This window comes from Fundulus heteroclitus, chromosome 16, assembly GCF_011125445.2.
Source record: "Fundulus heteroclitus isolate FHET01 chromosome 16, MU-UCD_Fhet_4.1, whole genome shotgun sequence".
In the NCBI taxonomy this organism is placed as follows: domain Eukaryota; kingdom Metazoa; phylum Chordata; class Actinopteri; order Cyprinodontiformes; family Fundulidae; genus Fundulus; species Fundulus heteroclitus.
Window position 1 is genome coordinate 15,094,878 of NC_046376.1, and position 144,179 is coordinate 15,239,056.

Below are 144,179 nucleotides of genomic sequence, written 5' to 3' on the forward strand. Positions count from 1 at the left end.
TGCAATCCAGACTCTGCTCCACTCAGTGCCTCAAATCACGACTCGGGTCTTATTTGCATTCAAAACTGGGATGCTTTCCTCCACCTTAAGATTTATGGCTGCCACTTATGGGGTCAAGTGTACTCCTTCAAACTTTATCTCCTGGCTGAGAGAGGTACCGCTGGTGCAGAGGTGTGTCACTGTGAGACAATTAGCAGGGAAACCACGATGATGGAGAATGCAAACCGCTGCCATGACCAAATGTAACAATAAGCAATCAAATATATGAAATGAAAGAGCTGTCTTTTCCCCATACACCTTAGACCAGGGTTTGATTGAAGATGAGGCAAACCATATTGACAGATCTTTCATTTATATTTTACAGGCCAACCCTCTGTGACTGTCTTGCTTTTCTGTGTTGTTTTTAACCCAACGTCTGCAGCCCCATGTACAAATTCATGTTCTTTTTGCTTGATGTTATATTTCTCCTTTACTTCTCACAAATGCATTTGAAAAACCTAGCTGTAAAGTAAGATTTAGCCCTCATACACAGAACTTTCTGTTGTGTTAGACAGTTGATTTACGTTTACTTTCTGTACCATAAAGCAACATACTTAAGAATTCTAATGAGTGCATTCATGTGAGAAAACTCAAACACTGTGCTGTGATCTTCAGATCGACAGTGTCCCCACCTGTGTATAGGTATCCGTGGTAAAAAGCTTCAAATAATTTTGTCTTACCTAACATAAAACAATCCAATGGACATTTTTGAAATGCTTAATGTTAATTTGAGAATATTATTGAATGGGGAAATGTTCCAGCACAAAAAGATGATTTTAAATCAAATGAAACTGAAACATTTTCTAACCTATAGTTTACTTTTTTAAGTTGAGCAGCATTTCTAGGGAATTATGATTAGTAATCAACGAGTGTCTCATTCCCTAGGGAACAGAGGCTTATTTCTTTTAGGCACTGGACGAGAAAACATGCAGTATTTATCATGCCCCTATGTATAGTGAGTTGTATAGCAAGGTAGGTAAAAAATATATATACTTACTTAAAATCATTTTATACTGCATTATGTGTGGGAGGGATGCCAGCAAAACACCTTCTGTTCAACTATTATAAATATAAACATTTTGTGTTTGTCAAAGTTTACTTGGACTTTGACTTGAGAAGTGCAATTTGGTGAAATGAGAAGGTTTTTATTCATTAATAAACAATCATCGGTGGTCAAACACAAGATGGATATGAGGAAAATCACATCATGCCCAATGCTAAGTATGGCGGATCATCTGTTATGCTGACGGCCTGCTTCTCTTCATTCAGCCCTGGTAACCTTGTTAGAGTGCAAGGCGGCATAATCTCTTTTAAATCCCAGGACATTTATAGTAAAAATCTGGTCTCTGTTAGAAAGCTGAAAAGAGGTTGTCATTGGGTCTTTCAGTGGGATAATGATTCTGAACAAATGGCTGAATTAACTTAAGAAATGGTTCACCAGACACAAAGTCAACCTTCTTACATGGCCATCATAGTCTCCAGACCACAATCCTTGAAAATCGGCTGAGTGAGCAGAAGAACAGAGCACATGAGATGCCATCCAGGACTCTAAACAATCTACAGAGATTGTGCAATGAGAATTGGCCAAAGATCCCCGGCTGTCTGCTCCACCCTTGAGAAATCTTATAAGAGTAAGCGCTATCCTTTTGGCAAAAGGGGAGTTGTGCAAAGAACAATTATTTCTTAATGTGGGATTTTTCTCACCTCTGGATGAACAGGTTCAAATTAAAGGCTAGATTTGAAAGAATTTTCATTGTAGGATTACGTTACTCCAAGAACAGAGAGAGGTATATGTTAATGCCTGTTAGGCATCTTTTACAAGACTGCCACTGGATCACAGTTTCAAGTTAGACAGACTATATACAGTGTTGTATCTCCTTTGGACAATTAAAATGCTTGATGCCAAAATCTGATATAAAACCAGGTCATACAAAAATCTAAGGCCTCCTTAAATAAAAAAAATACATTTTGAGCATTACAAAGTTGATAGCTGATTAATCAGAAAATCAACAGAGCAGAACCCATATTCAGTCAAATATATAATATCACATCATGACCACCAGTCATATTAATCATCATGTCAAGTCAAATCTAACTTGATGCTGTGTTGCTTTACAGTTGCTGGCCCAGGTGTTTGTTCAAGGCTTTGTTTTTGGCTCAAGGTCTGGTTAACCGTACATTAATTAGAAGCATATTTTCTAGTGGTGTATATACATAGACGGAAGTCAGATAAATCCGACAAAAAAGTAGCCTTCAAAATGAGCACCTGCATATACTTAATTAGAGACTCACTTTGTTTTCCTGAAAACAAGTGTAGCTGCTGCTTGAGGCACTTATGCGTGACTGCGAAGCATCCAAGTGTGGCAAAGGTAATGTTTACAACCAAACTCCCTGATTGTGCCCCTGATTTCTTTGTTTTTTGTTTTTGTGAAGAGCTTTTGCGCTCGACTGACATGTAATACCGGAATAACGAATGGAAATGGATATACCAAACATAATTTACAGAAATAAAGTCTGTTGATCGGTTTGTAGCTGGGAAAGAGGGGAAACATGTATCCCATCTTCTCCTATTTTCTAAACAAGTTGAAATTAATTCTAACACACAGACACATTCAATAAAACTGGCTTTTTGTCTGCTTATGCAAACAAGAGCACATGAGTACGTGTCTGCAAAAGTAGCAGTAGTACATGCTGCACACATTGCAGCATAGCAATAGGGGAACATGTAATATCATAGAGTGTTAGGATATGTTAACATAATCTGTATATAAGTAGGAATGAGGATTTCACTAAAACAGCAGGAGCTCAAGATGAGATTAGTAAATAAGAGTCTTTATGAAATGGAGCAGAGCAGAGAAACTGTTCAGTTTCAACTTTTTTCATGAAGGCATGCTCAAACTTATTCTGACAACAGCAACACATTTAAAAATTCTCTTTCATAACGTTAGAGGCATTTCAGAACAGATGCGAGTAGCTGCTAGTTCTTCCCACTCCACGCCGGATTTTAGAACAAGGTAAGGCTGTCATGTTTTGGTTTTTGTTTGCTTTTTATACAGTGCCCCACCTTCATGAGAACGGAGGCTGCGTGATTGGGCTAAGTGGAATATGATGACCAGGTGGTGCTAGATAAATCCCCAACTACAGAGCTATGAATATTCAGTGCATAATAATTGTCCTGAAAACGCACGCATGGCTGGACAAAGCCGCACAAATGATTCTCCTCATCACTCCTGGGCCAGAACTTGGCCGTGTGAAATGAGTGATGAGCAACTCGGGTGGTTGAAGCGTACTTCGATCAATAAATCAATCATCTGAGTGTTAGAAGTCAGCTGGACATCAAGAAGGACCTCTACTGTCGGGATCCTAATAACTGTTTTGTTTATGCAGCTCCAATCACAGCACACCACACCTCTCCCACAGAGAATTAATGATTCCTGGCTAAAGGTTAATATCCACTCAGCTGAAAATGAATCAACAGTGAATTAATGAGATCATTACCTGCATGGATTGATAACGAAATTAGTTGTGTTTCAAAGCAGGACTGTCTGGGATGTGAACATATTGATTAGAAAAATAATGCATCTGTTGGTAGAGCCCTTGACCAGATGGCCTTCGCTGAGCAAGTCATGGTGATGGAGGTCAAAGCCAAAGAAAGACCTGTCTAGACTAAAATGAAACATTTTGCTCTTACAAGAATGGTGGGTTTTTAGTAAACAGATGTCAAAAACCTGTAATCTTTATCCTTTTTGGATTTCGAAATTGAAGTTGCCAAGAATCTGCTACCGATTTAACATGTTCGTTTCTTGTTCTCTCGTGGTTCCAAATCTCTGATTATTACTACTCCACAACTGATCACCTTGCTTTTACCAAGCACCAATTAGGGTACACCTTCTTACAAAGCAACGCATCAATTATTAATTTGAATCATGTGTACACGTTATTGCTCTGTTGCATTTTGATGCTTGCGGCGGCAGATATGCAGTTTAGTTGCAGCTGATAGCTTTAGTTTTTCCAACGGCTGTTTCTGTTTGGTAAATGTAAATGATGAACGGTTCCATTGAGCTGCGGTGGATGTCGCGACTGAGAGAACAGACAAAGCAATATCTCAGGAAGACGTAATTACTGACATTCGGTTTAATTATTTGACAATTTGAATTCCACCCCTGCAAATGAATTTATTTATGTGCATATTTTTCCTCTTTATGTTGAAGGACTGCATTAAAGTATGCTATGCTATATCTTTGACATTTTTCTTTGCCTGTACCATAAGTCTGCACAGCATATCAGAAATATATAATCATCGCAATATCAGTGGTGCAACAGTCATATCGTAAAGGGCTGTTTGGAGAACAATAACTGTTGGCTAATATATTCCAAGTGTTATAAGCTTGCTTTTTAAGTGCTGATGTAACAGTTACCCTGTTGGATGAGTCTTACAGAACCAGATGCTCACGCCAGACACAAATGACTTTGCCCAAAAGGCTAATGGCCACAGAGTGATGGAAGCATAGATGAGAAAGAGAGGAAAGAAGAAAATAGTCACATAGCACACCTGATATAGTCAATGCAATAGTTACCAATACTATTGCCACTGCAAGATTAATTTGGTGCATCCGACATCCACTATACCATGTTTGCAACACAGCTTATGAATTCATTAAAAACTGACCAAAGTGATGATAATTAGTCTTTGAATAAACAATGCAGGTGATAATTGATGTACCAATTCTCAGTTGCTAATGAGAATAAGTAATTCAAGCTGTAATTGTAATTTGTTTTCAATATTTTGATAAGATGATTCAAGACGTCCCTTGTTTATTTTGGATATTTATTTACCCTGTTTTTGGTCCTCCGCCTTTTACCAGCGCACAGAAACATATTGCTTGTCCTGTTTCAATAATCCAGTGGTCTAAATGTTTGCCTTTGACATGATAAACAAGCTGAAATATTTTTTAACTGGCTCTGCAGAGGGAACACTGAAAGCAGAATAAAAAAATTACTTTACAGAAGCAAAACTTTGTAAATTCACTCTTCTTCCAAATAAAAAAATGCGTTGTCTGAGTAGTTCAGGTAACCAGAGTAGTTAAAGAAGATTCTGGTATTATTCTATCTTACTTATTCACATTTGAAGTTGTGAATCAATATTACGGAGATCCTTCAGTTTTGAGTAAGAACTCTGAAACTGGGAACAGGGAAACAGCCGCAATTATTCCTAGTGGCACTTCTCTACGTTTCAGTAAAAGTGCTTGTTTTTGCCATTATCCTGCCATGCCTACATGTACACTGTTACCAGAAAAATACTGTTTCCTAACAATCAAAAATATACCTCCGCTGCGTCTGTAATTGGTCTCTCAGCTATTGGAACTCAATTTTTCCCTCAGGAAATGGCGATTTGATGCAGTACTTCTTTTCTAGCTCTTCTTCAACATCGTGGTCAAGTTAGCCACGGCAAAGGCGATAGCTTGCGAGGCATATTTCATGAAAACTCTTTTTTTAAAAGACCATTCTCTAATTAAAATATGTATAGAATTTGCAATTTCAAAAAAATTACAAGACACTGTAGTTTAAAGTGACTGATATGTTTTACAAATCAGTCATTTACAATTTTTCACAGCCACAATAAAGCAACACGGATAAAATGGTAGTTGTACTGGATTAAACATTTTGCTAATCCTTGAAAAGCCTAACCCATCCGGTTGCTTTAAAAAAAAAAATAGTGTTAAAATGTAAAAACTAATGTCATATATTTAAGTAAAGCACAAGGTGGGTCAAGAACATGAAATTACCTTAAGTGTACATTTTCTGATTGTTTCACATGTGATCATACGTCTTTTTCTCTGCACACACCTCATTCTGGTTGACAGGATGGTGTTAAAGAAAGAATTTCCTACCAGTTAGGAGTCTAGCTTTTCTCTTGTTTTGGCCCGGAGCCTGCAAACTTCCCCCACAGGGCCGGTGTCCTCAAAGTTTTTGATCCTTCCTCTGATCCTCCTTGATGGTTAATGTGCCATGACTTGTGCCAAGCAGATACAGAGCAGGTGTGGCTTGTTAACTGTCAGGGAGGATCAAACACCTGCAGGACACCGGCTCCCGGTGGATAAGAACTGAGTGCCTGTGTCTGTGAAAATGTTACTCCCCGGTGTGACAGTGTAATATTGCATTTATTCTTGCTCTTTATTTGCTTTTGTTCAGACGGGTAGCATGCTTAAGTCGCAGAAAGGGTTAGGCCTTCTGGGCTACAAGTCAAAACATGATGAAGTCTTTACCCTGCAAGTTCTACGAAGCAACCGGTACATTTAGAAGGAGAACTTCCGGAAAGCACCCAGTTACAAGTGACCCTGCACGACACGCCGCTAACCAAAAAAAAAAAAAAAACACGTAACCTTCGAGATGATAACCTTTGACATTCAGGACATATTGGGATTCGAATCACCTCATGATGTAGCCTTGTTCACAAAAAGAACGCTGTAAGTTAAAGAAAACAACCTGTGCCATACGGATAGTAACCTGTAATGTCCAGGAAGTACTGGGCAATGCAACAATTCATAATAGCCCTTTTTGGTGCCCTAGGTGGTTTTGTGTCACCAAAATATTTCCATAGTGCAACTTTAAAAGTGAAACATGCAGCTACAGCTGACACACCAGTTGATGTGTCCAATTTTACTATTTAAATTATGGATTTATTATATTAAGGAGGTTGTAACAAACTTAAATAGTTGCACAGCAACTATAGTATCTACTTTACCATTATTAAGCAATCAGTTATTTAATCTGCCAATTCAGTTTCAGAAGAATGCATGAATGGTGGAAAAAGAAAAAGTTCTTCACTCTTTCACTCTTTCAGCGTGCTGTTCCGTTAACATCAAGAACGTGCCAATCCAATCGTTTAGTGAAATATTTTTTACAATAACAACAGATAAGAGAGAAGGTGAAAAGCTTCAGCCTATCCTGTCCAATCACTTGAAACAGAGATACAATATTCCCAATTATTTTTCTGTGCCAAAGAAACAAATAAAAGACATTAAATGATGGAATAACTAAGCAGACACTCCCATTCTGTTCACGTCTAACAACAACACCTGGAATAGAAGATAAAATAATAGAACCTTTGGCTTTTTGGGGCAACAAGAGGTTCCAAACTTTAAAGAAATATAAATGGTTATTGGAGTGTTCGTTGATGCTATTTATCCCCTTCTTATGTGAGTTGCTGCAGCAATGCCCCCTTGAGCAGCTGACGCTTCAGGCAACTGCTTATGTGTCCCATAGCAAGAACCAGCTAGATCTAAAAAAAAAAATCTTAAAAGCAGTTTTTATTTTGTTATATGAGAAGAGATGTACATTGACTGGTGTCGCATCTATGAGCAATCTGACTGTGATTCTGAGCACTGTCTAACAAAAAAAGGGATGCTGCACTCCTACTGGGTCACACATTCTTTGTAGATCAAGGGTTTTTCATTCACTTTTACCACACAAGAGGACATGTAATCATTAAGCAGCAAGGCCAAGTCATCTTGTGTGCATCGGGGGGTTAACAAGGAAATGGGAGATGTTATTATTATGTGAATTAATAAAGTAAAACCATTGGGACAATACTGGGTCAACATCATTCAGTTGCAACTGGATTAATCCAAATTATATTAGCATGTTTTAGAAAGCCAGTGCCATTTTCTGCCAAATTCATTAAACATACATTAATTATATACGCCTAATTTATGAGTCTACATTATCAACATGTTTATCTTTTGCTGACTGATGTTTAATTGTTTGTTGAATGATAACCATGCACACTGATACTGACTGGATCATGCATTTATCTTTTTTTGCTTTTGAAGCCATCTTTGCTAAAGAGAGCCTTGAAACCTCTCACAATACCTCTACTGAACCCTCATCTGAATGCAAATCCCATACATTTACACACTGGAAAACGAATAAGTAATTGGAAGCACAACATTAAAATATGAGCTATAGAGCACTAGACTTTTTGGTATTCTAAATTATTATAATTCATATGAATATGTATATGAAATATTTTAGTTCTAAAACCTTGGTTTTACTTCTTCAGAAGTACAATTGATTGAAATCTCTGCAAAGCTATTGTAAATAATGTTGTGTGCAAAAAGTCACAACCAGAGAATGCAGTCGGGTAGCAGGGATGGGAAAATCACCCATCACAGAGGAGAGTAAAGTACCGAGTCAAGATTTATGAGAGGATGCTTTTTCTCTCCTGAGGTGGTTAAAGGGGAAGTTCCTGACTCCGGAAGAAGCATTAGATGAAAATGATTACTTCTAGTACAGTCTCTGATATGTGGAAATGGCAGGAACTCCTGATCTGAGCCTAGTGGAACCATGTGCAATAGGAAGTTGCTTCAAAAATTTAGCCCCTTGGTTTTTGGCTTTGTGATGACTATTACAGTTACTTTAGTTCTTGTGTCAACGTCAGTCTCAACTCTGAAATGCAAGGGAAATTATTTCTACTTCACAAACCAGGACCGTGCTGGAATACATTTACGATGGAAATGCAGAGCCTTGCTGAAGGGAAAGAGATAGATGTTAGACTTTTTAGTTGCAGCTTTTTCACTTGCAACAACTGTCGCCTTCGTCAAACCCCTCGCATTCAGTTGATAGTACAGATACAGAAAAAGAAGTTTGAAGAGATTCGTCTCTGAGCTTTTGTAGATTATTTTTTTTATTCATAAACATAGGCCACCCTGAGAAAATTCCCTTTGAAAGACACACGCACACACACATACACATACATATATATATATATATATATATATATATATATATATATATATATATATATATATATATATATATATATATATATATATATATATATATATATATATATATATATATATATATATATGATAGACGGCTATTTCAAAGGTTTAGGATTTAAACCATTGATTAAAAAGTGTGTAAAACAACGTATTGTTTTCTGTCTTTTCTCCCTCTATTCTGTGACATAGGACTGCAAATTGAACATGCTAGAGACAACAAAAAAATTAACCAAGTATATTGATGTTACGTTGAGAAAATAGACAATATTTTCCTTTTTTCAACACCAGCTATTCATTATCTCATATTAATTAAAACACGATTTTTCTCATAGGAGCTATGAACACTTCAGTATAACTTAATTTGTGTTTAAAAAACAAACAAACAGGTTTGGTTCATTTTGAGCTCTTTTCTTTCAGTCCAACCTTTTAATATAGACATAGACATGGTGGAAAAGGGTAAACAACTCTGTAAAGATTAAAGCCCTTTAACACATAAATTGATGGTACATTTAAATAAGCAGATGGTATCTCTTTGCAACTATTTATACTATGGAGTGCCTTCTGTAAATATATATTTTTTTTAAATTAAGAAGTAACTCATTTGTAATCAATTCTCCATAGGTGACACCTGAAAGACTGTTGAACCATACAGCATGGAGTTGCCGCCATTTGGGGAAACACAAAGCGCAGTTTAGCATGTGTTTTATGTATTATATCACCCACAGGATGCACCCCGGTGCTCTGCCTTATTTTAAAACAAAGTCAGGGATATAAAAGGAAAAGGTGTATGTGCATTTGTGCATGTGTTTTTGTTAATGAGAGAATGGATTCCGCATTTCACTTTGGGGAGAAACTCTCTCAAGCATGTAATCCTAAAAAATGCAAATGATAGCAAAAATGCATATTCATAGAAAGAAAATGGAGTCCTCATCTATCCTAATAACACTGCGGGGGGCCTTTTGTGGATTTCTTTGAACATATTTACACTGAGTAGGAGGGACTGTCGAGGTTGGAAGGTGGTTTTTACACATTGTAAGCCACAGAGAGACAATGTTGTTGAATAAATTATGACATCTCATCTTTCTAAATGCATGATTAATATGTCATACTTGCAGCTTGGTTATCTTTACAGCGGAGCACTTTTGCGGCGCTGCTTTCCCGCATACCACATCGACTCCGAGCAGAACGCGTGATCAGAAGGGGGTGGGGGTGAACGAGGTAAAAGTGCAGAGAGATTGTCAGGAAAACACCAAGGGAGGGCTGCACAGAAAAGCCTCAAAGTGGAAGTTGTAACTCTGCAATGGCGCGACTCCGAGGTGAGTGTTCAGGCTTGGTGCTGTAAAGGGCAGCTCAGAGCTTACTTTGATTGAATCAATTGCTCTGTGTAAGTAGCTGCTGGTGTTGGCCTCCCCGGGGTGACAGAGAGGTCTGGAGAGAGTGAACCAATCCAGCCATCCATGGCAAGAGAACAAGAAGAATTAAGAGAGCAATGCATCATAGCTGTAGCAACCAGTGATGTGAAGCAGACTGTATTTATTGACTCATTGACTGTATTGATTGTCTCAATTGATGAAAAGTCCAGAGACAAAGCAGAGACACAGAGTGACTTATATGCAAAACAACAACAACAACAACAAAAAAATAAATAAATAAGATGATGGGTCATGACGCTTCATTGCTCGGGCAAACTGCTAATTTCACAGCAAGACCCTGTTGATCACGTCTTTGCTAATAAACTTCATGTTGCACCACATTTATTGGGCAGAAGCGGCCCCGTTCAAGTTAAGCACATACATTAATGGCTTGGTAATTTACCTGGGCCTGTATGTGGCTTTACCTTGACAGCAAATTCTGTCTGACATTGACTTTGTTCCAGCGGCAGCAGTTTATTTAACACACCATTAATCTCTAATGACAGAGGACCGCGCTGCAGCAGATGTTTAGTAACAAACTCCTGCTCGGTCCTGCGGCGTTGTTCTTCCCCCTTGTTGACATGTATTACTGTGACAAAAGAAGGGTCATGAGGAAAACAGAAGCGTAGCAGTGAGCTGATGTTTTGGCTACTTTGTGGGCACGGAAAATCATGTCCGGATGCAGAACTGTTTGAAACACAGGAAACATACGGATCAACGTGTAAAACTAAATCAGGACAACATAAACGTCACCATTTTAAAGTGTATGGTAAGCGCATTAATGTTTCACCTTTGCAGTGAAAATATCAAAATATTGAGTGGTGGCCAGTGTGTTTTTTTGAATTTTTGTGCAATTAATAATTGCCGAGCAACCAGAACAGTGACATAACAGAGTAAATAAACACTTTGGTAAACTTAAAAGGATTGTCTCCACTCATAACATGAACGACATAAAGGATGAGCTCGTGTCAAAGTATAATAATACTTTATATGTTCTCTTTTCTTTCTTCCAAAGCAGCAAGACCATGTTAAAAGAAATAATACAGAGCACTTCATGGCCTTGGTAGTTGAAATAGAATATCTTTTTGTGCGGGATGCTGGTGAGTGGGTGTGAGGGCAACAAACAGCAGGAAAGTAAAGGGAGAAGAAACGGGCACAGCTTACTCTTAGGGCTTATGAGGTAAGGACACTTAACTCATCACATGCATTGCCATAGTCAATGTGATTTTTATCAATTCTATGCTTTAAAATTAAAAGGAATAAATCATCTCATTTACACAAATATAAATATATTTTATGTTTTGTATACACAATAATGGTTTGCCATCTTCAAGAAAAAAAAAAAGCATGTCAGTAAACTCTTGCCAATGGACACACAAACTGCAAGGAGAGCCATGATTGATTGGGGGCGCTCAGTTACTCTGTTAAACATGAAGTGGGACAATGGTTGTTTGAGTGAGAAGGCTGGTGGTGTGGCTCAGTGGTGCCATGCTAGTCCTGAGAGCTACGGGAAACACTGTCCTCCTCCAGCTCCCATTCAAAGTTCTGGCCAGTCATTTGGTAGAACATCATGTTAAAGGGTTTGTAGAACTTGTGCAGCCGTCGAATCACATCCGGATCAATTTTGGGGTGAGTTCTTCCTTTGGACTTGCCAAGGCACCTGGGGGTGCTGCTGTCCTCTGGCTTCTTTAGACAGGGGAATCCCTTAGTTTTGTTGAAGTAGAAATGTTTGTCTGTGACAATCCGCTTCAGTCCCAGGAAGTCCTGCACTTTGGCCATTTCTCCTGCAGGGTCCACAATCAGCCTCTCCCCGCTTACAAAGTGCATTTGGGAAAGAGGGAAGTACTGCATCCAGCTCTCCAAGTGGAGTGCATATATGCCTATACGCAAAGCACTCCAGGAGGCGTCTATAAGCCCCAGCGTCCGGTTCTTAAAAGCCAGAACCTCAAAGGTGGGGATCTCCGGTTTCTTAGATAAGGTCTGTGTATAGTCTGAAATGGCTCTAGTGACAGGATTACGCACAACAATAATAAGCTTGATGTCCTTGGCCATGGAGTGGATGCGCTTGGGGGCATGGTTAGTCACAAAGTAGCTGGGTGTCTTCTCCATGGTGATCTGCCCCTCCAGCGTAGAAGGCATCAGGTCTCTGGCAACAGAAAGAGCACAAAAAAAGAGCAGCTTAGTGCAACGTTATCCCCAACACCTCTTGCAGTGCAAATGAAACACCCAAGGACATTGTGAAAGCAAATTTGGTACATTTATTAGCAGGGTATTATTTGAAATTACAAGGGAAAATAACTGGTATTATCACTGGACATTATGTTGTAAGGAGAAACATACAGCTAATTACATCCATGGAGTAATATGCCAGAGATAAAAGAAGGAAGATGAAACGGCAGGCAAGCAAGTATGCTCATTGCTTAATTGACTCCATCTGTGTTACTCCAGGAGCTGTTTTGGAACTTTAATAATGAGTTCACTGCATATCATTAATACTGGGGTGCCTGGGGTATTGTTTTGTCATACATTTATTATGCATGCCAGGCTCAAACTCCGTGCAGGCAGTTTTATTTCTTATCCACATGTATTTCCATAGCAATAGGTGAAAACAGCCCCCCCTCTCCCCCATACTACATCTAAGGTTACATGGAAGGCAGCTATAATTAATTATCAAATTAAAGGAAATGATTCGTCGTTTGCTGGCAACGGCCTGGACTTGAGATATTTATCTCGGGGGTAACGGGAAGCTATTTGCAATTGCCAGAAATGTTCTGAACAACTCAGTAGGCCTGTAAATGAATATGTACAGCAGGACAGAGCAGGGGCAAGTCTTTTTTTTTTAGTGGTTTAGATTTTTATATCAATAATAAAGCATAGCAGTTGCCTTAGGCGAATCCTTATCAAATGTTTACACTCATGTTCATTTCAATCCGTGCGGTTTTCTTTGTTTGTGGGCTATGTGATTTTGTGCTAAATTGGTGCACTAAATCCTCTGTGAGACATGCAGATTATTTAAAAACTAACACACATGAACACAGCTCCTGCTTCATTTTGCGATGTGATGTATTATAAAGCCGTAGCAAGGTCTGTGCTTTTGGAAATTTGCACACAACCAGCCAGCCATCCTGAAAGCCTGCAAGAACTTCTCCATCGCTCCAGTGTTAAAGCTTTTTCCTCTCTCGCAGAAATATGTTTTTTTTTCCCCCCCGTTTCGACTGCTCTGCACCACAAAACCAAAGTTGTTACGATATAGTAACATCAATCATTTGCATCTTGGACATATTCTAAATTAACTGTTCTCCAAGAAAGAATCCAATTTAGTCTGCTAAACATGAGAGCTGTTATGCACATATCGACCCCCCTCATACACATTCATCCATGGACACTGGGCTGAAAGTCTCACAAGTGGCCTGGTAATTGCATCTCAGTAGCAGTATTGCCTTCCTGATGGGTAATTTCCCTCTGGATTATGTTTGTCTCTTGACAGTATAGAACTGTGGTTACTTCTGGGCCTGTAATGGGATATCAAACATATCTACAGATAGCTTGGTGACTAGAAAGAGTATTAGTTTTCATTATATTTCCTCACTCGCCACCCCCCGCCCACCCTACGGTAATGAATGGCTAAAGATTTTTGTAACCTTTCAAGGACTTTGGTGCTGTCTTCTATTTAACTCCAAAGTACAGTGGGAGGTCTGAGGGTGCAACACCAACATAGAGTGGAAAAATAAATAAAACTCTAATATACCACCTCAAATCACCTTGAAGCAACAAATATGGACATGAGGTGCAATATCTCACTAGTAATCTTTGGAGCATATCCAATTGACAGGACAGATGTGTACTGTTCAAGGTTATTTTTTTTAAAGCATGCACATAAGGCTCTTTTCCTAATTATACTCAGTGCTTATCGTCAAACATTTAATTATACAACAATGGAAACGGCACAAGCAAAGCACTTTGTCATTGTGGTTTTGATTGGGAATCAGTCATGGATCATGTACGTCTAAAATGTCAGTGGGACGGCGAGGCGGGATGGAAATCAAAACGCTGATAAACAAGCTAATTTCTCCATGCATGGCAAATGTCTCCTCTGGCCTTGCAGTCTAGTGGAACTGAAGTAAACAGGAGCAAACAGTTTACTCTCACTTTTTTCCTCTCTCTGCATCAGCTGCTATGCTCAGCACAGGTCATTCAGGTGGGTAGTTAGATAAAATCCATAGCGCTAAAGAGGCCTTCGTGGCCATCTGCTGTTTACTGCTTCGCATAGAGAACATAACACACAACATTTATTTTCTTGCATTTTTAACACATGTCCATATATTTATTTACATAGCAAACAGAAGTGTGAAAACACACTCATAAAGCATCATGCTCTTTAAAGAGTAATATTTAATGCTCTACACTATAGAAGCATAACTGATTAATCAAGAATTGCTGACAAAAACTTTATATATAACAAAAATAAATAAATCATCCATGCAGTACATTAATATTAAGAGAATCTTAAACTCCCTATTCCCCTGTTGGATTAGGAACAGCAACTTGGCTGGAAAATCCATTTCACACCTACTCTATGTGCAATTCAAATCTGGAGGATGCCCAGTCATTTCCTGATTCATGATTCAGACTATGCATTAACTGCAATTATATTACACTTTTTTTGTTTGTTAAGAGAGAGAATTCTCTATTTTTTTCCACAGATAATCAAGGTTTCTCCATGCCCAAACGCCCACAGCAAATAGACTTGTGGAGGATGCCCAGGCCCTTATTTACAGACATGCAGGCATTTGTTGGTACCCTTCCACAATAAGCAACAACAACAAAAAAAAACTCTCTGAAACAACTTGAAACCGACAAACATTTAATAGCATCCTTTGTAATTTAGGCCATAGTGATCACAAATCACAATTATTATTTTTTTAACAATTCAGTTTAACATTCTGTGTAAAACAAGCAAACAAACAAACAAAACTGTGGGAACACTTTCTAGTCTAGCTATGTATGTTGATGCGTTGAAAACACAGGGGAAACAAGTAGACAGTGAGGAAGATTGCTTCCTGTCACACATACTTTAAAGTCTTTAAAGCATGTGTGTCTCTTCTGATGCTCTCTTGGTTTGAATAGTTCATGTGTATTGGGATCAAGAACATGGAACTCTCAGTATTTGAGTGACCACTTTCCCATATTTGTGAAACTGTTCAAACTCGCCTTTGCCCCCTCCATCCACACCTGTCTTCTCAGCACCATACTCCATCACAAATCCATTAGTATAGTTGTCAGCTTTTGACCGGCGGAGGCTCCACGTTGAATATAGAGGCAGGACCATGAATAACTTTTGAGGTGGCTTTATTTAAGGACTTGCACCAAACACACCACACACACTGAACAACAACAACAACGTCTGCCTTTTATAGCAGTGCACCCTGAGTGTCTTGCTCGAATGACCCAATGAAGGGGATGATCAGAAAATAATAAACAACCATACTTACACAAAAATAACACCCAAAAACAGTAAATGAAACCTAACAAATATTTACATAAATGCAAATCATTTCAACTAAACAAATCTCAAGTCAATAAAAATAATACTTCAAATTAAACATAATTCCTTAAAGCTCTACCCTCCGTACAAATGGTTTGCTCCAAGAGCTTTCAGCAGCACCTGCAGCTTGTTTCTCCCTTTTGCTGCCACACCCTGCTGAGGAGCCAAACCAGGAAGAGTTAGGTGCTTACAACAAGAGTTTTGTCAAAGCAAGAAAATAAACATCTGGAAATTTAAGGAAACATAAATTGACATTCATATATTGACACTTTCGTCACACAGAATGGATGGCCAGTCCCCTGCATCTCAAGAAGGTACACCTAAATGTCTGAACAAAAATACAACAATATAACAATGCAACTGTTTGGACTGTAACTCAATCAATAATCAAGTTTCCTGATGTAATGGAAGCTATCTCCATTACAATAGTATTATGGCTGGTGGAAGTATTTAAGTTGCAGGATGTCGGACAGGCGAGGCCAAGATAACCAAAGGCTTTAACCTGGTGGCATGATTCATCATCCACCCAGTGGGACCGAAGTACAAAGCAAAATATACAACCGCGCCGGCAAGCTTGCTTCACAGCTGTAACAGGCGCGTCATGCAACTGGCAGCATAAGGGCCAATGGTTTAGCTGGTCACTCAGTTAGTTAACCTGATTCATCAGTTAGAAACAAACCTTCCTTAACAGTGACGTTAATGTGTGCTTCTGGAAAAAAAACAGGCATAAATGTGGTTGTTTATACATGCTAAACGCACACATAAGACTCAACAAGACGCAATTTATTGAACAACTTTACCCAAAACCACACGACCGAATAAACCTTCCATCTATTTTTGAGCACTCTAGGACATAACAGCTCCCCTTTTTAGTAGCCTTCCTCTTCTCAAGTAGAAGTGGGGGTTTCTTTAACGAGTTGCTGTAGATGGTGATGGCTGCAGACAGGAAGGATCTCCTGTACCGGTCTGTCTTACAGCGGATCTGGGGAAGCGTCTGACTGAAGGCACTCTGTTGTTGTACAACAGTCTGATGAAGAGGATGCTTAGGGTTGTCCATAATGTTCTTCCTTTTATGACAAACCCTTCTTTGTAAAGTCATCTCTTGAGGTTGATGGCCTTCTTTATCAACTTGTTGAGCTTCTTTAAGTCAGTTGCTCTGATGCTGCTACCCCAACAGATGATGGCAGAGGAGATCACGCTCTTTACGCTGCAAACCCCCGAAGGACCCAGTTCCACAGGATGACAACCTATGTAGAATTATAAACTTTTCTTTGATTTGTCCATTTTTAAGCAAAGAAACAAAGCCGACCACCCATGAGCAGGGCCTTTGGTACCTGCTCTTGACATTCACACGACCTCATCAGTGCACGACAGATGATATTGTACCCCCACAACCCAACATAATATTAAATTTGTTGTCATGACCCCTTTGAAAGATTTTAGGTGGTTTGCTTAAGTTGTTTTCTATCATCAGCTCTGTGCATCTCATCTCATTGACCTGGCATTTCAAAATATCTTGCATCCATTTCCTTTTAGGCTGCCTAAAGCTCTATAAACATTATACTTAATATAATATTGTTGTCAACTGTGGTGACAGAAGCATGAAGCTGCTTATCTTGTATCATTTTATAGCCTTTATTTTTAAAATGGACATTTAGACTTAATATGACACCCTCACACAGCTCAGGTCTATACATTCTCTAGCCCATGTTCAACAATACCAAACTTTCCAGCAAAATTTTTGCTTCCAGTGGAACATTTAAAGGTTAAGCACCTAAGCCACTTTCAGATCACCGATCTGTAGTAAAAAAAGGTAACAACGAAATACCTTTGTGGATCGTTTTGTCATTCACATCATACAAGTAAGTGTGTCGAGATTGTGGATTAATCGTGTTGTGGGCTTTTAGGTAATGCATTTGGGGGTGCAGGAAGGGACATGGTATATAACTAAGCAGCATTAACCTGTCAAATATGCATGTCAAATATGCATAGGGAAGGTTAGGGACCTTCCCTATGTTTGGCTGAGCTCTGTCCCACAATGCCCATGCTGGCTGTCCAAGGGATTTCAGCACCATAAACTGAAGGAAAGTTGTTCAATACTATTCTCCACATGTTATTATCTGCATTAGGTTCTGTAAATATTGTATGTCTCATAATAAATGGACTATTTGCACCAGTGGACTATGCTGCTAATGTTGGTGTCTTTGGTTTGTGTTGTAACAATATGGCATACTCTGTTCCACAATCCCTCTTATGCTCACAGCTCATTTCCGAGGTGGATCAGAGGTGTATTGATGGGTCAACACCCTCTCATTCTGTGTCGTTCTCTTACAGCTAATTACAGCATATAAAGGTTAGATCATGGATCAAAAATATGATCTGGAAGGAGCTTTCATTTGAAACACAACTAGAACACAAGGATTAATAGTCTCTTTAGTCGAACCAATAAAACCATGTTATAATATTGCAGCATATATCTCAAGAATGAACATGAAAGTAGTTCACAGTTTTAAGATTATTGTATCACATACCAAGGGCATGCAAGGGTAGATTAGACAACTGCTTTTAATAAAACCACTTTCCAGGGGAAATGAAGCATTGCCTCAATAAGCCGGGAGGGTAACAACAAATTTGTCCATGTCTGTAGATTAAGAATTTCATTCCTTCATTTTTAAACAGTTTTAGGGGCATTATATATGAACCGCGAAGAAGTAGGGGGCTAAACTTGTTTAAGATTCCTGATAATAATAGTTCATGGTTACTTGTGCATGAGCTGACCTTCAGAAAAATCTTAATTGCTTGTGATAAAGCCAAACAGGCTTAGGGAAAAACCCTTATTTCTCTTGTTTGTATTGATCAAATTTTAACTGTGGCATCAAATGTGTGACAAACATCCTACATATCATGTTAAATGCAATACAATACAAATACAATTATTCTACAGGGAAACACTCATAACAAGCCTCCGAGTCCTTAGATTGCATAACCTGGAGATCATTTCACTGGCAGTGATTATCTGAATAATTAAAAAAAAAAACATCATGTTGATATTTTATACTAATGTCTTGTTCTTGTAAAGTATGCTGATATTGACTCAGTAGCAGAGAAGGTTTTATCTGTAAAAAAAAAACATTTAAACCTGTTGCTGGGTAGAATAAATTAAAAAATAAACGTTTCAGTCCTTTTTATATACAAAATATTTTTCTCTCCAAGCCCCACTGGCTGTAAATCTGTGTTTTTTTTTTTTTTTTTTTCGTTCTTTGACCGCAGGCAAACAATTGAAATTTAATGAATGTGGGTACTTTTATTGTATTACCCAATGTATGACTGCAAGTATCAATCAAGGGCGTGCATGTCCATTTATTAACTAAAGTAATATCTCCCCCTTCATTGTGGGCATTTGAAGGGAGAAATATGGTGGTCAGCTTGCAATGAATAACACAATTAATTCCCCTGAAGTGACATGTTTGTGATTAGAGCAGCACAAGTAAACAAACAAAGACATGATTTTATAGCAACGTGGATAAAAAAAAACTAAACAAAAAAAAAAGGCTGGTCAAATGAGTCATTTGTTGCATTGCTCTTGACGATGGATGTGTACTTGTTTAGCAAAAAGACCCACAGGCCAGAATGAGGGGTCCTGGTGGGTCTGTTGTGGAGTAGGAGGCATTGTATTGCGAAGGTGCAACTTCGAGGAGGAAAACAAAACCGCAGCCATTTCAAGCGATCAGAGCAGGCTTAGGTAATAGCAGAGGATTTGGTTTGTTTTTGTTTTCCTTCAACCTGAATCTGACCTCGGCACTTGAGCATTGTTAGAGTATTTCTTTGGTGCTCATGCCTTAAAGCTATTCACTGGATATAATTATGTAATAACAATATCCACTAATATAATATTTATTTATGTGGTCTTCATTTTTTTTTCTTTTTAATTGCTAATTGCTTGTGTGCAGCTGTTTTTGTGTATGCCACTGTCACACCCGAATTTACCCACTGTGGGACAATAAAGGAATTATTTTCTTATCTTAATCATTTAAATATTCTAGTGACTTGAGAGATGGGGCACTAACCAGAAGTGTGTTTTTCTAATTTCAATATTTCAAAACACTAAAAGGTCACATTCTTGCCCTAATTCACATCAACTCTTTTTGTCTGTATTATCCATCACAATCTTGACATAATGAATCCATTGTGGCTTTTTTTTTTTACTGCATCTTCATTATCTTCTGTACGACATGTTTTTGCTTTAGTTAACTTCCTGTTTGATCCAATGGAATCTTAAACTAAATGTGTGAAAATAGATTTCTTTATTCGTAGACATGAAAAGAGGCAATATGATAGAGGATATTAAATATTTTATCAGCGTGCTACAGCTTTTGAGCAGCAGCAAAACCAAGCAGTAAAATCAGGCCAAGACCACTTGTCATCTTTCAGTTACAGGCACTTTGGTTGCTCTCTTTCTGTTTTTATACCTATCGACACACACACACACACATATAATTAATAATAATCTACTTATACACTGATGATCCACTTTATTAGGTAAAGTGTTCAATGGCTTGTATACAAACAGAACATTTGCCGATAACAGCAGCAACTCAAGACATTTAGTCATGTAGACATAGAGAACAGGAATTGCTGAAGTTTTTGTTCCCCATCAGAATGGGGAACAAAAAGGACTAAAGTATTTTTTAAATATGGCAATATTGATCTGAAATTTTCAGAAACAGCCAAATCTGCTGAAAATGGGCAAATCGGGTCAAGACAACAGAAAGGCAACAGTAGTTAAAAGCTATAGTTGGTAATCCTGCTCAAAAACACTTTTTGTCATCCTGGTGAAATGGTCCTTCTATCCTGAAAGTAGTAAATACATAATTTATTGAGAAAAAGGAGGTTTGTACCTGTGATACTGTTTTCTGTTTTGTTGTTGTTGTTTTCTTTCAGCAGGTGTAGAAGCAGACTCCAAGGATGTTATCTTGTACCCTCTTTTTCCTCTGCTCTATTTTTGTCACCTCCTATTCCTTTTAACATTTGTCTCACCTTTATATCTTCCTTTCTTTCTCCTTTTCCTTTCTGTTTATGTGTCCAATGCATTTCAAATAATCCCAAAATAATGTCCATCCATACATATCAAACTGTGCACTATAGCAAAAGCAGTAATGCTCCACTTGTGAAAGTAAATCTATTTGGCTCTCTTTGGCAATAAGAAAGGAATTGTTAGTCCTATCCTGCCAGACAGGACACGTAAACAAATAAATAAATAAATGTGGCAACACTGATCTGATAATTTCAGAAACGACTGATCTGCCCAAAATGGGCAAACTGGGTCAAGATGACAGAAAGGCAACAGTAGCTTAAATAAACACCCTTTACAAAGAATGATACTATTCTTCTTTGAAATATATTTTTCTGATATTGTCACAGTTTTTGACACATTTGATTTCCTGTGCTCCTTTTTTTTTTTTATAAGCATGGCAATCTCTACAGTATAAAAAGCATTTGCACACCTTTCTCTGTATCATTTAGGCTACAATTCAACAGCAGTTGACCAGATTTCGTTTCTCAAAACACATTTTTAGGATGGACAGACCCCACTCTTATGAGCACTATACAATCCCAAAATGACCATGCATTCCTAGTGACAACATAGATTTTATTAGAGGCTTAGCATTATTACACCAGTCAACCATAGTTTTTCATTTGCATTTTATTTCCTTGACCTGCTTGTTTGCAATCAGACATATTTACATTTGCTGTGTCTTTCTGTACACCTTTATGTACTTTATTTCCAGTCTTGCATAAGCTGAAAAGTTCTCTAAGCACTGCAGCAAATGATTTTCACATTTACGCAGATTGCTGTCCTCAATGCTGTCTGGCACGGCCCTGTGTTAATAGCAGCAAGATTTCTTTTAGCACTGCCATGGCTCTGAAGTTGACGTCATTAACGCTTTGAAAGATGCAGAATCCATGCAGTCTCTCTCAGCAGATATCGAGATACAGCCGGACAAAATGATAGTTACATTTTAAACCACCTTTAAATCTGTGCTTTCCTTTATTCAAAACAAGTTTAGAGACACCCTGTGGTGGTCTTTCATATAAAATTGCAATAAAATGCATTTTGTGTTTTTGTTATAATATAAACAAAATGGAAAAAAGTTGAATATGTTATGGCACTGCATTTTACTGCATTTCATCTTTACAACTTATAAAATATATTATAAGTTTTGCCCTATAGTAAAATGTATGATTTTCATGTACACTAACATCACTCTTTAACACATTGATGTTACTTATTTTTGCTTCAGCAATATTACATGTGTTGTACTGCAAGAACATTCAAATACTTTAACTGATTTAATCATAAAAAAGCCTCTATCTAAATGTACTCACTATCTTGTGTTTCTGCAGGACTGTGGACTTGAATAGTGGAGGACAGCAATGACAGCTGGTCCTGATCAAAACCTTATTCCCCGCTCTCTTCCTGAGTTCCCTCCAAAGACCATCCCACTTTCAACAGTGGATAAGCCAGGTACGTCTCTTCTCACATCACTAAGCTGCAATGCTGAGATCTGAAGCTCTTCTCCAGTGACCATTGGAAGTAAAAGACTGAAATAGATTAAGACAATGAAGGAAATAAAAAGAAAGTCTAGGAGGATGCACATTGTCCGATTCTTAATGTTCTTATTTTAAGCTACAATGAAATTCAGACAGAAAATTTGAACAATCTTATCTTACATCACAGACCAAATTCTGTTTCTAATCTTATCATTGCTGCCTATAGAGGAACCCTTATGTCTCCTCGTAAATCTAGAAATAAACATGAAGTACAGATCTTTATATAACAGTTCATCTGTGCCGTAAAAAGACTTCAAACTATCACTCCTCTTGAAGAAGATTATCTTCATTTTTGTTCTTTACTTTTTTGCCCCTTATTTCATCCTATGACGGGCTGATTGGAGCTCTTCAGGATAAAACTCCCTCAGTTTGATCTGTATTGACCTCAATACTCACCCACTGATATTCACAGCTAAAAGGAAACTGTTATGCGATCCTAGTTCCCTTGTGGATCAGCACATAAACGCATTAGCTAATGGTATGGTCAGATCAAAAACATACACCTTCCACAAACAACTTAATGACTAAAAAGAACAAAGACTTGTAATTATCAGATAAATCGATACAATGTAGTTTTATTTTTTTTCAGATGCAGTTTCACTAAGAGCTGCTTTCATGCATATGAAAGACTAACAGTTTGTGTGTTTTTTAGCATCCTCCAACGATACTCCTTACACACAGCCTGGAAACACTATCAAAATGCATATTAGTTGAAAGAAAAGCTCAAAAAGCAACTCTAATTGAAAGCTATACCTGAGTACATCAGAGTCAAAGGCTGAAATTAACATCCTGGAAATGTTGCAGATCCTGTTCAGTTGAGCAGAACCAATTAATATGACAGTTTGAACATGATATATTGGCTAGCCTGAGAAAACGGGCTGGATCCAATCACTTAAGTCGACCACTGACAAAACTCTGCACCTGTTTAGCTGCAGCATATGGGATACTAGTTTAAATGGATAGCCCTAAATTCCTTTGGAGCAACTCGCTCTTGTTTTTCACGCGCTACTCGTATTAATTTGCAGCCTTACCAAGTAATTGTTGTAATGGCACAAGATGACACTTTTAAAACGATAAGGTTCCTGGCATTTCCAAGAACAAACTGCACAGATACAACATTTCACATTATGATAAGACTGAGGGACAATAATTGTTGTGTAGATCAATAAGAAGGCCAACAAAAAGCATTCCATAAGGCCAAATTCATTAAAAGTAATATAGAATCAAATAATGTTGATTATTAGAGTCACCAAAGTGCATGTCTGCGTTTTAGATTGTTTTCTGTAAGAGGTGATTCATTTTAGGTTTCTTTTGTAGATAAATGTCAAAGATTTGTACAGTATCCGAGTCTGGCAAAATGCTGTCCACATGTGGTGCATTAAAGTCTAAGTTAAAATTCCAACAATGACAGAGATATACCCATCATAGCCACGATTCTTCCTTTCCTCTTTGTGTTTTATTATGAAGCTGTAGGTCAGTCTGACACCCAAAAAGGAGCACGCTGGAGGAATTTTTTAGACAACATGTGAAAATGACTAGAAGGACAGCTGGAATGATTTTAGCTGTCTTTGCCTCACAAGAAGTATACAGTATCTTGCAGAAATGGCAAGATCTTCTTCACCGCTGAAGATCTTGCCTGCTGTTGTTTCTTACAATGTTCTCTTTGAAATTTTAACCTTGAAGTTAAACCGCTAACTTTAATGCATTTTGTTTGGATTTTATGTGACGGACCAAAAGTGTGATGTACATGTGATCTCCCCTTACTTTGAAGAACCACTTTTCATTACAACTACTGCTACAAAGGGTTTGTTGTGTGCTAATACTCGCTTTGCATGTAACGGCTTCGTTTTTGCATGACTGCACAGCAATGTTTAAGCTTTGGTACCGATTCCTAATCTATATTTAGGGCTGCTTTTTGTAGAAATGGCTGTATTTGTAGACTTGTATTCTTGCCGGTGGATGATTTCACGGCAATTTCATGTTTTTTGTTGTTGTGCTGTTTGTTTTGTTTTGCAACCCCCATTAGGTTTTATGATAGGATTTCCCTGTATCTAGCTCCTTCCATCTTTCCGTCAACTATGACCAGCATTCCCTTCCCTGCTAAGGAAAACGTTCCTAAAGCATGATGCTGTCATCATCACGTTTCACTTTGCTGATGGTAGTTTGAGTAAGATGTGCAGTGTTAAGGATAATATTGCTGTAAAACATCTTCTTTACATACATTTAAAGCATTAGTAGATTTCTATGCAGGTCAGTTGTTTGCTTTTGCTGTGTTAGTCTTATCCTGTGTCTCTCTTTTTCAGGACAATTTTACAGCACAGAAACAACAACTTCAACAAATAATTCTAATTATGACATTGTAAACTCTTTTTTAAGTGTTTTGTTGTGCATTAAATCAATAGTTTTAGTTATAAAGAATCAACAATTGAATCACAATCAGTTTTATCACTGAAAGTGCTACATATGTTTCTTATAATTGTCCATACAATGACGCTCTGCTGAGGGTTGTGCATAGACTCAGTTATTTAAGATGTGCTGAAGCTTGTAGAGTTCTGAAATAAATGCAGAAAAAAAAGCAATGTGAGATGCTCCCTCTGTGATTTTTAGCTGCTAAATGGTCAGCAACTAAATGTGACATACAGAAATGATTTTCTCTCCTGAGAAGGGGAGCCAGTCACTCTATCTGGCAGATTGCTGGTGTGTGGTGTTAGATTTTGATCATATTTATGAGACTGCTCTGATAGTCCTTTGTAAACAACATATTTCATTTTAAATATGGTTGGACTCAAATGATAAGTTACAGTGTATCATATTGATGCTGTCCCATATTTCTGCTAGTGACGTGCTCACTTTGCACTGCGGTGTGTAATGCTTTGAGTGTTATTTACTGTTATGTTATGCACTGTAGGATCATGCTTCATGTAACATAAGGAACACGTGTGTCATATGTGTACTTGGGAACATGTTGGACTTCTATGTTAGCATCTGAAATGTCTGATCCATTTTTCAAGCATATCTAAAGGAAGTTACTTTGGCAAAAGAAAGAAAATGTATTTCAACAAAGATTAACGTGCACCCTGTTTCTTTTTGCAAGACATGCGTCGTGCAGCACACAGCCCAATTTTTGCCAAGGCACCTTTATGAAAGTCCAAAGCTTTCGCACAACTCTAATCCTGAGATGCATTTCTGGATCATTTAGCCCGTCTGATTATTTACCATAAAATATTGATGTCCACCGTGCTTCTAGAAGTGGAAACATTCTGGGGAATTTTCTAGTGATATTGAGATAAGACTAAAATACAGGAAGTGTGACTCTGAGAAGAAAGTTATCAGTGTGTATCTTAGTATCACCATCAGCTTCATTAAATTTACAGTCTTGATTGCTGAGACGTACCAATGGGCTTTCCGCATTAGTGATGGCATCAGTCTTTCAAGCTTTTAAGATGTTTGCCAACAAAACCAGCACTTGGAGCACGGTTTGCTTTCTAAACATTTTTAAAGACAATGAAAATGTCAGTCAGCCTTTAAAAAATACTTTTCTGAACCTTTACAAATAGCAAATTATACATTCTGTTAGATTCATAATTAGTTTGGTATGTTTTTAAGTGTATTTGCAGTTAGCTGAACCCAGTGTTAGAGCGGGATGATAATTCAATAACAATATATAACGATTGATAGACTTATGGTGGGATAGAAAAAAAAAATGGGTCACTAAAAAGTTCAAAAGAAGAACAGTTTTCCTTCCTTTTATTTTTTAGCCTATAATCCTACACTCATTACATCCTCCCAACTAATCACAAACACAGACCCAGGAAGGCTCCGCTGCCAAGCTCCGCCCCCTTCTAAGAGTGCAGAGAGCCCGTGTTATGGTTCTCTCCTTTTAAAGTTGCAGCTTTGGTAAAAAGTTGGTGGAATAAAGTTTGAGTTCAGTGTTTGTGTGTTCTTTATCTAAAAAATAGGTCATTAAGCAACAAATTAAAATGACCAGGGCTGCACTTAAAATATGTTTAGAATTTTTTTCCAGAATTACCGATATCGATCAATATGATTTCTATTTTATCTGTATTTCTTTTTTCTATATCGTCCAGGCCTACCCAGAGTTCACAGTGGCATAAAGTCACCATTTATTGTTTCATGATCTGCAAGCAGCGGACCCAGATTATTCAGATAAAATGATAATGCTGGATAATCCCAGTTTTCTGATCCCAAAAAATTACACGGGGTATTCAAAATCACAATATTTATCTCTCTGCCGCCTGCTTTTGCAAAGCCCTGCAGAGGCTGGGTAGAAAGCGAATGATGTCTGTTTGTGTTACAGTATTGTGTGTTCAATTAGCAGCCAAACTACTTTTCTCTAACACATAAACTAATAAAATAAAGGCGCAGTGTGTAAAAGAGGCATGCTTATTTAAAAGAAAACAGCAAATTATTTCTCAGAAAATACCTAATAAATATTTTGGCTTTTTTAGGCAGTGATTAGAAAAATGTTTTGGGGTGAGAATTGTGCTCACAAGAAAAGGAGTCTTTGTTCAAATGAAAAGTTTGCATAAACATGAGATCATCATGTGTACGAATAAACCATTGATTTTTCAACTAATCTCCCTTTCAGCTTATTTCCATTATTGACAGCACCATTTATGAACCTTTAAAACCTCTAAAACTCTGCTGGCCTGTTGTACTGCTTTATTGATTGTACTGAAGATGCTCACATTGTGCTGAGAGGAGGACCATGTTCAATTATATTTAAGAATACACCCTTGAAACCTTACATGAAGGTAATTTCATTAAGCCTTTTCAAACCAGCCCAGATGTGTGCACAAATAAATTGGTAAAAACAGAATTATTACCAAAAGAAACCAAAAATATCTTGTTTTCAAAGGTGAATTTAACTCTTTAAAGAATGTGTCTGAAGTGTTTAAAACATTATTTATGGTGCTGGGATTCAACTTCATCAAACTAAAAACAAAATGGATCAATGATAATAATATTAACATATTTGTAAAAAGAAGAAGCATTGATTAAATCATTTTAAAAAAACAAGCTAATTCCCAACTAGCGTTATTGTCAAATTGCATGTGACAATATGTTGCTTGATCTTGTGCCCCTGTGAACTAAATAATTGTGTTGGTACAGGAATGTTTGGGCTGTAACATCTGTACGTGAGGAAATAGGCAGCTAAGAATGTTATAATCACGCAGACAAGGCTTAAGCTGCTCCATTAGGAGCTAAGCTGACCTATCAGTCGGGCTTTTGCTAATCCAAATTGTGCTTTAGCTCACAGAGATTGCTCAGTTCAGACAGACTGTTGGGAGGGGTGAAAAAAGATGAAACAGTTCACCTGCCATGTGAGCTGTTATCGCGGATGAGATATTTATCTTCCAGCATTATGCAAGCACATGAGCAGGGGGTATTTTTTCCCCCCACTTAGAAAAGCTCATTTTCATGATGGATATTACACTTGCTCTCCGTGTAAATACCAGCTATGACCAATTCAACGTGCCTGAAGCTTCCTCTCCTCTGACGTAGATTTAACAGCCCTCGCCGTTGTTCTAACATCATGCTCAAATCAGCTGAGAGACAATTGTATTTACAACCAATGATAGGTGCAAGCACGGAATAAGTTTGTGATGCATGAAAATACAGAATTATTGATAATTATGGCATGACCAAATGTATTTAATAATCACATTAATAGAAATACTAAATACTACATTACTGTTGCTTATTGGTCCCATATGTCGTAAATTAAAAGGTTTTACCATCTGAATCAGAATGGACAAATATCCGATCAAGTAGTTCCTCCGTAATCAAAATTCGTTCTGACATTTTGTGTGCTTTTAAGATAAATAAGAGAAAAAAATTATTGTCCCACAACGGGGAAATTAAGGCGTGACAGTGGAAAAGACAGAGAGTTGTGCACAATTTTAGTAATGAAACAAACAAGCAAATCTAATCTAAAGTTCGTTCTAAAGCAACGGAGAACGAGCTTATCAAAAGGGCCAAGGAAAAGTGAAAAACAAATACCAGCGTAAGTATGGCACAATTATTGATAATATGGCATACTCGGGTAAAAAATATCAAATATTCAAGTGAATCAGTGGAAAAACAGTGTAGAAGCACCAGACTATTTACAGAATCTTATGTTTATACTATGCAATATGTATGATTGTACCACAGCATCTCAGAGTAGCTAAATTGTGTGCAAGTCTACCTTAGCATTTGAGAGACAGTATATATTATTCATGATCAGAACCAGTGCAACCATCGGCATAGTGTAAACACCTATTGAGTCTGCTGTGAGCAGCAGATATTATAAAGATTAACAGTGGCAGGGAGGAACGACCTGCGGAAGCGCTCCTTTGAGCATCTGGGGTGCAGCAGTCTGTCACTGAAAGAGCTCTCCAGCTCTGCAACAGCTCCCAGCATGGGGTGGGAGATATTGTCCGTCAGTTTTTTTTTCTTACAGTTCTTTTGTCTCCCACCATCTGCATTGGGTCCAGGGGGCATCCCAGGACAGAGCTGGGCTTGCTAACGAGTTTATCCAGCCGCTTCCTCTCAGATAAACTGCTGCTCCAACAGACCACAACAGAGAAGATGGCTGATGCCAGCACAGAGTCTCAGAAGGTCTTGCACTCCAAAATATCTCAGCCTCCTCAGCAGGTACAGTCCGCTCTGACCCTTCCTGTAAAGAGCGTGTAAAGGGTGTTCCTGTAAATGTGAACGCCCAGGAACTTATAAGAGTACACCATCTCAACATCAGTTCTCCTTTTTCTGTTTTTCACTCTTTGTCTTTTTTTGTCTATCTGCTGTCACTTGCTCTGTTCTCTCCTTCCTGTCCTCTCATTCTCAGCTATCTCACACCCCACTTGGCACTTGGCCGCTCGCAGTGCTCGGCCCCTCCCTCCCTCCCATTTCCCTCTCAACTCAAAAACCCTGAGGTTTTTGCTTATTGCTCAGAAGGTTAAATATTATAAAACATATCAGTTAAAAATCAACAAAACCTCTGTGTTACAAAACTTTCAAAAACATTTAGCTAGTTTAGCTAATTTTGATTCATATGGGATTTATATGGCAGTCTGTGACAAGATTTAATCAAAATATTGAGGTGAAAATAATAATAATGCGGTCTGCTTCAAATTAAATTTTTTGAAACGTGGAAGCAAATAAAATGTGAGACATGTCTTGTTTACTGTCGGTCCGTTATTTGTGCTTCATGACTTGGCTCCTCTGATCTTCAGACAATGCTATTGTGTCTGTTTGAGTTTATTAGTTGTTGGTACAATAAACCAAGCCATCGTAGGAACAATGGTGGAAAGCGATTTTTTTCCCCCTAGATAATTTGGCAGATTTTTCAACATCTGAAACCTTTTCTGTGATTTTTAAAAGATACAAGATCACAGTTTAGCTTGAGCTTGTTTTTCTTACAGCTTTTGAAAAAAAAAAAGCCAAGCATAGGTTGACTGTTTTATAACAAGTCTGCAATGTATGACTATATCTAAAATTATTAACTCACAGTTGGTTCCATACATGAAACGTGTTACCCGAGCTGACATGGCACTGGGGAAATTAATTTGCCACAGTCATATAATGGTTGGTTATTCAATCACTGTTAGATTTAATCTAACACTATAATCTCTGTGGGCCGCTCCTCCTCTCTGAGCGTCGTAGCTGTAAAGACTGAGGGGATAAAGGAATGGATTAGACAGGGAGTCCACTATGAACAGGACCTAACTCCACAGCACGAGTGGGTTGCTGTCAGGTAGAAAACATGAAAATAGCTCCCAAACAACCACTCCACTAAATGTCTCTCTTTATAGCAAGAATTACTTCATATCAAAGCTTTTGAGCTTTATGGTTTCTGTCATGTATATTTAATGATTTTCAAGATAAAAGCGAGGTAAGCTCCTTCCCACTACTTTTCATTTAACAATTCTATACTGTTTTATCAGCTGAACAACATCCGAAGCTCTCACTGCACAGAACCGCTCTGCAAGAACTCTGACCTATTTATTATGGCGGTTCTGCTTTATTTCAGGTGCTTGCAGCTCTGGCCCAAAAGAAAGATATTCTTTATCATTGAGAAAATGGACAGAAAACGCCTCAACTGTGAAATGGCTGATATAAGTCATTGAACATCTCCCTTGTTTTTAATACTCAAGATGGCGGGTGATATGAGGATGTAATCCTTGAATGGTTCTCAGTATAGCCCTCAGCCCTTTGAGCAGCTTGTTTGAGCACTTTCAGTAAACCCCCATACACACCCTTAATCTCCCCAGCAGAGGTAGTTTGACACAGCAAGTGAGTCTGCTATAAACACACATAACAAATGCAGGATAATGTTTTAGAGATATACAGATTAGCTTCTCTAATCCAGGCTGCCAAAGGGAGAGCTTAAAGAGAAAAGTGTCAAATGTTTATACATAGAATAAAACCCAATATTAAACCCTAATCTCTAAAGGCTCTTCTCTATTGTCGTCCTCACGGGTTTTGCTTCATTCTACGAAGAGTATCAGGTTACTTTGCACAAATTTGAATGATAAAAGGTAAAACGTAAACTTTAAAAAGAGTTTCAGACTTATCCAACTTATTTTTCTTTATAAAGGTCTCCATTAGTTTTCATTCTGGTAATTACAGAAAACAGAAAACTTTTGACTTCAAACCAGATGAAAGGAACATTTTGTTTGCTTCAGCCTCACCCGAGTTATTCTCCTCCGCACCGATAATTTAATTGGACAAGAGCAAGTGATGCAATAATGAAGTAAAAGCACATCTCAGCTCTGATAAATATATATATATATATATATATATATATATATATATATATATATATATATATATATATATATATATATACATATACATTTCTCAAGCTCAGGTCCAAAAAGCTTCTGGGTTCTTATTAGGATCTTAGCTGTTTCTAAGATTGAGCTCTTCTGGACTGAGATGTCTGATGTTTCTCCAGGTATCTGTTGGAGCCACTTCTCCAGAGTAGGAGTTACTGCCTTGAGTGCTCCGATGACCACGGCCGCTACTGTTGTCTTCACCTTCCAGGCTCTTACCAGTTCTTCCCTGAACCCTTGGTATTTCTCCAGTTTCTCCTGCTCTTTTTTCCAGATGTTTCCATCACGCGGGGTGGACACATCGATCACAACGGCTGTCCTCTGCTGCTTAAATTCAGTTTGTCGCTCCTTACGTCCGTCCATCCATCCATAGAGGCTGGTGCCTTTCCCCAGCAGTCATTGGGCAAGATTCACCCTGGACAGCTTGCCGGTGCATCACAGGGCAACATAGAGACACAGTGGACAAACAGGCAATATGGAAATTCCCTGCAGAAATACCCCAGGTCAGGATTTGAGACCAAGACCTTTTGCTGCAAGGCAACAGTGTTACCAACGGCACAGCCCTGTGCAGCTTTAATATTCCACACTGACAAAAAGGTGGGGGATGTGCAAGGAATGGAGGATAGCGGGTGATGGATCGTAAAATCGAGTTTGTCATGAAGACTCGTGTACAGATGTTCAATTTATTTGTTTCCAAAAACTGCTTTGAGCGTCACAAGAACCCCTTTTCACTTATTCACAAAAGTAAAGGTCGGGGACAGTTAAAATACTGTTAGTTTTAGCACATTTGACCCACGTAACACAATTTACTTGCAATGTTAGAGATGGTGGGTAGTTTGATTCCTGTATATCTAAATATAATTCTGTCAATGACCCTGGGTTACTAAAGGTTTGTGTGTGAAAAGGTATGCAGTATGTGGAGATGGGTCTGCCTGAAGCATCATGGGAACAATTTGCTATTTGATCATATATGTTTGTTGTTATGGATATGACATACAAATTCTCTAGTGGCTCCTCCCTGAGATAGAAACCCAACTTTTTCACTTATACCCAAGTTGCTCTTTATAAGCAACTTGACTTAGAGTTTGGCTTCAAAGACTTGAGATTTAACCTGGACTTACTGTTTAGTACCTAGGTCTCATAAAAAAAAAATCATCTCATGGTGTAAGTCAGGGGTAAGTCACCTAGTAAGTGTACACTATTTGAGTAAATGCTAAAGTAATTGATTAAATTTCTTTGCAATCATAGTATTTTAATGACTGGATGAAAAAGCATCATTATATACAGCAGGTGTGGGTTTGCCGTTGATTTTCCTTGATATAATCTGATAGTAAAAGCCTTTCAAGGTCTGTCTGTTTTTATTAAATGTAAACTACTGTCACTGCAAAGGCCCTTCTGGTTATCAAATTAAAAGCACACCTTGTTATGTTTATTCAGAAATTTATATTCTTTCTTATTCAACTATATACTTTCTCTTTATTTTGTACTTTATCTCACAACTTGGAACATGTTTATTGTTTACACTTTAGAAGTTTATATGTTGAATTAGGCTTTGGAAAAACTATTATTATAACAATATTTTTTCTTAGGCTGATTAGATGGTGCATACCTGGTTTGAGAATGTTAACTTTAGTCATTAGACTCAAGGGTTCACTAAGACTCAGGCCAAAATACTTGAAAATTGACTCAGATTTGTGACTAAAAGACTTGAAATTTGACCTGGTCTTGCAATTCAACATTCTGAGACCTGACTTGGAGACAAAATTAAACTCTGATTACCTCCACCAGCTTTACACTGCATGTGTTTGCTTCTACATTTTGCATCAGCTGTGGTTTTAATGCAAGAAAAAAACAACTCTGTTCATTCAGAGTCCAAACCATATTTGTGTTGCTCTTTGTCCCCATATATTTTTATTTGGACCCTCTATTTGGACCCTATCTCTGCCAAAGACGACTTGCTGACTGGATAATGCAACGAGAGGCATGCTGCGCTCCACCACACCTTAATGAATGGACATATTAGCTGATGAATGTATATTTGCAAATTGATGTTGTGTCAAACTGTTGTCATGTCTGTCAACATTATCTGTCTTAAAATGCAAATAAACAGTACTTGGTTGCATCCTGATTACTTAGAAAGCAAAAACAACCACAGCTTTACAGTTGACTGCATGTTCATTTTCTGAGGAGCAACTAAACTGCTGACGGGAAAATTCCTTATCAATGACTACCTCTTATAACAGGTACACATCCAACATGGTGCACAAATGAGCTAAAGCAATTTAGCCATATAGGCTGAGTAGCATGTTTTAATTACTTGTGAAACCTGCTTTGCTATCTCCAGCCTTCTGCATTTCACATCAGTATTCAATTAAGTCTTGTGATCAGATGATTTGGCAGAGCAAACTGCACTGCAGCTATTTTGAGCTTCTCCCTCTCTTGTGCAGGGGCTCCTCTATTGAAAACATCCTTAACCAAAGATATTTTCTTCTAACAAGTCCCAGCACAAGAAGATAAAAGCAAACAAAAAGTGTTTTAGACATCCTATTTACATAAAAATATGGCATGTCAAGTATTGGGATCGCTTCAAAACCACTTTCTGCAACTGAAATAAAAAATAAAAAAAAACATTGTACAATTGCGCTGTTAGTATTCAGCTTTCCTTCAGTTCAGTGATTTTTGTGCCGCTATACATCATTAAACCCTGTGAGCTGTTTACCGATTTATCATCCACATAAAACAGTCCTGGTATAAACACCAATCTGACCAATCCTTGAACTCTTCATGTTACGCTTCGGTGAATACGGACTCCCCCTTTTCATAAAATAAAAACTCAGCTCATTTAAAGAATCTAATTTCACAATCAGTCTGAGCTTATAAATTGAATGGGACACTGGGGTGTGTAATGTTACACAATAAATTAATTTCCTAACGACTCTTGTACATACACGCAATATATTCTCATAAAAGCAGTGATGAAACAGAGGGCCTCACGCTTTATTTGAAAGCTTACAGAAGCAAGGGTACAAAAGCTCTTTGAAGCAGACGTTTATTGCGATCTTCAGTTATCACTCATAACACAATATAACGCACCCCTCTAAATTCTTCAAGCAATCTACTCAAGCAATACGTGTTAAAGGAAGGAGTAAAACCGCTTCATTAGAGGATCTCTCCAGAGATTCTGTCACTCAAACACCAATTTTTTTTTTCAAGGAAACTGATATATCTGTTTGTATACATCTGTTTGAAGCAATATTTGGGGTAAACTGGGAATAGACTATGCAGGCATTTGCAACACTGGCCCGCGCTATGCACCATGACTGCTTATTTGAGGATTATTTCAGCACTGAATTAGATCTCCCTTACTTAAAAACCTATTTGTGGCAACAATCAGCATTTAGAGTACTTTAGGACTGCTGCTTTTACACCCTTCTGATGTAAAATAAGTATCTACTCACCAACATGGTTAAAACATCTTCTCTGCCTAAACTGCTAAGTAAAATCTAAACCACCTGTCCTTCGGAAACTGGTCAATTTGCCCTTTTCTATTTTGGACTTTGTGGTTTTGGTTGGTCATATCTGAGTATTTCAGGAATGAAAAGGCTCAGGCTGAAGCGAGATATGTTGTCCCCACCATACATACTCTTTTACCAAGCTTAGGTGAATTAGCTATCACTTTGGCAAGACAATTTGACATAATTTTCCAAATTCTCCTTAATAAGGGATTGGTTCTGTGAATCCAATAACTGTATATGAGCATGAAGTTGTTCATAGTAGTCTTGACCCAAACGGTGATTAAACCCCCACAGTCAATGCAACCAGCATGTAAGACAAAGTCTTCAGAAAATCATATTAAAAGAAAAAATATAATCCATTTCAGTATTTTAGCAAGAATATCCATTGAGTTGTGCCATTTTTCTTTTCAGATGCTGGTGTTATCAGCAGCACAAACCACACTGATTGGTGCATCCTGTTGTCAAAGTGCAAATAATCAGCTGATAGCCCTCTAACTACTTGGAAGATGAAGAACTTATGCTTTCAGCATGGATAATCTCAGATAAAGCGAAACGGGTAAAGGATTATACATGATTTTGGTGTACAGTTTCTATGTCTGTGCAGTTAAAAACCTGTCAGGACGAATTTTCCTCATTAATCCTCTCCATAGGAACATCGTGTTAAGAACTTTAGCGATTTAGATGATTTATTTTAATATTCACCAGCTGCCTCGGAATGCAACGTGTTTCTGCCGTTTTAACAAGCTGATGAAGAGCAGCAACTGATTTTCTGGGGCATAAGGTTTCTGAGCCAGGAGAATTTCAGGATTTATTACGAGAAACAATATTATTGAAGGCTCGACCTGATGATTGCCTCATTATAAATAGTCTCTGCAATGACTTTTACCTCACTGAGACAGAAGGCTATTAGAGAATGCTTTATTCTCTCTTTGCATGTTCATTATTTATCACCACTAAAAACCCTGAAGTGACCAGCCTCGGGCCTGTTAGGGAAAATTAAGATAAGCCCTTTATGCATACATTTTTGTTGTTTTCATTTCTTGTAGATGTCTGGGAATGATGATTCACGATCACGATAATGATGTTATGCAGACAAGCATAGTTCTTTTACTCACTACATTTCTTAAACAGATTTGGAGTAAGGAAAGGGAAACGTGGCTTTCGTTAAAAGTGCTTTAGACATTTCTGGGACAGAATGATAAAATCTGTAAGAGATCTATATAATTAATAAAGATAAAGCACAAAACCTATTTGGACAGCTGTATATTCATGGCAGTTTAATGTGCAGCTTGGGACAGGCACCAATCTCATGACCACAGTGTTGGACGTTTCCATTGCAACTTGTAATTATTTTTGCTGCTTAAGTGCTTAATTTGACAGGCATCACAAAGATTTTCCTGAAGGATATTAGGTGTGTTTTCTTCTCAGTAAAGGTTTGAAAGATTCATTTAAAGCTAAGTCTTACAGTGTCAACATGTAAACGACAAACAAAAATACTAATACTTATATCTCTGAAAGCGCCTGCATAAGTGAATGTGTAACTTGTAAGTTTGTATATCATAAACATTCATTTTGTTCCTGAAGATCATTTTTTTGCCATGTTCCTGACTTACAGCTAATCAAATCAGACACTTATTATGGTAAGTTGATTACTATATTGCAACATAGTGTGCCTGGGATATTTCCCTATTACTTTCCTAACAGCTGTTCAGTGATGAACTACAATATGGATATAAAAAAAAGATATTAAATGACTGAGTGAGCACTCTGACATACAGTTGAGTTTTCAAAGAAATCATATGAATCATTACTCTCAGTAAATAAACACCCCTGACCCAACATTTCTGCTCCACGATTTCCCATACAATTAACAACACAATAATTGTGCCCAATCTTTTATGCCAAATATCTCTTATATCATATAAAATGCATTGTTTTCCGCTTAGGCTGTTTCAGACTAACTTTAGTGCATTACAACTTCGGTTAAAAGAGTGACTCTCAAAACTGTCACGGTAAGGGTGAACAAACATATGCAGCTTTTATTTTCTTCCCCTAATCCCCTAAAAATATTTATTTGGTTTTAGTGGATTTTTATGAACTGTGTGTCACATTAAGGGCAAGAAAGATTTTACAAGGATTCCTCGTGGTCTTATTTTTAACATCATAAAAACCTTCCTTTTTAAATAAGTAGAGATTATTATTTTCAAAATACCACATACAATAGATCTAAGATAATGGTCTCAGCCAATTTGGAGATATCTATTTTTCAACTCCACATAATCTATTTTTTAAGGTGCTGGAGGCTCAACTAAACAAAATACTATAACCCTAATCATATCTCCTATCTTCCATAACAATATTTGTCGCTGGTATTGTTTTTACTCTGTGGGAGGAATTTTTTTTCTTTCCCACCGGACCCCATCTTTCCTACGATATTAATCAATGGCTCCTGATAAACCAGTATATTAAACATGTAGCCATTGCAGCGCTTACACGGGGTCTCAATTTTATCAATGGTAACCGCTCGCTCAATGTTTGCATTAAACGATAAAGAGATGAGCTTGAAAGTTTCTGTTAACTTATTTTACTCTGCAATGAGTAACAATTATGTTTGTATAACATTGGTATGGTAGATAAAATGTGACAAAATAGATATTATTTACCATGATGATACAGATTCCTCGGCTTCTGACCAAAATTATGTTACTGCTGCGATGTTCTCTAGCTCTGCATGTGGTGCAAAGCTCATTTTCTGTATAGACTGTATCAAGAAGTATCCATGTCTTCAGAACCAAAAGCAAATTGAATGGTTTGTTCACCTTTATGAACATCTTGCAGTAACATTTTATGGATGTCACTGTCCTCTGTTTCCTGTCTTAATGCAAGTTCTAAAGATTGATAATAACAATTCAATATAAATTCATGCATTTGTGCTGCATATTAGCTGCATATTGTTTCTAAGCAATCTGTTATCAGTAATTGTATGCTAATTCGGAGCTAATGGGACCATTCCTTTACACAAAAGAGTGCTTTTGATAGTGTTAAAATGTGTGTTAACCACTTCTACCACTGTTGGCACTATCTGTTAGCTAAAATACTTTTGTTTAGTGATACACCATATAGGAGATGTAACAGTACATTGGATATTCTGTAATATTACATTTTATTGGATGCTTATAAAAAAGAAATAGATATCTTGATGAGCAGCTTATTTGTCAGTTTTGTGCTTTAAGATTTGTGTTTCGTGAAAATGTGCTTTACTTAGAAGAAAAGTTCAGGTTTAGGGTATTACCTCCATTTTAAAGCATACTAAAATGTTTTATTTAGATCATAATACATTTTATCTGAATATATTCCCTGTTGCTTTAGAAACACCACCATTTCCTTGCAGGCATAGTGTTTTGATGGTATGACACTCTCTTGCTGTGTTTTCAAGTGCGTGTTTATTGGCCCCAGACAATCCTCCACCTCTGCTGCAAGCTGATGCGACAGAGAGTCCCGTCTGGCTGTCATTTGCCCTGACCATGACAGAGGAGCACATGGCTGTGAGCTGCATACACATCCCCGTGCGCTGAATCTGCGTAAAACATTGACACTTTATCTCAGCCGGAATGAAAAGTGAGCAAACCCCGAAAGCCAACACCACCGTCTGCAACAGAAGTAGTTTTGAAGTGGCTCTGAATACCTGTCAAGACGCATCATTGTTGTTCCTTATGGCCATTTTAACAGAAACCGCAGCGACAGACACGTAAAACTCACAATGGAAGCTAATACAGCTGAGTTAAACTCCTTGACCCACAGCTGACAGGCTCATCTGCTGGTATGCTTGCGTGCATTTTAATAAAGAAACAGCAATATCTACATAATAACAGACCTAAAATTACTTCCCAGCTCTAGATTTCTAATTAAGTATTAAGCCATTGACTTAACTGCTTTTGCTGTAGCATTTGCTTCATTTTGTCTAAACCTACATTCAGTCTCCTCGGAATATGATTCAAGTTTAATGCTTCATTTGACAGGACATAAGGAAGTCACCCTACACCAGATAGTCATTTCTGTTTTACCGTGATTGCAATACCTATATGAGCTAAATATTTAACAGCAATGCTGCAACTCTTGGGTTTTTCTGTCCTGTAAGTTGTGTCAAATTTCTTTAACCACTAAAAATAGGACAGCTAATTACATTGAAAATAATTAACTTTAATATTATTTAAAATAAGAATACTAAGCAGTGTGATTTCTAAAAATTTGCACTTATTTTGTAATATTTAAATACACAACAACACAGTTTTTTTATTATTATTATTATTTACAGCTCTTATTTATTTTGTTTTTCTTTGATTCATTAAGATTTAGCCCAGTTTTCTTTTTAACTAATGTATATATATATATATATATATATATATATATATATATATATATATATATATATATATATATATATATATTTCATTTTCCTATTTGTGGATATTAAATGTAACTATCTTTTAAGGATTTTTAATAAATGCTTTGCAGAATAGTTATTTCTAGTGTCTTCTTATTGTCATGAATGCAATTTAGTTTTTTCAGACCCTCACCTCTGTTATTTTACTTATTATTATTATTATTATTATTATTATTATTATTATTATTATTATTATTATTATTATCATAATAATAATAATAATAATAATATTGTTGTTGTTATGTTATTATTAATAATAATAATAATAATAATAATAATAATAATAATAATAATAATAATAATAATAATTATTATTATTATTATTATTATTATTATTATTATTTTTGTTTGCTTGTTTTCATCAGATCCTGTTTTGTCCAATGCAAAGCATCTTGTGTTGACGTTGTTCTTTATGAAAAGTGATCAGTAAATTAAGGATGGGTGAAAGTGTATTTTGGGAATGACAACATTCATTTTTCACCTCATAATCAACATGCTGCTAAAGCTACCGCAAAGTAATGGTACTGCAACAAGCTGTTTGCAATAGCAGTAATAGTAAAATGTGGTCACTGGTGAGCAACTTCTTTACTTTAAAAATTACACTTTCCATCGCTATACATTTATCCACTTATCCAACCACAAACAGAAATTCTGACATAAACGCAATAGAAACCCAAAACATAACACCCAAGGATCACGACAGAGATCCTTTTTTGATAATTTTCTCAGAGATCTAATGCTGGCCCTTGTAAAAATGTTTATATTGTAATTCAACCATTCAACCAAATAATGTTAGCAGGCAGCTTCTATTGTCTTTAGCTGAACCTTATGATTTGTAGCATATTTATGTGGGCCATTTAAAGAGGTGTTTACGTAATTTAACTAGGGAATCAGACCCTTTGAATTGGATAACCATTTTAGTGTTTTCCAAATAAAACTGCTGTCAGGTGATGTTTTATGTTTTTACATTATTCAGATTCACGAGTGAATGTTTTTTTTCGTTTGTATTTGCTTTGTAGATAGGCCAAAGAGAACCCATGCAACATCTAAAAGAGATAACTGTTTTCAAAAAGCTATTACATTTATTCAGACTCGAAATCATGGTCATCACTATTAATATTTTCTGTCCCCTTAATGTCAAAATAGCCAAAATATATAGTTTTGTTGTGAATTTGTGTGCAGTAGTGAAGTGTGAACAGGGTTTAAATCTCTGTTTACTTTTTAGTCACTCCGTTAATATTGATTTGCTAATTTTCTGTAGAAATGAGTGAGTCCATTAAGATAAACTCTAAACATTAAAATTGGATCACTGTTTGAAAATGTTAGAAAAGATGTGACACTCAAGGTCAAGCTTGTGATCCTGTTAAGTGCTCTCTTATCCGTTTATATCATACAAAATATATTTCGTAAAATAATCATATTAATAATGAATCACTTTTTTACTGCTATTAGAGAAGATAAATTGGAAAGTGGGGAAGACATTTTTTTGCACTCATGTAAATATTCCCAAGACAATGGTTGATATTGACTTTTTTTTTTTATCATAATTTGTATAATGTGTGTTATCTCCCTCTTTATCATACTGATTGTGATTTTTGGATGTACCACGGCATGTAGGTCTGCTTCTTGCTGTATGTGGAAGGGCTGTTTTTCTTACAGTGTAACTCCAGAATACTTACTGATGAGATCTTGCTGCAAAGACTCAATTTTGCCTTTGTGAGCTGCAGAAATGACCATGATTCACTGAGGCCTATATACGTAGATAGCTTGCATTGTGTAAGAATAGCAAAATATATAAGAAGATTCTAAGAATTCACTTTACTGAGGCACACACCAGTAGCTCTGCTTCACAATGTGGGATAACAGTCAAACCCCATTATTGAGTTATAATTCTCACCATGTTGATAGTTAAATTCAGCATCAATTGCTAATGGTATATTAATTAGCACGCTCAGCACACACGAATATGACTTTAAATAAAAGACAACGTTAAATGCCAGGTTGTTATGCTCTTTATCTGAAGGGCAAGTGATGTGGTATTTATAGAGAAAATATAACTTTGTAAAGAAAGAGCATTTTCTTTACAATCTAGGTATATGCAACAATATGACAAATTTTTAATGTTGTGCTATTTTACTCCCCAATATACCTTTCTTTTTTATTGTCTATCACAAAGTGCTTCAGTGGGCTCTTCTTGCCCTTTCACATCAGGTTATAATAGCATTGACAATTTTCCAGCAAATATAATCACCGGCTCGCTACCATAAGATATACTGACTGTAACCTTCATCCTTTGTCATCCGAGTGTAAGAGATGCACCTTTTTCTCGTTGGCCATGTTACAAAAGTAAGGAATGTTGTGCCAAAACCAGTTTTCCACATTACTTGTCTTCAACGGCAAGTTATTTCAGTGTGCCGACTGCACGTCATGGAGATTCGTTGTCATTTAGAACAGCAGCCGACTGAGACTGATCAACTCACTCAGGATTCCTACAGGGAATATTGCTCTGAAATACCAACCGTGTTCTGCTTACCATAAACAAAATCAGAATGTTACTAGATTTGTCAAGACATAGAAGAGAAATGAAAATACAAGTATTTGTGTTTTCTCTCACACCCGTGACTTTAGAATTTTGTCATTCTGTCTTCATCTGACTGACTCTGGGGTTATCCCACCTTTTTCTTCTGTGAACTGCTGTTGTACTTTAACACTGGAATACATTTTGAATAAATCTTGTCTAAACTGCTGTCATTCCCCCAGAGTACAGCTCTTTGAAAGACTACACAAAAGAAGATGGTGAGACTATTACCCTCATGGGCAGACGTGTTTTGATAGCTTTCTTGATAGGGTGGCCTTGTGATATGTTGTGAAGGAAAATAGGAAGCAAATGTCAGTCAATGTAGTTAAATGTCATCGAACGTACAGCGTGGATCAAGGCCAAAAACCTCTCTGCAGCCAATTAAAGATAACTATGCCACAGACTGATTTAAGAGATGTTAGGTTATCAGGTCACTTCTATTTTCAAGCAATTAGTCTGCCGTGCCGTCAAAGTACTCGCAAAGGCTGACTTTCTCAGTGCAACATTAGGAGCTCAAGACTGAGTGCATTACATCAGTTAGCTCAATTCAAAGCGTTTGACCTTTACTGCCTCAAAGGCTATCGTGTTTTCTGTGCCGTGCTTTTTACAGTGAAGGGGTTGTACATATCACAGTGAGAGCGGATCAGTCATGACCCCAATGGGTGGATGGAGGGGGGGGGGGGGGTTCTCTTTAATAAGGCCCTCGTGCTGTCAAAGTTGGTCTTTTTTATAGGCATAAAACAGGAAATCCATGATTGATACTACAGTTGAAATATTCTATTTGATTGTGATTGACTTGCTTTTTTGAATAATAATAATAATAATAATAATAATAATAATAATAATAATAATAATAATAATAATAATAATAGTAATAATAATAATAATAATAATAGAAAGCTTGACTGCCACTACATCTGTGTTCCATTCACATCCAAAGCCTAATTTCTAAGTTAAAAAATAATGAGAAAAAGGAAACAACTAAATGGATAACAATTCGCTGTTGGGAACTAAAATCTGACCAGACAGCGGTAACTGAGAGCTTGCAACTGTTTTTAAAACCAGATTTGTACAAATTGGCTATTAAGCAGAAAACTAATGGCTTGGGGACTGATACTGATAAAACTAATGAAACCTGACTGATAGAACAGGAAGTGATAATCATTTAAATATTAATGTGAGAACTCAGATGGCAGTTTTGCTAAAATATATACAAAGACAATTTATTTACTGGTGATGTTTTTATATAGAATGTTCTGATAGCAAAAAAGATAACTTAAACTTTACATCATTCTTAAAGTATCATTTGACACAATGTAATAAAAAGATTAATAGGTTGTTATTCAAGACCTTCTTAATATTATTTGGTACATTATATGCCTGTGGCGTTATATGCCTGTGGCTCTGATGCAGATATTTGTAAAGTTTGGTGTTCCCTACAAAAAATAAAAATAAATGCATTTTCATTTTTATGAGCTATAGCTACAACTAAACACATAATGCAACAATTCTTCAGCTTTTGGCTTGCAGCTCACCAGTTCTTAAATTATTGATGTTTTCATGTCAGATTTGTGAGGCAGGCATCCAGCTTTGACTGGGGTTTACCAGGTTAATCAGTCTACCACATTAAAGAACAGATTTTCACGCATTGTTGCATGAAAAAAAAACATCTGAACTGGGATGATTCGATTCCACCCGTGTAACTCACAAACCAGGATGGCACTCAAGAGAGAAGAACAACAGACTCAGATACAAACAATATCATTAAATATGGATGTTCGTCTTCGCTTCTAAAACCTTGTATTTGACCAAGTAATGGATTGTTCACACAGCTATTGAGGCATAAAGACAAAGGCTATTCAAGCAAGACAATGCAGCCCTTTGAGATTATATGATCACAGCAAAACAAACAAAGAGAATGTGTACATTGTGTACTTTACTAGTGCAAAAGAAATACAGCAGGAATGCTTAGTAAAATGGCCCATAAACCATCTTGATCGTGTCTTTTATGTAGTTTTTTCATTTCAAAAAGAAGCGTTCTTTAGTTTCCTTCTTATGAAATCTCATACTCATTGTTTACACTACTAACAATCTTCTATAACTCACGCTTTATTTTTTTTTACTGGAAATAACCCCTTACTTTTCCTCTGAATTCCCTTTGGTTCAAGGATGAACAGGCAGGTAGGGCTAGGAAACAAATGAGAAGTTCTTGAGTGAATCAACATGAGTGCCACCTTTTAACTTCACTAATAACTGGGATAAAATGGTCAGCTTTAGGAGAGAAAATCTTTGGTAACACTTAGGGAGCCATTTCTGTTGGTTTGTGTGATCTAGGACAAAAGCTGTGTGTGGTTTGAATTCATTTTGCATAATTAGACAGGTAAGAAAAGGTGAAGGTTGGGAAACACAGTTTGTTAGCACATGCTTTAGGCTGGATTATGAAGAGTGTAAACATTTGTCTGGGTATGTGAAACAATTTGCTGACAGTTATGGCTGAATTTTATTTCATACTGCAGTGAAGTAATTACTTCACTATGCCAAAATTCCTGCAGAAAGGCATGTGATCAACAATAACATGTTAATGTGTTTTTTCCCCCCCATCACTGTGTTCTTGAGCATCAGAAGGAAATTCAGTTTAGGGTATCATTTAAAAACCCACCCTAGGTTTTCAGATTTATTTTTTTAACCAGTTTTTATTACTAAATCCTTCTTTGTCACCCTCTCAATCCAGAGAGGATGTAGGTCTGCCTACTTGGCTTGCAATGGCACTGGGTTGATTCAAGAAAGTCTCCCTTACCTTGTTATTAGTTAAAATAATAAGTATGGTGTCATATAGGAAACATTTTTGTCTGAGTGGTTTCTCACCTTATAGCTCCACTATCCACAGAACCATTTTGCATGAGTTGAGCAACTGTCCACAAAGTATACTCTTCCCAATCCCTCTTTTTTTTAGATTACTGCAGCACTAACATTGTCTCAAGTCCCACGTCAGCCACCAACCTAGCTGATAGGCTTCTCAGCTTCCATCAGGTAGAGAACCTGCCCTCCTTATTTACAATAGATCATAAGGAGCAGGTATTGCACTCTCCAAAAAGAAAAAAAAATGTATAGGAAAAAAATAAATAAACATAAATTTAACATCATTTTGTGTTCACCGCTCTTTATTATAATAGTCCAAATCTGAGTTCATTAGGATTTACCTGGATTGCGATGTGGCCGTAATGAACTCTATAATCCATATATTTAGAATATTCCTTGCTTTAGCTAAATTCTAGGAGTTTTTATACACCTCAAATGCAGTTAGGTGCCATCAGTAAGCAAGATAAGGTTAGCACTTATGTAAAACTTGCAGAGCTCATTTAGTTCTCTTTAGGCTACACATGGCGTATTGTTGTAATGGAGGAATGCTGCACTAGCCCCTAACCACCTACTTTGATTCATCCTGTTTTGTCTGAATCTTGAGAAATCTCACTGTTTGAATATCCAGCATCTCCCAGCAGGGTGTAAGACAGTCATAAAGGAATCCATGGACTGGCAAAAACCAAGTAACGGGTATAATGTACAGAGTTATCAGTGCAGAATAAGAACTGGATGCCACTAGGACAGGCGTTTTAATTGATGTAAGTTACTATGGTGTGTATATATAAAAACTGTATATATACTGTGCAGATTCTTTAAGCATTTTAGATGGATATAAATCCAATAATTGCACTGGGAACATCCAACTACCAAACCTGCAAATTGTGGGTGAGGTATTCGTCCCATGCGTGTTGTTTACTTTTTTTTTGGAGGGAAGTTCTTTTATTTCTGTTTACTGAAAATGTTTATATAAAACTCATGTTCTCTAACCTCTACTTTGCATGTCTTTCCAACAGCACTTCCATCCATCAGTGTTATTGAGTGTACAGCTGAATGAGTGACACATGCAAGTAATTTGATTTCACAGTTGTTGTGATGAGAAGGAAAGGTGTAAATATGGACATCTGCTCAGCATAAAATGGGATGATTTCCATGTTATAAAAAAAAGCAAAACCGCTTTAATAGTTTCTCCAAAGACTAACTGCTATTAGTATTTTTTGTATCAAATTTGGGTAAGTGAATCACCCCCCCAGTCCCCCCTGAATTTTTTATGAAATGTTTATTTCTATTGACGGCATGACACCTGTTCCATTTTCCACAAACGTTGGTCGCCTGATGGATATTCTTTGTTCTCTCGTTAATCATCTACAGGTTAAAACATTCAAGAGCTCTTCATGTGAAGATGAAGAATTTTTGGAGAAAGTGCAAAATATGCTAGCTAATGACTGTGACAGCAGCAACAGTACAATATGCATAAATAAAAAAAAACTACTGAAACATCTACTGGCAAGTGTGGGTGTGTTTATAGAAAAAGGCATGGCTAATGTTTTTTTTTTTTTTTTAAAGAGTAGTTTATGTTGGCACAACTGATTTGAAAACACTCTCAGACCTCATATCTACTAAGACCTGGATGAGAGATAGGCTGCCCCTCCAGTGATGTTACCATGGGAACAATAAATAAGGATTATACTAAGGCCATGTTTTTATTGGAGGAAAAAGTCCTAAAGCAAAAAGAAAAAAGAAAAGGAAAAAAAAATTACATGCTTTGTTTGTAGGCTTTGTATAGGCTTGACCAAAAAAACTCATATAGTTTCAAAACTTGGCAAAATTTACTTAAAGCTCTACTTACAACATGAAGAATATTGATTTAAAAAGTTGATTTAAAAATCTCCTTATTAAGATTTACATTTAAATCTTAATAAGGTTTCAAAGTGTGCATGTATATGATTCAGTACGTCTTAATTGTGTAATAATTAAGACATGATTATCAAATTACAGTTGCTTACAAGATGCAGTTGTTTTGGACATACTTGCAAAAGTCATAATCCCTCTTGAACTTTTTTTTGCCGATACAATAACACAAAGGTGCAGCAGACATACTCTGGGCCAATACTTCATAGATCCACATAGATCAGATTCAGGACTCCATTGTGCAACAGAGCCATTCCCTCCTCCACAGAGTGCAACTCAGTCTTCGCCACCGTCCTCAGCACCTGCTATGCCTCCTGCTTCAACATCTCTTCTCCTGATGAATGATTTAGCCAAATAGATACAGCCTTTAAAGAGGTCAGAATCGTCATTGCCTTGGATCAGCTTCTACAGTTTCTCCCTGTAGGTCCATGGTGAAGAAATCAGGAGGTCCCCCCCGTGCAAGTTTAAAGGGAAGCCCAGAGCCTGCTCATCGTTGTCTCCGAGTCCCAGAGAATGCTCTCTCTCATCTGCACATCAATCATCAACCCAGACTCAGTCTCCATCATCTGCATCTCAGGCTCAATTATCATTGTTCCTGATTTTGAGTTATTCGAGGGCTTTGAGGACAAATTGCCTCATCTTCCCTCTTACTGGTTCCATCGTGGCCTCAAGTCTCCTGGGCTCTACCACAGCCTCAAGTCTTCAGGTTATTGTTATTGCTGCCCTGCTTATAGACAAACCTGTGCCCCAGCCTTGGGTCTTTTGAAGTCTCTACAAGGCTCTCTTGCGATATTGCCTTGTAACTAGCGCAATTCTTAAACTTTGAATAGCCACAACGATGTTGCACAAAGAGGATAGTCTTCTCGGAGTTTTTCCACCAGGCACCACGCACGAGTTTTGCATGTTGAGTAAGAAGTTACAATTTTCATCTCATCTGATCAGACCACATTCCACATATCCGCTGCATGCCCTACCGCAAACTAAAGAGAGGACCTGGTATGTCTGTTAACAATCCAAGTATATTGCCACTCTTCACAAAAGCCCAGATTTTTCAACAGATTTTCCCAGCTTAGCTCTGTCATTTTTCCAGAGACACAATGGGTCCCTTGGTTGCTTCTCTTATTAATTACCTTATGATGTCTCAAATCAGCTTAGGCGAATGCTTATGCATTAGTAGGTTTGAAGTTTTCATATACTGTTCATTATTTAGACACTCAAAGCTAGATTTTTATAAACTTTCTCTGCTTTACAACATTAACCCCAAGATGTCCCCTGTTTCCCTTGATGATGATGATGCTGCGTTATCACCAACGTTCTCAAACAAACGACAAAGGAGTTAACAGAACAGCAGCATTCATACTGAGATTACATCACAAACAGGTGGACTCTATTAAAGAATTAGGTGATTTCTTGAAGCAGCTAAATGCACTGAAGTTTATTTGGGAGAAAAGGAGTAAAAGAGACTCAATCCAAATGCACACTGCAAGTTTCCGATTTTTGTATAAAACCGAATTTCAGGTTTATTGTATATTTTTTAAACATTCACAATTATGCTTTGTTTTCTTCTATTATTAAAATAACAATAACATACATTTGTGTTTATGTTTGTGATCTGACTCTATATGTAAATCCAAGTAGAGACACAAAAAACTCACACAAGCTTTATTAAAGAAAATCAAAGACGGTGGCCTTCTTTATGTTCAAACTTATCCAGGTTTCACTTCTGCTTGTTTCTCAACAAATAAACACGCAACAGGACATTGTTGTTACTATAGATCGAATAAAACACATCAAAAATCAAAGATAACATTAAAAACAAATTCGTTTAGTTAACAAGACCAAAGATCTCTGAACTAAATAACTCCAAAATTCCAATAAATTGTAACATTGGGGAAAAGACTGGATTTTTAATAGACAATGAAATTTATGCCAGCGTTGGCATACTGTACTTAAGTATTGCTTAATTTCCAACTATAAAACTAATTAGTATACATTATGCCATGAACGTCTTTGGACTTTTCAATCCATAAAGTTGTTTATATCATTACTCAGAGAAAAGTGCCTAATAAACAAGGAATATTGGATTTTTTTTTTCAAAACCTTATAAACAGAAACTTTAATTTTACTGAAGCCCAAAACTAATTTTGGAGCATTCGTAACCTAAGGCCTGTTTGTTGTGCCGGTCCCTTCACGGCTCTTAATTGCAAACTGATGCCTAGATGTTAAAACCATACATTTTTCAGTTACTATTAATGAGCAGAGGCTTAGGAGTGGCAATTAAAAGGTGTTATTAAATTCTTCTATAAACCTTAATTGCATCTCCTAACAGATGGATTTCTTTCCGGCAGCTGAAAGAGAAATATGTCTACAGTAATAACAATATATTCAGCTTAATTCTGTTTCATTTGTTAATTTTAGAATTCTTTCTTCCCAAACAGTTATCATGTGATATGGTGCTTAATTTATCTTTTTTCCCCCTCATATTAAGAGTTGGTTAACTAACTTTTTTCCCCCTATCTAACGTACTGTGTTCTTGTAAATTTTAGAGCATTTCAATTCAGCAACCGATTCAAAACAGGCTTAAAAAAGATCAACCATTACAACAGTAAAATCTGGAAATGGTACTGCAGCATTAAGCCACATACTCCCTTATAATCCTTTAAAACCCAACAAATTCAGGGAATTTGGGAAACTAATGTCATGCTTGACCTCTCTCACATGTCTGTGCTGCTTTGGTTTAACAGAATATAGAGCCGGTTCTGACGTCTAAGTCAGTGTTTGGCATGAGTTGGGATGTGCGGCTTCACCAAGACGTTAGAAGCTGCTGGTGGGGATCACACATATTCATTTTGGCCTGCTGAATTAGTGCGCTGGATAACTCAGAATTATAGCATATAAGAGCTGAAGCAGGAAATTATCATTATCAAACAGAGTGATGAAAAACACAAACTAATTGAGAGTGTTAAGTGTCCTCAAACTACAGGTGGTATGATTAAATGCATCTTTAGAAAAATGAAACTGCATTAAGTTTTTTGAAAACAGAATGTCAATGAATTTTTGGGAACACCCAGGAGGTAAAGACACATGTCATGTCAGATTCATAAAAAAATACAACAATCAGCAGAATTTAGAGCCTCAAGGAGCAATGCGATGATTTCCAAAGATGTTGCAATCCCTAAATAAGCTTGTCTGTCCTTTTCATTTAACCATGATGTGTGGTAGGGCTCGACGATATAGAAAAAAAAGCATGTTGATAAAATAAAAATCATATAATTTTGATAATTATCAACAAATTCAAAATATATATTTTAAGTGCAGCCTTGGCCATTTTATACTGTTGTTTATTATTAGATACAGAACACACAGACACTGCATTCAAACTCAACCCTTTATCCAACCAACTTTTTACCAAAACTAGCAGTTTTTAAAAAAGAAAAAAAGAATATGTGCTCTCTGAACTCTTTGAAGGGGGCGGAGCTTGATGACAGAGTTCCTGGGTCTGCATGTGTGATTGGTTGGGAGGATGTAATGACTGTAATATTAACCTACTTGGCTAGAATGCAAAAGGAAGGAAAACTGTTCTATTGAACTTTATATTGAACTTTTTTTTCTATCATCAATATATGTCGTGCAGCCCTAATATGTGGACTATTATGTTTCAAACAAATGACAAAAGCAGCCAGACCCAGAAAATCAAGATGGAATTGCTCGTTTTCAAAGCTTCTGTCAGACATTGGAGATTAATTTAAGATGCACTGACTTGAATACTATTGTCTAACAAAACTCCTTCCTGCAAAACGCAGCTTACATTCTATTAGTTTTGCTTCTTGGTGACAATGAAAGACAGTAAAAAAAATAGACAATGATCAAAGGCACATCTGGGACTGGTGAGAAGAAAAAGAATTCATCAGCAGTTGGAGAAAGTGGGTCTGCAGTGCACACCGTCTAAAAGCAAAGCAGAAACTGCAGAGTCCTTCCTCACGCATCTCCTCTGAGAGCCAGGTGCTCAAAATCACCTGAGGTCACCAACTGTCCTCCCACGTGGAAATTTGTGCCCTCTGCAGGCACTATCAATGTTTAAAAGCTTTGTAAGCGTGGAGAGACTGAGAGGCAGAGAGGAGGTTTGTCATAGAACACTAAAAGCAAGAGAAAAAAACACTGCTGGAGTGACAATCAGCAGAAGAAAAAGCTGGGTTTAGGGAATAGAAGCTGGGCGGAGAAGCGTTGGTCATTTCTGTTCCCTTTCCAGTCCCTATCTCTAAAACCTCTTACTGCAAAACCCTCCAAAGTGGACCTTTCAATTTGGTCAGTTTGTATCTCACAAATCGGCTAATTCCAATCCCTAGTTGACAGCAGACCAAGGCACAAGTATGAAACATTGATGGGAGACAAAACAGACTGCCTTAGGAATGCCAAATAAATCTCTTGGATCTTAAACCCAGATACACACAGACAAATAACACAGCCTGCATGCTAAAAATGATGATAAAGGATTTTATATTTATTTTGCTCTTAAGAGACATGCCTGTGAGTGTAACGCTGATATAATTGAACACTCAGTTGTAACATGTGCAGCAGATTTAATTAGTCCCCGAAGCTGTAGAGAAAGAAAATCTGATGCTTTTTTTTTTCCAGTGATGTGGCACTTTTAGGGATGATGCTTAGCTTTGGTAGCCAGCCAAGTCACCATGTTGTAACATCATAATACTCTGTGTGTGTCTGCGGGCACGCGCATCTGACGCGGAGTCACTTTCAGCATGACTGAGATCCAAAAACCTGTCGTGTAAATTACCACTACCTCAGCTACCGGCCAGAAGTTGGCTTGTGGGGAAAGACTTGAGATGATCCGCATCCTCACTTTGTGCCAGGCTATTCTTGGGAGCACACAGCATGTGTGTGAAAGGATGCCCCTGATTTTGGTAAGCAGCATGAATATGTGTAGCCATGTTGAAGCCTGGTGTATTTTTTTCTTTAAATAAGTCTGAATCATTGCAATGCAGCAACTTTTGAATTGTTTGAACTGTATTTTTTTTTTTTTTACAAAACAGGTAAATTCACAAAGCTATTTGCAGGTACTAAATGTATGAAAACCAGATTTTGCGCATCCCACTGCTTCTCATATTTGATGCAAAGGACAATCTGCTTCTATTTTAGCTCTACTGAGCAAAAAGTGTGTTTCTGCAAGAACAGAGTTTGACCACATTTAAATTCAGGATCATGCATCCAATTAAGCTATGATTCACTATGCTTTAAGTAGTTTTATGATAGTTTTAGCTAGACAACCAGAGCGATTTGTGTCATGCATACTGTGTAGAAAAAATATAGTTTGTTAAAAACTCCTGATAACTTTAACGTCAGAGACTAACAAATTATAATACTGGTTTTACAAAAATAGGGCAGGAATGTCAGAGACAATGCAGTTTACAGCAGAACAGTCATTGGTGATGTGAAAAGTAAAACTTTTCAACTATCTTTACTGTATTTTCTTATTTGGATAGTTATCTTCCCCTATTTGTTTGACAAGTCACAATGACAGGTAACTATATATTTTTATTTCCAGATTTTTTAAACAAATCTAGATATGAAGCTTGATGACAGATAGATTTGGCTTGTTTTTATCCCGAGAGGAAATCCTGGAAAAATAGCGTAGCAACATTTCTAACAAAAGCACAAACATTACCGTCACATCAAATACATATCTGAAATAAAACCTTTTTTCCTTGGTTTTTTTTTTTTTTTGTACCGAATCTTTAAACCGCACGTGTTGTGAGCTCACATTCAATGGATGTTGAACAGTGTGTCATCAAACACTGCCTCATTAACGGCAACATCATTAGGCTGAACGGTGTGCGAGTGGCACTCAGCCATGTGACAACACTGTCAGAAAAAGTGAGGTGTAACGAGACTTAATGAAGAATTTGCATCTCAAAACAAATCTTTTTTTTTTTTTTTTTCAGTGGGCAGGATGGAACGCCAGCTCTCGCTGAGTCTTATGTATGTTTCAAACAGTCACTGTTGGCCAGGTCACAGTCCTGAGCGTAGCACCGTGAAAGCCACCCACTGTGCTGTAAACGAGATGAGATGATTCCTGTTGAGGGGTGGCGGTGTGATCAGTCCTCTGTTGTGTGCCTTTGACCTTCTAATAATCGAGCCATGTGGCCCAGGTCAGCAAAACTTGTCCAAAACAACTCAAGCCCGCGTAAGGAAGGAATCCCAGAGTACGTCTCCTTGAGACTCATTTTATAGTACCTTGGAAAAGTGACGAAGAAAATCTTTCGACATTAGAGCGATAGCTGGCCACCTATTTAATTACTTGAGAAGCTGCAAGTCGGACATTATTAGCAGAGTCTTCTGATCCTTTGATGACATTTATCATTTTTAGAAAGAGGAAAATCAGTGCAGTTGAGCTAACCCTTCTGTAAACTGATTTACAGCCAATTCAGGTGGGACAGGGAGACTAAAAGGATAAACATCAAAAAGAACTGAACAAGCAAACAATTTTAGCTGAGGCTCCGATCACGTCTTAAAATAAACACTCCTGTCAAAACATGATAGCTCTTCCTAAATTACAATACTCCACAACATAGACTTCAATAAAGAAGTTTTAACAATTGAATGGTAAGGCGTAGTGGTCTCCTTCGTGGGGTTATATTTATAGTGTCTTGCAAAAGTCTCCTCTAAAACTGTTAAACATTGTTTCTTGCTGCAAACAAACCTGCGTTTCTTTTTATTTACTGAAAATCAATGTAAAATGGAATTAATTCTAATCCTACTTACCACTTAAAGGATTACAGTGACGTGCAACTGGGTGCATGTCCATAAGTAATAAGTACCTTATTCAGGGGGACATCAACACATAACACATCATACACAACACTGGAGCCAAACCCAAATGTTCCAACTGCAAGAAGACGTTTCTAAACACCAGCCACCCTCTACAATAATAGACAAACACAGGTACGTGGAGCTGATAAATACAATGAAAAGAATAATTTTTAAACATAAATCATGAAATCCATTCATTTTGTAGTTCTAAAAGTTTTAAAAATATTTTACTAATATGTAAAGTGAGGTGTGGATAAACATTCAGCCCCCCCCCCCCTCCCTTATTAGGAGTTGGCCATTCAAAGACATGCGTCTGCACTGGTCTGAGCTAAGGGTGCTCAACATAATTCTTCAAGAGACAGTTCATTACCACTCCTATGTTTGCTTTCAAAGCTTCTGTCAGACATCTGAGATCAATTTAAGATGCACTGACTAAATTACTATTTTCTTTCAAAACTCTTTCCTGCAATTTTTTTTATTATTATTTTTTGTTAAAATGTACAGCACAATGCCACATGGTTTCTCTGTAGATGGTACGATTCGAAAACGGATCCAGAATGGAAGGATGTGAAAACGCCTCAGTTTTTTGTCTGCGATCAGTAGAAATTAACGGTGTTGAAATTGAGTGTTTGTATTCATGCACATGTAGTCGAGTTTCAAAGAACATACTGTCAACCAGTTGTGGGGCAGGGAAATTACAGTTTTTTTAGTGTTTATTCTAGTGCCGTGTGCATGGAGATCTCAATGAAAATGTCATGTTGGTGTGTTCACAAAAAAACTGAAAAATAATCCTGTTTTCAATAGGTTGTTGTGTGCACAGGGCCTCAGATAATTCAGCCAATAATTAATTTGTATTGAACCATCAAGCAATGCAGTACACTGCCTCTTGAGGAGTCGAGGAGGCCACCCCTGACTTAAACCATTCCAGTGTGGCTCTGACTGTGTATTTAAGATTGTTGTCCTGTTAGAAGCTGAGCCTCTGGCCTGATCTCCAGTCTTTTGCATCCTCTAACAGCTTTTCGTTTGGTATTGCCCCGTTTCTTAGCTCAATTTTCTCAACTCTCACCAAATTTCATTTATAGTTATGCATAAAAGCATGCATATAGTTATGCATCAAATTCGAAAGCAAATAATTTAAGTTTGTGGCTGCATTGTGACAAAATGTGAAATATTTTGTTCTGGCTTTTTGCAATGCACTGTTTAATTTGCAGATTTTTAACTATTGCTTCCTGAAATGCAGAAACGGAAAAGGAAACCCCTGAAAAGCTAAAACCTCTGTTATGTGTCCCCACATTTAGGTGGCTCAAGTACTCTGCTCCACTACTGGAAGAGACGTGCCTGGGGTGAAAAGGCGCTACATGCTAGGCTTTTAGCTAAGCTAAAGTCTGCTCAAAGATCTTGTCCATTCTAATGCATGTTTACTGGCATGGAGGCACTTAAGATTATATGTTTGTGTAGTAAATGGTTCAGGATCTCAACTCATACATGCTTGAGTAATTAATGAAGCCAGAGAATAAGAGAATCACAACTGTGCATTTTTTGAGATCTTTAAAAACAAAGCAAATATATTTTGAATCTATCTGTCTTTTGATGTAATTTTATGGGTTCATAAAATTGTTTCTGCTGTGGCAAAACCAATTTCCTAATGTTAGGTCTACACCCACGTCTACTCTTATCCCTTGATAGTACATTTAAAGTCACAAAGAGTAGTAGTTAAAACATTTCTGTGCAAAATGGGGCACTTCATCAAGTACCAGTACATTATTAATTATCAATGATTCCTTGTACAGAAAGAGACGAGTGGGCGATGTGCCCATATATGTCATGCAAATGGCTAACAAGCCAGTCATGGACTTCACAGTGCAACATTGGGTTTTTAGTGCTTTCTAAGGAGGACAACAATAATGCAAAAAAGTTACCCAAAGAAACACATCAGAATACAGATTGCATTGGTTTCTGTGCATACTGCAAAGGTTTAGACATTTATTTTTGATAAAGTTTAGAAGTGTAGCAAAAATTGGGTTTTGATAATGTTCTTCTGCAAAAAAACAACAAAAAAAAACAGTAAAAGTCTCAAATCCCTGGAACAGATTCACTTCTATCTCTTCCAATTTTTCTGCCTGGCTCAGTCCACATTCATTGAGTATGAAGAAATACAATTCCTCTCAGGTAAATGGATAATAGTTTGAAGAATTTCCACCAATACAATAACCGACTACTAAGAGGGAGGGTGAATACTTTTTAATAATTCTTTTTGCTCTCACACTCCCCTCCAGTTAGCATACATCTCACTGAAGATATTTGTTCTCAAACTTCAAGTATCTAAAGACACATACAGCCAAGCTCACAAGTTTTTCTTAATACAGTCAATAGAAAAATGCACCTGGATATTAGCTCAAACATTAGAGGGTTTCTGGTTTCCATACACAGTTCTTTAAAAAGTCATTTGTTTCAAGGCAGTTTTCCTCCAAAGCAGTGTTTCTTCTGCAGTAAACAACAGCTTGAAAGCCTCAATAAATCTATGATTTTCAGAAAACTGAAACAAAATGTGTCTAAGGAGAGAAGAAAAAGAGAACCACACTCAGTTAATTTACCGCAGAGACTGGAAAAAAGACAACTTGAAAGACACAAGTTTGCCAGAGTGAAGCGAAGCGTACCTCAGCACACAATAAATGCTATTTTCCACTTTAAAATGTTGAAGCACAGCTCGAACCTGGGGGAAGAGTGGACATCTGTTAAAGAATGATCTATTTATATCAGGAAAGAAAAATAATATTTACACGGTAAGACGTTTGTTTCAGTGTCCGGCAAATCCACTTGGAAACATATTATATCAGTTTTCATACTCTATTGTCATACAGGTTTTGTGTAACTAGTTTGATATATTTTCAACATTTTACTGTGTTGATCCCCTCAAAAGCTTTGACTACACTCTAGACTGTTACAATGACATTCCGGCTGCCTGTTGCTTTAAAAGTGAGCTCTGAATTGTGTCATTTGTGTGCACATAAGCAGCTATCTAAATCGCCTTGACTAATTACAGCTTAGCAGCCCTAATTTCAGAGCCATGCGCTTTCCTAAGATGTAACATTAAAATATACCTTACCAAAAAGAAATTACATCCTGTGTCAAATGTACTATTTTCTGTGGCTGATAAAGTAGTCAAAAGCCTTCCAGGGATAAAGTATGATTTTTCTCATGACTACACATGCCGTGGTATGGCAAGGTTTTACTTTCATTTAAATACAAAGCTGTGATTCACAAGAAGCCCTCTTGGAGTAAATAAGAAACTTTAGTAAAAGCAAAAAAGAGCAATGCTGAATTTAAAGACAAGCATATGCATGCTCATGTTTTGTGAATGTTTGCTGAGAAAATTATATTGATAACAATGTTTCTGGAAATAAAATAAATGCATAAATGCATGTCTATAGCAACACACACAAAACAACAATATTTTTGATCTTCTGCCTTTTTAGACAAACAAAATCAGTGGATAAAAACCAAATGGATGAAAATATACTCAGGTTTTCAGCATAGAGCTATGCATGTTTTTTTTATTTATTTATCTTTTTTTGCAAACCCCGGTTGTCCAGATTAAATTGTAGCTGCTCAAAAGCAATGTCAACCTTACAAAGACAACATAGGAAAGTCAGATCATCTGTAGAGCGCTCAGGATCCATCACCAGCACTATGAATGCCTCTATTGTACTTTTTCATCCGCTGTGGACCTGGATACTACACAGCTTATAGTAGTGAAAAAACAAGCTAATCTTATCTAAAGCTAGTTCTAAAGCAACAGTGGATGAACTATATATATATATAAATGCACCAAAATCTAGCAAATTTCAGCTCCTTTGGGTTTTTTGAGATACGAAATGTGCATACGTGGATTGTGCAGATAATACAGGCTCAGACAGATGATTTGGTGTTTAGCTGATAGAAATAGGTGCATAACTGATACCCTGATTACTGTGCTGCAGTTCTATAATTATTATTTAGATTAGGTTAAAAGCCCCTGCTTCACCAATTTCCTTCAGCAATTTGGAAATGTAAGTGTGATTTGCTAAGTGCCTGTAAGTAAATGACACTGAATGCATTTATAGAGACACTGACAGTGAAAAGGGTGGTAACTGGGATCTTGAAGGTTGCCACATATAATAGTCAAACTCAGCTAGAATAGAAACCAGTGTCACTTTACTCCATTATCCCAACTTCATGATCAGATTGTTTTCCTTTCTTTTGTTAATTTACTTGACAGTTGTATTTAATTTGATAGAACGTCAGCATCAGGGGACAAAAAAAAAAAAAACTGCAAAAACTTGTCATTTCAGAAAGCAATAATTGTCAGTTTGGCAATTCAACCCAGGAAGAGTGAGAGAGAGGCCATGTAGACAGCATAAAGATGTATCATAAACAGCTCATCTTTTCTGTTGTGTAAGGGTGTAATTAATTGTCACAGAAAACCATCTTGTGTGCCTTCGCCTCTGAATGGGCACAAAAAAAACAAAGGCATAACAGAGCTAGTTGTCTCAGATATTGGATATTACTCGCCATGCTCACAGAATCACTAATGAACTTCATCCTATTTCATGCTAATGGTTATCAGGGTGAATTCATTCCCTCGGCCTTTGTATGTAATTATTGATTTTCCCAAGAAGGTGGGGTGCATAAAGCCCAGTAAACAGCAGGTAATTAGTATTTCTGAACCTTTGGCAGGAAAATGTCCTGTGTTACTTCTATTTGTATGCATGAGGACAGCAAATGTAAGAATCCTTTTCACACCCCAAGATAACTGCGCCACAAAGAGATGCTACCTGAGGCTTCCTTTTATCTTCACGCTAACAATTTGAATTTACAGCTGGACATTAATGCTGCTTTCAATTAAAAAAAGCCAAGAAGCAAAACAATCTTTCAAAAATAATAGCTGTGGAGCAAGATAGAAGCCTTCCTTTATTCCTTAGCGGGGCTCAATGTGGGAAGGAATATTATTTCATCTTTTTCCCAACATACCGACATTATTCTAATGATTCATCTGAAGCTTTTCAAGAAACACAATGTCTGAGTCCCTCCATCCCCTTGGATAAATGGTACAAATTAAATGTAATCTAGCAAGTAGGCTCTCATATTCATGCAGCTTCTAGATTCAATGTTGGTTCATGGTATGAGTCCAGCAGGGGAACGGTTGGGTAGATGGAAAAGGAAAAACTCACTTTCCCTTTACAAAGTTATTTCAGGATAAAATCTGAACACATGATATGATACAAATGGTCCCGTAATGAGTGCAGTTTTGCAGACATTCAAATGGTAAAAGCATCAGATGGCTATTAATGAGAAAAAGCATTTCCATTCTTTTGAAAGGCAGAGCGACTGGCTACTGTGAGAAAAGGTTTTGTCTCATACTTTGCAGAATATTTGTAGATATTTTGTTCTATATCACCACTAATCCACTTACAGCATGCTTTGAAAGAAGATTACTTCAATCATTAATTAGTCTATGTTAATCAAGAATGATCTTCATCAATTAAACAATATTTTATGTTGTTCGGGTATGACAATAGTGATAAATAGTAATACAGATGAATTTTAATTAAGACACAAATAATTTGGCAAAGATCAGTAAATCATCCACAACTGGTCTGTTCATTCCTCATTAATGTTGTTCTGGTTAAGATTTTGTGTCACACTCAAATGTTTCAGATCAACAAACAAGATCATTAGCCTATGTGAAAATGCAATTGCCCGCTTGTTTAAATGTGGATAAAATGTGATCAACAACAAAAGCTGAGCTCAATCAATAAAGAATCAAGCAATGATTTCAATATAATCAGCATTAAGTAGGAAAACAGATTTCAAAAAGCAACACACCATGTGCCCTTTTAAAGAATTATAAGAACACATATTAAAAAAATGTATTGAAGTCCATCTTTCTGGAAATGGCTATAATGTCATTTCTAAGTCTTTGGGACTCTGGTGAAGCTGGAGAACTGAAGACCCAGAACAACAGCTAAAACATTGAGCCGTTGTTTGCCTCAGTTATGGGATTCAACAATAAAAAGAAGAAAGGGCTTTGCAACCCTTTCATTCCATTTTGCCCAAAGACCATTGCCGACCAAAAAATAAAAATAAATAAATAAATAAAAAAAACAGCCCATCTGAATATTGGCAGCAAGAATTCTTAATGAAATATTTGTCTTGTCTGGACCGACAACACAAGACTGTAAGGTTTGGGGATATTTGCATTTATTGGCATAAAACTAACGTAGCGACTAACTTAAGATGAGCATCAAACTAACAGTCCCACAGTTTATTGTCCCACAGTGTACCGACAGCAAAGTCGAAGGCAAACGGAAGCATGCAGGTACACAGAAAGATCCACAAAAAAATTAAAAATACAAAACACAATAGTAATAATAACAGCCTGTACATTAAGAATAAATTTACAACAAAAGAAAAATAATAGGGAATTGCACACTTTAAAAAATAGCACAAATGGAGTGGGGGGATTTCAGATATTTACAAAACTTGCAGACATTTGTGTATAAAAAAAACAACTAACTATTTCCAACAAATGAAAGAAAAAAAAACAGCAAGGATGTAAACATGCATTGAGTTCGTTGGGAGCAGTGATGATTATAAAGTCTAACAGCTGTTGGGAAGAAGGATCTGGGATGACGCCTCTTTGTGCATCTGAATGCAGCAGTGTGTCACTGAGGGAGCTCTCCATCTCAGCAACAGCTTTATGCATGGGGGAGGGGGGGGACTCTCTCCAAGAGTGATGTTATTTTTGCGAGAGTCCTTCTGGCTCCCACCACCTGCACTGGGTCGAGGGTAGAGCCGAGGACAGCTGGCCCTCCTGATGAGGATATATAACCTCGTCCAGTCAGTTCAAGGTAAGCTGCTACTCCAACGAACAACATACAAGTGAGATGATGCCACCATAGGGTTAAAAGGGTTTTCAGGAGGACTCCCTGTACTCCAAAAGATCTCCGTTGTTTTAGCAGGTAGTGTGTGCTATCATTATTCCTGTAAGAAGCATCAGTGATGTGATCCTAGTCCAGTTTGCTGTTCAGGTCAACACCCAGGTCTTTACAAGTGTACACTATCTCAATGTCAGTTCCCTGGATGTTCACAGGTGCGGGTGTAGTAGGTCTGCACCTGTGGTTTTGCTGGCACCATTACAGAAATTCCGGTGTCCACTGGCTATACTCTGATGGTGAATAGCTTAAATTTCTTCAGAGAGAAGGCCAAAATTCCTCCATGGGTGATGTAAATGAGTCACTCCCGGTTATAACACCAGCTTGTTTGCAGTTTTTGGACAAGGAGTTGTTTAGGTAGAGGGCCAATTCCATTTTTAGCTTTGGCAAGATTGCCGTTGTTAGCGTTTTCCTTTAAAATAGAAAAACATCAGATGTTTGTCAAAAATAGGTGCTGGACATAAGTAGCAAATAACTATGTATATATGTATGGCATTATAATAATCTCTCTGTTTTATTGCTTATATTCAGAAACTGGGGGATCTACATTGTTGCCAATTCATGGAGATGCTGATTCTGCATTCTTTGCATTTGTTTATGTTCTGTACAACAGATCTAATCAATTTCTGCCTGAATCAGGTTAACAATATCAAAATGTTGCGCCATACTATTTTGCTTTGTTGCTACTTTTAGATAGGCTGGGTGGTGTGAGTAATTTTTAGACACTTCATTTTCAATTATTCAATTTCCAACAGTTTTTGTTGCGTTTTCCAATTTAGGTTTAATGCATGACGAAGACCCAGTTGCAACTAAAAACATATTATTTGAGGTGACTTGTGTATTAACCCTAATCTTCTTGTGGAACATGGGGCAGTAATAATGTCTTGATTTGCATCAATTTTAATGACATGTCTTTCTCACAGTTCGGGGCACTGATTACGGAACACTATAGGTGTAGGTGGGAAGCACAGACATAAATAAAACTGCATGGGTAAGGCAAATGCTAGAGAAAGTGTCACTTGCATTCCCATCAGACAAACAAGTACTTCTGAACAAGAATCTGATTTTAAATGGCATTTTATGCAAAGTGAATCAAAAAACTGATTTATGAAGCTTGGTGAAGCGTCACCTCTGCTGACAGAGTCGGGATGACCTGCGCCATGCTGGAAGAATACAGCAGACTTCCATGAAATGGAACACTCCATTAATGGACATTTGTTGTGGATCACTCACTCCAAAATGTCACAACACACTTCCAGGCGGTCACTTTTTTTTCCTTCTTTCCTTTCTCCCTTTCAGTCCAGGGAGTGAAGCAACACAGGGTCACTGTTTGAGAGCCCCTGCAGCTCTGCATGTGTATGCATCATTCATGGACTAGTGACAACACATACACACAAAGAATAATAATAAAATAAAAAATCCTGGAGGCAGGAACATTAAAGCAGCATGTGAAAGCTGGCTTACGTTGAACAGCAGCAGACTTAGGTATTTCTGATAAAACAACTAAAGCAAATATGTTTCTTTTAGGGAATAAAGTCTTTGCACCAGTTTTTCTGATATCCTCTGTAAATGCTTAGCTCTGAAAATAAATATCTGAACATGTTCCATGTTCAGCCACACATTTTAAAGTGTTTTGCTGACACAGTTGAAGGAAGACAAGCAGCAGTTTTACAAATGTGTGAATTTTTAACACTCTATAGAGTTTTCAGATGTGGCTTGAGGCGTTGAAAACCTTACAACATTATGAACACTTTAAATAAGGATGTTGTGGCGTTGATATGCTCACTTTCTGGGTTTATTCAAGCTCCAAGGTGTATAAAAGTGCTTATAAACAACTTGTCTATGCTTTTACTTTAGTATGTATTTGCTTAATGCCAACAAAGTGAATAGTAAATTTGAATGGAATTAATTTTATAGACCTGCTGTTGGACACCACCTGCAGTGGCATATGTTGTTTCTGTTTTCCTGTGAGAATAAACCAACAGCAGTAACCTCAAATTGGAGCCAGTATGAAAGTTTATGTAGCAAACAGTTGACAAAAATCTACTGAAGTGTTATACAAAAGTTCTCTAGGAATAAACATTGGAGCGTTTTTTTTTTGTTTTGTTTTGTTTTGTTTTCTGGTATTTCATTTAGATTTTATTGCAAAATAGAGAATATTTGTATTCAAGTCAGTAAGAAAAAACAGGTAGATGATGATAAAATGAAATCTTTCATAGTTCCATAGTTAGTTACTTGCATGTTTGTTTTTCAATTCATTTCATTCATTCATCGGCTTAGAATAGTGAAAAGCAAGAAAATAGAAAGTAAAAACAGAGTCCATGTTATTTCATTCAACAAATGAAAGTAGATACAAAAGAAAATCAGTAAAAAAAATGTTTTTAATAAAAACACGCCTTCCTTGGTTCCTTTTGACATTACCTGAACCCACCCTGATGTAAAACGTTTAGATCCCCAAACTATTTCATCTCTTAGGCATAAAATCTCTGAGTCGGAGCCTGTAAAACCTTTCTCTGTTACTGCACCTAATACATAATTTAAGTAACCTCAGTGATACTGAAAGCTTCCTTAAACTGAAGAGACATCACACTGCCTAATTTAAACAACCTATTTGTTTGCACTTAGTGCTTCGGGTACCCTCATCCAGTAGCCTGGGATGTCTCCCTTATTCCCTGATGGACAGGCTTCCTCTGGTCTGGTCTCTCTTCTTCTGACAACAGATGACCAGACTGATTACAGCTACTGTCAGTCTTCCGGAGAACTGCCAATATTTAGTGTGTTCCTAAAATAAAGACATCAAGTGTGTATCTGTTGTTACGAAGATTCAAATCTTTACAAGTTAGCTCCAGTTAACCACACCCAGTGTCTGAAATTTAATTTGCTGTGTGCTACACTGATTTCTTAAATTTAGTGTCTTTGAGCGGATTAAAGCTATCAGATTATTCGATGCTGCTTCAGGTGCAGCTAAGAGAGTACCAGATATAAATATAATGACAGCAAGGCAAGCATAGAATTCAAGTAAAAAAAATATTTAAAAAAACTACGCAAGATATGGGATAATTACACCACTGAAGTAGAAAACACTTCTGAACAGGGGAAGCTGTACAGGGGAACAGGGGAACCATTACTGTGTCTTGGATTCACCTGAGAGCCGTTTGAAGGTAAAACAAAAAAAAAATACAAATACAAATATTAGAAGTTGTAAATTAAGAAAAGGGGTGCATATCAAGACAACACCACACTTTTTTAATCAAACTTTTTCACTCTCATGCGTCTCATCTAATGTAATTGGGTGCTAAAAAGTTAGACAATTACGTCTCCATTCTCTTCTCCACAGTAACAGCTACATAACGATATGCTAATCAGTTTTGATGGTTGTTGTCACACATCTGAATGGCATGTGAAAATCCCCGAGAATCACATTTTCAGATTATTTATTCATACATTAGGGTTAGCTAAGGGGTTATATACCGGGAACAGTGAAGAGCTGGATTTTCAATACAAAAAATGAAAACAACCTCTGAGGTTAAACTGGATCAAAGGAGCTCTCTAAATACTTGCCAAAATACCCAATGCAGATTTAGATTTGAAATAATCTTTTTATTTGACCAACATGTTTGTTCTGACTGGATGTGATATTAGTGTTATACAGTAGCCCAGCCACAGTCCAGGCAATGATAGATTATCTGTTGAGGGAGCAAAAGATTAGGCTGATGGCAGAGGCCTTCCAATCTCAAAGCCTTGAAGCTCTTCACAAAAAATTGTCAAAATTACCAGTGGAAACATACAAAAGGCTTGTCAGCTATTATACAAATCATTTGATTGGTGATTGTAATGATAAAAAATGCTTTCCTATTGGTTATTAAAAATGGCCTAAATATTTTTGACTAGGCATTCTTTGTCTGAACATAAGTAACATATTATTGTCGGTGCGTGCTGCTGCTCCTGCGATTGGCTATTCTCATCTCTGCTGTTCTCAGGTACACTGAGCCGAGATAAAATTAATTTTAAGAATCTTTATAAGCCTTTTTGATGAAGTAACAAACACCATCACAACGTCACTCTAAGGAGTAAAAGTGCACAGTCGGCCTAATATTGGCATGTCTTCTAGGCTAAAGTAGTTCATTCTTTAGCCTAGAAGACAGCTGTTCCTGGACTTCAGTTCAGCGTTCAACACCCTCATCCCACAGCATCTGGTGGGAAAACTGGAACATCTGGGCTTCAGCACACCTCTTCGAAACTGGCTACTAGACTTCCTCAGCAACAGACCTCAGTCAATCTGGGTCAGACAGAATACCTCTGATGTCCTCACCCTCAGCATGGGCTCCCCTCAGGACTGCGTCCTGAGACCCCTGCTGTTCACTCTGACTCATGACTGCGTCCCCAGGTTCACCACCAATCACATCGTGAAGTTTGCAGACGACGCAACGGTGGTGGGCCTGATCAGAGACAACAACGACTGGGACTACAGAGAGGAGGTGGAGCAGCTGGTGGGCTGGTGCAGAGACAACAGCCTGATCCTGAACGTGGAAAACAGCATAGCTGTATTACAGCATAGCTGTAATAACTGTATTACAGCATAGCTGTAATAACTCAGCATAGCTGTAATAACTCAGAAGCAGGAGATCTGGTAATTCCGCCAAACAGGAATGGTTTAAAAGGCTTATCGAGAGACTGGTGTAGCAGGAACGGAATCTGGCTGGAACGCACTCTGAAACCACTGCAATGGGGCGAAAAAGGTTAGTGGCCGAAACCAACTCAGTGGGATATAAAGTGCACTGAATAAAAGCCTCTCACCTTTTCAGAAGCCGGGAGGTTGCACTAGTCCTGTCATGTGGATCCAAGGGCTCCCTTTGAGTGAGCTGAATCACTGAATGAATGATATGCTTCAGGCAGGTTGGGTGTGGGGCAGAAACAGAAAGGGAATCCGTGGTCTAGGCTTGGGTCATACATGATAAGGCACACGTCAGGCAGAGGTTTCAGAAATGGGAAGAAGCAGATAGGTTTGGTCGTGACACGGTTCAGGTGTTTGGTGCTCAGAAATTCGAGGCCAAAAGGAGAGTCTGACGGGGGCAAGGCAAACAGGCAGGAATCCACAGAACAGAACTGGTCGATATCAGGTAGAAAATCAAAGAACGCTGGATGGTTTACTCACACCATGGTTTTCAAGAATCTGGCAGAGACTGGCTGTGAGAGGCAGGACTATATAGGCAGATCTACAGGTGTAGCTCTTCAGAGTTAATGAGATCAGTACAGGTGGTGCTGCCTAAAAAAATAGTGGAACTGAGAACAGGAGATCAACACAGCCAGTGAAAACAAACAGGAATGCACATGGTTGCAGAAGCATTACACATAGTGATGTCCGGCCATCATATCCTTCAGGAAAGAGACTTCAAAGAACTGAAAAGACTTTGGTAGAAAATGTGCATGCCAGCTCCAAAATGAAAGCAAAAGAATTTTTGAAGATGTCAAAGCTGGTAAGAATGTCATTCTTCACAGTGGAACAAGTACTGTAGTGACATTTGCTGAAAGACCACTTAGAGAAGAAGAATATGCTATTCTAAAAGCAGCATAAAAAAACAAGATTACAGTTTAGAAATACACTCAGGGACACACAAATGTATATAATAAAAACAACTTTTGGGGCATGCTCTATGGTGTGGTGACACTAAAATGTAAGTGTTTGGAATTGATAACTGTTCCCCTTGGTGTGTGTATGGGTGTGACAGCATCATGGTTTTGTGGGTGTTTTACTGCGAGAGGCACCGGTGCAGTGTTTACAAAATGAATGCCACCATGAGGAGAAAAACATGAATTTGAATTAAAAAAGCTATATCTTGAGCTAGTAAAGTCTGAGGACACAAATTGATGAGTTAAATAGACAATGACTCTTAGCATACCACCAAAGTGATTACAAAAAAGCATAATGATGACAAAGTTAAAGATTTGGAAAAGTCATCACAAATCCCTTTTCTCAGTCCAACAGAAGATTTGTAGTCATAGATCAAAAAGGAAGATGGTCTAAAAACCAGTTCTTACAACAAAAAATGGCAACTCAGGATTTGTTCTTTGCTTCATTTGGTTTCTTCAAAAAATTCAGTGCTGCACATATGGAAAGTCACCTAAAGCTGGCAAGAGCAGACAGCATTCTGGCAAAGGAAAGACTTCTTCTCGGTTGTTTCACTGCACCTCCTGGGGATCACTTATCAGCAGGCAAATCAGCTTAGTCATTGACCTCATGCCCTCTGGCACTCATTAGTGCAGCATGTGACAGTGATGGAAGGGTGGGCTTGTCCTGGAATACACTACTCACACAGGGAATACATGGTTCACAACTAGTGGGTGGCCAGATTAGTGTGGACCAGAGAAAGCTCTCTGGTGTGCTGTGCCCCGGGCAAGCTTTTTCTTTCTTTGCCTCCCTCTGCCAAAACCCCACATTCTACCTTTTTCTCTTTCAGTTATTATATTCTTGTTAGACTGGATATCGAAAGAGAAACTAGAACTGGAGAATGGCTGCACTGAGTGAAGTCACAAGCTCAGGCAAGCACTCAAGGCATTATGGGCCCAATGTGCTGAGTGCACTGAAATGAGAGAGGATCAGCTGTGGCTTTCTAACTCTTTCTATAGCATCATGGGCTGTGCACAGTGTGCCATCTTTGGAAACCCCCTAGGGCTCCTGTGGCAGTGCATTTTTGATGTGGTTGTTACGAGCTTAAGCCTGGCATATGCCACTGTTTACCTTTTAATCAGGCAACAGATTTGAATAAATTATTTAGGACATCTATAATTTCATACATGTGAAAAAATGGCACACCATATTTACTTAATATCTTGTGTGACATTTCAAAGCTATATTTTTTTATATAACTTTTATAATATATTATAATCTGTGTTAGCACTGAGTATACAATTCCTATTCTCAATGGTGCCTTAAGGAGCAATAATAACTTGTAAAAGGTTACATGTTTGCATTTTGTGAAACCTAGAAAATTATAATATGCCTCTGAAGCTACAATGTTGGCCTGCTGCTGCTGGAAGCCCAGCCTGGATGTCTGAGGCCTTAATGTCACCTGATACCTTTAGACCTGGTAGTGAATATTGAAGGTAATGTATGAGAAAGCAGAAGAATAGCAAAACCACCAAAGTTGTATGTGATTGTAAAAAAAAAAAAAAAGATGATAGTTGGTGTAAAATGCCCCTTTTGCCCCTTATGAATAAGGATGGATGGTGTTACCTGATTGGCTTGTGAATATACCTAAGGAGACAGAGTAAGGGTTGCTTCTCAGGGGCTTCATTCATCATAGCTCATCAAGTCTCATCCACTGATTACCTGTCCTTCAACAAGACTGGGGTTGAATCCAATTTCAAATACATGAAGAAATGTACTCAGACATTTTGATTGAGATGATGGTCTCTTTTGATAGTAGTTATTTGCAAAGAGTTTGTTGATTATGTTTAGATATTTATCTCATTACTTTTAACTTCAAGTTAAAACTAAGGAGCAAAAGATGGCTTAACTACATTTACATGAGGCTTTCTTTTTGGGAATTCACTGAAATGTCAACTGTAAGAAAAGGGTTTGTCCACATAAGAATGCCTTACCATACCATACCAATTTTATTTATAAAGAACTTTAAACACCAACGGGACCAAAGTGCTATACACAATCATAAAATACAAATGATCAATCATGAAACAATAAGCAAAATGGTATATAAAATTAGTAATAAGATTAAGGAAAGTAAAATGCAGTAAAACAAAGTCCACATCTCAGATTGTGGTAAAAGCCAAGGAAAAGAGATGGGTCTTAAGAAGGGATTTAAAATCAGAACGGGAAGAGGCCTGTCTAATGCCCAAGGGAAGGTCATTCCACAGCTTGGGACCTGCTACAGAAAAAGCACGCTCCCCTCTTTGCTCGCGCTTCATCTTCGACACCCTCAGTAACAGCTGGTCAGCTGATCTAAGGGAATGGGAGGGTAAGGTGGGGCAAAGCCATTAAGAGCTTTAAAAGCAAATAAAATAACAAAGTTGACCTGGGGAAATACTCAGAGTCAACTTTCAAATGATAATCATTTATGCACTGAAACAATTCAATACTAGTGAGGAAGAGGTTCCAACCTTATAACTTGTTCGGGATGTACACTTATGCATATCTAAATTCACATCCAGTTTGGACTTCCATAACAATTGGGCATTGTTAGTACGATTGTTAGCCTGGTTCACTGAGAGATGTTTGGTCACATGCAAGAAGGTCCTTCTTGACAATATGCAAGAAGATCAAATGGTCACATGCAACTACACATTTTTTCTCCAGGCAGCGTGACCCTAACATCACCACTACATACCAGTGCTCCAACAACAAGGCCTGATTAATTATGACTTTATGTGAAAGCTCAACCTGGCGAACCTCTGTTTGAAGGAAAGATTCAAACTTTCAAGCAGCCTTGGATCCCACAACCGGCAACTGACATCTTTATCCACTTCTGGGAGACTTGCCTCTGCAGCGCCATGATCAAGTGTCTATAGCTGAATGCAGTCATCGCAGATGACAGAGAGCCATTCTGGAGGGGAGAAGACGTGCCCCTGGCATCTGCTGCTCTGGGCAAAGACCTATTTCTGTGAAGTGTCTTCAGATGACTTTGGAAGAGAATTAACAGTATGTAATTAACCCAAATTAAAATTGAATTGACTGCTTTAAAGGGTGAAATAAGCATTTCACCCATCCTGGTTACTACCACCAACACAATGTAACCAATCTAAACTCGATATGAAAAACTAACCCAGTCAAAGGCTATGAAGTTGGAGCTGAACTGAAAAAGCTCAAAAACCGCAAAGCCTCAGGAATCTAAGCCATCACTGCTGAGATGCTGAAAAAAAACGGCAACCCCATATCCCAGTGGCTCATTCACGTTACCATTCACATCTGGGTGACTCATGGCATTATCTCAAGCTTCACACTGACTTTCACTGTTTTCGAAAAACAGTAAATGTGCTAAAGAGGAGATTGAAACACATTTGTCGAATTAGTTCTGATGTAACAAACATTTACCTCACAGGTCTGATGAGCTGTTTCTGCCAGGTCTTCACAGATATTGCCTTAACACTCAAAAACAGGGCTGGAAGCAATAACAGGTACATGTGGGCAGACGAAGAGACTCAAGCATTTCTTAGTCTCATCCATTAAAAAAAAAAATAAAAAATCAACGCACCCATTAAAGCTACGCTCCATTGCTAATCTGTGGTTAGCGACCTCTACTTCCTGTTTATTAGAGCCAACATTTATATATGCCTGCATTACGTTTTGCGTCGTGTGGTTAATTCGCTACCAACCAGCAGTTGGAAACATGTCTGACATTTTAAAATTTTGATAAGGTTTTGCAAGAGAATCAGATGGAAACATGGCTGCTGACTGCATTCCATGCCTGCTCCCCCATCCATTTTTATCACGTGTTTGTGGTTGTAAGGAGACAAAATATGGAAAATTAATTGGAGTTGGATACATTTGCAAGGCCTTGCACCAATACATATACAGTACGTAATCAGATCTGTTCAGTGTGAGTGGGTTTTTTTCTCCAAAATAACACACACACACACACACACACATATATATATATATATATATATATATATATATATATATATATATATATATATATATATATATATATATATATATATATATATATATATATATAATTATTTATATATACACACACCATTTAAACAATTCATCAAACTGGATTTTTTATTGCTCCCAAAGGGACACCCACCGACATATTTGAGTGAGTCTTCATTTGGATTTAGCTGGCTTGCCTAGCACCGATGTAAAATTGTATTTTTTAGAAAAGGATTTCAGCAATGGACATAGTTGCCGTTTGCAACGGAAAATGCAGAATTATATTGCAGAGAAGGAAAAGGCTTGAGTCTGTGGGATGTGTGGCTACTTTCTTTCTCTTTAGTATGTGCGGGTGTGAACACTTTGGAACACTCTGCACCCACTTACTATATTTCCTGATTAAACCGGTTGGACAGCTGCTCCCATGATATTTAATCGGCTTCCTCAGACCGTAACCCCAGAATGGTAGAGTGCAAACACCCAGTATTGTCTTTTCTTTCGCTCAGTACTATTTCTTATTCAAGCTGCATGACAAAAGCAGACATAGGATCAGCAGTGGTGGTGCTGATGGTGTGAGTTCGTGTGTGTGTGTGTGTGCCTGCAAAGAATTGCTCTTATGCAAGGCTGCAAGAAACGACAAGAGCATGGGACTCCTCAGAGAGAGGATAAATAAAAGAATATCACAACCTCTAACAAGCATTTTAATTAGCAATTCAGAGATATAATTACAGAGAGTGAGTAACAATTTCTACAAATACATGACCTTCATTTCTGTTAATGGTATCCAAATTGACATTGCAACCATCTAGTTAGGGTGTCCTAATTATTCAGTAATGAAATTAAGCTATACCAAAAAAGAAAAAAAGCATTGTAAAGGACAAAATGTGAAGAGGTACAAAGGGTACCCACTGTTTTGCATCACTTTGATTTAGTTTCACTTTGCTGGTTAAATGCCAACAGCTTAAAGCACTTCAATTAGTTCTAAGTATAAGACATGTTTTTTTTTTTAAATAATTTTAAAAAGGGGATCTAGAGAGTATCGACTGCCTTTAAAGTTTTAGCACAGAAAAATCCCTCAGATATCCATTTCAATTACCTCATTAAAATGTAGAAGAACTTCCAAATAAAATCACCCTTACACACCCTAATTGGAAAGTCATCACTATTTGCCATTTTGAGGATAAATATAAATTACAATGTGCAACAGGATAAAAATTAGTTGGAAGATCAAACTGCCGTCAAAGTGAAGATGAAGTGATACCCTTCGCCTCAGAATATGCATTTTGCCTACAGCAGTAGCCAAACCTTTGAGCTATTCCTCGGTTCTTTGTAAAACAAGCACACATCCGAGCTGCACAGAAGACTCAGGAGGAAAAAGTCTGAGGCAGTTAAGATGTTCTGGCAGAGCTCACTCCACAGATCAAAGTGTGAGGCTTTGTCCAGAGTGAGATCAGTCGGCGAAAATGGGAGCAGGGACTGGCAGACTCAGCTCTTTTCCTCGGTAATGGGTTAATGCAGTTTTGTCACTAAACCTGTCAGAGCCTGTAGCAGCACAGAAAATGTACAGCCAGTTGCTCATATATGCTTTTAGTAACGGTACAGTAAATGGCCAAAAGAATGTTGTTGAAAACACCAAAGGATTTAGTAAGCTGACTGTTTAAATGCAGGCACTTAAAACAGCTCTCTATAATATGATGTGTCACCCTGCTTTAAAGCACAATGTTCCTCGTGTATGAAATTATACTCTCTCAGAAAAGTTACATCCTGCCGGAACTGGCACCCAGGGTGTCAAAAGGAAATGAGACGAGACAGTTCCCATTATTCTCAATGGAAGTCACATCATCTGATTATTTTTGAATTTGTTAAGCTAGAAATACAATACCATTACATTAATCCATTTGAATCCAATCCAGTCAACAGCATAGAACTTTTCTCTGCTATTATTTTTAGTTATTACACTACTGATTTATTGTATTTTTTTTTTCCTTTTAATGGTTGTGTTCTTCATCCAGGGAAAACTGAGTAGTATTTTTAAAGGGGCCATGACAACAAATATCGTTCTCCTGAGGTTTTAGGGGCATAATATTGTCTGTTGTGCACAGATGAGGCCGTGTTTATGTCCAAACTGAACACCAAAGCACCTGCTCATGGGCAGTCAGCTTTGTTAACTGGCTCAAAAATTGTCAGATCAGAAAACGGGTTGTCTTTTTATGTAGGATGTCTTTCTACGTAATTCATATTCTCCAATCAGAGCACACCATCAAGCAAACAGCCTTCCCCCGAAATCTTTGTAAACCTATTGTTGGCTGATGTCGAACACACAGGAAGAAGCTTACTATGAAATTAAAGAGAATGTAAATGTGTGGTTATTAAAGGCATACTATGCAACATTTTTCAGTTAATTAATATGTTCCATACCGTTTTGGATGATTAAATGAGTCATTTCAGGTTGAACTAAGGTTTTCTCAGCCGCCCTGGTGGTCTGTGGGGGAAATACCGCACTTGCAATTGCAGGAGCAGTCGGCCCGCAGTCACAGGCTCAGATATCTCGTGTGCATCGCGAGAGTCGGTCTTGCTTTACGGCGAGAACTGCTACACGCCCGCAGTGAAAGGTGTGCTCGTTGGTAGCGCAGTGGCGATATTTGTGCAGTTATCATGGCGGAACCAGCGAGAAAACAGCGAAAGCCCATGTTGGAGCAGGCAAGAAAGAGGAAAAGGGCTCTGGACAGAGAGAGGAGTCGTACACGGGTGAACATAGAAAGGGCCTTTCAGACAGGAAGCGATTTGCGCTGCGCTGGCCGCGGGGTTCAGCGCAGCGCATTTGCGGTTTCTATGGCAACGCGTGCATTCGTCACGGCGCGGCGCGCGAAGCGGTGCGCTGCGCTGTGCTTGCGCTTTGCTCGACGCAGCGATAAACCGCCCTGGCGCGGCGCAAGCCATTGAAAAGAATGGGTTTCACAGCGCAGCAGTGCGGTCGCCGCAGCCTGTCTGAAAGGCCCAGAAGGCTGCAAGGCTGACGCGGACCTCGCGTTTCTGCTGATGCGATTGTAAGTAACATTGTAGGGTTTCCCTGACGCTACCGCCTCGCCGACATTCCAAAAAAATAATAATAAAAAAATAAAACTAACTCGATATGCGCGCTGCTCCGCTCAGCCGGTCAGCGGTGCAAAGTTTGTCTCCCGCTCCGCTCTGCTCCGCTCCGCTCAGCCGGTCAAATAAACATGCAAGCATATCGAGTTTTATTATTATTATTATTATTATTATTATCTTTTTTTTATGTTGGCGAGACGCTACCGCGGCGGCGGCGGCTGCGGCTTGGCGAGGCGGTGGCGGTAGCGTCTCGCCAACATAAAAAAAATAAATAATAATAATAATAATAAAACTGGCGAGGCGGCGGCGGTCGCGGCTTGGCGAGGCGGCGGCGACCGCCTCGCCAAGATAGCGCTGCAAGAAGCTTGATGTTCATACCTTCACTGTGTTATTCATTGTTTGTACTGCCGTTTTTTCCACTTTTCGTTGCGTTCGCCTGTCTGCTAAGCTCAAAACAACCGCGCCTGGCTTGATGGAGGAACCAGAACAGCTGAGCATCTTTACGACAGTGCACTTTTACTTTCGCCCTCTTGGGGGAGCCTCGCAGGAAATTCAACCCCGGTTGCATAGTATACCTTTAAAAGACAAATACCTAGTGCAGTACCTTACATTTTCAATTGTAAGACGATTTTTAAAATGTCTTTGATGATGTTGTCCTTACTTAAGCTATAAGGTCTATCTGCAGACAGAACAGTCCAAAGGGCTAGGCAGGAATCTTTAACATAAAACAGTCCAGATCTTGACCAGAATCAGCAGGCCAATGACTAGTTAGAGCAAGCAGAACCACACAGGAAGACAGAGCAAAAGCAACAAGCACACAGTCACTGGAAACACTGATCAGTGAGGGCAGGTCACACACAGGAACACAAGATCTGCCAGGCTGAGCACATGAGCCCTGGGAGCAACATACAGCCATTGCAAACAAGAGGATCTGACAGGGAGTGGTTGTGGGAAGCAGGTATAAATAGGTGGAGTCACAGGTAAGCTGACTTAATGGTTAGTAGTGGCAGCAGGTGAGGCTGATAATGGTGAGCTGAGCGGTAATTTAGCATAATGGAGCATTAAAAGTTGAAGAGGCAGCCAATCAGCCCCCAAAACACAAACAAAAACCCTGAATCATGAATATGCTATTCAAATAAGGCATGCGCTGTATGTGCTGCTCTTTGTAAGTGAGGAAATGGCAACAAATAAATGAAAAGTGTGCTTGCAATTAGAGAAACAGTAATTAAAACAGAACCACTGGAACTGAGGCGAACAAGGCTGGATAAGCACTGCGGTTTATCTTGCAACCACTCAGTGAGGAAGGTGATAAGGAATGTTAAAAACACTCACAAAAGCTCACTTTCAAAGTAAGAAGAGCAAGGAGCAATAAAGAGTGGTATCTTTGTATTTTGTGCACATCTTTACCACAAGTGTCAATAAAAGTGGTGGGCCCTGAATAAAAGATGTCAGTTTTACTACAGAGTTGTGTTACATGCAGTGTGCTCGCTACAAAAAACTCACAATAGACGTGTTGTATAATCCTATCTGCTGCAAATTCCTGAATATAACACAGGCAAAAGCAAACATGGAGATACACAACAATTTATTTTTGTGTTCATCATGTTCAGATTCAGAAATTCTCAAAGGAGAAAATAAAGAAGATTTGCTTTGTTCAGTGGAATGTAGGCCGTAAGCCTTATAGCAAGGGTCAAGCCCCAGAGAGTATTATCTGACCAGCTCTGGAAGAGAATCAAAGAAAACCACTAAACCTAGACTTGTCTGGAGGGATTTTGAACACTCCACTGTTATTACATACAGTGGTAAAACAAACAAATCTATGAGTGAACACACATAATTATATTAGTTTGTTATGTAAGGCTTGGTTGTTCCTTTTGTTTCATTTCTCCCCGTCCTTTCTTTAACAATAAGTTATTTTGAGGTATAATCTTTGTTAATGCAATTACAATGGCAACTCTATTATTTGCATGCATGTAGCGAGAAATTAAAAAAAAAACAACAATGCAAACTAACAGTATTTTTACATTATCAAATGCTAATTTTGAACACAACAGGGTTTTTACTCAGGAATGTGGGGTTCACTTTTAGCATTCCTTTGACTTGCAGTACCTTTGGGTGTCAAAACAATGACATATATAGCATTGCTTTATTTGTGTATTGAACAAACCTATGTTGGAAATATCTAATCAAGAACTACTTTTTTATATTTGCTCCTAAGAATCTTGTACGTTGTAAAATTCCTACATTTGATGGGTTGTCCACAGGGATTCTTTAGTAGTTCTTTAAATAAAACAATATTGTATTTCAAATACCAAACAGCAGCATACACTCTTAACATCTGCTGTTAGAATGCTCTTATTAATTAGCAACTATCTGGTACAATTATTTTTTACTATAAACAATATCAATGCCAACAAACATATACCCAGCAGTAATATGCAGGAGATTAATTGCTGTATTCGAGCATTTTAAAGTAAGACTTTTTTCTTGTTTGGTTGTTTTTTTTTTTAATCCTTGGTTGATACTGAATAGAGGGCAAATGTAAGTTATTCTTCTACAGAGAGGTTGTGCAGCTACCTTGTCTTATTTTTGATGTTTGTAAAACATGTGAAAGACTAACTTAAAAAATGTGTAATAATATCAGAAAGTTAATTTATTTCAGCATTTTGATTCAAAAGTAAACTATTTATATTTTTATGGATTTAGTACAAACAGAAAAACAAAAATTCTGTTTGATAGAAAACTAGAATATTACAGGGCATCAAAAAAGTATTTTTCTAAGCAGAAATAAGGGGCCTGAACGGCATGTGCTCAATACTTGGTTGGGGCTTGTCTTGCATAATTGACTGCGGGAATCAGCCTGTTGCACAGTAGAAATGTCAAGAAAGCCAATGTTGCTTTATTAGTTGCCTTCAGCAGTTCATCTTCCTCCTGAAAACACCTTGTAGATACACCGTGCGTTTAGGTCAGGCAAAATTGCAAGCCAGTCAAGCAAAGTGATACTATGGTCATTAAACGAAGCATTGGTCATTTTGGCAGTGTTGGCAGGTAACAAGTTCTGCTGGAAAATCTCAATAAAACGTTGCAGCAAAGGGAAGCATGAAGTGTTCCTACACTTCCTGGTAGATGGCTGCACTTAATATTGGGCCTGAGAAAACAGCGGACCAACATCAGCAGATGACATGTCTTATTTCCTCCTTACCTCATGTAAGACATTTCTGATGGTGTCGCTGATCAAAGTGGGATGTAATGCATACAATAATGCCACCGTTAACAGCAAATGATTCAAACATCCCAAACTCCTAAAAGGGTTTTTTGATCACAATCCTCCTAAAGTTGCAGTTATCACTGTTTTCTAACAATATTTTTTCTTCCACTAAACGTTCTATTAATATGACAGGACACAGCACTTTGCGGTTAATTTTTTTTTGCTTGTGGCTTACCCTGCTTGCAGTATGTTTCAGTAAGTATCTATTAAATAACTGTCAAATAAACAGTTCTCCCCGCAGTTGTAAAAAATAAACAAAAACATTTTTATTACATGAAGTTTAAATATTCTAAGGACCTCAAGTTCGGGTTTTCATTAGCTTTAAGCTTTTTAAAGTAAAAATGTACAATAAATTATATTTTTGATAATATTCTGATGCATTAGAGTGCACTTGTAATGTTCATCGGGAAGTTGTTAAACATTTCAGAACTGACCATATGAATGAGGCTCCCATTATTGTATGACTGCCCTGGTTTGTGGCATCCGGATCTAAAATGAGCAGAGAGGTAAAAGCTGGAGACGTCCACAGAGAGGTTCTGACCTTACAGGAATTCTGCAAACGGTGACCTGGCTGACATGCCTTCATTAGAACGCACGCAGCAGATATTAACATGGACAGGTATCACCACAGCCAGGATAAATGAGGACGAGAATAAAGGTGGATATTTCCATATCCTCTCATCACCATATTAACTGTGTGCACCAAAATGTGCCTCGAGCTGTTCTCTCAATTAAATTATGGCTAGCTTCCAAGGTCACACTCATATTATCTCTTAATCTTGAAATAGTAAGAAAATAAAAACATTAAATTCTTATCTAAAATAGGGTCAATAATGTGTTGCTTTTTTAATGTAGTGTTATTCTTTCTTTTTTGTCAATAGTTTTCAACTGTTGTAAAATCATTTTTCTTGGAATCTGTTTTACTCACAGAGTAAACCTCAGCACAACAGGGTTTGTTTTGTAAATCAGCCAAGGAATTGAAATTGAATATTAAAACAAAAATATAAGTTTGCTTTGTTTTAGGGGCATACAGCAGAATTTAATAAAGTGCCTGGGGTTACATTTAGATCTTGCATATGAAAGGAGAAGTCAGTTTGATGTAAAAGCTAAAATAAAGATAGGTTCCAAATATCTGCTGCCATTGTCCTTTTGCAGTTGTCCTTTATTATCTTGGCGGCAGCGCATATTAGATAGAGGAGTGCACCAACTGTAGTCTTCTATTCTATCACATTATATTCCAATCTATGAATGGAGTTATAATGTTTACACAATACTTTGCAGAGAGCTTTCAACTTCTTACTTCAACTGAATTACTGTTGAAAATGCAAACAGCAAACTTTAATCAGTCTCATATATGGCATGTAAACAGAGCTTGAGTGTAGGATGGATGCCATGTTAAATGGCACAGCTGCTATCCATATAATTGCTGGAAATGGCATGTGTGATCACAGTTTTAAACAGCGTGACTGTGTCAGAATCTAGCAAACATTAAGTAAGAACATTGGGCTGTACAGTCCAAACCAATCAAAGAATTGGCTAAACCCAAGATAAAAGCGAATTGGCTAAACCCAAGATAAAAGCAACGTGCTAGATGGGGTTTTTCTACAAATTAGCATCAGTGAATTTGCCAATGACCTTAGATTCAGTCACCTTTACATGGCGCTTTGTAAAAAGCTCTATAATCAAGGTAACTTATGAAGGAAAATTAGCCTGCTTCAACGCAAATAATTAGATGGTAGTGCAAGCTGTTTAGGGGGAAAATGTTGTGCTGATTCCAGATGTTTTTGGATTAGCAGGTACCATGATAAAATTTTGCAGTGGATATTTATTTAACCTGAGGGCCCTTACATTCTTTGAAGTGGGGTTCTGTGGTGTTAAAAGCCGTCAGTATTTTATCTGCAGTGGAGAGTTGTCAGAACAGCCTCACTTTGGAGATACAGAGATTAGTCGAGCCAACGGCTACGCATGTTGGGGCAAGTTCAAACAAAACTTTGAAATTTGATAGCAGTTTATGCAAGCATTACTTATTTTTTACACACACAAAAAACATAAATATTCTTCCCAGAAATTCTTGTTAAATTTTTTTAATCGCTCAACACATTGACCATATGACCATAATGACCATAGCTGCAGATTTGTAGATTTGTAGTTATAGTTGAAACCAGATGTTTTAACTATAACTACAATATTTGTATACAATATACAAGAGTATATACATACTATATATATATATATATATATATATATATATATATATATATATATATATATATATATATATATATATATATATATATATATATATATATATACACACCCCTGGGTCTTTCTGCATGGAGTTTGCATGTTCTCCCTGTGCATGCGTGGGTTCTCTCCGGGTACTCCGGCTTCCTCCCACAGACCAAAAACATGACTGTTAGGTTAATTGGCTTCTCCAAATTGTCCTTAGGTGTGAGTGTGTGCGTGAAAGGTTGTTTGTCCTGTTTGTCTCTGTGTTGCCCTGCGACAGACTGGCGACCTGTCCAGGGTGTACCCCGCCTCTCGCCCAGTGAACGCTGGAGATAGGCACCAGCACCCCCCGCGACCCCATGAGGGAGAAGCGGTTTGGAAAATGGATGGATGGATGGATATATATATACATACATACATACATACATACATACATACATACATACATATATATATATATATATATATATATATATATATATACATACATACACACACAGGGTATACATATATGCAAGGTTAATTGGACACACATCTCTGGATGTAACAAAAGAAACAGAACAAACATAGTGCTTTCTTGTGTGACATCATGGGAATATAAAAGAAATATGGCAGGGGGAGAACTGTGGACCTCCACAAGTGGATCATCCATGGGCAAAATATCCAGTTGCTTAAGGGCGGCACATTCATCTGTTCAAATGGTAATATGAAAGTATAAACATTGCAATGTTGAGACCCCATACCGCTCAGGAAGAAGACGGATTCTGTGTCCCAGATGTGAACACATTTTGCTGCAAATGTGTGAATCAATATGGGATGAAGAGGTACTCAGAGAGAAAGAAATCATCATTCCAAAAGCAGCATAAAAAAACAAATTATTGTGTGGAAATGCACTCGGGGACCTTCTTTTTTTTAGATACAGTATGCGGTCAGATGAAACTAATATTGAAGTGTTTGGCCATGATTCCCATTATTACATTTGGATGAAAAACAGGGAAGCTTGCAATCCTGAGAGCACCATCCCAACTGTGAAGTACAGTCACATTTGATAAATTAGAATATGTGTTCCAGCGAGATTCATTTGTCAGACTAAAAGTACCTTTTGAAAATAAGGACCTTGAAGTAGGTATTAAACATATTGTTCATTAAGCCCACATTTCTGTATTAAAGTTGTTTTATTTTAATTGGTCTGATGTAATATCGTGATCTTAAATGTCAAGTTTTCAGGGCTACAGTGGATAGCACTATTGCCTTACAGCAAGTATTGGCTTCAAATCCTGGCTTTCTGCATTGAGTTTGTATGTCCTCCCTGTGCATGCATGGGTTCTCACCGAGTTCTTCCCACAGTCGAGGAACATGACTGTTAGGTTAACTGGTCTCTCCAAATTGTCCTTAGGTGTGTCTGTGTTGGTTGTTTGCCCTGTATGTCTCTGTGTTGGCCTGTGATAGACTGGTGACCTGGCAGGGGTGCCCACAGTGTGGCTCAGGGGCCATTTGTGGTCCTCCAGTTCAAGAATGATATCAGTTTATCCAGTTTGCACAGGGGGTTGATGCAGATGGACGAACTTTGCTTTTAATTAGGGTAAAATTACCAACAAATATTTTTTTTATTACAGGGAAACATGTGAGGTACAAGTTTAATAACCCCATTTTTGCACTTTAATTTATTTGTAAATAGGACCACATCCACCCAGTGATGTTTACTCAAAAGCAGACTTCGGAGCGCCAAAATCTCATTTTAATTAATTCATAGAACTTGGCTAAATACAACAAATGTGACTCAAAAGAGTGACCCTAATCCTGTTGCTGAGAATTATCTAAACTTTTTTTTTTCTTTTTTTTACTTTCAATTGAGCACAAATGCAAAATGAAGGACCATCTATTCAGTAAAACATTTTTTGGATCTACCTTTCTCTTTTGGTCTTTACAAAAAAAATCTAACTGCTTGATTTTTTTTTCATTAAAATATTAAATGCCTAGTTTATTCTAGTGCTGATAAAAAAATCTATAAAAAATCTTTGACAGTTTTTTTTAGTTTATTAGGACTTCCTTGCTGTAAGGGGGTACAGTTCATGCTTGGTAAATGGCTTGTATAGCGCTTTAACTAGTCCGACAACCCCAAAGCACTTTACACTACAATCACCCATTCACACACACATTCACACCCTGACAGTTGTGAGCTATGTTAGCAGCCACAGCTGCCCTGGGGCAGACTAGGAGAATCGAGGCTGCCATCAGGCCCTCTGAACACTGGCACCAATTTGGGTGAAGTGTCTTGCCCAAAGACACAAAGACTGAGCCGGATGGAGTGGGGAATCAAACCGGCAACCCGCCAACTGCATGACCACCACTGTCGCCCACGATGGATGGATGTTATGTTTAAATTGGCTGTAAATGGAAAATCCTCCCAATTAAGATAAAAGCTTTAAATTATCAGTCTATGTGTAATTAATCTATATACTGTGTTTCACTTTACAAACTGAGCTACTGAAATAAATGAACATTCCAATAACATTTTCATTTATTGAATAGATCTGTTTATGGATAGCAGTATGATCTTGTGGGTGTTTTACTGCAGGGGAGATTTGTGGACTTCAAAAAATAGATGAAATAGTGGATTTAATTAAAAATATTGAGGCAACATCTCCTTACATTAGTGAGGCAGTGCAAGCCTTGGCAGCAGTGGGTCTTTTAAAATTACAATGCCACTACACATAGTGAAAACTAGTTAAAAGTGGCTTAAAGCTATAGATGGTAATCCTGTTCAGAAAAAAAAACGTTTTGCTATACTGGGTGAAATGGTTCTTCCATCCTGAGAGAAGTCAATACATTATGTATTCAGAAAAGGGAATAAAATAAAATTAGACCTCTGTGAGAGCTGCAGGCCTGTAAAAACTCTGACCAATCCCTCTGTCCCTCGAGTTACAGGGGAATCACCTTATCTAGTGGTTGTTCCACATGCCGGTCATTGTGACGCGCTCACTAACGCCACGTAATTGCTAGTTTCTGCAAGATGGCTGCGCATGCGCTCTTCTAGTGTTTATGTCTCCAGTTATCTTCACTGTTAGCTGTTCATTGTAGCTCCGCTGCTCTCACCGTATACTTTAAAGATGGCTGAGAGTCGCAACAGGGAAACTGTCTTCTAAGTTTATGAGAAGAAGAGGAAGGCATCAGAAGAAACAAATAAGATCAGAGTGTATTTGGGAGATTTTTTTCACGTGATCCCCCTGAGGAGCGGAAGAGAAAGGTAAGATGGTCTTGCACATCCGCAGGTATTCAAAAAAGAGACTTGGGTGTTTCTTACTTACATTTCTGGAAAAAAAATCACTACTCTGCCTTTAAAGACAGATCCAATGCTTTGGAGTTGGCACCACAAAACCTTGAACTCAGTTGCTTACCAAGTGTATGAGAAGAGCTGAAAAAGTGTGTATGAGCAAGTTGACCAGCAAACATGAATTAGTAAAAACATATCTGTCATGAGGAATAAGCCAAAATGCCTGCAAACCACAGTGAGAAATCATAGTCAAACGAGCAATACCACCAAATACTATGGTAAAGAACCTTATGTCAAGCTTTGACATATTGAAGAAAGTACTGTAAAATAATTTGCAAAATCTTCTCATTGTTCTGGCATTTAGCACAGGGACTAAGCAGTAAAAAATAATGTTAAATAATAAATACCTAATGCAAAAGTGAAATATCAAATAGTTTTCATTTTACCATTATGGCCCTATTGAATAGTTCTACTGCTTTGTTTTTCTTTGGGTTTTTACTTTAGGTTTTCTCCCAAAGTCCAAAAAAACTGTTCTGAATTGCCATTAGGTTAATGCTTCTGCACCACCGCTTAATTTAGAGGTGTAACCCACCACTTCATTAAGAGCTGATATAGGATGGCTGGATGAATGGCCCCATCTCCAGCTCACCATTAGCTAAACTCTTCCAGACAACTAATTTCTACTTCTTGAAACTAAAATCTCTGCAAGAAGTAATTTAAAGCCCCAGATCGTCCCTTTCAGTCTATTCTATTATGCTTCAAAATGCATATATAAAAATCACCTTACTGGAGATGAGAGATGAAGCTGCTTCATGAACATTCAAAATGTGACTTAATGATTTTTTTGGAAAATTAGAACTATATGGTTTCTTAAAGCAGAAACCATTAACCAATAATCTTTTTGTCTTCATTACTGAAAATGACTGAGAGATTGGTTCCCGTTTTGTTTATTTTAATATTTCTGAATGATTCATAGTGCTTTAGAAATCCAACAGTGAAATGTGTAATACTTTATAGCTAAATTAATATTTGGTACAAACTATGTACTTTAGAAATACAGGTAATAGCTGCCGTCTCTCAATTTCTATGACATATTTGAAGGTAAAACAGAACTTAAATATTTTTTCTTCATCAGAACAAAACACACACATTTAACAGTGATATATATTAATATATGTATCGAGAGGAGAATTTCCAACATTCGTTTCTGTTCCTACTTATACAGCATACAAATACTCCTTGCGTTGCATTTTATTTGCTTCATATATTTAGTGAAAATACACATTTGTTGATGCGCCGCTGTGACTGGCTGTCAGTTTGAGGAATGGCTCATCATAGTCATGCCCAGGGGGAACGTGAATTGACTTGCACAGCTGGAGTTATGTTAAACGTAAGGCAAAGTGACAAGATGCTAATCAAGTATCAAAACTGACACTGCATTTCCAGCGATGCACATAAGACCATCAATGATTTATTAGCCAAAGTGAACGCACGTGTCACTGTGCTGAGTGGCTCAGTGGTAAACAGTTCACGCCATTTAGCAACTCTCCCCTTTGCCACCTCACCTAAATGAAAAGCACTCTCCACAAGGGCCAATGATAAAGGGTAACTTTCAGAACATGTGAGGCACATGGTATATATCTGAGAAAGTCGCTTTAATGGTACACTAAAGCGGTGTTTTAAGAGCACAAGGGTGTGCGTGTGTGGGTGTGTGTATGTGCCCCTGCCTCAAATAGTTTCTTCTGCTGAGTAAGCCCTGCTGCTCTACTCCTCCTTGAATCGTATTCCTTTCCTGTCCTCAGATCAGAGAGAGGACAGGGAGCAGGAGCAGACCCCAATTATCAGACCGTCACTCACAATCCTTCATTTGCCTCCTGGATTGCCGCTTTCCATCCTGCATTCATTTTATTTTGGAAATTCCGGCTGGAACCCCGGGGAAGAGTGGGTGGAGAGGTAAAACACTCCACAGACCAACTGTGTTTTGGCATTAGAACCGAGGGGATGAGACATAAAACACGGCGAGCTCTGCTTTTTTCCTGTTCAGAATATCATTTGCATCATGGGGAGAGGAAGAAAGTTGTCTGTTTGCTGTGACTCTGCTTTGGTGTGGCCAATTAATTTTGAATTTCTTTGTGAGTGGATTGCTGGAAGAGGGCCTAGTTTGATGGATAAACAATGCTTCAGTGCATAATTTGGTTAAGCATGGAAGAGAAAAACGTGAGATCCATTCAATCTCCCTTTACCCTGTCGCTTTCTTGAAATCCACTTAAGTTGGCTGCAGATTTCTAATGAGATTTATGTAATTAAACAACTGAAAAGTAGATAATTGGACACCATTTCTGACACTAAATTCTTTGTATTCACCTAGCTGTTGCCTTGAGATCTAAACATGTGATAACATACCTGTCACCTCATACACAATAAGAGCTATCACATATACAGTTGTGATAAATATTGGAATAGCGGCTCAATGAATAATTCATACATCCTAACATCTAAGAGAATGCCCACCCACTCTAAGACATTTTACTGGCTGCTTTGCAAATCAAGACAAAGTCCCGACTGCCATGTTTTGCAGCTATGGCAGCTTTGTACATTTTTAATGGCAAGTTGAGAAAAAATGGAATAGCTAATGATCACATTGCTCAGAATGTCTGTTTTTTTTTTTACAGAGAAATGCACATATTCATCATCATTGTAGTTATTATCATGTGTGGCCCTAAATTCATGCATGTCCTTTTGTCAACATGCATATAAAGACACTTTCACAGCTCTTCTCCAAGGACCCAATTTGCATTAACTTCCTTCAGTAACTTTGATGGTGTTTATCTTCAGCAACGAGGTTCCTTTGTTCATTTATGTAATTAATGCAGAGTCTTTGATTACAGCGGCTTCATTTTCATCAGAGTTTGATACTAATATCTTGCCTTGGCAAAAGGCATCTCCATGAAAATCATAAGTATGGGTGAAAAAAATGCCTTCAACCACAGTGTCTGCAGTTTTTATATATGTTTAATTTGTACTGTTCTATTGTTCGTATTTGTTTTTGCCCAGAGTGTTTTGTGAATGTCTATGATGTAGCTTGGATCATACAAGCTGCTGTTCAAAGAGAGTAGCCTGGAGCAATACATGCTTTCATGTGAAAAGTGAGGGGGAGACTACGGCGTGAGCTTAATGGCACATAAACAATATAGATGCCTCTATAACCATAGAACTGGTGTCCTGTCTTTTTATTGTTTTTATCTTCATGCATGTATTAATTTACACAGTCTCAGTCAGTTGAGACAAGCACGAGCTTGTCTTGAAACAGTGCCAAGATGTTTACATCCTAAACATATGCATGTGTTTATAAGAGCACTACTAGGCTGCAAGCCTGAGTTCCTTTAAATCAAGATTAAAAACACATTTGTTTGGAATTGCCTTTCACTGTTCTGGTTAAACTGTTAACTGTTTAACAGAGTCATAGTTTTCATTTTCCCATGTTTTATTTTGTTTCAACTTTTCTACATTTTATTCCAACTTGCTTTTATTCTGTTTTTATTTTCTATGTTTTAATCATGTAAAGCACTTTGCGTTGTCTTTGTAATGAAATGTGCTATACAAATACATTTGCCTTGCCTTGCTTCACTAATTCAGCATATGCTGTAAATATAAAGAGCTCTGGTCGTGGTAATATAGATTGCCCTGTAATGCTCATGAGCTGGGAACCGGATATCCAAACCAGACACAGTGTTGCGCTTACAGGATTTATCAAAAATATTAAACCATTAAACAAAACCAGGGGCAGGCAGGAAAGTGTCCAGAGTGGAGTAGGCTGCTCACAGCAGGAGGTGACGGCAGAATTGGCTTATACAGAGAAGGCAGCCAGTAAAAGGCAGACGGGCCCAAAAAGGCAAGGCAGGAATCTAAATCAAAAGGCAGTCCAGGTCGTGTCCAGACTCAGATGGCTGACGAGGTATCCAGTGAGGGATAGGCAAACAGAGAATACAAAAACAGAAAAACTGGTCAGAACGGGGGATGTTCTCTAAGGTTGGAAAGCTACTCACGCCAGGCTCAAAGACAACCTGGCAGAGAACGCTGTGGAAGGCAGGTATTTGAAAGCATGGTAGCAGGTGGAACTAGTGGAGCTAATTAAGATAATAGCAGGTGAATCTGCTCACTCCAATTAACAGAGTGGAGCAGCGTAGGGAGTAAGAACCAGCGACCCCCCCCCCAAAAGATAGTAATAAAAAAACAGCTGATTGCAAGAATGCTTGACAGTTCCCATCGGACGTTCACATATAAATACAATTGTAATGACTTATATTATCATGGATTTCAACATGAATATACAACAAGGGTCTTAACAGAGAAACAGTCAGTGTTACTCTAATCCACACAAGGTCATAATCATATACAGGTACAAAGGTATCCATCCTCCCCCCACTTATATTTGGTTAAAAGTTCCTTACTAATTTCCACCTCAGCCTCCCATTGGCTCCTCCAAATATTGCTATTGTCATTGTGGTCATAGTTCAATATTTGTCTTTTCATCGTAGTTAGGTTTTGAGGCGGGGGCTTTTTCCTTCCCTCCCAAGTCCAAGGTGATGTAAAACTAGCTTGGTTGTTCCTCTTGTACAATGATTCCAAAAATGCACACTAAACTTGTTTTTGGACAAGATAATGAAAGGTAACATTATTAAGCTTTGGGAATTGCCTTCCTAATGCCCTAACCTCAACTGTATTGAATTGTTGTGGCCTAGACTTAAAAGCATGGCCTCTGTCAGAAAGCAGATAAATTAATATAAACTATATCAATTCTGCCAATGATAATGGTCAAATAAAATGGTCAACTAAAGGGTGAAATTTGCTAACGGACATATGAATGTATTTGAGCCTGTATGTTACACCATATGTGGATTGAAAACATCTCGGTTAATTTAAATATTGTATGTTTGTTAACATTTGATAAAGAACTTCGGCATTGCACTGACAATACTTAAAAACTCCACAAAGTTTAGGTTTAGATAAACACATTTGTTCAAGAGCTTTTTAAGTTGAGCTAACGTTATATCACTAAGAGATTCAAGATCCATAAGGGACTTGTATAAATATGTACACACCAGTATACAACAATTAGTCGGACATTTGAGCTGTCTAGACATAGACCACATGTTACAAATTGGGGATTTAAAAGCCGTATGTAAACTAGGAAAATTCATATTGGGTCTTGATGTATTTGTGGTTGTTAAAAGAGCAGTATTAAAGCAAGTGGTCCGTTGTTGCCAAAACAGTATCTGACCTCTGAGAGGGCATTAAATCAAGACATTAGGGAATGGAGATATAAAGAGGCAAGGCGAGGCACTGAATCAAAACACTTTCTTAGAGGAGACAGAAATTATACTCAAGGCTTGATACTGGCCAAAAAAAAAAAAAAAAAAAAAGAAGCTAGGAAGAATGCAAGCATGCAGCTGGTGTCTGATCCTTCTCAAATGTTGTAAGGACTGGCAAAACAAAAACGGCATTTGTCTTGCTTTATCGTTCAGTAAAATTATTACAGCATGACAATTAAATACTTCATTGTCAATGACAAAAACAATTCAACACGTTCAGTCATGATATATATATATATATATATATATATATATATATATATATATATATACATATATACACACATTTGGGATTTGCTTCAGATGAATAATGTAAATAAAATGTATTCATCACATTATACATCATCATATTATTTAGACCTATTGTTCCTTACCTCTTACTGTGTATAACAATAAAAGCTTGATCATTATTTATTTATTTGTCACCAGTGTCAGTATGAATAGTCGTTCAACAATTAAGATAATCTGACATATTTTCTGCATAAATTGTGTTTAGTAGTAATTGAAGAGTGTAATAAAAGATATAACCTCAATACAAGAGAGTAAGCACTGAAGAATATATCTTAGAATATTCATATAGTTTTTTTTCAGTTTCTCAGAGGCTTTCCTAGGCCTATGACCCATAATCATGTGCAGAGTATAGTATAAAGAGTCAGAGAGACCCAGCAATAAGAGATTACATTTTTATGTATTCTTGTGTTCCTGATGCTAAATGTGTTGATTTAATAAAAAAAATAAAAAAAACATTATTGTGTTCATTAAAACACAATATATTAAGGTTTAAACTGCACTATGAGAATTAACGTGCAGCAAACCTCCACATGGCTGGATTGGCTGCTGCAACGCTGAGTTAGAAATTTCAATTTAAGAGGAAAAAAGTTCTATGAGGAGGTTGGAAATAAACAGGTAATCAGGTCTGATGCATTTGGAAATAAGTAGGTACCCAATCATCTAAAGCCCTGGGTCACAGTCCCAATCCAATCATTTTGCCATGCCATTCAATGTAAGGTAAAAAGTTCACCGATAATTAGCATATCATTCAAGCAGGATATAGAAAAAATGAATGGATACAGCACTAATATCTCTAAGCTAAAGGTAAATTATTCCTTTTGGGTGCAGAGCAACACAGCAGGACCTTTAAGTTCCAATTATGCTCATGATGCAAGTCAGATCCAGGGTTAAATGTCATTCTAACATAAAAGGTAATATAAAACATCCTGTGATCATTTTTAATGCCATTCTTATCAACTAGAGGTTTAATATAACACCCCTTCTGTTTCAGATGATAACAGAAGTAGTGTTTTATTAGCGTGTTGTGTTTGATAAGAAATATGCAGTATGAAGCTTAAATTCACACCCATGTAACACTAATGTGTATGTGTCCTCGGGGTGTATGTAACAAAAAAACTCCCTTTCTATACATCTAATAATGTAGTAAAAGCAACTGGATATCTAGCTTAGACAGACTGTCAAATAATTGTTGGATATGAGTGTAGCAACTTATGCTACGTTCACAATGCAGGCCTTCAAGCTTAATTCCATTTTTCTTTCTTTCTTTTTTTTTTTTTGCAGTGATCTGATCCAAACCTCCATCTGATTCCAATGTGAATGGTCTACTTTCCTGAAATTGCTCACCTCCACAGAAGACGTCACAACCTCACACACAGCAAGCTTAAATATGGATGCAGTCCTAAAGTTGTTGTGCTTACTTTGTCTTAACGCAGGTTTGGAAAGTCTGTTTTACAACCTTTATTCCAATTAACCCGCAGTATGAAAAACATGGGCTTGTCATCAGCACCATACCAATTTTATAGACATAACAGAACATCTTGTGACACGTTTTTAACGTTTTAAAGTAAACCTAGTTATGTGACAAGGTAGGAAACAGTGCTACTTAAGGAATAGAATGAGAAAAGGTTGGTTTATTAACACGTTGCAGTCAGTTATGTGCACTGCCTGATTATACTGATTTTCATATGCTTTCATATGACTTGTCGTTATCAATTGTGAGTGGTAGGGAATTTCTGGTTTTACTATCTCTAGCAATGAAAAATATACAAATTGATTATGATACAATTAAATAAATGAGTCAAATGTACTAATGACATTAAATTAGAACAAGAAAGAAGAACAGTAGGGTTTGATTCAAATAACATCAGTATTAAAGTTTTGACATCTCAAAAGAGAAATGGGCTATTGCGGTGTATATACTGTATACTCAAAGTTCCAAAAAAAACAACAACCTTATTCTCCTTTGTTACTAACAAAAACTGAAATAAAATCATGTTGGAAGCTTTTTGTCTGTACATTTTAACATCATCCATATGAAATTATGTTAAAAATTTGCTTTAATGTCATTTAACGTCTAAGACTGTGATTGAATTTCTCAGAACTTTATTAAAAAGTTACTAAAAAAATGCACCAAAGTTTTTTTTTTTTTCTCTTTCGTTTTAGTAATTGTGTCAGAACAATGGGTGGCTGGATAATTGTGTTCATTTTCACTGCATGATTTTTCTGGCAGCCTTAATAAAAAAAAAAAAGAAAAAAAAAAAGAAACGACAGAACATGTGGTGGACATTGTTGTTCTTTTCACATTCTGAGCTTTCACAAAAAGCAAAGAAAAGAGAAAAAAGAACTGAGGAAACAAAAACCAATGGATTCATGGAGGAAAAAGAACCACATCTGACTCTGTGGGTTAGCACTTATACAGGGCAGGAGGCATAGCCTGTCTGATGTCAAAGAGCCTGAGCAACCCACTCTCTCATTATACATCAGAATATTTTGCTTCTGCACCTCTACAGACATCCCTCTGTGAGGTAAAGAGTGTCAAGCCTAAAAATCTAAAATATTCTCTTTTTTCCCCCTAAGAAAAAAAATTGCCCAGGTGCCGGTGGATGTCAAAAAAGTATAAATACATTTTATTATTTAAGAAGAGAATCCTACAGAGTTGAGGGAAAAGAACCATTTAAAATGTGTAATCAGGAGTCAGTTCACATCTGGGATGTCAGGGGAAAGAAATTTCCTGCAATCAACACAGTAGTGGGGAAAGAAAGTAGTGTTCGGGGTCCTTGGAGCTCTGTTCATTGTTGTCTGAGCCGTAGGAAATGGTTTATACCGAGAACACGCTGGAGCACTGACTCCACTATCATAGGCTATGCCTTCATAGATTATGTACACCAACAAACATTTACTTAATCAACATACAGATTCAAGCATTTTGAAGCAAATTATACATCTCCTTGTATTAGAAACATTATATCATGTATCGCCTATGATCCCCTCACGCAGAGTTTTCGAAACACAAATACGCCATTTTACCAGCAACCTGTGTTTACTGAACAAGGCAATAAAAAAAAAAAAACATCAAAAAAACATATGTACATTACAACCTGGGAAAATCACACCGTGCATTACTTAAACTCAAGGTGTGAAATTCCTTCCTTTTAGCACTGCTCCATTGCTTAACTAATTATCATGGTGCATTAAATTTCTAAACCCCCAAGACAGAGTGGAGTTTACCCGACGTGCACAGTGCATGTGTTTATTCCTGCAAAGAAAAGGTGCAATGCAAAACGAGTTTAAGAGAAAGCTGTTTGCTCTAAGCTGAGACGACACGGTGCCGGCAGCTGCTCGGACTGCTTCATTTGTATTCTACAGATTATATCTGAAATTCAGAAAATGTTAATTGGAGACAATGTGTTCAGAGGGAGATATAGCTTGACATGTATCCAACTTAATACTGTTAGGGATTAATTAATTATTCTAGTATGCTTAAAGCAGAAACAGAATGCCACACTCGATCCATAGAGATAAATAATAGATGAAAAAGATAGCAATGAATGTTAAACATGGGCTGGAAGGGGAGAAAAAAATGTGCTGGAGTGCCTTTCAGCTGACACACTGAAATCAAAAGACTCTGCCTTCCAGCGTCCAATAGTGGACACGTTGACAAAGCCCTCATTTATTACAGATTCCCAGCCCTGTGAGCATAGCAACAGCGTGATTCTGATTAGACGGCTTGTCCAAAACAAGCCTGAAAACCCAAATTTCACAGCAAACCTATATTTGTTTAGTCCTCCACATTTACATCAAAATCCTGAACGACCACAGACCATAGTCCTCCCTTTTCGAAAAGGCATCATCTCTTTTGCTTTTGTAGAACCTCAGTCCTACAGTGGCCAGCGTGTCTCATATGATGCAGCAGCACAGGCAATAAATTGAATTAAATAAACCAATTAGTTACAGCCGTCACCTTCTCACCTCAGCCCAGACACGCTTTCATGGTAAGTTGGTCCTTTATAAAAACCAGAGGACACTGCTTAAGTCTGTGATAACAAAATGACCTTGAGTCACGAGAAGAATACGTGTTCGTTACTCGAATCAGTTAAGACAGCGGGGTTGCTGCACTGCATAGCCTCAATGAGTCATGGAAGCATTTTAAAGCAAATGTATGCTCATTCAAAAATCAATTCATAGTTAGGATTCTGCCTCCTCCCTGCTTCTGGAGATGAAACAAACTAGAGGTCGGCTGGAGTGGAAAGCAACTTTTGGAGAGTTCACCATGGTTGTACTTAAGATGCAAGCATTGAAAAACCATCTACAGTTCACACATCGTATAAAAGAGAACCCAGGGAGTAGCCAAGGATCCTAATACAAATGATCCAAATAAAGGGCTTAAAGCTTACCGCTTTACTGTGGTGAATGGCTTGAACATACTTCTTGCCAACAGTTCTGTTACTCTGTTGCAAGGTATTTGATGTGATTTATTCCTTTTACCTGCTTGAATTTGAGGAACACCGTCTGTTTGGATGAGCATAAAGCCCAACATGCAGGCTGTGCTTTTACCAAGAGCAGTAAAACGAGGAATTAGCAAAATAATGTGTGTTTTAAAGTTTATTTACACGTCTGACACAGTTTAGGGGACTTAGATGCACAAATCTGGGGAAAAAAAAGGATTCCTAAGGACTCCTTTTTTTCCTGCAAGCTTCGTAACATGTCACATGTGTGAGCATAAATAGGTTATATGAGCTCTCAGCAGTAAAGGTGCTATAGAGCTTGTGATGACGTTAGCAGTTTTTCATGGGATTTTTATCGTTGTAAACACAGCATTTGTACATTGTTGCTCCACCTTTCAACACGTCAAAGTCCACAGTGTTCTCTCTCTCTCTCTCTTTTTTTTTTTTTTTACTTTTCCTTGATAATAAACGTCCTTCTCAGGATACTCTATAGCCTTAAACATATTAGAACGTGAAATGCATATGGAAGCTTTGTGCTGTGCCTGAGGACATTTTATCACCTTGCTAGACTTTGGATCAACCTAACAATCTTAAATTGTGAGGGACCGCTCCGGCGGTAAGTCACAGCTACTCATAGAATCCAGAACCCTGTGAGATTGATAGCAAACAGAAATCTAAACTCAGCAGAGAAACTACTATGGTCTCCATCGACAGAAGCTCGCCAGAAAACTGCTGTAAGATACTGCAGGAAGTAACAAAGGGTGGTAAATCCAACTTGGCAGAGATAAAACGTGCACTCCACCGAAAAACATCTTGGTGACGGCAAATGTCAAAACATTATGTTTCTCTATGATAGAAAGTGACATATCCACTAGCTTGCAAGCCAGTCATTTTGAAATTTGCTTTGTTTTGCTCATGGATGATTATAATCATGGGCAATTATAGTAGAGAATACCTATCCCCACATATTCAGCATTTTCAGTGGCGTAAACTAGAGTTGCACGGGTTGAGTTGCATTTTGTCTCCCGAAACTGATCTCTGTTAATCGGGAACAGTCGTTTGCAGATAGTGATTCCCAGTCCAAGTACTTTGTAACAACAATGTCGCTTTCAAGTGCAGTAAAATAGCACCCTACATGGTGTGCAGTACTACTTTTACTGTTTCCACATTCAGTTGTAAATTCATGTTCTGGATGCTGCAGTATCAGCTTCTCTTAAAAGAGAGATAAATTGTTCCAACATGACTTATCTGACCCAATAATAGGAGCAAGACATAATAAACTGATGTCTTGCCCCTGCTAATGAATTGATGTGGCACATTTTGGCTAAATGCTGGGTTGTTACTTAAATATTTCCCCTGTTTCAATATGACTCAAATATCTATCTATCTATCTATCTATCTATCTATCTATCTATCTATCTATCTATCTATCTATCTATCTATCTATCTATCTATCTATCTATCTATCTATCTATCTATCTATCTATCTGTCACTTAAAACTCCTGCTGTGGTAAAAAAAAACCGATACAATATATTTTTCTACTGATTCATAAACTTTCACTTTGCTTAGAGCATCATGTAATTTGATTGGTAGTGTTTGAGCTAACAGATGGCAGAGCAGGTCATGTGACACAGACAGACAGGCTATAGAAGCACCCATGCAGTCTTTTTCCCTCAGTAAACATCACGGTAAGGAGTGAAAAACGCTTTGATTGTTAGCAAGAAATCAGATTCAACATAATATGCAGCCTTAAGTTTAGCAAGCCGCACACTATGATTTCTTTTTTTATTTTTTTTTTTCAAAGTGCTCACACACTCAATAAGCCCTCAGTTTTTGCCCACACCGTTCACAGGTCTCGAGAAATAATATCAATCAGAACCTCTAATTCTAATCATTTTAAAATGGCTTGATGAAAAGGTTGAGGCCATGGTTGTGAATAGACCCAAAAAAATTTTTTTGGGTAAATAAAATGGATGTACTTTTTAACGAATATAGCTGGAAATTAGACACCAATATTTGTTCTCCAATTACAAAACATGTAGAGGAAAAAAAAAAGAAAAGAAAAACTGCTTTTAGAAACATTGAAAACAAATAATTTCTGAAGTCAGTATTCCTAGATATTTCTCTTCACTTTACAAGTGCTAAGGCAGGTTACCTCTATCTAGAAAATAATTGATTTCTAAAAGGCGCAGCTGCTGGGCGGCGAGGTTGAACAAGGCCCTCTGTTGGTCACGGACACAAAGCTTTTAGCGTCATTTGAAAATGATTATATATGCAATGTTGTGATTCTAACATTTTAGTTTTTCAAATAATATAAAAAAAGAAATCTGTAAAACACATTTGATGAATATTGACTATGAGAGGAGGCAGAGGAGGCCAAAGCAAATTCTTCACATTAACCCCGGGGCAGGACTAATGCTGTTACATGAGCTCTAATTTAAACTAAAAGTGTTTCAATTTGTCTGCAGCGTATTCATTGTTCATTTTAATATGTGCGATTGTGTTGTCAACTGTGCGCGCACAAGCACACCGACAATATTACGCTTGTGTGAAAGCCCCCACAAGGGAAGAGTTGGCTTCATGGTTGAGAGCAGGTAACAACGTTATTAGAGAGGCAGAACACGTCAACTTTCTTCTGAATCTCTAATGCCAATAATCCAAATTACCCAGAAAAAACAATCACCTCCTGATACAGCAATTAGCAATTAGCATAATCCCTAAAAGCATCCTTTTGCATTTCAGCGGTTTAATCCAAAATCTCAGGGGAGTTTGGCAAATGCCACAGCTTGCGTTAATGACTTCCAAGTTACCAAATGCTTTGAGTGTCTGTGGCAGAGATGTCAGCAATATGTTTCGCTGCAGAGCTGCGGAATCAGGATTGCGCTGAGAAGATTTGCTCTTCAAAGCCAACCTGCCACCACGGCATATCTCAACTCCATGTTAGAAGTGGAGTTCATGTGACTAATACACAGCTCGTACAATGTTTCACGCTGTGCTAAAATTATATGGACCACCACATGGTGATTCGGGAGAAAGGGCATAAATGAGTAAACAACATAAAGCGATGGAAAACTTCAAAGATGGTCGGGCACGCGTGTACACAAGATCCTGGAAGCCAGTGAATGTGTTTGTCTTTGTTTGTGACGGTGACTCAGGGGTGTAAACAGAGGAATTAGCTCACACCTCTAGAGTCTCAACACATCACACAGCTATAATTGAATTAAGTCTGTCAGTGTTTTTTTTTTCTTTACTGAATTATAGCCATTAAGTAGAAATTAAATCCATTTTGGTAAAAAAAAAAGGCCACATATTTATGTATATCTCTTTCAAAATCGACAGAAGTTGTTTTGTGGTAAGAAAATCAAAAGTTTATGCAACGTATCGGTGCAAATATCTACCTCTTAATGGTCCTACCCACATGATATTGCTTCTTGTTGCAGAGGGAGACGCAGCATTTTCTTTCCACCATCCCTCAGCATAACATACTACACAAGCACCTATCAGCTCCTGGAAACACATTTGAAACATACTCCCAGAGGCCCCTGTATCTTGGCTCCATGACCATTCCTGTCAGGGTTTTCCCTTTGACTGAACAAATGCATCAGCTTGTGTCATGGAACCAGATCCCTCCCAGCCAATAAGGAGCACAGGCAGCACAAGTGCTCCAGGAGATGAGGAAGGGAAATTGGAATCCTGACAAGTATGATTGACACGCGTATTTGTCCCAAGGTAGCCTTATTTGCAGAGATTTAAAGACGTCTGTAAACCAGCATTCTGCCGAGCAGAGTCATTGTTTCCCCAGCCTGGAAGCAGAACACTCCAATTCTGCCGCATGCAAATAATCTTTTGGGAGAAATGAATCCCTTTGAGCATAAAATGACTTCAGCTTACACTTTATTTTGGGCCTAAAATAAATAATTTAAGACATGAAGCTATGTCATTTTATTTCAGAGAGTCTGTCCGTGATATGGAGGAGAAAAAACACAAGCCATGGCCCTTCCCACTAACCCGGGAACGTTAGAGGAATTGGCAGCTTTAAATTTGATCTAACTCTTTTGATAGACACAAAAAAAGTGGATACGAGTCTTGATGGCAAAACCGTAACTCGCGGTCATTTTAAAGCAACAGCAAAGGCAAAAGTGGTGAACTAAAGTGGTGAACTAACCATAAGTAAAATAGACATTTACTTGAAGGATTGGAGTGCAGCTACAGCAGGCTAAGAGAAAAGGACAAACGTGTGACAGAGAAGGATAAGCAAATACATAGATTTTAAAGTCAGATAAAATTGACTTTTCTCATTAACTTCTCTGGAGGATTTTGTTTCTTCATATGCAGATAGGATGATGTGTAGTACCTTCTTCCATTGATCGCTAGAAAAAGATCAAACTTATCTGGGATTCTGACAGAAAGGGTGCGTAATGTAGGAACAATGAATCAGTGGTAAAAATAAAACTTTCTGAAGGGAAATGTAACACTCTCTCCTGTCTGATATAAGTAGATCTCCGTCAAATGGTGATATTTCCTGCATATCAGATGGAAACTTTGTGAACTGTTTGAAATGTAATATATCACCTAAAGCCGAGTTTGAAGCTAATGAAATTTATATGTTTCACCTTAGATTTAAAAGAAAAATAGCACTATTTATACGTGAGTCACCTTCATTGCAGTTGTTTAGTGAAAAATATGTTTTCTGCAGAAATAATGAGATGTGCTTCAGAATGATTTTATGTTTACAAATTACATGCAAATGGAGAAATGTCTTTGCAACCATTTAATAGGGGTTTTGGGAAGGGAAAAAAATCCTCCATCTTGTAATTTAAGAGTTTCTGGTCTTAGAATAATTAAGCGAATGGAGGTTTATGATGGCATCTCAAATTTGTATTCAGACACAAAAATAATGATACTCGAAGTGAAGATTTGGTAGTTACATACAAGCCAAATTTGTCTATTTATTCACAAAGGTGACAATATTTTTTTATTCTTTTTTCACTACCTTAACATTATTGTACAATTTTATGTTAATCACACTAGCTATGTTTACATGGACATAAGTAATCTCAATAAAGTGCGGATAGGAATAAAAATGTGTCTTGTAAACAGGCCCATCGGAACAATGGGGTTGATTAAGACAAGTCAGAGTTAAATACATGAGGCAAGTGGTTTATGCCGAGCCTTCCCCTGAACAGCATCCATCTAAACACTTGTTCTGATCATGTCATTCGGATTGGGGTAAACATCTCTGACTGCACAAGTGTTCCCTGTTTCTCTCATCCTGAAAGACCAACTCAAGAAGACCAACTCAGGAAGACCAATAGCATGTGTTTCTGAGCCTGTAGCCTAATTAGGGTGAGCAGTAACATCTCAACCATTCTTAGAACGTGGCACGGGTCCATTCTGGGTGCTAAGAAGTCACAGAATGAACACATTTCAGCATTTTTTTATTCAGTACAGAGGGAAGTACAAACTCGTCTGTGTTTTTTTTTTAGGGAAATTTGACAACTGTGCGCATGTCAAAGCACTTCTATTCTGAATAAAGCCTGGTGCATGTAAATGCATTTCAGGAGTGAATTAATATGTGTGCATGTAAACATAGTTACTTTTTGATATTCCCCGTGTCTATTGTAGCCTTGGACCACAGCACCTGCTGTTTCTAATTATATTGTGATTTATTGAGATCATGCATGTGCTGTTATATATCCATAAACAAGCTAGTTTTATCTTGTGATCTCAGGAAATGCTTGTTTTTACTTTTACATTTTTTACTACATGGTTTCTTGAGATATTACAATGTCAAAATTTAGTATTGCTATAATATTTCAAGAATCTTTTACAGTAAGGTAGATATTGGATAGCAAATTGAAATTATACTCAAAGCTATGTAGACCAGTTGTGAATTCAAAAGGTAAACTGTCAAATTCAGAAATTATAGAAGCTGAAATAAAATGCCTATAATATATCAACTTTACTAAAATTAAAATGCTGTGAAGAACTTATCTGTCTCCTTACAGAGTTCATCTGTTTTTGCCTTTTGTCACACCTCAAATTTTCATATAATTGAACACGTTTTAATATCAGATGGATAATCTTAGTAAACACAAAAATAAGTTATGAAATGATTTCATCTAATATGGGGGTAGTTATGCAAATTAAACTGACCCCGTGTGAAAAAAATAATCCTCCCTTTTTTAATCACAGTCATTATTAATCACACTTTATAGAAAGCTGAGTTAATTATACCTCCCACAGGCAGTCCTAAATACTAACATACATTTAGATGTCATAAATCACTTAATTAGGACCTGTATCACAACATGAAGTAGGTGAAAAATTAAAAAGCAATTTATCCTGTCCTGGTTGTATAAAATTTAAGAACAGATGAGAAACACTTTATCAGTATAGAAAAGACTCCAGTGCAATTTCAGAGCGTTTGAGACACCAGTCAAATATAGTGGGGAGTTAATACTCAAATGGAAAAACATGGAAACATGGTGAATCTTACCAAAATCACTCCAAGACTGCATTGACATCTTATCCAGAAGAGAGAACAATGACACTGTTCTCTTTAAAGGTCACAGTTCACGATTCAACAATGAGAGACAGGGGAAAATTTTAGTTCTGGGGCAACAACCACTGCTGACCAAAAAAAGGCACAAAGACCAAGCTACCCATGACTTTTGGAAAATTCTGTGGACTTATGACACAAAGTTTCAAATAACAGTGAGACATTGTGGTAGTAACATGCTTTGGAGCTGCTTTGCTGCTTCTGCACCTAAATGGCTGTAACTGCTTGAACCTTAAACTCTACTCTCTACTGAAAAGTCCTGAAGGACAACATTTGTCCATTAGTGTTTGATTTTGAGTGCTGTTGGGTTTTACTGCTGGAGAGTGATGCAAAGGACACCAGCAGAATACCTTCTGCATATCTCAAAAAGGCAAAACTAAGGTTTTTGGTGTGGCCTATTGAAAGACTGGATTTAAATCTGATTGAGATCCAATGGCATGACACTGAACAAGCCATTCTTACAGAAAATCCTCTAAAGTGGCTGAATTAAAATAACAGTTAAAATAAAAGTGGGCAAAAAAAATCCTCCAAAGTGATGTTAATAATCATTGCTAGTTGTCTGAAACGTTTGAGGGCCATTGTTGCTGCCAGGGCTGGACATAACCTGCTATCAGGTTTAGGGGACAATTACTTTGTTTTAACTATTAGGGCCAGGCTGGTTTGAATAGCTCATCGTTTTAAAACTGAATTTTGTAATAAGTGGTTTATTTTTTTTTCGTACATACATTTTATTGACAACCTAAAACAAAAAAAGCAAAAACTGAAACAATCTGTAAGAGGGCAATTACTTCTTCACAGCGCTGTATATGAGGGTTCCCACTTTTAGATTGTACAAGCACTCATTGGTACTCTACTACACTTTGCAATCAGTTGAATGTTTGACAATCACCAACCAGTGCCCTTTCACCAAGATAAGTCAATTCTCACTTGAAGTACATGGCTTCATCATAATATTGATCTAATGAGGTGGAAAAGATGGCAGAGTGACTGCCCTATACATTATTTTAGAGGTTACTATGTGTGTATTTCTGTGTGCAAGAAGAAGATATACCGGCAGGCCTACTCGTGCTTTGAAATAATGAATTATCTTTCTGAGCTATGCTGAATCTAAACAGACTGTCAAACAGGAAATAAGCTTGATTGCTTCTGTTGTCACTGAAGTCTCTCAGCTCTGTGATGTTTGTTAGTTGAATGGAGTGGAAAGGTGATGGGCAACGAGAAAGACCTGAATGATGTGGTCCACTCTCCTGAGAGTTCAGGGGTGCGCTGCTAATTAAGAAGTTTAATTCCACAACTGCAACATCGGCATCGGAGCACTGAGAGGTACGTCCTTGTGAGTCTTGGCTCCGGCTTATCAGGCTTCGGCAGATTCCGCCACGTCGGGGAGCTATGGGACAGGGAGGCACTGCTGTGGCTCACAGGCCCAGCTGGAGGGGATGGCATCCTGCCTGCTCGGGGATCTGGCCCACCTTGCTCTGTCTCATCTTCTTAGTGAGTGGAGTCCTCGGCTACCATTCAGGGGGAAGGAGTCAGGAGCTAAGCTGCCCCGTGAAGCGAACTGAGAGAGGTAAAGAAGGGCTAAACAAGGGATAAATGCTGGATTTGGACTTTCTGCTGCTGGGCTTGCCCATGGATCAACATCTCCATTAAACACCTCCTGTCACCAAGTCCTTTCACATGACCAAAGAATCACAATGCAGAAAACCAAATGTTTCACCACATGTTTTTTAAAACCCCATATCTGCTTATTTAGCCTCAATACACTGATGCTTCTGCCATGAACGAGCTTTTCTGTTTTCTGTTTATAGAAAAAGAAAATGTCATGATGGTGTGCAAAGAACTGTTTCATCTTGATGATAGTTGAATAGTAACCCATTGATTAGAGAACACAGCAACTCATACAAAGCACAAAAAAACATCCTTGGAAATGGCAACACTGCGACATCTAGTTACAAAGGCCATGCTTGATCATGAATAAATGACAACTGAAAAACTGGCAACAAAAAACAAAAATATATAGTAGGCTGTCAAATTGAATTTGCTGAAATTAATCTGGAGTTTTCTGTAACTAAATTCCACTGGGTTTAGCACTATTGCTGACTCCTGTCTGAGCTCAGGGGCCTAGCAGTGAAAGGCTAGGACGATCTCTTGCAAAAGATTTATAGGAACATCCTTTTTGCTTTTATTGCAAAGGGGTTAAAGTGTCGTTTTAATAACATGGAGATATTAGAGCTTGCAAACCTCTGTTAGACCCTTGCTCTGCTTTGCAGGGAGCTGATTTATCTTTTGTTTGAATATTTTTCTACAGGAGCAGTTTGATTCCCTGAAGTGAGCACATTATAACCTTTGAGGCACTGGCAGTTTTCTCACACTTCAAAACAAGATGTTAGTTTTATTTAAATAAAGCCAGTTTCTTATGTAGCTTATACATCCTTTTTTGTCTTTCTATGGTAAGTCGTACATTAATAAAACCTTATAAAACCTCAAATCCCTTTTTAATTTTGATCAAGACTATTTATTAGCTACTTGGATTTTTAGTTTGGGCATTACAATTCCTTCAGACTGCTGTTACCTTTATGTGTTAAACCAACAGTACCACCAGTTACAGTATATTTTGGACCATAAGGTGCACCAGATTATAATGCGCACCATGAATTAACATGTATATGTGTGTTTTGTCCACATATAAGACACACCAGATTATAAGGCGCATTACATATTCTTCCCAAGTGTGTAATATCACTCAGTCCCTCCGGTAGGATGACTAGACATCCTCGGTTTCCGGGGACAGACCCTATTTTGGATGACCTGTACCTGACAAAAGCTGTCGAAAAAGCCCGGAAATGTCCCTAATTTCAGTGTATCATGACGGAGTAAAAAAGTATAGCACAACAACAGGTATTTATCCAGTCTTACCACTGTCCTGAAGTAGAAGACCTTTGCCGAACACACCTTCTCCGCCGCGTCGGCGTTGCTGCTCAGACAAAGCAAACCAATCCCTGCAGATGTTCTGCAGCGAGATGTCCCCGTTTTTCATTAGAGAAATCTAATCTGCGAGCACGTACTCTGGGCGCAGGCTACCTTACATGAATGCACTTCTAGTTCAGATATTACAGACAAGCAGTCTTGTAGTTGGCTCAGGGATCCTGTTACAGGGTCGTTCAGGTAGTGACACAGTGTACCGTAATGCTCCGAATATGCATTGAGCGGAGTGGCTTTGTTGCCAACCAAAGTTCTATTTACAAATTTAACAGAATTTTGAGCGCATTGTACCACATAAAATCGGTCAGTAAGCACAACAGTAATCATACATAAGGTGCACCGGATTATAAGGCACACCATCAATTTTTGAGAAAATTTAAGGATGTTAAGTGTGCCTTACAGTCCAAAAGATACGATATATGATAATGTCCAACATATTATTATTTTTTTTTATATTTGTTAAAGTTTTATACTGATAAATATTAAAAGTAAATGTTAACTCACCACATTCTCACAGTTTTTGTTAAAGCAGATATGAAATTATTTACTAATTTCTTCATATATTGCAGATATAAGGAACTGTTACAATAGCTGTTTTTTAACTTAGAAATGTCCTTCTGTGTTTTTTTTCTATTGAAGAGTTCATTTTCAGGGATCTGTGAACCTCTTTGAAATTTTGCATGATTTGCATAGGTCACATTGTAGCCTCTTGACAGAGCATGATAAAGACCGAAACTTAATTTTAAAGGCAATTTTTTATAAATTCTGCTCAATGTTTTAGTATTTCAGAGTTTGTTTTATTATTATTATTATAGTAGTTAATATCCAGTTACACCTGTAACACATAATACAGTGAACACACAAAGCAGTTAAAGTTTTAAAGGTAAAATATAAAATATACCGTGAACATTAATTAAATGCTAAGAACTGCTCCCCCCCACCCAAAAAAACACCCAAAAAAAAAAAAAAACAGTGACGAGATTTTACTAATAATTACGAAGTATATTTTCCAACATAGTTCCAACACTAAGAGTGTTAAATATTTTAAGAGTGTTAAATATGAAAAAAAGCTATTATTGAACCTGGTGAAAATGCTACTAAAGCACTCCTGACTGTTGCTGGCAGACACCAATACAATGCAGAAGAGAGTCTCAGCAGATAAGATATCCCCCGCTGTGTTGTTGCTTTCCAACCCACATTCCTCCAAAATGGACAGTCTTAGACAGTTCTCAGAATCATCTTATTTTTAACAATGTGGAAGGATGGTGACAATCAGATTTTAGTACATTTTCAATAGTAAATATTTTCCAAGATGATTTACTTATTTATATTGGTTAAAAATAATATCATATTTTCTGACAGCAAATTATAGATTCTTACTATGGTATTCACTCTGTTAGCTAACATTTCAGTGAGCGCCATTGTTTGACATTTACCTAAAGTGAAAATACCAAACGTTTAACGTGTCTAATGCATTACATCCTCATTAAACATGTCTCAACGGAGCAACTTCCTGCTGTGAGTGTTCACCCTCAGCAGGCACACATCTTCATGTATGACTGATAATCGATGTCATTCTTTAGTGGAGTTTATGAGATACATTATCTTTCCACTAAAGCATAAACAGCAAAGACTTGAGAGCTGGTGATAAAAATTGTCGTATTCATTATCACGCATCGGAAATTTTCGATTGCAGAGTGAGTATATGCACCAGTTTGAGGCAAAAATAAAGAAAAGAGATAAAATCATTGCCATGATGCCTCATTCTTTCTACTCACAAATAAAGGCATATTTGTTGATTGGCTATTGAAGGTCCTCACTGTGTGGTAATATTGGGATAGCATCTCAAATTAATAATAAAAAAAAACTTTAGATAAGCTGCCCATGTGGACTAATAAGTACAAAGCATCAAGCGACTGCCAAAGCTTATCTTTGGTACCTGTCACATCTTGGATTCTTAAATATCTTTATAGAAATCTGTACATCTCTGCGGATTTATTAAACATGTAACTTCATAATTTTTGAAAAAGCTGAAACTTTTTTTACATGTCTAAATGATTAATCTCAGTAAGAAATATTGAACTGTCCAAATTTCTACTTGAACTATTTTAACAAACATAGCTGCCTCTAGATTTCATACCCCTAAAAAGTCTTAAAGTAAATTTATGTTTTGTTGCAGTAGTGTCAATTCCTATTGATATCCATTCATCTATCCATTATCCATTTCCCATCCATACATTACCTATTTTTTAAGATGATTACATTGTCAGGGAACTTTCAATTATTAAGACATGACATTGTGGTTTTCTGTTGTCTAAATACAATGGGACACACAAGTCCATTTCTTTTTGCCACTGGACACTGGGCATGACAAGGAAAAACCATGATCATGTTACCATGCACAATAATTGGGTTAGTAAGGCAGTAAGAATATATATATCGAAAGCTTACTATTAGAGAACTGCCACAAAACATGGCATCTTGAGGTGATCAGGTTTCCATAACAACTAAAGACAACCTTTTTTATGGCATGCTAAAAAAAAAAAAAAAAAAATCCAGAAAGTTAAAAAAAAATATCTGTCCTACCATCATGAATGGAACATTGTGGAGTTTTCTAAAAGCTATTGTGACTTAAACTCAAACTAAACTCAAACTGTGTGCTCTGGTCACATGAGAGTGAAGATGCTATCACTCTGTTTCATACCTTGTCATGTATGCATGTTATACTTTTGCACATGTTATGTTTTTTTTTTTCTAGAAACACCAGAAGAAGAGATGGTATGCCAGCTAACATCCATTGTTAACTACTGAAGAGGACCTCAGAACCCTGCAGCTTGTTGCTCTCATCACCATATCTGAGTACATGACATCATCACCTCTGTGAAATACTGGAACATTTTAGATAAAATAAATCTGTTGGTCTCTGTCAGAAAACTAACTGTGGGTGTATCAACCAAAAAGTAATAATGGCCAATAACATAATGCCTGCTAATGACATAATAATTTTGGCCATTTAAAGGGCAAAAAGGCCAACCACTGTAAGTACATTAGTATGGGCATCAATTTCCAAATATTCTGCCTGTACTCTTCACTTTAAAACTAAAACCTTAGCATCTGGTGTGATATACATGATACAGCACTTAACCTGTTTAACAAGACCCTTAACCATTTTTAAAGACACGATCAGGTATCGGAAGAATAAGACAGCAATTCTTAAAGGCTTAGTTAAATATACAGTACATATGACATTTATAGCAGTTTTCAAACCTGAAGAACATATTTATTTTGACAACGAATCATAGGCTCTTCTCTAAAGATGAAAGATTTTAAATAAAAAAAGAGTAGAAATATCCTCTAAAAAACTTTTTTTTTTTTTTTTTTTTTTTGCTTTTTTGTATCACCTGTTAAAGTTATGCTGGAGCACTGGCCAAATAAATTATTTCATATTAAATAAATATAGTCCATCAATGCATCTCTCTTCAGATGACTAAAACTGGATATGTGTAGGACTGTGTAATGAGATTAAGAAACTGTGCCAAACAAGGTTAGGGCTTTGGGTTAAAAAAATACCGAACACACACACATGCTTAAAAAACACATCTATAAATGATGCGTTAGGGTCATATTCCCTGTAGTTTATCTATCATATCCATCAAGATGTGGAGCAGGTGTTACTTAGACAGTCCTAAATTTATGAATCCCACTTTATGAGATCACCGGTCTCATTTAACTACACTGATGTTTCAAACATCTGTAAGTGATCATAATTTCACTTCCATTAAGTGCACATTAGCCAGAGCATTACCAGCTGAGGAGAAAGATGTCATGTAATGCATCATTCAGAGGCAAGCTTTAGTCAAATTAATTTCTTTATCGGTGAAAAGGAAAAGTGGCTTGCTACTTTTTTAACCATTTAACTATTCTTCTTGGCAGTTTAAATTAGAATATAAATCTTGATTTTTTTTTCAGCGTGTCCTCCTAAATTGTGAAGCATGGAGTTTTCTTAGATATTCTTGTCTTCTCTGAAACTGAAATCCTTTGGTAGTTGTCCTAAATATGGCAATGTTAGAATTAAAATTAATCCTTCTTCAAAAAGTTTTGAAGCCCAGGGACCCAAAAAGCAACAAGCACATTTGTTATTATTTATGTAAGCATGTCGTCTTCCTGTCTAATGAGCCTTTCACCGTAAGCATAATGAAACAGCTTGCATTAGCACAGGCTAAATGAGCAGCCGAGAGTTCCCGTGTCTATGCAGCAGGATGAAAGCAGATGTTCCACAAGCCAAACATAACAAACCAAGTTCTACAAAGGAGCAGAAGGGAATTTGAGTCAGCGTCGTTCTCATCAGCTCATTGATTCCATTTGAAAACGTGTGCATGGCCAAAAACTTGTGAGAACAGCACTTAAATGAGCCATGGCCAACTAACCATGAATGTGGCCACAAAATTATTTTTTTCTTCTTCCCATGAACACATCAGTGAGGTCCAGATAATAAACCTGGAGTAAAGGTGCTTGTGGTGTTAACAATTCAAAAAGGTTTAAGAACTAGTTCCAAACCTGAGACGCAATTAGGGATTTAGCAAATATAGGTAACACGCTTTGGATGTATGTTATTTGAATGAAGGGAGTGTTTGGTTATTAACTTTTTGAATATTCCATAGGTGGTAATATCAATGAAAAATAATTACATTTTAGACAATTCAGAGATTGTTTGTCACACACATTATTGAATAGATTGCCTATTGTTAGTGCCAAAATTTAACTGCCTGGAAATAACTTAGTGTAGAACAATTCTCAGAATTCATCATTAATTAAACATACCAATAAACATGTAGCGAATTATATTCATGAAACAGAATGGAGGACTTTAAAGGTACATTAAAGATATAAGTGTAATTCTGATTTATATAACCCAGATGCAGGAATCTGTAAGGCTTTTGGATCCTTTCAGTCTATAATTACTTTCTGTGTGTTTCCACTGACACCTCAACCATTTATCTCGTTTTGAAGAGTTGTAAAAGCACCGAGCTGAAAACTATGTTCAGGTGCGTCATTTTTAAATCTTAGACAGTCTTCTTATCAAAATCTGGAAAAGTGGAGTTTAGAATCTGACTTACGACGACATAAAAGAAAAGGATTTGGGACATCATTTTATTTACCGTTTTCAAACAAAAATGAGAGAGATGTCACCGTATTATTTATGATATTTTGCTGTGGATGTATAACATTAAACCAATGTTAGTGTGTAAAAACCAGCCCAAGAATAATTACAATAATGAATTGCTTCCCCATTTGTATGTGCTTGTTACTTCCGTGAAAGAAACGCAGCAGATATTGCAGCCTGAGTTTGCACGACGGATTTTGAAAACTGATTTGTGAATCACACACAAGGTAATTGTCACCATCAATCATTCACCAGGTGACAAAATTAGGTTTCAGAAGCCTCACTTGCCGTGATTTTAACTGCATCTGCAATGCATTGTTTAAGACCATAAAAGGTGGGATTTGAGATCTCACCTGTACCAGTCCAGCCCTTTCTCGTAGTTCCTGTCAAAGAAATGTGGCTCATTCCCGACGGCTCTCACGTCTGGGTGCACCCTGAGAGCCTCAAGCAGGGCTCGGGTCCCCCCTTTCTTCACCCCGATTATAATGGCTTGGGGAAGTTTCTTCTCCCCGTAATCCGACGTGCAGTTCATCCTGAGTTCGCTGTCCGTGGTGCTGACCTCCTGGCGGTCCCTCTCCGGCGCGGTGGAGCGAAACGCCGCCGCGGATTTCGTCGGAGACGCCTGCGTCCTAATCCACTCCACTGTCCTTTGTTCGGCCTCATCTTGCTCCCTTGCCGTCGGAGCCGAGGTTGTTCCCTCAGCCTGCGTGAATTCCGTGAAGCCTGGCGATGCCGAGTAAAGTTTCTCCCTCAGTGTCACAAAAGTTGTATCCTCTGTCACCAGCCTGCCTTGAAATAAATAGTTCTCCTGCAGCGGGAACTGCAGCGAGTTGTAGCAGCTCATCAAGCTGTAGAACAAGTAGGTGACAGAAAGGGAGAGGGTGAACATGAATAAGATTTTCCGGGGCACTTTAGACGTAAAAACCGAAGTGCTGGACCAAAATGCCATCTCTGATAGCAGCGATCCTCTCAAAGAAGTGGCCAGACATGTTTCCACCCCGAGTCTTGCATGGACAAAATCAACAGTAAGAATCAGTCCCCATCAGCGCCGCTCCAACTAAAAAAAGCGCCAAGCTGGACCAAACCACCCTAATCCAACCAAAGCGCATATTTATCAGGATGGCTGGGGAAATAGGTCGTTAAAATTCCGGAGGAATATCACGTCTCTTTTTGATTTCTTACTCCGGTGCTGACAGGCAATGTCACAATTTATTGGACGGAACTTGCATATTGGAGAGACTGAAGGTCTGGCGCCCTTCCAGATGAACAGCCCGGCTTGAAGTGGACAGTGTATAATAGAAGGATTCCTGGCATCGTACGAAAAAGGGAGAAAGAAAGGGAAAAAAAGCGAACAGCAGAGTGTTCAAAGTAGAGGATTCTTTTCATCAGCCGCTGAGTCTGAAGTCAAGTCCCGTCTGCGATGAAGAGTGGATCCCTATCCCGACAGAAAACCTGCAAATCCACCGAGTCTCTCCAACGTGAAAGAAATTAACACAATACCGTTTGAGCTTCTCTCTATTTACTTTGTGATGCGGGAAGTCGACAGGCTTTGCACAAAAAGCGTACACACTTCCCACTGACTAACAGGCTGCCGCTCGGTTTCCGTACGCCTTTTTACATTGGTAGGATCCTACGATGTGCGCATCGGCTGTGTGAGCTCATCTGAGCTGAAGCACAGTAAAGCCACACAGCACAACTAGTGTGTACACCCACATCTCCTCCTGTCCGCGCAGAAAACGGCGCCGTAAACGTCGGATTTCTTAATCTGAGAGAGTTGTGCTGTGACGCTTTCGCTCTTTCCTGCGACTCCTGGTGGAGAGTAGACTCAGGGGTCCCAGGGTTTATCATTAGTTGAATCAATTCGGAATGTTTGAAGTTCACCATTAGGACCAATCTCAGAAACATTATTTAGACGTGTATTATTATTATTTTCTTCTTTTTTTTTAGAGAAAGCTCATGTCTGCACCCTGGTGGTTTTTTGTGGAAAATTGGAATGGTTAATTTACAAAAAAAGTTGGACTATAATCGGTTTAAGTAGATAGTAAAGAGTTTTATTTTATCTAATCTGTAATTTATTCAGTCATAAGTATTTAGCATCTTAGTTATACCTATGTCCTGATCCTGATTGCAAGAGTTTGATAAATCCCACATATTACAATTTCACATATAGTAAAACATATGAGCGAAAACTAAAACTGATTCCAATGTCATGTGTATTTAAGCAATAATCCCCCAAAACATTAAAATCGAGACATTTGATAGATTTGCTGACAGATGTAGCAAAATGTTAGATTTTCTTCCTCCATCTCAGTAGACTATAAGCATTTGGTCCAGTCAATAGGAACAGGATATCAGAATGAAGGAGGTAACCTATCGCAAGAACCTATCAATGGAACCTATCGCACTGTTTTGCAAGAATGTAAGACTTCACCTATAAAGATAAAATGGCAAGAATAATTGATGAAGGAGGACATGACAATGATTTTCATACCAGCAGAGTAGATTATCTAATTTGTGAATACAACAAAAAAGGATGACACAGAGTCTTAGTATTTGTAATGAATCTGAGGCCCATGTGGTTAACTGTATCAAGAGCTTGTATGCACTGTAACGAGGTGTTAATTTTAGTTACATCTCTGTACAATTAGGAAAAGATAATAGGTAGCAGATTTAAGGCCTTTGTATTCCAAAAGAAAGACAAAACTTGATTCTAAAAAAATAAACCATGTTTCCAAAATATGTTTTTTTTTTTGTTTCTCTTCCAGCTGCTGTATGTGAGGCTGGAAGATAAGATATCTGAGAAACTCAAGTTTCATCAGTTTTTACAATCAGACACTGGATCACTAAACCATACATATTGGTGACACATTTGAGATGTAAATTGAGCTGAAGTTGTATTTGAAGTTCGACATACTCAAACTGGTCCTCTGAAATAGTTAAGAATTCCACAAAGTGGCTTAAAATGTTTTGAAATAATGTTGGACCTGGAGCTGATAAGTTGGACGTATCACCGTACCATCAGCAAAAAAGAAAAAAAGAAATGCAGTGTTTAATTTTGTATACACAACATCAAACTTGTTCATATATAAAACAAACAAAAGTAACAGGGAACATTAAGATTCCCTGTGTAAATCCTTAGGGAAGCTGCTGCAGAGGACAATCATGCATTCTGTACCATGCTGCTGCTTTGGCATATCATACTCTAAACATATTACACATTTATGGGCACTGACTGTAATTACTGCCTGGAATATTCAGTGGACCTCAACTTGTAACTCTGTTCCCACAATATGATGATCTAAAATTACATGTCACCCACATGTCTCCCAGTATTAGTGAATCTAATTCATCACACACCAGGAGAGCCATTGTCACAATAAGCAATCAGTCACAAATAATTTGCAGTGCCTGGTTCTCTGAACAAAAAGCGGCTGCTGTTTTTAAACTGTGTTGCGAAAGAGGAAATATTTGTATGAACTTGCTGCTTGATTAGATTTGTCAGTTCTAAATGTCGGCTGTTCATCGATCCAAACCAGGGTTGATGTGAAGATCCTCGAAAAGGTATTAGTAAACGACGTCAGTGTAACACCATTGCACCTTAGCATTTCACAAGTGTTCTCCCACTGAATGAAAAAACCTGTAAATGTGCAAGCTTTAATACAGGGAGGGAGAAAACGTTATTATTGCTGAATGTTCTAGCATATATGCATCAGTCTTGAATTCAGGTTGTGTTTGCAATTTAAAACTGTAAATTTAGTATATTTCCTGTCAATAAAAGCAGCTAAGATCCTATTTTGTGAGCAATGTCAAAGGACGTTTTTTTGCAAGTTTTTAGCAAGTTGTTTTTTGTGTGAAGGAAACCTGAGCAGTTAGCAAAGGATTTTGATATCTAATTTATATAAATAAAATAAAATTAAAAAAAATCTCAATGTAATAACATAGAGGAATAGCCATAGTTAGTCTGGTGACATAAATATAGTTAATCTTAAATATGAGCTTAAAAGATGGAGAAATTACATAAAATAGGAAATAAATTGAGCTGGGTTATATGGTATAAATAAGCTGTTTGATTTCTAATAATTTCCACACTTATTGTATTATCAGCGGCAAAAATCTGATCAATAATGTGTCTTCGAAGAATAACCTTTCATCTCAAGACGAAGAAGAACAAGACAGCATTCTCAATCAAAACTGAAAAACTCACTTTTGATCCTTTGTTCCAACTCCATATCTCAGTTTGAAATATCTCATGTGTGACAAACAAGAGCTTTCTGTGGCGATGCAGGTGATTGGGTGAGTGGGAGGATAGCATGGGCAAGTGTTTGGAGCACAATGGTTCCTGGATGTTTTGCTGTCAAGAGAGCGTAGGAGAGCTCAATGGGTTTGTTGAAATTGTTGTATTCGCAAATTGCCACTTGGTGAAGCAGAGAGCTCTCTAACACCAACTGCCACATTTGTAAGGTCCTGCCGTTTTCCGACTACCTGTCTAAGAGCCACCCATACAGAGTTTTGTGAGCATGCTCAGACAGCCATGATGTGAGACAGCTACAGCAGAATATCTCAGTTGACAGAGCGAGTTAGCTTTATTAAGATGGCTGCGGCTCCTACGAGCTGATGATAAGTTACAATCTGAGCACAAGAGACAATATATTGAGCTGTTTGATCTCGCCTTTGTTGTGTCTGTTATCTCAGCCATTCATAAATCTCTCCGACATTGTGTGTCTCCATGGATGCTTTCGTGAAGAGATAGTGTCTATTTGCGTTTACAAATAAGCAGTCACTCAAGAAAAATTGTGTTCAATGAAGATGAGCTCAGGGCCAGATAGCCCAGTTGTTTAAGATGCAGTAAGTGGAGTTTAAAGGCCAATGTCAAATTCACCTTCAGGCAACAGGTCTTTACAGAATTAAATGATTTAATAGGGTTCAAATCACTGTTAGACAAGAGCTGCTTCAAACATAGATATACGGTGGTGGTTACATTTATTGGCATTCCTGTTAAGGACGTGTAAAGACCCTTAAATGCATGTTTGTTGTAATAGAAAATCCAGCTTTAATTTGAGTAAATTTATACAGTGGAGAGAAATCAAGTGTTTAAAACAAATGTTTTTTCCTGAAATCCCTATGTGGCACAATTATTGGCACCCCTGATGTCACTACTTTGCATAATACTGTTATTTCTACTGTAACATTTTACAAGTTTGGAGCATACAGAAAGAGGAATATTTGCAAAAAAATGATTCAGATCATCTAGAGGCCAGAGATCTTTTATGCTTTCTTCTTTTCAGCTCACTAACCAGAATTTCTACAGAATTTAGTTCTGGTATACAATCATAGCCATGAAGGTTGCTTTTGTGTTTGGTGAACCATTTATATATTGATTTGAACATCTGTTTTGGCTCATTATTCTGGTGAAAGAATCATTAAGGACCCATTTTTCCATTACTGTTAGACGCCACCACCTGTTCTTTATCTAAAAATTTCTGGGGTTTCAAAGAGACTCTGATGTCATGTACTCCAACAACGTTCCCCAGACCTTTGCAAAAAAGGCAGGCCTAAAATATATTAGACCCTCCATCATATTCAGCAGCGGGCAAGAGGTGCTTTTTCTCATATTCATTCGTTGTTTCACACCAAATCCACTGGGAGTCTCGATTCAATGAAACATTGAATCTTGAGCCTGCCTCCTATCTGGTCATGTATGCTGGAACATTGAAAGACGTGTTACACTTGGGTCTAAAAATAAGGAAATAAAAGGAACTTAGCAGATCATTCAATCTCCTCATGTCTTGAAAGTATGTGTTACTTTTGATGTGCTCCTGTTTTGAACAGTGCCTGCATATTCTGAGTCTAAAATTCAGTATTCTTTCTCGCCAGGCAATAATATGTCGCTTTTGCAGTGATGTAGTTGTCTTCTTTAACTTGTATATTTATTGCTTCATATTTAAGGATCACCTGACCGTATAGTATTTAAATGTCAATGCTCTAACACTGCCAACCAAATGGTAAGGCTATGTCGTCAGTTTTACTTACATTTCTAAGTATCAGAAATGCCCGGGTGAGCAAAGCAATGCCATAGTGTCGCGTGAGAAAAAAACGTTATTTAATATGGCAGAAGTTAGCTGTTCTCATACTCCAGCTTATTGGTCAAACTTCAGGTTTTGACTTTGAACCTCATGAGTCACTGGACCTGAAACTTGCATTGCTGTTAAGCCAGTTGTATTGGAGATACTTGGTGCATTGTCCACACTACGTCTTTTTTAAAATCTAAAAGATGTCCCTGTTAGTACACTACAAATGTCGTGCTCAGTCCTAATCACCGAGTCTCATCTGGAAAACAGATTGATTTATCTGGTTTATTGTAAATATTTAAAATGGAGTTCAATAGATAAAAGTGTAAGCCTCATTATACATTAATTGAACCAGTGTTTTGTTTTACAAAAAAAAACAAATGAGCTGACAGCAAATGTACGGCGTTTTCAGTCATGCACATCCTTTGGTCAGCAGTTTTGTTGTGGGACTTAAACTTGGTTATCCTGGAGGCAATTAGCATCATAATCCACAGGCAGGCACCCATTGATATGTTAATAGTGTATTAATATGGGGACGGATTTCCTACAGAATGTAAGACTCTGCCTCAGAATGTGTAATAAAAAAGAATTTTATTTATTAAAAAAAACATAAAACCCCAAAGACTGTAACTCAATCTCTGTCCAAATTTGTAGATTTCAACAAACATGATGTTCCTGTGCTGTCAGTGTAAAATACATCCGCCCTGAGGCACCCTCTCAATATAGTTACTGCTCAGGAGCTGCTGCAGCACCTTTGAGATTTGGGTCTTCTGCAATGAAATGACCTGATTCTGAACTCTGGCAGAACTGAGACAAGCAGGTACTGTGTGCATGTTTTGGTAAGCACAGACATGCAGAATCCTGAAAGAATGATTTAAGTCATTGGCTAGAGCTTAAACCAGTCACTGATTACAAAAATGTTTAGGACATTCCAATTGAATTAGTGTTGACCATCGTTATATCTGTGAAAATAAATTGTTAACTGACTTCATAAAGTAATGCAATCGAATACAGAAAACACCAACAAACCAACACGTCTCTTAGCCACAAAACACAACTATCCTCAGAATAAGAAATGCAGAATCAATAAGACTGTGTAATTTATGTTCTCTCTTTTCATTGCCACCCCTGAATTGTTCATAGGCTTTGCAGTCACAAATAAAGGTGCCTGCACTTGTTTCAGTCCTGCAAAGAAATGTATAAAATGAAAAACAAACTAAGATACATAGCAATATAAACGTTATTGCGTTATTCCAGCTTCTGTAAGCTCTACCTGTCAGTATTTAATGGCGAAAATCGACAGTCACTTGGAAAATGCTCTTAAGTATCAGTTAAACACATATTCTATAACATGACTAGGTGAAATTGTGTTTTCTTTTTCATTTAATGTGTTGAGAAACACCCTGGATAAAATGCTAAATGATTTCTTTAGCATTTTTAAGCAGAGCAAACTGTGCAACAAGAATGTCACACAGCTGAGAATAAGAATTTTATTGAAGCCAACTGACAAAAAATGTCTTTGACATTTTGCCAGTTCGGATACTCCCTGTCAAATGCTTTACTGACAAACATCTCTGGTGAAATCATTTAGTTTTTCTCACCTGTACACAAATCTTACAAACAGGAATCAGGTTAATGTTTATATGCATCCAAGATAGGAAAGAAAATAGGGCTAGCAAAGTCATGAATTCTATCTATCTTGAGACCAGAAGCCTGAAGGGTTACACATAAACAGAGCATAGATGTAAACACATAAATATAATGTGTAAAAACATGACTTAGCCTCCTGCTGTACACCAGAGCTTGGCCTGATGCATTTTGATGCCAATGTGTCTTGAATGATGCATATGGCAGAGTTCTCTTAATAAAAGCAACATCACACTGTGGATGCCTCAACATTGGTTAAAAGACAAGAGGTGGTGTTGATATTTATAATATATGTATCCATAATATATGTTAGTAATGACGGTTTTTAGAGGTTGGCCTATCCTGATTTACTCTCATGAAATAATGGGTTTAATGTTCAGTTACAAACAACTCATGGGATACAGCTTCCTGTAAATAAATGCAATGAGTGATTAAGTGTGACAGCATGTAATCAGGAGGAAATTTACCCTGGATAGTGAGGTATGTTCGGGTCATCTCTGTGTCAAAACCAAAATCATAACCTAATCTCACTATGTAATCAACACAATTCGCTTCAGAGGGAAGAGTTTGTTGGTTTAAATGCTTTGCGTACTATTGCAAGCTACTGGATGTGCATTCTTTTAACAAAAAAAAATTTAAATAAAACAACTAATGGGAGCAAATTTGATTGGGGGACTACCTTTGGACAGAAACGTTAGCCCTCACTATTAGCGAGGCTGCAACAAAACTGCTTTCAATGCATGAATCAGATGAAACATCCATGCTGGGCAAACTGCCAAATATTTAGAGATGTATTTCCCTAGTTAGCCAAGTGGTTATAGAGTCAGGCACCACACGTCTGTTTCTGAGTGGTACAAACAAAACACTGCAGGTAGCATTCATGATGCACATTCCTCGCTGGTGCAACAATGTTGTTTTCCCTGTTTTTAAGTGGCTGGAGGGTCAATGCTGTGGTGAAATGATAGATACTATCCTTTAACCGATCAATAATTCTGCCTTCTTCCAGTGTTGCTCAAGCTGCCACAATGTAGACTAATTAGATGATAAAACGTGATGGATGTGCATCAAATTCAGGTGGCCCTTAAGTGAAATCCTATGGGCTGTATCCAATTTTCAGTCAACCTAGATCCTCAATGTGTTTCTGGGATGCAGTTTGATCAGTGTATTAGATGCTTTTTGTAAAACTTAATAGATAGATAGACAGAAGGAGGAATAAGTATCTATTGATTTACAACAGATATTACAAAATTATGTCTGGATAGGTCACAGTAGCTTTACTTCATTAAAATAAGGAATTTATCATTTCTCAAATGTTCTGTCAGAGAAACTAGTAAGTTATGTAAATGAGAAAAGAGACTCCAATAATATTCTCTGAAAGCATGATGATGCGTTCCCCATTTAGTTTGGAAAATTTGGAAAATTTAGCAGCTTGTTTTGCTATTAGGTACTATTTTAAGTTATTTAATATGTAAACCGATTGTTTCAGCAGCTGTCCGAGTGGCTGGTCTCAGACGATCTTGGAGATGAACATGCTGGATGTGGAGGTACCAACCCATTCACAATGCAAACCCAGAGTTAAACAAAACGTTATTTGAGAAAATAATATTTTAAAGAACGTTTTGCTCAGTAAAATCGATACCTTTAGGACACTTGACTTTATTAAGCAATTATTCCTCCTGGAAGCTAGAAGTGCTGTAGCGATCAGTTGCTCTATGGGTTGATCCTAAAATTATACAAGCGTCTGATTATGCGGAAGATAGGGTGCAGACAGATCTTCGATCCAGCCCGCTTATGTGGCGGTTCTCCAAACTCCTGTCAGATCCTCTCCAATGCTGCTAGGGCAGTGGGTGAAAGGGAGTGAAAAAGGTTAAAAGGGGAGGTTTCCTCTCCACTGTCGCTTCATGCTTGCTCAGTATGAGGAATTGCTGCAAAGCCAATGACAATGTAGACGACTGTCAATGTGGCTCTACGCTCTTTCATGAGGAGTGAATGCTGCTTGTCAACACTTAATACAATCTGCTGGGTTTCCTTAGAGAGAAAACGTTTTGATCAATCTGCATGATTTGATTGAATTTGACTTTGTAAAGTGCCTTGAGATGACATGTATCATGAATTGGTGCTATATAAATAAAATTGCATTGAATTGAAACCTGGGCAGCAAGTCTTTATACAGTGAGCTCCCCTGCTGTGAGAGGCAGTCCCCTGGGGCCTGTAAAAGTCTCACATTTCAGTAGGTTTAAACTTTAGTCTGATTTTATTCCTCATGGCTTCACAACAAGCTGTACTTCATGAGTGTGTCTAACAACATTAGTAAATGTTTTTTTGTTTTTTTTAATCAACCTGACAAAACAATATTCCTTATCCTGGAGCAAAAACACATTTTCTTATCTTTGTCCCTAACTTTGACATTTTAACAAAAGAAAATGGAAAAAGACAATGTTATTCAAATAATAAAATGAAGACCAGTCATTTGATTATTTTGGGTTTTAAAACAAAAACCTAACAAACTAGTTTTCCCTAAATGAGAGCAATTTCTGTCAAAGTGAACTTGGAAGATGGTGGCAGTGTTTTTCTTTGCAATGCTTAAAGGCAACTTAGCATTTTCCTCCCATTTTCTCAAATTGTTTGCTCATGCTTTTTGATTGCACTCTCTTTTTTTCATCCTCTCACCGTGTCTGTGTGTTATCTTCAGGGTGTTGATGTTAGACTGATGCAACACTTGGCCTGCTGTGCTTTGTGCTTTTTTTCTTTAAACATGTCAGCGCGCAGCCAGATAATGGGGTACAATTAGGGCAGAGGTGAAAATGTTCGGTGGGAAGCATCATCACAGAAAAAGCAACTTCTCAAATGACTTTCATTTGAGTCTGGTCTAAGAGTCACTTTTCTCTAATGATCTATCAATTGAGTGGCCTAAACTAATGACTTTCACTTGCACGTTGTGCAGTGTGTCCTAGTGCCACTAATAATGTCCTCTCTGAACTTGCTTTAAGGACTCTCTCTTTTCCTAAAGTGAAAAAAAAGTGAAGCTTGTGCTGATCTGCATGGAACACCCTGTCTGTGGACCACGGGTCTTCTCCTGAGTCGTTCCTGAGTTAGCAATGTCCCCCCTCGGTGCCTCCCAGGTGTGGCTCCCTCAGCATAATTAAGGTGGGATCTGCCAGGGCTTCTGGGCCAGGGTCATTCATCAACTGGATCACCCATAAGATTAATGCGCTCTTGCTGCAGCGCTCCAATGGATTGCTGCCACTTGCGGAGATCATTAGCGCTGGCCTCCGTATGACTGCGGAGGGCTCCACTCAGTGTATGGGAAGATTTGCAGCTTTGCATACTAAATGAACAGTCCATCATCGCCTAATTAAGGGATTATTGGAGACACTTGTGTCCAGTCCCCCGGACAGTAAACCATAACTGAAGGGCAAACTAGATAGATTAGCTCCACCTGCTTTGTAGCAAAGTGCAAAGTAATGAAACTGCTGACAAGAGTAAGCTCAAAGGAGGGAGTGTGTCATCACACAGCATGTAAATCCCAAGGGAACTGGAATTAATAACTCACGTTTTTACTGCATATGGACTGCGGAGTGAAAACTAAAATATTTTTCTAGCAATCACTGATCTTGCTTGAAGTCATTCACTACTAGCAGTAGGCATACAGTTTTTTTTAGAACTTGGTTAAAGGTGTTATATGAGTATAATCTCTGACAATTTATGCTCAGGTTTTGCTTTTGTGCTCAATATCTTCAGGTTTCTAATGTCACACCTGTTAGTACTTTCACATTTACGTCGATCTGTCTTTGTTTTGTTTATTTTATTATGTCTGTAGGCCTGAGTTGAACCTGTTTTCTTACAATAACTACCCTATGCACCCTGTATTTACTCTTTTGATGTGCATAAACACATCGTTTTCCTTGCTCAATGTAACATCCTTGCTATTGTTTAGTCTCAAAACTTCTGCCTAACTTCCCTGTCTTTGATATATTCAGTCTAATAATTGATTCATTCTTTTTACCCCAATTTTGGATCATTTGTAACTTTGTACAGCATGTTAAACAGTTTATATTAGTTTGTTTATTCATCAGTTGTCTAATACCCGCTCTGACCTGCGTTTGGCTCCTCCTCTGTGCATCAACTGGGAGATATAGTGATTCCTTCCAATTAAATTGCTGGAAGCAAATATACAATTATTACCTTGTATTATTTTGACAGACCATTGCAACTGCAACTTCATCTACACATTTAATAGGAAGAACTGTCACTTTTACCTCACCTCTTTTATGTTGAAATCAATAAGCCTATTCAGTGGGTATTTATATATCCCACAGTTATGGATCACTGTTAACATTCATTCAACACTGTTGGAACATAATTACAGTTCTTTCTGATAGCTCTGTTTATAGTCTCTCAATCAGCTAATTGCTAACTGTGCCTGTCTCCTATTTGGTGCTGAACACATGGTGAACTGTGGGTGTTTAGAACTTATTTGCTATATAGGAATAAGTCACGCAAAGGGAACAATGAGCTGAAAATCACTATAAAGTGCTATGAAGTCAGGTAATAATTTTCTGTAGGTCACCAAATGACCTCTTAGCAATAAATAAACTCAATATTAATACTGGGAGCACAGTCTCTCCCCTTCAGTGTGCCTCATAATTCTTTCTCCTGTCTGTTATGTTTGCTGGCTCGACAGAGCATTCATGTTAGCACACGGGGATCTGGTATGCAGTACTGAATAAAGGAACTTACAGTTTTCCACATAAAATGGGATTACAACGAAAAACATTTAACTGAGAAAGACACAAAATGCTGAGATATACTATATAGACTTAAAATAAATAAGAAGTAGCTCATTCTTCAGAGCATCCGGGTATAGAGAACCCATTCATCCTTTTAACCTTTATACCTTTTAGGAAAATGGTTTACCAGGGTGTCACAAGTCTCTCAACATGGCTTTTCAGCCTGTGCATGCACAAGGACAACAATTAAATTCTACTAAATTAGTAATATGTTGTTATTTCAGCTTGTATGTTGACCATTTAGACATAAAGGCAATTGGTGGTCATGTTCAAAATAATTTCACTGACATAAAATTGCATATTTTTTTAATTAATTATATTTGATGCTGGATAAAGTCTTAAAAAATTAGAATGCACAATGTGTATTAGATGTCATACATCACATAGCATATGAATCTATGCAGAGTTTGCGGTCTGGTTGCTTCCCCATTGTACAGCTCTCTTAGATTATGTCATTTTAATAAGCTCTAACTAAGTTGCCATCCTTGAGGTTTTTTTAGGTTTTTGTGTCAGAAAGCAGAATGCCTGAAATTGTAACAGAAAATAAATTAACAGGAAATTTTATTTCATTTTAAAACACTGAGAGGCTGATACTCTACATGTGCATAAACTGGATCTTATTTTAGTACATGAAATGACAAAACCCTCAAAAAAAAAACTTCAGCTTCTGTTAGGTCTGCATATGGAGAGCTTGACCCACTGTTTGGCACTCACACAATCATTTGGCCAATGATTTACACAATTTTATTGGTTTGATTTTACTAAAAACTAAACCTGTCAAATGTAACTAGCTTCCTAAGTTTAGTATCTACAAGACAATTGTTGATCTATACTTGATTTAGCAAATTGTCAAAATACAGGTCAACATACAGTAAATACCTTATGCCTGGAAGTAGGCTGGCAGGAGCTTAAGAGCCCCAAACATCCCCAACCTGGTTGGCAAGGTACTCTAAATGTTATTGTTTGACTTCAGAATTGGTAATACAAGCAACAACTGCATTTAGCATGTATATATATACTGTGATGATATATGACAATAATAATAATAATAAAACAACAACAACAGCAACAACAACAATAATAATAATTTAAAATAATAATAGAAATAATAACTACAACAACAATAATAATAATAATACCCATTTTAAGAAGAAAAAAACCTGCACACAATAATTAATGCAAATCTGAATGTGCCAAAATGGAATAAAAATCTTGTGTAAAGCATTATGCAGCTTCACATTGAGATGTGAAGGGAGGGCTGAGTGCGGCTTCTCCGGCTGTAAGCCTCCCTGTATATGAGGCTTGTTTTTCATTGACTGTGTCAGGAATCAAGAGGGCTAATCCCTCAGAGACTTCAGATGAAAGTTTCAAAAGAAATAATGAAAGGCATACTGCCTGAGGGTGTGTATCGGGGTGAACGTACAGCAAGCTGGAGAGAACAGCAGCAGCGCACGACAAAACAGGAAAGGAAGAACATAACAGCTTCCCTTGCCGCCACCCCCACCAGTCTAACTATAAATCACATATTCTGTCTCCAAGACATAAACAAATACACAGTGGAGCACATCAAAAACTTGGCACAGCATGAATACTTACAAAACGTGGCATTTTGCAGCTTGTACTTCTAAAATATCTGAATGATCCGTAAAAATGATAAGAGACTGTATAAAAAGCAACATGAGACCACTGCTTTTTGCAGTGTGCTATTTGTCAAAATTGCCTCTTCCAGTATGAAGAAATCTACCAATATTAATCATATTCAAAGTAAAAATATGCGTGCGTGCGTGCGTGTGTGTATATATGTGAGTATATATATATATATATATATATATATATATATATATATATATATATATACACACACACACAGTAGCTCACCCTCCCCACCAGCACTTTCAGCATCACACTTATTCTACAGAACGCCAGAGGAAGTCCTTCCTCTTGTGCCCATTAGTATCTCCCGAAGGCCATGAGAGGGTTAGTGTTGACACTTTGCCTTGATGTTAATGTCACTTTATCCACTTTCCTAATTTTTCCATTTCTTTTATTCGTTTGTGCATATTTTATCTTAATTCACGCTGCTATATAGCACACTACATATTGTTGTACATTGTATATACCTATGTATAAATTGTGATTTGTTGCATTTAGTTTGTTATTTTGTTTTATCCTAGGTCATTTTGCTCTCACTGTGTATTACTTTCCCACTTTGTAATGCAACAATTGCACAGCAGTTTCTCTCGGGATAAATAAAGCTTCTTTAATCTGGAATCTAGCATTTCTGACAAAAAGTAGATTCTGTGAACTCCTTCTGTTTTTTTAGGCAGAATCTAATTTTGTGGTGATGTACATGGAGCATGTGAGGCAAGGTAATTTTATTTGTATAGCATATTTCAGTAGCAAGACAATTCAAAGGGCTGTACATGAACAGCACATAAGAAAAGAAAACATACAGAGGAAAGCACATTGCAGTGGAATAGTAGAAGCAGGTCAAGATGTAAGACAAGTTGGACTACAAACAAAAACATTAAAATTCTAATCAAATAGGTTTTTAACCTTGATTTAAAGGAACTCATGGTTTCAGAATTGTACAGTCTTCTGGGAGTTTATTCCAGATAAGTGCATACAAACTAAATGCTGCTTTTCCGTGTTTGGTTTTGGTTCAGGGTATGAAGAGTAGATTTGAGCCAGAAGTTCTGAGTGGTTTGGAGGGTTGATACACTAAGAGAGCCAGAGCCAGTGTAAGGATTTTAGAACTGGAGGGATGGGCTCTGCTTTCTTAGTCTTAGTGAGGACACGAGTATCAGCATTATGGATCAACTACAGCTGTCTGATCGACCTGTTAGGCAGACCTGTGAAGGCACTGCTGCGGTAATTAGTTTGATTAAAGATAAACACATGGATTAGTTTTTCGAGATCCTGCTAAGACATTAGTCCATTAATCCTGAAAATGTACTTCACACTGCAAAAATGGGACTAAAAATAAGTAATATTTTCTTAAAATGAGTGTATCTGTCCTTGATCTGAGCAGGTAAATAAGATAATCTGCCAATGGAATAAGACTTTTGCACTTAAAATAGGAACCACTCATCTCCATCATCTTATTTCACGTGCAGGATGTCTAATTATCTTATTTTAGGGGTCAAAATACTCATTCCATTGGCAGATAATATTATTTACCTGCTCAAATCAAGGACCAAAACACAAATTTTAAGAACATTTTACTTATTTTTAGATCCGTTTTTGCAGTGCAGGTGATAGAATCCTCACTTTGTAATTGTGTTTAGATGCCTTTGAAGGTTCAGGTCAGAGTCCATCGCTACACCCAGATTTCAGGCCTGATCAGTGGAGAGTTGGAGAGAACTAAACTAGCTAAAGCAACTGAATCTGTGTGCTAACTTTTGATCGCTTCTCTTTTGATCCAAAAAATATTACTAGTTTCGCTTTTCTTCAACTGTAGAAAAATTTGGTGCATTCATGCATTGACTTCCTCTAAGCCTTTGCTCAGCGCTTGAATGTGTTCATGGTAACCTGGTGACATAGAGCTGTGTGTCGTCTGCATAGTTATAACTGATGTTGTTGTTTTTTTATTATCTGACCTAAAGGGAGCATATAGATACTGAATAGGAGGGGACCCAAGATGGATCCTTGGGGAACCCCACATGTGAATTTTGTCATCTCTGATGTGAAGTTACCTTCTGACACAAAACGTCCCTGTCTTTTAAGTAGGATTTAAACCAGTTGAGTGCTGTACCAGAAAGCCAACCCAGTTTTCCAGGCGGTTTAACAGAATAGAGTGATCGACAGTATCAAATGCTGCACCAAGGTCCAATAATACCACCCACATCTCCCCATTTCTGTGGATGTTATTGAACATCTTGGCAAAGGCCGTCTCTGTACTGTTGCGAGCACGGAAACCTGACTGGAAAACGTCAAAGCGGCTGGTCAATGTTAAGAATATATTTCAGTATTGAAACCCAACTTTTTCAATAATCTTACTGATAAAGGAGAGGTTTGAAATGGGCCTGTAGTTCTGCAGTAGTAATTTGTCCACATCTTTTATTTTTTTTAACAGTGGTTTGATAATTACTGGTTTTAGGAACTGGGGGAATACACTTGAAAGAAGGGATGTGTTTATTAACAGAGTCAAATCAGACTTTATGACAGTAGAATCTTTCCATATTGGAAGTACTTGTAGGTAAATATGAGTTTAAAGATTATTAGTCATACAAATTTAATAAAATGGAACAATGAACAGAGTATTTTTATAATTCAGTATAAACTGGTAAAATATTCTCATTTCAATAGAACAGGTGTCCAGCTCTTTCCATTTTTACCACACAAAAGCACGACTGCGTCACTGATATACCTGTTAACTACTTTTGCTGTAAAGCAAGATCACAGACTCATTTAGGCAGCAGGGCACTGTAAGTCTGGGAGAATTTTCCCCAAACTATCTATGTTTTCATTCTTAGGAAGTCATTCTTGCAGTAGGAAACTAAACCACGTGTTCCTATTATTCTTCACAGTCGTAAGATAAAATGAGCAACCACTACGTAAGTCAGAGTGACATGTTACTTCCAGTTGATTTTGTGATGGGTTTCCCAAACAAATTATTCTTATGGCCTTGGCTCCTGCAGTAGATGAGACATGCAGTCTCTAGCTCCAGGGCTTGGGCTGCAAAGAGGGTGCCCCATATGTCTGAAATGAAAAAAATTAGAATGCCATACTGTTCACAAACCATGTGCAGTGAATAGAGAACATCCCTAATAGTGCTGGTAGAGAATTACATCTGCATTCTGGTGGTCATGCATATGTAAATCTACCCCCTTCTCATAGTAATGACTTTTTGGAAGGACCAAGCCTCGATCAATAACCCTTGCAAGTATTAATGTGCAAATATGATTTTTTAAAGATCTTGTTACACAGTTTTCTTTCATAAGGTAAGATACCTTTAGGCATTTATATTGGTACTGATTGTCATGAGCGGAGGAGTAGATCATGGTGATTCACTTACAACACAAGGATTAGTTCTTCCCAGAAATTTAGAGTATAGCAGAGGGGCTGTCAAATGTCACCTGAACCGCATGCGGAGGGGGGTAGGGGTCCATCCGGAAAAGGAAGCTCTAGCTTTTTCACTGTTTCAAGTAAAAATCGAGGCCATGTAACTGCAACTTAAGCTTTCAGTCCACTCTAAATATATAACTAACACCAAGTTCTTCTTAAGGTCAAATTAAATTTTGTTTATTTCAAACAATATGTACAAATACTAGAAGGTGAATACGTACAAAAAGGGTAACATTTGTAAGCAAATACACAATATTTACCGTCATATGGTCTGGCCCAGGGGTCACCAACCTTTTTGAAACTGAGAGCTACTTCATCGTTACTGTGTCACACGAAGGGCTACCAGTGTTGACCTTTGAACTAGAAGAGTCAGCGTTAACCACTAAACATACACATTTTTTTAGATATTGTCATTTCTAAATCTATTTAAATGCAAGTGTGATCGCAAAAGTAGAGCAACAGACTGCAATAACATTTTAGATGCAGCTCACTGGAGGGTTGTGCTAGTTTTAGAACAGGCTTGAGGGGATCACATGTGGTCTTTGGGGGCTACCTGGTGCCCGTGGGCACCATGTTGGTGACGCCTGGTCTAGCCTAACAACCTACTGCTCTGTTTATTCTTACTCAAACATGTCCATATAAGGCAAGGCAAGGCAAGGCAAGGCAAATTTATTTATATAGCACAATTCAGTACAAGACAATACAAAGTGCTTTACATGATTAGGATATAGCAAAATAATAAAATGGAATAAAATAGAATAAAAGCAAGTAGGGATAGAATGTAGTAACAAAAAAAGAACATTAAAAACAGTAAAACTGTTTAACTAGAACAGTCAAAGGCAATTTTAAACAGATGTGTTTTTAATCTTGATTTAAAAGAACTCTTTCCGCTTTCCGCACTTTTACAGTTTTCTGGAAGTTTGTTCCAGATAAGCGGAGAATAGGAACTAAATGCTGCTTCTCCATGTTTAGTTCTGGTTCTACGTATGCAGAGAAGGCTGGAGCCAGAAGACCTGAGTGGTCTGGAGGGTTGATACACTGATGACAAGTCTGTAATGTATTTAGGTGCTAAGCCATTTAGGGATTTATAGACTAACAGAAGGATTTTAAAGTCTATTCTCTGAGATACAGGGAGCCAGTGTAAGGACTTTAGAACTGGGGTTATGTGATCTACTTTCTTAGTCTTAGTGAGGATGCGGTCAGCAGCGTTCTGGATCAGCTGCAGCTGTCTGATCCACTTTTTAGGCAGACCTGTGAAAACACCGTTGCAGTAATCAATTTGACTAAAAATAAACGCATGGATTAGTTTTTCCAGATCCTGCTGAGACATCAGTCCTTTAATCCTAGAAATGTTCCTCAGGTGATAGAAAGCTGACCTTGTAATTGTCTTTAGATGCTTTTGAAGGTTCAGGTCTGAGTCCATCACTACTCCCAGATTTCGGGCCTGATTGGTGGTTTTTAGCTGAAGCGACTGAAGCTGTGTGCTAACTTTTGATCTTTCCTCTAGAGTAAAGGTGACCAATCCCATCAGTTCTGTCTGAGACGTTCGGCGTGGGCACACCCCCTTCCCCAGATGCGCCATTGGGATGTTTTTTCTGGCCGCTCCTCCTCAGCTACACAGGCGGTGGTGGTCACTGCCAAGGATGCAACAAAAAATGCACAGATCGCCCTCTGATCGTTGGGCTTTGTGTAGGGGTTGCGTTTTATCATGAAATTCACCCGTGACAATGGCTCTTGAAAGGTTTGCGTGCGGTCAGATTTTCACCAGTGACAGCTCTTAATCTGAAAGCGTCACAGAACAACTGGCCAATGAGAAGTCTCGTACTAAAATATCATGAGATGAGTGCTCCAAGATTGACGCGCACACTGAGGAATTTTGGTAAATAGGAAAAAAAAACAACCAAGATATGAAAATCACTATAGCGGCATTGAGCCATGGGTATAACGGTACTGCGCCCTTACTCCATCGTCTGAGGAGAACCCTGCAAGTAGACCCCTCAAATCTTAAATTGGCATTGTCAGAAAAGTCTTAAAATGTGGGTGAATTGGAAACACCTTAGTTTACGAAAATGAATCAGCAATAAGTTAACCACAGTGTTCGAACATATACTGTTTGATGGATTTGAAAATGCATTCACATGTGCCATAGTTGTCAGATTAAAAGTATGTTTTGAAAACAAAAACCTTTCCACAGGTATTAAACAATTTTTTTGCTTTGCACATATTTCTGTATTTATTCGTTATTGGTCTGATATCATATACTAATCTAAAATTTCATATTGCCATGAGCTTGAAACAGGATGTCTACATATTTAACAGAAATAAAGACTTGAAAACATCCATCTTTTTGTGATTAATATATGTGTATATATAATGTGTTTCACGTAGTGAACTAAGTTACTCAAATAAATGAACTTTTCTACAATATGTGTTAATGTAGGAATAATAATGCATTGTATTTTCATCGTGACTAAAGTGCATGCTGTAAGGAAATAAAGCTGCATACTGCTAAAAATGGCTCAAATTAAATCACTGAAAAAATGACAAGGTTCCATTTTAGAAAACATCTATAAAGCACAGACCATCACACTCCAAACTGTAAGTACGACAACAGTAATAAAATAATTTCCTTCCATTTGAATTTAACCTCACTTGCTTTACAGTAGGCTGAAGTACTTGAAATAGTCAGCTATTTTACTGCCAATAGCTGCTGTTTCTGTGACGCTGTGTTATGAGAGGAGTTCCTGGTGGACAACCAACTGAAAGATGACAATTAGTCAGCCATGTGTGGAATCCCTTATCATCCATCATTTCTATTTTTGTATTTCTTGAATTATCAGTTAAAATTATTTGGATGTGTTCTTTGTAAATGTCTGCTCTCTTTGATTTCTGGTTAATACAATTTTGCTTAAAGTAATAGCAGCCCAACATCAGAAGTTAGATAAACTGTTTTTGATAGAAAGTATTATTTCTGCCTGGCAAATAATCTACTTGTAAGTGAAGTAAAACTACCAAGACATGCTTTTTGCTGATTTTGTTTAATTAAATACATAGTTGATAGGCTTTAGTCAAAATAATAACCATGTGGAGGTAAATCAGCGAGGTTGGTTACTCCAAACTTTGTTCAGAGGAAAACATTAATTCTATTAAAAAGTTGAAAAGGGAAAACATATAGAAAGTGCAGAAAATGTTAAGCTTCTAAACTAAACCAATCTTTATTCGGGATCTAAGCCATCAACAGTTAGTCAGATGACCCCCCGCCAAAAATAAATGAAGAAAAAAAACTGGATTAAAGCCCCAGTACACTCTGAATCAAGGTGGCATGGCATCTGGTTTATTTATCCCATGTCAGCGAACAGGGATCAGCCAGAATACATCAGATTATCTTGAAGAAGCCATGCTGTGTTATGCCGAAGAGAAAATGCCTTTCAAACTGGTGTTGTTAAGACAGTGACACCAAACACAGCAGTAAACTAGCAGCCTATTCTGCAGAAATAATACTAAAGGATGGTAGGCTCAGTCTCCAAAGTTTTTTTTTTCTCTCTTTTCTAGATTACATGTTAACTAAAGGCTTTCCAGACATGGTCAAACTATCAAGTTTATCTCAATATAAGAGTCAATTAATGTTATATTCCAATGTCTATTTTGAGATTTCATAGATATCCCTTTCATAATAACATTAGATTTTTTTTTTCTTGCAACAACATGTTTCAATTTGTATTCCATTGTGCTTCACACTCAATTTGCCAAACAAAGTGTTAGAGTTGCTTTTGCAAGAAGAGGTGATTTTTATTTGGTCTAATTAAAATGGGTGAATATTATGTTAAAATCAGTTTACTATAAAAATGTTCTGCAGAGCCAAGAATATGTTGCTGAACATAAAAAGAGAATCAAAAAAATATTAGCTTCAGTTCTTTTAGACATTCAAGCTTCACTCTTATGTTTCATTGGGAAGATGGAAATGCTGTGGGTACAGAAAACAAATTGCAGTATCTAAAACAGATAGACAAACTGAAAAACAAAGCTGCACATTTTTATACACAGAAACAATAGTAACTGTCTCCTCAACCTACCAGAGCACCTCTTGATAATTTTTTTTCTGCTGGCCTGGATCAGTGTTTAATGAAGGCTTTAGCACAACGTGTTTTTCCAAAAAAGAATCCCATTTCCTCTGCACTTCCACTTTGTTATCTTCCATTTGTTTGTTATGCAAATAAATGTGTGTTCTTAAGCCTGGAAAAAAATTATCAAGTCAGATTGCATGTACAAAATGTTGTGTTGATTTTTAAGTTAAGGCATAATTAAGATTGAAAGTTCAACTTCTTCAAGTCTGGTGGGTGATGAACTGTAAAGCCATGACCTGACACTGTCCAATAATACAAAACATACCAGTAAAAATTAGATCGCTCTTTGATTAAACTTTTCCATAAAGCTCTTCTAATCCACGTATGTTTTCAATGAGTCCTGATTCATCTTTAATTTCCTTGACATACCTTTTTAAGCTTTACCTCAGTGTTTTACTTCTCGTGTTTTAATTACAGTGCTGGCATTTTAAATCCTCTCCTCCTTTCAGCTTGCTGATTTTTTGAAATTTAATAACTTCTTAGAAGATCTTAATCATACAGTTCTAATGAGTGTGTGGTTAAATGTTTTTTCGGCTATGCACTGTGAATCAGACTGGTAGGAGTATAAGGCTTGCACCATCACTATTTGTTCCACATGCTGTAAATTATAGTCCGCCATGCTGAGAAATAATGCAATTCCTCTACGTGGGAGAAATAATGCAATGTTTCTTCCTCTGAACATGCACAGAATAATTTAAAGGATTTATCATTGGCAAAGACTGGTGCAAAGAGCACATTTGTCCACATGGCTGATTTAGAATATACAGTAGCTTTCCACTCAGGGAGGACCAGAGGGTAAATGTTCACATGAACAAGAAATATGGTCCTGCTCAAAGGTGCTTGATAACACCCAGACAGAGGTTAGGTTTATCCACTATGTCGAGAGATAAAGATTCTGGTTCGGTTTTTCCATTTCTTCCAGGATATAGTGAGTCCTTATCACTAAAGAGTGGCTCAGTGAGAAACATAAGCTAAACTTGTTGGAACATTGCAAAAGCAACATAGCAGTGATAACATATTTGTTATAGCTCAAGTCAGGCCATGATAATTTATGAAGCTTAAAAAATCATTGTGGATTGTAATTCTACTTTTGTTATTTTCTTTTTCATCGCTTATTACTATATTTATTATTTTACCAGGTGAGGGGCAGCTATCTTAATTTGGGTTTAGTCAATGTTAGTTTCTCTGTATAACTGCTCCATCTAACCATTTATGATGGACAAATGATGGTAAGTTGGCCCCTCAGTTGAGACTATCCATCTGACCACCACCCCAACAGAGGCAAACGTAGGTTTGGGGCATTCACGTTCCATCTATACTTAAATAATAAATGTAGAATACAATTATAAATATTATGTATGAAATAATATTTGCATGATATTATGAATGATATCGACCAGATGGGCAGATGTTGTGATTATTTTTTTTTTATATCTGTTGCCAATGCCAAGGAAAACACCTATCCAATAAGAAGTATCTACTGTACTAAGTGGTGGTTTTTCATGTGGGCCATATTGGGAGCTGATGGTGGGTCTCGCCTAGGACACTATTCATGTAAGAGCTGCCGCTGATTTTACTGTATTACAACTGCTGCTACTATGTTTCTTCATTTATTTATTTAGAATGTTGAAGGTTGGACATTTAAAACAGTGAAAACATTGCATATATGAGAAACACTTCCAAATTTAAAAGACTGATGAGACACCAACTTCAAGTATTCTGGTAAATGTATTGCTTTACATACACATTCCATCATTCAAGCATCACTATTATACCAACACTAAAACCCCTCAATGTTTGGCTCCATCCTGAGCAATTTTGTGAAGGGTTCCTATATTAACAGCAAATATATTTCTCTGAAAGAGAGAAAAAAAAATTCTATAGCCCGTTGAAGGTCACGGAGAATAGATAAACTGGAGAAGGACCTTTATCAATTCATGCCACGTTAAAAAACAAAACAAAAAACAACTCAGGCAATTCCATCAATTTATAAGACTCAACTGTCAAATTAGTTTTATCTGCAAAAGTGAGCAAAGACCTCACTCCATACAAAAATCGGCCAAAAATGTGTGAATACAGCTGTCTACTGAATGTATCACCTATTAACCAACACATAGAGTAATGATTCCCAAGCTCTTCTTGTATCATTGCCTTTTTTATGGGGTGTCAATATTTCAATTGAAAATTGGTCTTAAATTAGGAACTTACACTGCTATGTCCAATTGACACAGTGTTTCACCAAAAAAGGTCTGTCACAAAATCCTTAATGTTGCATCAAACAGCAAGAAAATGTCAAACACAGAAATTGAAGGGTTATATGCAGATCAGTAGACTTGGCTAAGGTTTCCAGTAGGGCTGAGACAACAGGTTAACCCAGAATCCAGGCGAGATAATCGGTAACATGATGCACAATCCAGGCAGAGGTATCAGACCGGAGCAGAGGCAGGTAAACAAGGTTGAGAGACAGTTCAGGAAGTTGAGCTTCAGACACTGAAGCCAACAGGAGAATCTGACAGTGGCAAGACAGGTAGGAGAAATCACAGGAACGAGCCAGGTCGAGATCAGGTAGGCAATCAAGGAACCCTGAGTGGTTTACTCACGCAGTGGCTTTCAAGAATCTGGCAGTTACACACTGGTAGAGCCTGGAATATATTGTGCTCATCCCCAGTACAGTGACTCCCCTTAATTGGAGCCACCACAGGCGTTACTGCTCAGACTTTGATTACCAGGCAGCGCCAGGAACAGGAGCAGGGGATGATGTCACTGAGACTGCAGACAGGGTTTTCTCATGCAGGATCAGATGGAATCATTACACTGCCTTGCCAAGTTCCTGATCTAGTTTTGGTTCTCCAGCTTTCTCTGTCTTGTGTTGTCCTCATTGGACACCTCATTCAGCTTCTGATTTCTGGACGCTACCTGGACTGTTTTCCAGATCACGATCTTCGTAAAGCCTATTGGGTCTGTCTGCCTGTCAAGCAGCAGGCCTTCTTCAAAAGAATCTGTCCAGGGTGAGGGGAGTCTGTTGCAATGGCACTGGCTTCCTCTGTTCCTTCATCAGAGAGAGCAGCTGTGATCCAATATCGCTTTACATCGATGTCACCACACACTATAGATAATTGATGTTCTCATGAGAGCAGCTGGAGAACAACACACCAGCTGCTCACTAATGTCTACAGGTCCCTCTGTTAATGACCAGAGAAGTTGAGTGATGTTGCACTGAGGGAGACAAACTTGGTTCAACTTCATGGGGGAAATAAAGTCTTTGTTGGGTTTTCCCCACCAGGTCTGAGATGTGTGTTCTAGGTGAGGTCACCAGAGATGGAGACATCTAGGTTATTGACTCTCTTGAACTTCTTACCATACATTGAGAGGGGAGTGTGTTGTATGCTTGGATTTTCTAAAGTTCATAATCACTTCTATTGTCTTTGATATCTTGAGGTCCTGGGTTATTTTTCCGACACCTCAGTGCCAAGTGCTGGACTTCCTCACTCTAGGCTAAGTCAATATTATCGGAAATCACACCTACAGCAGTCGTGCTATTAGCCAACTTGACTATGGTGTGTTGGTAGATTAAACAGGGGAGCAGTCATGAGTGACTATGGAATGGAGAATGGAGCTGAGCTCACTCCCCTAGGGTGTCCCTGTGTTTAGGATGAGGGTTGATGATGCATACATCAGGACGGTCTGAGGAAATCTAGAATCCATTTGCACAGCGAAATTCACAGCAACCTTCCTCACATTGACTCTCTCCAGAATGAATCTGACCTTGTAATGAATTAGCTGTGTCTGCTCCTCATCTGCTGGTTGAATGGAGGTAGCTGTGCATCCTCTGTCCAAGCAAGAGAAGAAGTATTTCAGAATATCCAGGAGGATTCTGTCTGTGTTGCTGGTGTCACTCGAACTCGCATTGTATTTGGCCAGAGATTCAATCCCCAATCACATGTTGTTGGTGTTGTCTGTAGAAACATTTTCTTTTACGAGTTTCTTGTACCTGCGTTTGGCCTTTCTGATACCCTTCTACAGTTTCCACAGAGCTTCGCTGTAGGCGTGCACCCCCCCCCCCCAGATTTAAAACCAGCCTGTCATGTTCTGAGCACTGTTTTAAGTTTACTGTTGAACGTTGTTTTTTGGTTTGGGGGGGAGTTGTATGCTTTGGGTTTGTGAATATTCTCTGAGGAAATTATATATCTGAGAGGACAGCAGATGTGTGCCGCTCTCGGTCTGTGTGATCAGAGAGTCCCAGATGTGGCAAAGTGTCGGTTTTGTATGCATTTGGCAATGCTACACTAAGCCAAGTCCAATGTGTTCTTTCCCCTTGTTGGGAAATTCACATATTGATGGAATTTGAGCAAGACTTAAGGTTGGCATGATCAAATACTCCTGCTCCAATAATGGTACTGTCTGGTTGAGCTGTTATGGGTTAGCTGATCGCATGATGATGCTGCTCCATAGTTGGTAGGGTGTTAGCTTTAGGCAGCACATAATTAGCTATTATGTGAATTCAATCTCCGGTGAACAATAAATGCCTTTTACTGTGGTGCTTTTACACCACAAAATATTCATACTAATACAAAGTCTACCACACCTGTTCTTACCGGATTAAGTGGTTCTTTCTGCTCTGAAGACTAGCAGCTTGTTAGGTCGATGGGGTTGGAATGCTGGGCTCATGAGGGTTAGTTTGAAGCCTAGATGCTGCCTCATCTGTGAAGGGAATGCACACTCTCCGTATTTCTAGGGGTATGAAATTGCAGTTTTTGTAAGTTTTAGATATTTTTTTCATTTTTGCCACTATCAATAGTTTGGTACAACTGTAGCTGACCATTGCAGTCATTAAATGTGCAGTCACAAAATGTGCAAGAATGAAAAAAAAAAACCTTGAAAGATAAACTGAGAAGCTGCCAAAGCAATGTGAATGCCAGGATGCAACACTAGCCGTTATCTTGGTCAATATGCTCTAAAAATATATTGCTTTAAAGCAGGGAACTATTTGTTTCAGAAAATTATGGCTGCAACATAAAATGGTAAGTGTGATTGGAGAAAAGTGACCATTTGTAATTCACAGGATTTCCCAATTAAATGCCCAAAATGTGACTATAAACATTTACACAACATTTCAGCTTTCCAATGTCAGTTATCAAAATGGGTCATTCAAAGTCATCCAAGGACGCAAGGGACACTTTTAACACTTTTCTGCAGGCAGATTGTTACTTCTCTTTTGTGATTGGAAGTGTATAAATCATAGAACAGGAAGGCTGTCAACTGTGATGGCACCCCTCATAAACACTGCTGACCGCTGGCCATGGCATTGTATTTCTTCATCAGCTCTCCCCATCAGAGACAAGTGCTCTAGGCAACGTCTACATCCTCACTGGAGGGGAACCTCTCAAGACGGCAGGCAAAAAGCGTTACGCTCTGGAGTGGAGCGCTTAAAATCATAGCAATGTTTTCTTGGCAAAATTTAGGTACAAATGGCAGCAGCACAGAGGTAGAAAAAAACAAAAACAAAATTTGATTGCAGTGAGTTTGCATCACACTGTAATGTGGCAAAGGCTTTTATCAACAGAAGCAAGCTGGGCCCTTAAGATTGGATGTTTGCTTCACATTAATATTTCTCTCAAGGCTGTTATATTAATGAAAATTGAGGCAAAACACAAACCACGTGTTGTTCTACACAGAAAATGTGGGGTGACAATAATTCAGCAAGACAGCAGAAATGTGACTGTTCAGAGATGTTCTGAGGCACTCAAATGCAGAAAATGTGCATCCTTTGAGTTATTTGATCAACGGTCAGTGTAAGTGTCTATTTAAAGATACCACAACAGTGTAAACACTTGAGAAAAAGACAATCTGTCCTTATCTAGTATTTCTCAGGTTTCTATATCACTGGATTGTGCAGAGTTTGTTACTGTTGCTATCGTCTCTTTGTTTTAGTTAGGTTTGTGTAGGTAACTGAAATTTCTGCATTCCAGCCAGATTTTTTATGTTTTGCAAATAGTTTTTTTTTCCTTTGCTCTCTTGGTCAACTTTACTTTGTTGTTTTTTCTGCTTTCTACCTCTGTTGCATACTAATCTTATTCTCTGATTACACACACCTGTTGTTTATGTCTGATTACATTCCTCACCTTATCTGCTTAGCTTTTTTTTGTTCATCTCCAGATCCATAAAGAGATTTTTCATACTCTAGCTGTATTTTTGCCTTTATACATTTGTAGATGGTATTTAGACTTGCAGAGGATATTTCAGAAAGTATGTTTAACAAAGTCTGGAAAGACTTACCTGTCAGACTTTGTTAAAGGGAAGCTCATATGAGAATCTCATACCCTGGTCACTCTAAAGTGTATATTACATTCATTTCAATAACATAAGAAGACACATAGTCATATTAAAATACTTATCTGTCAGGCATGTGGTTCAGTGCAGCAAAGGTGTGTTGTTGATGTTGTGCTTACCATTTTGTTGCTGGGTGCGACAAGCGGACGTCGGCCACTGGTGATTTCCATCTTCACAAATCAGGAAGAGCACTTAAGGTGGCTGGAGACAGATGGAAGGTGTCAGAGCATTAGCTCACCTGAGTGGAACCTGACCAGAACCTCATTCCCAGTTTGTTCCTAGTTCCACGAAATGCTGTTGTTCCCTTCTTCTTCTCTTTAGATACATCCTTGTTCCAGTCTGGTCATGTCAAGTCTCTCCTTTGTCATCATCATTTCCCCCATGTTGTTGTTTTTCCTTCGACATATTTCAAGGGCAGCGCCTCGTGGACTCCATGTAGGTGGGGTTCGGGGCTGTTTGGAGGAATGCGCCTAACGGCTGCGCTGATAGCAGCGGCCGACTGGCTGCGTTCCTTGGCATCGCAAGGCCTCAGTCAATCGTTTCCCCAATTGTTTGTTTGTTTAAGTGTATGTGATGGATGGTTGTACTGGAACTGATTTTTCGATTGCAATGCAAATTGTAATTGACAATAAAATTTGATTGATTCAAATTTTATTGAAGATCATCTATTCCTCTGAATGTTCCGAATCCCTCGAGCCTTCCTGGCACTCCAGTCGGCCATTGCTCTTCCATACCTGCTGACGTCCTTTAGTCACCTTCTGGCCTGTCCACCCTCCGACATGGATTGTTCCACTTCGGAACTGCACCTCGGCTCATCACTGGTCACCACAGGCAGGCTCCCTCCCTCTGGTTCTCCATCTACCACTTGCTTAAGTCAGCCTCTGCCACACTATCTCAACAGCCCGTCTGTTGTTGGTGCTCATCTCTCCTCTCTCACTCCCACAGTCCATGACGAGAGCCTTGCCAACCAGCCAAATCCACATACACTTCCATAACCCTTCACTCTTTCCATCATTAAATCATTTAAACCATACACTGTCTCAGTGTCTGTTTTTTCCGGGTCACCACGGAAAATATCATAACACTATCAAGAATTTTCTGTCTTGACACTTTGACAGTGTAGCATGCACAATTTGATCATCCGATAATTCATGCAGCCACAACAGATTTTTTTGGATGTGTATAACTTTTGCTCCATGACTGAGCACCTATCACTGCACACTATGTCCCACTCACCTCTGAATGCTAGATGCTTGAAACCAAAAGTGAAACTGATGCAATCACCCACTTTTTGAATAATATAGCTAATAATCAGTGTTGTATAGTAATGAAGTAAAAATACTTCACTACTGTACTTAAGTATATTTTGGAGTACTTTATACTTTTCTCGAGTATAAAATTTTTTGATAACTTTTACTTTTACTTCACTATATTTCTGAACTTAATTGCATACTTTTACTCCAATACATTTTCAATGTTTGGTTTAGTTACTCGTTACAAAAAGAGAGAGAGAGAGACTCAAGCACGCAATTGTTTGGACCCCACCTACTGATTGACTGCGACAAAGTGGGGACTTGCCTGGGTTTGTTCATCACCACCAACAGGACAAGAAGCGGGTTCAGTGGTAAAGCAGGTTAAATTAACCTTGTGATATAGGTAAAGCATCTAATAGCAGAGAGTCCTAATTTTACTAACTAACTAACTAAATGATAACCTGCAGGTGTATCTATTAGCAGGTTTACCACTTCCTGTAGGTTGGCTGGACCTGGTTTATCAATTAACCATGTTGTTAGTATACACCCCCTGGTCGACATTTTGCCTGCACTTGGTTGTGTACAATTTTAAAGTGCATAGCACTGACCTTACTTGAAGAAGGAAAACTGAAAGCTTACAAAAATGTTGTATTTTCTGTCTAAATTTCGTCTAAATTTCTCCTGTATTGGCTGTTTATATTATTTCAAGTGAATTTGACTTTCAAAGTTTACCAAAATCGAAAAAATGTCATTCAAACTGCATTTGCTTTGTTTTACTTTTTACTTATACTTTTTATTGCATTACTTGAGTACATCTATTTTTACAGTAATTTTCATACTTAAGTACAAGACATTTCAGATACTTTAAGACTTTAACTCAAGTAACATTTCAGTCAGTGACTTGGACTTTTACCAAAGTCATATTTTGGAGAGGTACCTATACTTTTACTTGACTCCGAGATTTCAGTACTTTATACAACACTGCTAATAATTACGTGACCACTTGGGGACACTAGCATTTTAAAATGAAAAAGTCAATTAATCCTTACATATATTTTTTAACAACAAACTAAAACAAGACAGCATAATTAATATACCCAGTACTGATGCAGTAGAGCACTGAATTATAAAGTATTTCCCCCAAAACACATACACCAGTAAGAGCAGGTGGACTGGACATCAAAAGCATCACAAAAACTTTAAAGACATGTTGATGTCCTCATGTGTAGACTCAGTTGACAAGCGTGTTGTAATAAAATACCATACATGGCAAGACAGGAAACCATGTGACAGCTGCTTCAGAGTTTTTGGTTTCTGTGTGGAGAATATCATTAAGTCAACTGAAACAAAATATGTTTGCCTTAAGTACATTCACAAGTGCCGTATATCATCATATATTTAATAAAATTAATTACAATGGCATTATAAAAACTGAAAGAGAAGCTGCACAATATCAAGCTGTTGAAATAATTTTTATTAGTTTCACATTTATTGGATTTTGATATACAGACTAGTTAAATAATTGGAATGAATAAGATGTTTTCTATTTATGTGTAATGCAACAGGCAAAAACCTGAAATATATTTTAAAAAATTAAGATAATTTTATTCACATTTCAGAGGCTAACAGTAACAATTTATTAAATGGTGTTTGTAATTTAAATCCCCAACAGAATGCAGCTTCAACACAATAATTCCCCATCCTAAATCTGTAGATTATCATTCAACACAATTTCAAAATTGACATTTAACACTACTTTTTCTATTATGGTATCCATATATTCCCTTGGTAACACATGTTAATTGTTGAAAACTTTGATGCCACATTTGTTCTAGTAATAAATAAAAACACCAACTGAATGGGAAATATTTGTCTTTATTTCTATGTTGATGTTTTTAGGACTGTGGACATGACTGTGTATATCACTGGTTGTCCTTTCATCCCGAATATCTCCAGGGAGAAAAGGATGGTCAACATCAGATTGCTGTTCTCTTCTTGTCGGAGCAATATTATCGAGAACAGTGCATGCCACAATGGTATCCCGCACTCTCTATATGGTAATTGTTTTGGCACTTTGAATAGGAATTTCAGGACGGTCTTCTGAACCTTGGTTGAAGTTCGGGAGTGGGCCACATTAAACCATACCAACGGCCAGGATCCTGGCAGGGATATCATCAGCTCCACAGTGGCTGCTTATGAAATTTTCCTGTTATTGCAGCAAATTTATTTTAAGATGTTTAACAGAAAAAGACATGATGATATATGTCAAGAGCTTTAGGTCTGCTGCCACATACAAATGTTTGGCTCACTAAACTCTGTAGAGCTGGAAATAAGGCTCTGTGCCTTGCCACTTAGCTTCCATATACAGTAGCTATGTTGATGACCTACTCACATAGGATGTTCACTCTGCAGAAATGTGTATCTGAGTGGCCTGATGTGAGAACATATTTGCTATGTGTTATGTGGGGCCAAGAAATTATATTGATATAATAAAAAAAATGGAAAACCCATGTGGGTCAACTTGCTACAGGTTGCCAGCAGGCAAGTGACTTTGGATGGATTTATGTTCAAGTAGAGTTTATTACATGGTAATCCGACCTCTACTGTGGCCCTCCCAAGAGAATTAATCACTAGCCACCACAGTGGTGTACTGAGTTAGGTATATATTAGTTATACATTTTATAATTTGTTTGTTACAGATTATGTTCTAGTTTTTTTTTTTTTCATTTTACGTATGGGATTCAGAGAGTAAGTAAAAACCTTGTTTTTCAATTGTATTGAGATTTTAAATAGGAACATGCACTAGTTTAATTGATATTGATCTATAGATTCCATGCCCACTTAAAGACAACACAGTATATTATGCATTGAAGACAGTTATGGTGTCCCTTTTGAATTTTTTACTCTGACTTTGCTCTTATATTGGCACCCATTACATGATTTTATCAATCACCACTGCACCAATTTAATTTTGAGTAGGGAGACACAGATGTGTTACCAAGGGCTTACTGTATATAGAGGAAGTTCTACATAAGTGCTCATCTTCAACCATACACGCAGTATAATAATAATAATAATAATAATAATAATAATAATAATAATAATAATAATAAGTATAATTATAATTATTATCATCATCATCATCATTATTAATTAATTATTAATTATTAATTATTAATTATTAATTAATAACACTTTACAGAACATATCAAAGTGATACTGTTAGGCTCAGACAGACAGGAGACCTGATACTTGAGCTAGACACTGAGTTTTTAAAATGTTAAAAACCTGGTGCAAGCACAAAACCTCTAGGAGCAAGCTGGAGATCTTTGTGGTGAAGAGAGCTGGCTTACTCACTGCAGATGTGACAGGACAACTGAAGCTTGGTCGGGAGACAGGCTTGGATCATGCATGGGTGGTTACAAAGAGGGCAGACAAAATTCAGGGGCTTGGCAAGGTTCATGGTCATGGTATAATCCAGATTGTGGTACAGATATCAGAAGCTTGAGTAGATTTCTGACTAGGGCTAGGCAAGACAGGAATATCCAGAGGTGTGGTCATTGTCAATACAAGGTATCACAACATAAAGAAAAACACTGGCCATGTACAGGCTAGTACATGTAAAGGATGGGCGTTCAGCAGAACTCGCTAGGCTCACCTAGTGCCCGCCTACCAATGATTGGTTTTAGCCAATCAAGGTATTAATTAAGCAACACCGTCGTGAGCAACCACAACAAGGTAAGCTAGTCAAGGCACTTCTTGCTGTTCTTTCAAAGATGAAGTTGTGGATTCTTATAAGACAAAATGTTATAGCAGCTGCTACGCGTGCATCCTCCAGCGCTGCCATGTTTCTGTTGGTTCAGCTATGGGCTCGTCAGCTCTTGCTTTTGTCGTACTGGTATGTCCTGCCTTAAACCCACAATACTGCAACATGATTGGCCCTAACCGTTTTTGATTCGGACACAAACAGTTAAAGCCGGAGCATTCCAAGATGGATCCTCATGTGTTTGTGAACACACATATACTGCGAAAATTCATTTTGCAGGCAAGATTAGATCAACTACAGCTGGCCTGAAATGCTGTTGCTCAATTTTAAAAGGTACCAAAAGATCAGAGTACATTTCTTCTGTTTCAACAGCAAATTTTTGGGTACTGGTTAGTTTTTGGACCAATATAAAAAGTTTTTTGTGTGCTTTTAAATACTTTGATGTCTTTTGGCCCTGCAGCTGTCAGGCTGCATGCTCCCTCTTGCTTTGCAGGTCGGCTGATCAGTGCTTATTAGCCGTTCCAAAGACAATCATCAATTATCTATCAGGCAGGCTGACACTTTCTGTGTGACATCTTCTCTTAAAACACAAGTTTGGGCTGCTGGTTTTTGTGCTTCTATGGCATGTTTTTCTGTGTCTGCTCTCTATTGCACTTATTTTACTGTATTCTTCATGTAATCGTTTTTAATTTTTTTAAATTAATAGCTTTTTAGAGGCCAACTCAGTTGTATTTTAAAGTGATAAATAAATAAAGCTGAGCTAATTTAAGAGCGATCCTTAAAACACTCGGTAAAAAGAAAGATTTTCAAGCCTTTCTTTAAAGCATGTCACACATTTGGTAGCCCTCAGATTTCGAAGCACATCTTAGGGCTCATCTAAGATGAGCGGAGTGGTGTATGCAGTTCAGTGCAGTGAGGAATGTTCTGATCTTTATATTGGAGAAACCAAACAACCTCTCCACAGACGCATGGCTCAACACAGGAGAGCTACCTCCTCAGGTGAAGACTCTGCTGTCCACCTACACCTTAACGACAAAGGACACTCTTTTGAGGACCAAAATGTTCACATTTTAGAAAAAGAAGACAGATGGTTTGAAAGGGGTGTGAAGGAAGCCATCTACGTTAAGAGAGAAAAACCAACCTTAAACAGAGGAGGAGGCCTAAGGTTCCAACTCTCAAAAACTTACAACTCAGCTATAGAATTAATTCCGGCCAATCATCACCTTAACTCTCACCCTCATATGGGTCATCAAAACATCGCTCCTTTGACCCAAGCCAATAACAACCCTAACGACTCATTGTTACAGAGGAGTGGACCAGTTTCGGTTCAATCTGCTGGCTTAATGGCTTTAACGGCCGCCCATTACTAAGGGGTGGACCTGTTTCGGTTGAATTTGCATGTTATCTAAGCCATTACAAGGCCTTTGTTTGGACAGTAGTATAAAGCTTGGTACTCATCATTACTCTGGACCTTTTGAATTGAGAAAGCTTTCTGGAGAGGAAGCGAAACGTCTTCAACTACAGAAAACAAGTCAAGTTGCTTTGATTTTTTTTACTTTTTTTGGAATAGCTATAGTAACTTATCCAAAAAAGTAACTGAGTTAGTAATTACTACACTATCAAAATAACTAGTTACAAGGCAAACTAGCTATGCAGTTATTTTTTACGATCTGAAATGTCAATAAATTTGGATGACTTACCTGTTAGTAACTGAGTTCAATTACCATAAATCTCCCAAGTGTCCCGCTGTAACATCTTACAAAACGTTACGCAAAGCTGCAGACAGCTGCAGCTCATTATGTATGCAAATTTCTTCTGCACTGTTTTTTTTTCTTCTTCTTCTTTAAACCCCTATCATTATATTAGCGCATATATTAGGGTCCTGGAAGGAGGTAGGGATGGGGGATTTCTTCAAGCCTTACCTTCACACAGACAGCAAAAGTTTGCACTTAGATATTATAGCTGTGAAACTATACTTGATTTTTATCAGGTATGTCATTTCAGGCAGCAATTGCTTTTAAAACCCTCTGGGCTCATCAATACAGGCTTCAGGGAAAAGGGCTCTGGCTGAGTCTTGAGGAAGACCGGTTTGTGATATGGCCAGAATGATGATAGATCTTTTGAAAACGTGCTGGAGAAGGCGACTTACACTGTTAATGGTAGAAGTGGTGTTAATGGTGAGCAGGTTTCCAGAAGATAATTCAGAGGAGCGAGTGTTTGAGAGCAGACAGGCAAGCGAACCACAGAGTATGAAGGAAACGTGGGAACTTACCATGGGCGATTTTCCAGATGTGTCTTGAAAACAGACACAAAGAGCTTTGGAGTACAGATGTGGAAGCTGCAAACCAAGAGGCACAGAGACACATTTGTAACTTCACAGGTAAGACTTGGAATCATACACTTTCTAATAGAGACCATGAGAACTCGAGAGGTGACTCCTGGCTTGACTCTAAGTGCTTAGGTTAATCAACAGATGAAGTATGGGTCATCTCAAAGCTCATTTTATCTCCAGCCGACTGAGGAGATCGCTGTCAGGTGTGCTCCCCGGCAGCCATGCCCTCCAGCACAGATCCTCTGCTCTGGAAAGATCTCCCACTTGTACACAATTAACTCACAACCCTGGATCATGACATCTACAGCGTTTGAATATATAAATATGTTTTTAGAATGCATTTATAGAAAATACTTAAACTATAAGAGTATCTAAATACCTAAAGGACAAAAGTGGTGAAATTCTAATGGTTTTTGACTTGTAAGTGAAGTGTTGTTAAATTTAGTGTTATACATTTTCCGGTTTAATTTGAAGGAAGTGGATCAAATGGAAAGCAACATATTTTTTTTGTGTTTTCTATTTGTCCACTGTCTTTTAATATTCTAAGTTTTTTAAAGCAAAGTAGTGGCTTGACTTAGGCCTGTAAAGGGAATTGTTCACATTTAAATAACTTGTTATTTGATCAAGTTACTGTATCACTGTACCTTTTATTGTAAGTGAGCTACTATAAAGTTGAGAATCTGAAATTTACATTAACACCTTACTTGTTTACCAACTCTTTACAAACACGTTTATTGGCATGTTGTTATTAAAAAGCCTTGCTTTGCCTTTCAGTGTCCATTTTGTCAATTTTGGAAAGTTTTTACTGTCACACTATGCATTTGTTTGTTGCATTATTATATGTTTCTATGTGTTTTTCATTAAGGGTTTAAATGTTTTTACTTTCATTTTGGTTCTTAGCTCTCCACATAAATATTAGTCATAATTTCTAAATAAATCAGTGTTGTCTCATTTATACTTTATTTTCTAATCCCAATCCAGGGTGCAAACATTTGCAATTTCATTTTGTGCCAAGTTGGATTTTAAATACTGAATAACTTTCCTTAAAATTAATGAGAAGTAGATTGTGATAGAAGTAGCAGCTTTTTCCTCAGGGTATCATGGACAAAATGTGCATGATTAATAATTCATGTGATCTGTTTGATCCCCATCATCATAGAAAGAGTTTTCTCCATCTTAATCCTCATCAGTATAAAAATTGATGTCTCTGGAGGACAGTACACCTTGTTTCACCTCAAATGTCTCTGTTCTTGTAAGTACTTTGATATGGGCTGCATCTCAAAGATGATGTATTGTTAGGTTGCGGAGAGAATTTCATTTCAGACCCGACTTCAAGTAGCTGGATTAGTTTTCACTGGGCAGAGTTGTTAACACAAGTACCCTTATTGTGTTTGAGGCACAGAAGGGAACTGATTGTAAAATGAACCAAGGAGTAACCAGGTCTCTGCACAACATTTATTCACTTTGGGACAACGTTTCATCTTGTTTATCTCAAGGACCCTATACAAAGTGAAGGAGTTTACATGAAATGGGCTGTAGAATGAAAAGTAAAGTTTCATTATGAGATGAGCATCACATTGCTGTCCTCCTTTGTACCAGTTAATGGCTGCTTTGAAACGTTGCAGCACGCATCTATTCCTTTGTGCTATTGTGAGTGAATCTCTTATCCTAAATCGGTAATTGTGATAATTATGATCCATTTGTCATTTGTTAGTGCAAAACATTGATGTCTTTAATATTTAGGTTTGATGTAAATATGTAAAGCAAATGCAGCAAGATAATAAAACAAACGGATATATATCAGACCAAACCTGGCCTCCATCACAGTGGCCATCTCGCAATAATTCCAGGCTCACTTCTACAAACATCAGAGGAAATTGTGTGTTAGATCAGACCCTTACCCTTAATTTTTAACGAGTAAAGCATGACACTATCGAATGTTGCAATGTGCACTTAATCATGTCCCAGGTTGTACAATTTAATATTAACAAAATGTTGTAACTTCTGCCTTAAAAGAAAGATCAAAACAAATCTCTTTTCATTCAGGCATTTAGTGAATAGAAATTATGGTTATCTATAGTAAACTAAAACAGGAGACATTTGAACTGATTTAATGTAACAAAATTAGTAAAAATTGTCACATGGCTTTTTTTATCTGTATAACAGT

General features: G+C 37.7%; 1 protein-coding gene across 1 annotated transcript; it reads right to left on the reverse strand.

The window, feature by feature from the left end:
* Positions 1 to 10,326: 10,326 nt before the first annotated feature.
* Positions 10,327 to 108,376, reverse strand: hs3st4 (heparan sulfate (glucosamine) 3-O-sulfotransferase 4). The gene is made up of 2 exons (XM_012858091.3): positions 106,989 to 108,376; positions 10,327 to 12,383 (listed from the first exon to the last, which is right to left on the reverse strand). The coding sequence occupies exons 1-2, from the start codon at positions 107,582 to 107,584 to the stop codon at positions 11,729 to 11,731; spliced, it is 1,251 nt and encodes a 416-aa protein (XP_012713545.2). The 5' UTR covers positions 107,585 to 108,376; the 3' UTR covers positions 10,327 to 11,728.
* Positions 108,377 to 144,179: the final 35,803 nt, after the last annotated feature.

Bases quoted from the DNA above. Each gene is read 5' to 3' on its own strand.
- hs3st4 (XM_012858091.3), bottom strand. From the start codon at position 107,584: ATGGCATTTTGGTCCAGCACTTCGGTTTTTACGTCTAAAGTGCCCCGG. The intron at 12,384-106,988 runs GTGAGATCTCAA...TTCTGTTGCCAG, and splicing joins AAAGGGCTGGACTGGTACAG to AGACCTGATGCCTTCTACGC.